This window comes from Phascolarctos cinereus, unplaced genomic scaffold, assembly GCF_003287225.1.
Source record: "Phascolarctos cinereus isolate Bilbo 61053 unplaced genomic scaffold, phaCin_HiC Scaffold_18;HRSCAF=501, whole genome shotgun sequence".
Taxonomy (NCBI): Eukaryota; Metazoa; Chordata; class Mammalia; order Diprotodontia; family Phascolarctidae; genus Phascolarctos; species Phascolarctos cinereus.
The window spans coordinates 1-128,209 of NW_027555502.1; the positions used below are offsets into that span (position 1 = coordinate 1).

A 128,209-nucleotide genomic window follows, 5' to 3' on the forward strand; every position below is an offset into this window, starting at 1 on the left:
ATATGTATGTGTATGTATAATATGTATATATATACATATTATACATACACACCCACAGACACATACACACAGATCTTCAAGGAAGAGCTTTTCCAATGGCTCCTCTTTCTCAAATAGCAACCCTTCCTTTTGTCCCAGCACACTCTTGCTGCTGCTGCCACCATAACTGACCACTTTTGAAGACATACAACCAGCTTTAATGGCCTCATGACCTTTTGGAACTTGCAAAGTCTCCTGGGCTCATCCATTTTGGGTTGCTGTTCAGTCACCTATTGACTCTGGAAGATATATTGCTTCCACTGTTCCCTTACTCTACTCTACCATGAAGTTTTGAAGTCCTTATGATTGCAAGCCATAAAGAAACAGGAACATTTTGGGAAATGGGGGGGGGGAGGGCAGGGATTTGAGCTTCCTCTTGGTCCTTTTTTAAAATTTTATTTTTAGGAATTGGGTTAAGTGACTTGCCCAGGTTCACACAGCTAGTAAGTGTCAAGTGTTTGATCTGAGGCCAGATTTGCACTCAGGTCCTCCTAACTTCAGGGCCGGTGCTCTATCCACTGCGCCACCACCTCTCCCCTCCCCATTGCTTTTTAAGCCAGAACTGTGGGTATACAGATAAGTTAATTAGTATAAATAATGAATTCCATGAAGTTGTCCCATACATTCACACTATTTGAAGTTATAATGATGTAACTATGGCAGTTTATTCCAGTCCAATTCAAACATGTACTGCAATCCAGATAATGTGACTAATTCACAAGATTCATTATTTGCATTAATGGAAGGTAGCTAAGTTTTGCCTTAGAACCATGGGAAGACTTCAATATATATATATATATATATATATATATATATATATATATATATATATATATATACATACACACACAGAGAGAGACACAGACACAGAGAGAGAGAGAGAGAGAGAGAGAGAGACTAAATCCTATATAGACAGAATCTATATGTCTCAAAAAGAGATGGGGAAAAGGACACATTACACAAATGTGCCCTACAAAAAGGAAAACCAATGAGAAACTTCATAACAGATAGCTGTATTAGATTTGGCATCCAAAGAACTGGGTTCAAATCTAGCCCATGTCATTTATTAGCTGTGTCTCAAGCCATGAAATGGAGATAACCATAAAGAAACTGCCTATTTCACAAGATTGTTGTAAAATGGAGATAAAGTATGTAAAGTGTTGGATAAACCACAAGATAGTAAGTGCAGGGGAGCTATTAGTATCACCAATAATAGTTATAATAAAAATTAGTCCATTTTCAACTAGTTTCGTCTAGTCTATTTTCATTTGTCTTCATTAAAAACTCATGAAAATATTTTTAAACATCACAAATTTGATAACAGGTTTCTGCCAAACATTGTCATTAAGTCATGAGCTTTTTTTTGGGGGGGGGAGGTGATGCAATCAGGGTTAAGTGACATGCCTACGGTGACACAGTAGTCAGTATGTGTGTCCAAGCTGGATTTGAACTTGGGTCCTCCAGACTGCAGGGCCAATGTTCTATCCACTGTGCCACCTAGCTGCCCAAGGCATAAGCTTTTAATTAATAATTTGCCTGTATATTTGCATTAACAAATTTAATTTATTTTCCAATTTTTTTCCCTATATATATCAGCTAGGTTTTTTTTTGGTAACACACATTGGCCCTCTCCCCAATAAGTATTATATATATATGTATATATGTATGTTAGAAAATAATTGTAAAATGCATTACTAATTTTCTGTCCACAAATGTACACAGTATAATATGTAAGTAATGATTCTGTTCTTGTTAAATAGGACTTCTAACTAGCCAACCATAGCCCAAATGTAGTGAGGATACTAGATCATAGAAAATGTTATTGAACATCATATGCCATTTATTTATTTTTTTTTGGCTAGACAATAAGGCTAAGTGACTTGCCAGGGGTCAGACAGCTAGTAAATATTATGTGTCTGAGGCCAGATTTTTGAACTCAGGTCCTCCTGACTCCAGGGCAGTGCTCTATCCACTGTGCCACCTAGCTGCCCCTATCATTATGCCATTTAGAGACAGCATTGAGGTTCTGCAGGATATCAGGTATGGTTGATAGAACAGAGAGAGTCTATCCCTTGAAGAAATGTTGACAAGTCATGTCACAAGTAAAACCAACAACATATGGATCATGACTTACACACTGCACCAAAAACAGTCCACTATAGAAACCAAAAGATGTATAGGATTAACTTGCATTTTGGTTGTTTGGACAGAAAAGAAGGAGGAGGAGGAGGAGGAGGAGAGAAGAGAAAATAGAGAAGAAGAGAAAAGATGACAAGGGCTTTGAAACTAATGAAGATGGAGAAGATGAGAAGAAGAAGAAGAAGAAGAAGAAGAAGAAGAAGAGAAAAGAGAAGAGAAGAAGAAGAAGAAGAGAAGAAGAAGAAGAAGAAGAAGGAGGAGGAGGAGGAGGAGAGGAGGAGGAGAGGAGGAGGAGCTTTAGAAGCTAAAGAAGATGGAGAAGGAGAAGATGGAGAAGAAGAGGAATTCATGTCATGAATAGAAAGTAGCAGAGAGCAAAAGGGGGGGAACAACAAGGCTAGTTTGAGAATAAATGTTCTATTCCCCTTTGCAGATATTTCCTTATGCCTTGAGGGTTGAATTATTTCAATGAACAAAAATCTTCTAGCTTCTACTTACATTATATGTCCTTAAAAACAAACCAACTTTGATGATCTATTCTAGTCATCCTGCAACAGTATCATTATCAATGATATATAGAGAATCAAAATATCTGTGTTGGAAGGGACCTTAAAAATCGTGGGTCCAGCCTTACAATCAATGTAAGAATTGTTTGAGCACTGCGGTCAGACAACTTCTACTTGAGGAAATTGTCTCACAAGCAGTCCATTCCATTGCTATAAAGTTTATTTTTCCTTATACCAGCCAAAACAGGCTGCTTTCATCACTGGTCTTAGCAATCTGTTTGGAGACTCCCAGTCTTCACAATGGCCCTTCACATATTTGAAAATAGACATGCCTTCCAGTGGTCTCCTCTATCTTAATCATTCTTAGTTCATCCATATCTTCTCTCTGAATTTATCAATCTCCTCTGATGTGTTTTAGGGGTGCAGGGACCACAAAATAACTTGGTTCAGGTCAGAGTCATCTGTAAAGAATTCACAAACTCAAGTGTCTTCCAGTCCAGGGACAAAAAGTTTATTGTACCACTATTGTGGCAGGCAGAGCTTCTTAGGGAACTCACAACTTAACAGGATTGATGCTAAAGCTTATATAGGAAAAGTTCAGTGAGTGGTGTGCCAAGTTTGCTAATTAGGTGGTGAACATACAGTTTCTGTACCTTTTGGCACAGGTGTCATTTCGCTATTGGCATGGCCTGGGAGGAGAACTTCTAAAGAATCTCTACCTGTACACCTCTACATCTATAATAAGATAGCCTGGGAGTTGGGAATTGACGTCTATAGCTTGACCTCTGGATTGTATATGGTAGTTCTGCTGGTACAAGATAGTCTTGTTCATACAAGGAAAATTCTACAGAGGTCAGCTTTTCTTCTTGTAACAGGAGATAATTTGCCTCACTGGGGTCTACTCATGAATTACTGCCAGAGATAGGGCCTTTGGGCTGGGGAGAATATGTTCCAAGGACTGGGGTCTGAGCACAAGTACCCCATCACCACCTAATATGTAGCATCCATAATTAAACACAATAGGCTGGACTGCATTTCTTCAGCCCAGAGTCAAATGGAATCATCCTTTGGGATTTAAACATTATTATTCTATTACTATAGCCTAAGGATGTTTAATTTTTTTAGCAACTTATGATCAACGAAAACTGACATATCTTTTGTTTTTTCAGTGAACTGTTGTAACCCCTTCCTTCCCACCCTTAATAACAGCATCATATGGCAATTGTAATTCTGCAGAGGCTGGCTTGAACCCAGGGCTTCCTGGCTAATGCCAACTCCACCCTCCCTGGACCAGGCTCCCTGTCCCATACAAATCATTCTCCCTCCTCCTGAAGCAAGAAAGGGGAAGGGATAATCAGAAGAAAGAAGACTAGACTGTATTTGTCCCAGGGCACCGAGCAGACCCCATGACACTTGTTTCAGTCTGGGCTTCACAGAGTCATGAAGGGCTGGAAGACACTTGGGAGGTCATCTAGTACAACGTCTTCATTTGACAGAGGAAGAAACTGAGGCTCAGAAAGAAAAAGGACTTTTTCCATCTTCGCAAAGGCAAGTAACAGAGTGGGTTCCAGGATTCGAACCCGAATCCTCTGAATCCAGATCCAGCACGCTTCCCATTAGGCCACACCTCGTCCTTATCCCGCTACTTTGCTGTGCATCCCTTTTCAGCGCGAGAGAGGAAAGAAGCTGGAGCACCTGAAGCAGCCTGGATCTCAGCCACTTTCAGATCTCGAGCTTTGGGCCCCTCCCACTGAGAGCTAATGGAACCAGCACATGCACACTCACCTGTGCATGACTTTTCCATTGGGCCCATGCATGACACAGGAGGATCTGATAAATGTATGCGGAATTGTCTGCCTCGAGGCGTTGCCAGGGCTACAACTGTCACTAGGCTTGAATATTCCATAACTGTTGCGCCCTCTGGAATCTCTTAACCTCCAGTCTCCGGCCACTGCAGTTTTCTGTAGCGGAGGCGAGGTCCCTGAGAAGGCTGAAAGGCCAAGAGAAAACCCCTCCCTATTTCTCCCGACTGGCTCTGAAGCCCGGTAACGAAAATGAAAAAGATTTTCAGTTTCCGCAGAAAGCGAACAGTGAATCCACTTCCAACCTCCTCAGGAGGAGGGACAGCGGGGTCCAAGAATCCGATCCTAATTCAGGATACCTGATTAGGGCCAAGGACCTGGAGAAGATCCACAAAGCTGCCTCCACTGGGGATGTGGCGAAGGTGCAGCACAGCTGCTGCTGAGGAAGTCAGGCGTGAACGATCGAGATAAAATGAATCGGTAAGAGGGAGTGGGAAGAGGGGAGAGAAGGAAGCCTTCCCCCCGGCAGCCTAAGACACCCCCCACGCCTCCCTCCTTGTGCGTTGTGTGTCTTTACTCACCCTTGGAAAAGCTGGTCCCCTCAGCAGCTGGGACAGGACAGCACCTCCCATCACGGTCAGGCTTTCCCTCCTGGACATTGGATAGTAAGTCCAGAAAGGTGGCGTCACCTCACCTTCCTGCCTGTTCAATTTTAATGAACGGGAAACTCCTTCATTTTACTTTGAGCCAGGGTCCAACCAACTTATATTTTCTCAATGGCAACTTGGGAAAATACTACTCTCTTCTAGTGAAATGTAGTTTTGAGTCGTTTCAGTTGTGTGACTACCCATGACTGTGTTTGAGGGATTTTCTTAGCAAAGATACTAGAATGGTTTGCCGTTTCTTCTCCGGCTCCTTTTATGATAAGGAAATGGCAAACAGGGTTAAGTGACATGCCCGGGTCACATGGGTATCTGAGGCCAGTTGTGAACTCAGGAAGATAAGTCTTCCTGACTCCACGCCCAGCACTCCTGTCCATTCTAGTTGCCTGCCCATGTGGGGAAACATGGCCACGATATGTGAAGTGTAAAAATGCCAAGGCAGAAAATTAATTTCTGCTTTTATTAAGCATCTGCTATATGTATCAGGCACCCAACTAACTGCAATAGATACGAAGAACTTGGGGAGCGGGGAATGTCCTTGCATTCTAGGAGGTAATCAGAAAGGGAGACTAAGGAGGAGAGGATGGGATACTTAGGAGGAGAACCAAGAAAGAGTAGTGTTACAAAACCTAGAGAGAAGAGAATATCAAGGAGAAGAGTGGTCTAGTTTGAAAGGCTTCAGAGAGGAGAAGGATGAGAATTGAGAAAAGACCATTAGATTGGCAATTAAGAGAGCATTAGTATCTTTGAAGAGTTTGGAAGCCAGACTGTAGAGTGTTAAAAGAAAATGACAGGAGAAGAAGTGGAGACAGCTGTTGTCAAAGGGCTTCTCCTCACATCTAACCACAAATGACAAGAGAGATGTGGGATGAGAGTGGGGACAGATTGATCAAGTGATGATTTCTTGAGAATGAGGGAGAGGATATGGGAATGTATGTAGGCTATCAGGGAAGTAATTAGTAGGCAGGGAAAGATTGAAGATAAATAAGAATAGGAATGATAGAGGGCATAACCCATTAGAGGAGATAAGATAGAATGTTATCACTTGTACATGTAGAAGCATTCTCAGTGGAAAGGAGAAGGGCCACCTCTTCCTATGAGGTGGCTGAAGAAGGACATAGTGGCAGAAGGCATTTGTATGTTAGATGAGAAGGAGGTAGGAACAGGGAGGACTCAGGTAATGGCCTCAGTTTTTTCTGTAAAATATGAGGCAAGATTTTTAGTTGAGAAGGTACATAGTGAACCAAGGGAGGTTTGAGGAGGGATTAAAAGGTTGCAAGAGCTGCTCTGGTGAGTGGCATAGGGAATTTACCATGGAGCTAGAATATAAAGTGATTGCCTTGCAGCAGTGAGAGCCCAGTTGAGATTATGTAACATAAATTTATAGTAGATCTAGTAAACACAGTTGTATGATTTTCTCCACCTTTATTGAGTAGCAAGTGTATAGGAAGAAAGACAGTAGAAGGCAGCAGTGATTCAAGGCTGAGGCTTGGCAAGACACAATTGGCGAGATTATAAGGCGGCGACGTACCAGGCTCTTACTTCAAAACCTTGCCATCATGGTAGAACTACCAAAACTTGCACCCTGCTGGGATGGCCTTTAGCAGCACAGATTCACTTCCACTGTCCAATGTCACGTGGCAGTAAGATTTTAGTGGAGAATGCACACACATTTGCACACGTGCTTGTACAAATACACAATATGCAAAGATGTAAATGTTTTTCTGAGGCAGCTGCTTTACTAAATGTTTTGTAATTATGGATGCTCTTAGTGGAAAGAAGTTGTTATTACACTTAACAGCCAAGCAGGGTGATGCACACCGATAATCCCAGCTACCAGTGTGACTGAGGCTGGCAGATCTCTTGAACTCATGAGTTTGCAGCTGGTGGGCTATGCCAGAATGATGTCTGCATTGAGGCTGGCATCAATATGGTGAATCCCAAAGTACGAGAGGCCATCAATTTGCCTAAAGGGAGGTGAACCAACTGAGGTCAGAAACTGAGCATGTCAGTAGTGAATTTTTAATCTGTTTTTGTTTTTGTTTTTACCCTGGCAATTTTGTCCATCATATCGAGCAAAAAGAGCTAATGCATATTTTATATTTCTTTGGGTGACAGTAGTATCCATTTATATTCATTTTGGCAGTGATTTAGAGTCTAGGCATAAGAATAATAATGCATTTTATGTTAGAAATCACACTAACTAATAAGTGCAAAATTTTGATTGTTGTAATATATTATCAAGCAATCACATAGCTCTCTCATTTCCGTAGGACACCTCTACACCTGGCCTGTGCTAATGGATATCCAGATGTTGTAGCTCTCTTAGTAGAGAGAAACTGCGATCTAAACCTTCTGGACAATGATAATCTAACACCTTTGATGAAGGTATGTACTAGTTAATCATGCTGGTCAATGAAATGCTTTTTGATTTCTCTCTGATTAAGAAAATATGATTTACAAATTAAAACAACTCTGAGGTACCACATCACACCTATCAGATTGACCAACATGACAAAACAGGAAAATGATAAATGTTGCAGGAGATGTGGGAAAATTGGAACACTAATACATTGTTGGGGTAGTTGTGAAATGATCCAACCATTTTGGAGAACAGTTTGGAACTATGCTACAAAAATGTGCATACCCTTTGATCCAGCAAGCACTTCTAGGGCTATATCCCAAAGAGATCAAACAAATGGGAAAAGGACCCACGTGTACAAAAATATTCAGAACAGCTCTTTTTGTGGTGGCAAAGAATTGGAAATTAAGAGGATGCCCTTCAATTGGGGAATGGCTGAGCAAGTTGTGGTATATGAATGTAATGGAATACTATTGTGCTATAAGAAATGATGAACAGGCAGGCTTCAGAAAAACCTGGAAAGACTTATGTGGTCTGATGCTGAGTGAAGTAAGGAGAACCAAGAGGACTTTGTACACAATAACAGCCACGTTATGCGATGACTAATATTGTTATACTGAATCCTTCTCAGCATTGCAAGGACCTGAGACATCTCCAGAGGCCTCGGGATGGAAAATGCTGTCCACATCCAAAGAAAGAACTATGGAAGTAGAATCGCTATCACTCATTTTTACCTTCTGTTGAGTTTTGTTTCGGCTTTCTGATGGTTCCTCCTATTGGTTTTAATTTTTACTTACAACTTCACTAATGTGAAAATATGTTTAATAGGAATGTAAACGTAAAGCTTATATCAGATTGTGTGCCGTCTTGGGGAGGATGGGGAGGAGGAAGGGGAAATATTTTCAACTCTAAAGTATATGGAAGTGATTGTTGATAAATCAAAATAAATTAATAAAATTAAAATTTTTTAAAAAGAAAATATGGTTTACTAACTTATTTAAATAACATTAATGATGTTTTAGTATATTAAATTTTTATCTCAGAGCATTAATTGTCTCTTTCTCTGTACTATATTGACAGGCAGTACGGTGTCAACATGAGGAGTGTGCTACTACCCTGCTCGAACATGGTGCACCTCAATCTTGTGGACACCGACAACAACACGGCACTTCACTATGCTGCCTTTGGACAGAACACAGCTATAGCAGCAAAGCTGCTGAAACACAACATGGACATTGAGGGAAAAAACAAGGTAGAAACCCACCTTTTGTATAATAAACTATTTTGTGAGTTAAAATGTGCAATCAGGTGGTGTCCAATTCACATATTTTGTAATTCATATATTCATGGAAGCATTTCTTTAATGAAAATAACTTAAAATAATTCTGTAGTCAACGTTCATGGCCTTTGGAATTTTCTAATAGTGTGGAGGTGGAGGAGGAGGGGTGGGCGAACAAGGGAGGAGATTTTACTCACGTTGGACTTCCTAATGAGGAAACTCCCTCTACTGGTTTAGACTAGGGCCTGCTCTACAATTTAATCTTAGACTAGGGATTGTTACACAAGATACATTATCTTTAAAAAAGCAACAATGACTTAATAGTTGTCTTCATGTAATTGGCCTCCTTCACATTCTATATATTTACGCATTTAAAAACGTTATTTTGGAAAGGAATCCATCATACAAAAAAACTTAAGAAACCCTGTCTTTAGGGAGTGTCCTGGAGTACTGAAATGTTAAGTGACTTCCCAGAGTCCCCTAGCCAGTATATGTGGGTGAGTGGCAGGCTTTGAATCTAGGTCTTACTGACTTCGAGGCTGACTCTCTGCCCATTCCATCGCAGCTGTCTCTCCATTCCATCTTGATTGCATGATACATTAGGTCTGCTCCCCAGGACACAGTGGTTCCACCAAATATTTGCCTACAATGCTTTTTCTACAATAGACCTTTACATATGATAACACAATGTTAATTTGTCATGTAGAAATGCCATAAGTTTTTTTAAAATCTTTTAAAAATTTGTTCCTACTAAGTATAAAAATATACAGACACAGAATTTTCGCAAGAATATATTCTTAAGTGTATGTTTTTTATCTCCTATTTCCTAAAGACTATACCTTTTCCTTTCTATAGTTACTGAATAACTCCTGATTTTTAGGAAAAGGTTTAACTCTTAGTCACTGCCACTTGAGAGAGAAAAAAAAACATAAAGCATACTTTAGGAGGGCTGAGAAGAGAGGGAATATGCCAATGAAAATGACTTTCTTCCAGGTTTAATCACCTTGAGGCAAGATTTTCTTAAGTTTTGAGGCTGCTTATACACACTCAAGGGCAGTAGGTAAAGAGAAGTAGGCAAATGTAAAATTGACCATGGTATAGCTTTAGCTTGGCAAAGTACTGAGGAAATAAGGTTGGCTGCATGCAGACAATAAGTTCTCATGACACAAAGATAGCAAGAAAGGAAATAATATGGAACAGTCTCCTATAAATCCTGGGTCTCTATATACTAAATCACAAATTTGTAGCTCTCTGGTTTCATTCTGTCATTTTACATATGAGGAAACTAAGGAAGTGAAATAATTTGCTTATGATCACACAGGAATTAACTAACAGAAGCAGGATTGGTCTTCTTGCTCCAAAATTCCGTCGTACCATACCTACTTAACAAATTGTTAGCAAGTTCACAGGATGTTCACAAAATGCCTTAAGCTGAATTGATGTATACATATAGAATTTTTACATATTGTAACAATATCTTTAACATGATTTTGCAGGAAGGCTATACACCGCTTGTGGTTGCAATTAGAGAAAATAATCTGGCTATGGTAGATTTTTTCTTAAAAAATGGAGCAAATGTGAATGCCACGGATAACACTAAAAGGTACAGTAATTACTGCTTGAAATAAAATAAAGAGAGAAAAGTTTCTAGAATAATAAGAACAACTTAAACCATGGAACACATGGAACAACAATAATCAAAACTGGTTATCATTGTGAAAGGGTGAAAAATGTCCAAAAACATCCAGTATGAGAAGAAAAACTATTATTCTTGACTGCAACAGAGAAAGCAGTTCATGTAGGCCTGCCAATCTTGGTTAATTGGTGATTACTATTTGCAGTTTTATTTATTTGATTTTAAGTTAGTTAAGATTATCCCAAAGAAGTTTTGTACTCTGGTGTTTCAGGTGATTCTCTTTATGAAATAATCTTCATGTCACCCATGAGAATTGTAGTGTGTGTCTTCTCCTCTTCCTTTTTTTGATTTTTCCTTAAGAATATGCACATTGAGAAATACAAACCAATACAAGAATAATACGATGACATACTCTGATGAACCCATGATCTTATCATTGTGGAAACTTGTGCGACTGGTACATATTTTAATCTTTCCATGCCTTCTTATCCTACATGATTTTCATCATTGTCATTCCATAAATCCACTATAGAGGATCCAGGAAACACACTGAAGCTTTCTCCTGGTTCTTTTAATACATGAGGAACAGTGCAGTGAAAATTCTTTCTGGCTTTTATTTTTAATACAAGATTAGGTCATCCTCTTTTTTTTTTTTGTTTATCCATGTCTTTGAGAATGTCTGTCATACCACTTCCTACATCAAAGTCATTATTGCCTGAAACTCCTTATACTCACCATGCATATTTCCATGGCCTTTGAGATTATCTACAGTTTTGATCCTTCTGAGATTATTTTTGGTTTTTGGATTTTTAAAAAATCACTGTGGCCACATAGCATTCTTGAGAGAATATTGGTGTTTATACAATGAACTTTTGTGGCAATGGAGTCATTGTAAGTGCTGTATAGTTTCTCAAATGAAATTCAGTTGAATCTCCTTTTCCCAATAATTATGAGCCCAGTGCACTGCTGTTCTTCAATACCCATTCAAGCAGTGTGCGTGTGTATTAGGACACATATAAACACCTCTACAAAGATATAGATTGACCAAGTAGATGGGGCTGTCCTTTCAACTCTACGTAATCTAGGAAATATTTACTTTTCATTCACTTTTTCAGGGTGGATTCTTAGACCAATACATTTTGACTAAGTTTGGATTTCATCAAGGAGCTTTTTGTTCCAGGGCTTGATACAATCAGCACAATGTCATCCACAAATAGGAGCATTTGTAAATCTTTGCCATCATATACAATCTCTGTTCTATTTGGATCCTGTCCAGGACATCCTATGTAACACTGGGAAACACCTTAGGTGAGCATATGCCTCACAATTTACATCTAGCTTAATGCTGATACTTACTCATTGAACCAAGTTATCCCTTTGTGTGGCATGGGTCATTGAGCCTTGTATGATTTTAACATTAGCATGTGAGAAACTTGTTTGATATCACCAAAATTGAAAAACAAAACAAAACAAAACAAAAAGACAAGGACCTGACATTATCCTAACACACAAATAGGACTGATTACAATTGTTGGAATAATTTTGGAATTAGTTGTCTATATTCATTCAGATCATCGACTGTCCAGAATAAAGGTCAAAATTAATATAAATGAGAAAAAAGGATAAAGATGAAAAGCAGACAGTAGTCATAGCAGCTGTTTCCTCTTGTGATTAAGCATGCTATCAACTCCCCCAGATGAGAAATGGACATAGCTATTATCAGTTAACAAGCTGGATTGTCTATATTATTCCTTCTTTGTGCCAATATTGATGACAGTAAGGTTCAATCAATGGCCATCGGGCACCCTCTTATCTTCTCCAAATTTAACACATTCGAGCACTATATATGCTAAGCTATGCTAGGCAGTGGACATATGAAATTTCTCAAAAGTTTAATGCAAAGGAGTTGCCTCAAAGAGAAGGCCAAAAGAGCCCAGAAACGGCATCAGCTGGGAGACATAATCTCTGCCAAAAAGAGAGCTATTATGGCTAAGATGAACTCAAGCTTACACTAAAACATAATTTGTAAATAAAATAAAATAAAACAAAATGAAATGAAGAGGAAGAGGATAGAAGATGAAGACCAGTATTGCTTTCCAAAATAATGAAAAGCAGTTGAAGAGAAGATAAACCTGTAGGTTGTTTGACATGAAGCCTAAATCAGATCATCCTGAGAGCATTTGTTTATGAAATTTGAAGAGTGACAATGCATAGATATGAAATAGAACAGAACTACCATTATTTCTATTTTCATTAACACCAACATGGGAACATTTGGGAAAGATTGCTTCCTAAGGAAATAAAAATATATGAATATTAAAAAGTAATAGATTAGATTTTTAGATTTTTCATTGAGCAGATATTTCAAAAGATGTGTGTGGTATCTTTTTGAGCCTTCACTTCTGAATGTTAATTTTTTTAATAGTATTTCCCCACACTTACATGTCAAGACAATTGTTAGCATTTTATTTTTACAAAATTTTGAATTCCAAATTTTTCTCCCTCCCTCGCTCCCCTCCCTTCTTCTGAAACTGGCAAGCAGTTTGATATGGATCATACATGTGCTATCATGTACAATATATTTCCATATTAGTCATAGTTGTGAAAGAAGAAAACAGATCAAAAAGACAAAAACTTGAAAAAGAACAAAGTAAAGGAGAAACTATGCTTCCATCTGCATCCAGAGTCCGTCAGCTCTTTATCTGGATGTGAATAGCTTTTTCCTTCATGAGCTCTTCGTGATCTGACTTATTTCACATCATTGTGCTGCTGAGACGAGCTGAGTCATTCACAGTTGATCATCACATAGTGTTCCTGCTAACTGTGTACAATGTTTTCCTGGTTCTATGCATTTCACTTAGATCAGTGAATACGAGTCTTTCCACGTTTTTCTGAAATCTGCCTGCTCACAATAGTATTCCATTATATTCATACACAGCAGCTTATTCAGTAATGGGCATCCCCTCAATTCCAAATATTTTGCCACCATTAATAGGGTTGTTATAAGTATTTTTGGACATGTAGGTCCTTTTCTGTTTTTTATAATCTCTTTGGGATACAGAACTAATAGTGGTATTACTGGATCAAAGAGTGTACACAGATTGGTTGCCCTTTGGGCATAGTTCCTAATTGCTTTCCAGAATGGTTTTATCAGTTCACACTCTACCAACAGTGTGTCACTGTCCCCAGTTCTCCACATCCTCTCAAACATTGATCATTTTCATTTTTTGTCATATCAGCCAATCTGATAATTGTGAGGTGGCACCTCAGAGTTGTTTTAATTTGCATTTCTCTAATCCAAAGTGATTTAGAGGACTTCTTCATATGCCTGTGGATCACGTTGATTTCTTCATCTAAAAACTGCCTGTTCCTATCATTTGACTGTTTATTATGGGGAATGATTTATATTCTTACAAATTCGACTTAGTTCTGTATATATTTGAGAAATGAGATCTTTTTCAGAGACGCTTGCTATAAAGATTGTTTCCCAGCTTTCTGCTTTCCTTCTACTCTTCGTTTTATTGGTACAAAAGCTTTTTATTTGAATATAATCAAAGTAGTCTATCTTACATTTCATAATGCTCTCTATCTCTTATTTGGTCATAACTTCTTCCCTTACCCATAGATCTGACAGGTCACATTCCTTGATTCCTCGCTCTTCTAATTTGCTTTTGGTGTCATCCTTTATGTCTAAATCATGCACCCATTTTGACCTTATCTTGGGATACAATGTGAGATGTTGGTTTATTTCCTATTGTTTTTGAGTTTTCTGAGCAGTTTTTGGGAAATAGTGAACTCTTTTGCCAAAGCTGGGGTCTTTGCGTTTATCAAATACTAGGTTCCTGTGGTCATTAACTATTGTCTTTTGTACCTAATCTATTCCATTGATCCACCACTGTATTTCTTACATACAAGATTAGTTTTGATGATTACTGCTATATATCTGGTATTGCTAGGCCACCTTTCTTTGTACTTTTTTTTTCATTAATTCCCTTCATATTTTGACCTTTTTTTCTTCCAGATGAATTTTTGGTGATTTTTTTTTTAGTTCTGTCAAATACTCTTCTTGGCAGTTTTATTAGCACTGAATAAATAAATTGGTTTCAGGCAGACTTGTGATTTTTTTTATTATGTTGGCTTTGCCTACCCATGAGCAATTGATATTTTTCCCATTGTTCAGATTTGACTTCATTTGTATGAAAAGCATTTTGTGATTGTGTTCATACAGTTCCTGGGTTTGTCTTGGTAGGTAGACTCCCAAGTATTTTGTATTGTTTACAGTTATTTTGAATGGAATTTCTCTTTCTATTTCTTGCTGCTGAGCTTTGTTGGTCATAAAAAAGAATTCCTGATGATTTACTTGGATTTATCTTATATCCTGCAATTTTGCTGAAGTTGTTAATTATTTCATGTACTTTTTCAGTTGATTTTCTAGGATTCTCTAAGTATACTCTCATATCAGTTGCAAAGAGCGATAAATTTGTTTCCCTATTGCCTATTCTATTTCCTTCAATTTCTTTTTCTTCTCTTATTGCTATAGCCAGCAATTCTAGTACACTATTGAACAGTAGTGGTGGTAATGGGCATTCTTCCTTCACCTTGATCTTATTGGCAGGGCTTCTAGCTTATCTCTATTATAGATGATGCTTGTTGAAGGTTTTGGATAGATACTGCTTATCATTTTAAGGAATGCTCCCTATATTCCTATGCTCTCCATTGTTTTTAATAGGAATCTGAACTGTAATTTGTCAAAAGCTTTTTCAGCTTTTGTTTAGATATTCATATGATATCTGTTGGTTTTTTATGGATATGGTCAGTTGTGCTTATAGTTTTCCTAATACTGCACCAACCCTGCATTCCTGGTACAAATCCCACCTGGTCGTAGTATATAATCCTTGTGCTAAGTTGTCGCAATTGCCTTCCTAGTATTTTGCTCAAAATGTTTGCATGGATATTCACTAGGGAAATTGATCTACAATTTTCTTTTTCTCTTTTAGCTCTTCACGTTTTAGATATCTGTACCACATTTTTTTGTCATAAAAGGAGTTTATTATGACTCCACTTATTTTTCCAAATATTTTACATATAGTAATTCATTGTTCTCTGAGTGTTTGATTGACTTCACTTGTGAACCACTCTGGCCCTTGGGGATTTTTTCATACTGAATTCATTAATGGCTGGTTCAGTATCTTTTTCTAAGATGGATTTATTTAGGCATTCTGTTTCCTGATTTATTAATCTGGGTAATTTATATTTTCAAAAATATTCATTGATTTAGCTCAGATTGTCAGATTTATTGACACATAATTGGGCAAAGTATTTCCTAATGATTGCTTTAATTTCTTCTTCCTTGATGATGATTTCACTCTTTTCATTTTTGATACTGGTAGTTTGTTTCTCTTCTTTCTTTCTTTTTTTTTTCAATCAAATTAATCAATAGCTTATCTGTCTTCTTCTTTTTTCATAAAGCTTGCTTCCAGATTTATTTGTTAGCTCAGTAGTTTTTGTTTTTGTTTTTTGCTTTTAATCTTACTACCTCACCTTTGATTTTCAGAATTTGGCATTTGGTTCAGTTGGGGATTTTTTATTCATTTTTTCTAGTTTCCTTTTCTTTTGTTTATTTATTTTAGTTGGGAAAGCAATTAATTGATCCCATCTTTTTTATGTTTTGTTGAAGTAAAAATTTAGAGAAATAATTTCTCCCCTAAGCACTGCTCTGGCTGTATCACATCCATTTCAGTATGGTGTCTCATGGTTGTCATTCTCTTTAATGAAATTACTGATTGTTTCTATGATTTATTCTTTGACCTGCTTATTGTTTAGGATTAGATTATTTTGTTTCCAATTAACATTTAATCTGTCTTTCTCGCACCCTTTGGTGAAAGTGGCTTTAATTGCATTATAATCTAAAAAGAATACATGTGATATTTCTGCCTTTCTACTTTTGGTTTTGAAGTTTTTATGCCATAATACATGGTCAGTTTTTTTGCTTAGGTAACATATGCTGTCAAGAAAAAGGTATATTCCTTTCTGTTCCCATTCCGTTTTCTCCAGAGCTCTGTCATATCTAACTATTCTAATAATCTATTTACCTCTTTAGTTTCTTGAGTGTTTATTTTTTGGTTGGATTTATTGAGTTCTAAGAGGAAGCAGTGGAGGTCCGCCACTAGCATAACTTTGCTGTCTATCTCTTTCTCTAACTCATTTAACTTCTCTTTTAAGAATTTGGATGCTATACCACTTGGTACATATATGTTTAGAATTGATATTGCTTCATAGTCTATGGTATCTTTTAGCAAGATGTAGTTTCCTTCCTTATCTGTTGTAATTAGATCTATTTTTGCTTTTAATATTTCTGAGATCAGGATGGCTACTCCTGCTTTTACACTTAAGCTGAAGCATAATGTATTATGCTCCAATCTCATACCTCTGCTCTGTGTGTATTTCTCTGTTTCAAATGTGTTTCTTGCAAATGACATATTGTAGTATTCTGGTTTTTAATCATTCTCCTACGTCCATATTTAGTATTCTGAATCCATTCTCCTACCTGCTTCCATTTTTGAGAGTTCATGCCAATTACATTCATGAATATGATTATTAACTGAGAATTTCCCTCCATCCTATTTTTCTTCTTGTTTGTCCTCTCTCTCCTTTCACCCTTTACCTCTTCACCAGTGTTTTGCTTCTGTTGAACACCTCCCCTGATCTGCCCTCCCTTTCTGTCAGTTCTCCCATACCCTCCTCCTACCTTAATTCATATTCTCCCCTCCTACTTCCCTGTTCGGTAACATAGATTTCTATATTCAAATGATTGTCTATATTATTCCTTCTTTGTGCCAATATTGATGACAGTAAGGTTCAATCAATGGCCATCGGGCACCCTCTTATCTTCTCAAATTTAACACATTCAATCTCTCCTTTCCTTCTGCATTCAGTATACTCCTCTTTGTCATAGCTTAATTATTTTCGTGTTATTCCCTCAAATTCACCTTATATTCATAATTCTGTCTATGTATCTTCCTTCTAGCTGTACTATTATTGACATGATTTTTAAGAATCAAAGTATTATCTTACCATGTAGGGATGTAAACAGTTTAGCTCTACTGATTCCCTTATGTTTTCTCTTTTTCCCTGTTTATGCTTCTCTTGATCTTGATACTGGAGATCAAATTTTTGGTTTAATTCTGGTTTTCTCTTATGAAAACTGTGTAGGATCCCAGGAGAAAGTCCTTAACTGTTGCACACACAAGGCTTTGACAAACTGTCTACTTGTCTATTATGAAGCCTTAAATTTGACAATCCCATAAAAACTCTAAGGGGACAAAAAAAATTCTTTCTTTCTTTTCTTCTGCTTTTAATTGCATTTTTCCTGCTTCACATAAGCAATAAAAGTACTCATATCCATCACTAAGCATGCTCCACATGGATATTCACTCTAAAGAATATGAGATATTCTCTTGTTGAAACATAAAAAATCTGATTAGATATGACTTTTTAAATTCTTAAATGTAAATTGTTTCTTTGTTATTATAGGACACCCATCATGCATGCTGCCATTGGTGAACCAGTAGGCATAGTGAGTCTTCTTCTTCAATATGATGTTGATGTCTCTTGCCGAGATAAATCTCGATGGACAGTTTACGACCATGCCAAAATCAGTTGTCGCCCAATGTAAGTTCTAACATTATAGTTCTAATTATCTTTATACAATTGCATTTAAAAGGTTTTTTTCCCCGTATACTTGAGACTGCCAGGGACTTTCATAGTTGCATAAAATAGCAAGCATCTGACAAGCATACTTCAAGTCACTAAGAAGAAATTGGGCAAATGGCAAAGTTAGGTTGTCCAAATTTAGGAGGACATGAGCAAGAGACAGGGTACAAAGTAGAGTCAGGTAATCTGAGATCAGAATTTTCAGAAATAATAATGATGAAACCTGCCATTTTTATAATTCTTTAAGGTTTTCCAATGTTTTACATACACTTTATTATTTGATCTTCACAAAAGTTCTGTAATTTATTATACTGTCTGATTTAGAGAGGTAATTTTTGTTTGTTTGTTTTTTAACCTTTGCTGACACCTCTCAGTTATAGTAGACCTAAAGTTAGTTTTAGGGAAAATCACAATATGTCTTAGATGCCTTCAAAGGAGTGATAAATGAAAAGAATAAATCATAAATATTAATAGTCAACATTAGAATTTATAGAGTGGCAGTTTGGTACAGGGGAAAAGTGCTCAATTTGGAGTCAGAGGACCTGGGGACAAATCATGCCTCTCACTATATGTGTAATGTTGGACAACTGTTACCTTCTCTGGGACTCAGTTACTTAATCTATAAAATAAAGAGATTAGAGTAGATGACAAATATAGACCCTTTCAGTCCTAAACTTACAGTTCTATAATATTGTGACTCTTAAGATAAGTGTATCACATCTAGATTGAATGATTGGTTATGCTCTACAGACTTTATGAAAACAACATTTTTTTTTGGTGATAATCTGATTATGTAAGGTTTGAGATACACCAATACTTGGTGCATATAATTTTTATCTTTGTTGATGTAGACTTAATATGTTTTATATTTTATTTTATACATAGTCATTATAAACTAATTACTGAGTATGGAAGACAGAAGGGACTTTATCAGTCCCATTCAACCCTAACCAGCAGTTCAGAGAGTGCTTTTGATCCAGAATTTACTTTGGGTGCAGCTGCCATGGATCAAATAGGTAAGACTTAAAAACCTGAAGAAATAGTGACTTTAGAAAATAATGAAAGAGCAATCTTAAAATTCATATATACTTTTTTCTGTTTCCATTTTATACTTTAAATGGGTAGGAACTTATTTATTTTTGATTAGTTACTTAATTATCCTTGTAGGTTCACTATCCTGAAGCCATTTACTAAAAACAGCCACAAGATCTTTTGTGTTATTATTATCTGCTTTATCCAAAAATTTCTTTATGTAGGCTTCAATACAATTTTCAGGTTTCTAAATTATTCTAAATATATTTAACCAAATTATATGAAAAGTCTTTAATACTTTTAAAATGTATTATATTTAGCAATATAATTTATTTCTGATTCTTAAATATGGAAAAAATAAATAATAAATATGAGACTCCTATAACTGTAGCATGCGTACCCATACTTACATACACACACGGACAGAGGGACTGTATGAATATATAAAGATAGAACAGAAAAAGAACAAGAGAGCAGAGCCCACATTCTTTTTTAGAACTCTGTAAATCACTTATCCAAGCTTTGGAAATATATACATTTTAAACCTTTTCAAAATTTTAAAAGGTTCATAAAGCTTTTGCTTTATTCTAAAGAAAATACAAAACCCACAGGATTTAGAGGGACCAGGGAATAGAGATTTGAAAGGAAATGCATATAACCATAGATTTTTGGTCAGTATTTGCATCACTTTGTGATTCAGGTAGTTAAACTTTAGACAGGAGAAGATTTTCTGACTTACCTCCTAACATTTAATCCTACCGCTGGGCCATTTGGAATCTTAATGATCTGGGCTTGTAATAATAAATTCATCTCACATTTATAAGACTTTTTTTTTAAATCAGTTGACCTATTACCTTGTGTGAAAGATAGTGTGGATATTCTGGTTGCTCTCATTTGAATGGTGATGAAACTGAGGAGCACAAAGCTTCGATGACATGCTCATGCTAGCAGAGCTAAAAGGAAAGAGTTATCATGCCCTCTTAACTACTGTACATTACATTATATATCAGGAAGAGATGACCTATGTAAACCTTCCTTAGAAGAAATGAGAAATCACAATGGCAGAAAAGACAGTATTTAATTTTAAGTATACATTACTACTGCCTAAAAAGGTTATATTCCAATAAAATATTTTAATTCCCTATAGCTAGTCATGTGACAACTGAACCTCACTTTCCCTCATTTTGTTCATTTGTAAAGCAGTCTTATCTATAGCTACATACATGAAATTGTTATGACAAACATTGAAGTTCAAAAAAGTGAAGTTCTGTTCCTCAATAATAGTTTTACATGTTAACTACATATAAAATTTTGAGCACATTTTTAAAAAATTCTTAATCCAATTTTAATAAAAACAATTATACTAAGTAATCTCATTGAAGATGTAGTGTCTATGAAGTTAATCAAGAAAAAGTTATAGTCTAGAACACAATTAAATATAAGGACATTGAAGAGTATGGCTTATTAGTGATAGATAAAGCTATTCATAAATATGTTCAAGGAAGATATCAGAATGTAAACATTGACTTTATGAAATATATAGTAACCAATAACATTTTCTATACAAGCCAAAATCATAATGTATGTATAAATATATTAATGTTAGAATTGTAAAATGTTAAAAGAACTAGGGATAGGAATAAAAAGAAAAATTAATTACAATTATTTGCTATTACAAAATATATCTGCTTTCCTTCAAATACTCATCTTTCACTATGAGACATTTATTTTTTCCACCTCATTTTCTGTTCATCAAAAAAAAATGGTAAAAATTCATCATTTGATTGGTAACTGCAGCAGTAATGGCATCGCTTATCCCTTTATTAGACTCAAAATTGGTGATCTCTGAGTTCTTTTGAACTTTTGAGGAATCATTGAGCTATTGTCATAAACCTCATATCTTCATTGTTTTGTAGTGAACCTTAGAGTAATAATAAAGTGACAACTGTTTTCTTTGACTTTTACTAATAGTGAAACTTTTGCATGTTTTTTTTTTTTTGTAAATCATATTGTCCAAGGGAACCAGGCATTTACATTAAAAATGAGTATGCTAGAGCCCTGGTCCTGGGCCTAGTAGTCTTTTTCACTTCCCTGAAACCAACATTTGCTTTCTTACCATTATTTATTTCATTCTTTTGTACCCATTAATTGTGAATAACCCCAATTTTACCAAAAAAAAAAACCAGAATTCATGAGTTTTCTAGTACGTTGGCAAATGATGATATTCTGGGGTTGATCACCACCCTAGATATTTCTTCTGGTTACTTTGATATTTTAATTCAGGTTTATGGTAGAAAAGCCACAAGGTATCAAAACATTGGATTCCAAAGTGTTTTTTTTCCTGCTCTCTAAAAATTGATACTGTATTTGCTCTTTGTGCAACCATAATTTTAATTGTGCAATATCATCTTCCTACACAAATCAACATGGATGATACTATGAACCATGAATGATAAAGGCCACAAGTCAAAGATATCCAAAAGATATCCTTCTCAACAAAGACAAGGCTGTTGTGTAGATAGATAAGCCAGGAAGGATTTAGGACCAGTGGTTTAGTACTGCCTCTGCCACTAACTACCTCCTTCATCTCTTTGAACCTCAGTTTCCTTTTGTTTCTATTTACAAATGAAGTGAAGGGTTTGAAATGCCCTCTGAAATTCTGTCTCTTCTAAAAGACCATGCTACTTCATGTTTTAATACCATTGATTTTAAGTATTTTTTTAATCAGAACATGAATAATATGGCAAGTTAGCTACAGTAGTATTCATCATCTGTTGTCTACCTCCCTGATAAAACATTTTATGCCACATGAATGTAGTCTATAGCATAACAAACACATCCCCCTTTAAATGTACATTTTATCGTTTCAAATGCTTCTATGACTTTTCCCCATAAGGGCATGCAAAACTTTATTCATAATTTGTAAATCGCTTAGGTTATAAAAAACCACTTCAGTACATTGCAGACAAATTGTAAATGTCTAATCTACTTGAAGTAATAATCCATATAAGATAAGGAGACATACTATAATATTCAATAGAACAGAATCTAGCCTGACCTAGATGAAAAAAAGCATTTTGCTTTCCAATTAGTTTTCATATATACACCCTTTTTTTCTTCTTAATTTTTTTTCTTAATTTTTAATTAATTTATTTTTAGTTTTCAACATTCACTTCCACAAGATTTTGAGTTCCGATTTTCTCCCCATCTTGTCCCTCCCTCCACCCCAAGATGGCATGCATTCTGAATACCCCTAATCTGCCCTCCCTTCTATCTCTCCCCCCTTCTCTTATCTCTTTCCCCTTCAATTTTCCTGTAGGGCAGGATAGATTTCTATGCCCATTTAATGTATATATTATGCCCCAGTTGCATGTGAAAACATTTTTTTTAAATTTTTGTTTTAAAAATTTTAGGTTCCAAATTTTCTCCCTTCCTCCTTCCCCATCCACCCTCATTGAGAAGTCAAGCATATTGATGAGTAATATATGTGTAGTCATGCAAAACCCTTCCATAGTAGTCATATTGTGAAAAACTAAGTATATTTCCCTTCATCCTACCCCCCATTTATTCTATTCCCTTTTTGACACTGTCCCTCCTTAGAAGTGTTTGCTTCTGATTATCCCCTCCTCCATCTGCCCTCCCCTCTCTCATCCTCTTGCTCTCTTGTCCCCTTCCCTCCCATTTTCTGTAGGGTAAGATAGATTTCTATACCCAATTGATGTGTATGTTATTCTCTACTCAAGCCAAATCCAATGAGAATAAGATTCACTCATTCCCTCTCACCTTCCCCTGTTTCCCCTCCGCTGTAAAAGCCTTTTCTTGTCTGTTTTATATGAGATAATTTACTCCATTCTACCTCCCCATTTCTTCTTCTCCCAGTATAATCCTCTCTCATGCCTTAATTTTATTCTCCAGATATCCCCCTTTCATGTTACCTTGTATCATCTGTCTATCTATCTATCTATCCATTTATCCATTACATACACACACATATATATGTATATATATTCACCTCCAACTGCTCTAATACTGACAAAGGACTCATGTGTTACAAATATCATCTTTCCATGCAGAATGTAAGCAGTTCAACTTTAATAAGTCTCTTATAATTTCTCTTTCCTGTTTACCTCTTCATGTTTCTCCTGAGTCTTGTATCTGAAAGTCAAATTTTCTAATTAGCTCTAGTGTTTTCATCAAGAATGCTTGAAAGTCTGCTATTTCACTGAAGGTCCACTTTTTACCCTGAAGGATTATACTCAGTTTTGCTGGGTAAGTGATTCTTGATTGTAATCCTACCTCCTTTGCCCTCCAGAATATCATATTCTAAGCACTCTGGTCCCTTAATGTAGAAGCTGCTAAATCTTGTGTTATCCTGATTGTGTTTCCACAGTACTTGAATTGTTTCTTTCTGGCTGCTTGCAATGTTTTCTCCTTGACCTGGGAATTCTGAAATTTGGCTACGATATTCCCAGGAGCTTTCCTTTGGGGATCTCTTTCAGTAGGTGATCTGTGGAGTCTTTCAATTTCTATTTTGCCCTCTAGTTCTAAAATATCAAGGCAGTTTTCCTTGATGATTCCTAAGATGATGTCTAGGCTTTTATTTTTATTTATTTATTTATTTTGATCATGGCTTTCACATAGTCCAATAATTTTTAAATTCTTCTCCTGGATCTATTCTCCAAGTCAGTTGTTTTTGCAATGACATATTTCACATTGTTTTCTCTTTTTTTTTCATTCTTTTGGATTTCTTTTACAGTGTCTTGGTTTCTCATAAGGTCACTAGCTTCCAATTGTTCCATTCTAATTTTTAAGGAAGAGTTTTATTCAGTAAACTTTTGGACTTTTTTTTCCATTTGGCCAATTTTGCTTTTTAAGGCATTCTCCTCATTGGCTTTTTGGACCTCTTTTGCCATTTGGGTTAGGCTATTTTTTAAGATGTTATTTTCTTCAGTATTTTTTTGGGGTCTCCTTTAGCAAGCTGTTGACTTGGTTTTTCATGATTTCTTGCATCACTCTCAGTTTTTCCTCTACTTCTCTTACTTGCTTCTCAAAATCTTTATTGAACTCTTCCATGGCCTGGGACAATTCATATTTTTCTTGGAGGATGTGGATGTAGGAACTTTGACTTTGCTGTCTTCTTCTGATTGTATGTTTTGATCTTCTTTGTTTCCAAATAAAGATTCTATGGTCTGACTCTTTTTGCACTGCTCACTCGTGATCCCAGCTAATTCTTTGAGTTGCAAAGTCTTTGTTAAGGTAGGAGTCTGCTTCCGGTGTGGAGAATGTACTGTCCCCAGCTTTGGGGGTTTTGTGCAGCTGTTTTCAGAGATACTTCTAGGGACCTGAAAATTTGCAATTCTTCCAAGGTGCTATGATTAAGGGTGAGGTGTTTACTCCTTTCCTGGTCTGTGCTCTGGTCTATGAGTGACCACAAGCACACTTTTTACTGTTCTAAATATCTTTGTACATGTGGGTTTTTCCCCATTTTATGATCTCTTTACTTACAGACCTAGCTGTGGTATTGCTGGGTAATATGTTATTCACAGTTTTGTATCCCTTTGGGCATAGTTCCCAATAGCTCTCTGGAATGGTTGGATCAATATACAACTCTGCCAACAATGCATTAGTGTTCTGATTTTTCCACATCATCTCCAACATTTGTAATTTTCCTGTTTTGCCATGTCAGCCAGTCTGGTAGGTGTGAGTTGGTACCTTAGAGTTGTTTTAATGTGCTTTTCTCTGGTCAATAGCAATTTAGAGCATTTTTTCATATGAGTATAGATAGCTTTAATCTCTTCTTCTGAAAATTGCCTATTCATGTCTTTTTACCATTTCTCATGTGGGGAATGACTTGTATCCTTATAAATGTGACTCAGTTCTCTACATATTTCAGAAATGAGGCCTTTATCAGGGACATTGGTTGTAAAAATTGTTCCTCAGCTTTCTGCTTCTCTTCTAATCTTTGTTGCATTTGTTTTGATTATGCAAATCCTTTTCAATTTAATATAATGTATGTTATCCATTTTGCATTTTATAATGTTCTCTCTTTTTTCATCATGACTTCTTTCCTACTCCTTAGATGTGACAGGTAAACTATTTTTGGCCCTTTTAATTTGTTTATAGTATCAACTTTTATGTCTAAATCAAGTACTCACTTTTACTTTATCTTAGTATGCAATGTAAGATCTTGGTTTATGCCTAGTTCCTGACATACTGTTTTCCCATTTTCACAGTAGTTTTTTTTTTCAAATCCTGATTTTTTATTCCAGAAGCTAGAATTTTTCATTTTATCAAGCAATAGATTACTGTAGGCATTTACCGTTGTGTGTGTGTGTATATATATATATATATATATATATATATATAAATATTTATTTGTTTATTTATTTTGATTTCTCAATGCTCACTTCTGTAAGTTTTTTACTTTAATATTTTTCCCCTCTCCCTTCTTTCCCCAAGATGGCTTGCAATCTGATATAAGCTACACATATATATTACTATTCAACATAAGGAAGAATTAGGTACAATAGGAGGAGCCATCATAAAGAGGTACCAAAAGAATACATAAGAAAAAAATAACAAATCGTATGCCTCGATTTGCATTCAGACTCCATAGTGATTTCTTTGGATATGGATAGCATTTTCCATCATGAGACCTCTGAAGATGTCTTAGATCCTTTATTGTTGAGAAGGGCTAAGTCTATCAACGTTAGTCATTGCACAAGGTGGCTGTTACTGTGTGCGACATTCTCTTGTGTCTACTCACTTCACCTGATTTTATTGTATTGTTTACTATTTTTCTGAATTGAATTTCTCTTTCTACCCTTTGCTGTTGAACTTTGTTGGTAATATTTAGAAATGCTGGGATTTATGTGGATTTATTTTATAGACTACAACATTGTTAATGTTGTTGTTTCAGGTAGCTTTTCAGTTGATTTCCTAGGGTTCTCTAAGTATACCATTATATCGTCTTCAAAGAATGATAGTTTTATTTCCTCATTGCCTATTCTAATTTTTCAAACTCTTTCTCTTCTCTTACTGTTAAAGCTAATATTTGTAGTCCACTACTGAATAATAGTGGTGATAATGGGCATCCTTTTTTCATCCCTGAGATAAATCTTAATTTTTTAATGATCTGATCTTAATTTTGTCCACAAAGATCATGAGGGAATTTTTCAAATGCTCTACTGAAATTTGGATAAAGTATATTGATAATAATCCCCTGGTCAATCAATATGTGAAGATAGTTAGGTATGATCTGTTGTGACCACTTCCTAGTGAACTCAAGAGTGGATGATCACCAGCAAAGACTGTCAAAGAGATTATTCATAAGGCAAAGGAATTCAACAGCATCTGAGGTTATGTAAGTTCTAGAAAGATATTGACTAACACAAAGGCTATCAGACTTTTAACAAGGTCTTCTCTTCAATGCATTTTGTACCCCATTTCCATTCAACCACTTGTATTTTTTTAATTTGTAGTGCTTTAATATACTTTAACTTGCTTGCATGTTAAAATAATTCCATGAGGTTGGTATCATAGGTGTTATCTTCCCTTTGATGATGTATTAAGTGTCATGCCTGTGGCCACACAGCTAGTAAGTATAAAAAGCAGCATCTGAAATCAGAGACTTTCTGACTCTGAAATCCAGCAAATTATTGACTATGCTACCTCTTGAGGGCTTGAAAATAGAGCTGGATAATGAACAATTACAAATATCTGAAAAAAGGATGGTTTTTTTTTAATTTCTTGCTTTTTCTAAAGTAGAGTATTTATATATTTATCTCTGCCCCCACTCCCCTTTCTAAGAAAAACAGTTAAGCAAATGAAACTGACATCCTTCCATACCCAAAACCCATCAACCTGTGAAAAAACATGTTTCATCAGTATTCTGATTAATATTAATTATTTACCTTAACCTGAATGTTTTTAGTATTTTTCTTTCTGAAATATGTTCTTGATTCTGCTTTTTTTCTACATAAGTTCATACAAATCTTCCCTCTTTTCTGTTTCTTCCCCAAAAAGTGCCCACGTGGGGCTTTCCCTCGCCTCAATCCCTCGTTGACCTCATTTTGTTATATGCCTTGTGATGAGTCAAAGGGTTCAAATAGTTTAGTGACTTTTCTTTAAAAGTTCCAGATTGTTGTAATGGTTGGACAAGTGAAAAGATCTACCACCAGTATTTATTAAGAACTCCTTTCTTAAACAGCATCTATTTTTTTTTATGTTTGTAAATTTAATTTGAGGTGAATCCAGTATTGTTAAATGTTCATTTCCTTAGTGACTTCCTGTAATATTTTGTTTGTTAATTGCATTTCTTACTTCTGAAAGTCATTTGTTCCTCTATTTTGAAACTTAGCTAGGAAATGATTCTTAGTCTCATATTTTTGTATCAGTTTCTATAGTAGATTTTATTCCACTATTTGATTAAACTATTTTCTCAAATCTAGTTTCTCTTGGTTTTGTTTGTACATATGCATTTTAATTTTATGCCTCTATCCTTTGGTTTGCAATTCTGCTTCTTATAATTGTGAAAGCTCCTTTCATTCTCCTGATTTCATCCCACTGTGTGTGTGCGTGTTAGTTTGTTTTTTTCCCAAACAGTAGGCTGAGAATCCATTTGGAACTTATTGTGGAAATAAATGCTGATCTAAACATTTTCTGTCAAACATATGATCAGTTTGCACAGAAGTTTTTGTCAAATAAAGAGGGTCAGGGTTTGAAAAGTAGGTACTGAATGGATGACTATCATCAACTTTAAAAGTTACTACCAGAGTGGTGTTCAGGTGGAGGTGAAGCATCTCATTGTGCAAACAAGAAAAGAAGTAGAACTGTGATCCTGGAAGTAAGTGTATGGGGCAGCAATGGGCCTGTATCATAAGACCTGGAAAGAAGGGTTCATTGTGGTTCTGGGAGTATGGGTTTACTGAAATGATTTTGGAAAAAATTATAATGCTCGATGTCCAGTTTCAAGTAAGATGCTTTCCACATATAGCCTGCTGTTCTCAATATAGGGCTGGTACAACCACATAGATAAGTAGCTTAAAATGAGATCCTGGTCTGTAGTATGGGCAAGCTGTTCTACAATGATGCATTTCAGGTGTATTTTTTTCTTGTACATTTCTGAAAGCTTATGGGAAAATTCATAGAAGTAGGTAGTGGGACATGTATGGAAAAGGGGTGTTTGCTAATTTCCACTTCCATAATGGTAATTTTCTAGGTTACAAGTTCCTTTAGTGGTTGATGTTAGCTTTTCCATTTTCACCTGTACCTTAGCCGAGTTTTCCAAACTGTCATGAAGTTCCTTGCACAATATCTCAAGTTCCTCATTATATTTTTGACCTACCTTTTGAGAATGAAAGCCAGAAGATATGCTGTTGCATTCTAGTTGTACCTTGTCTTCAGCAAGTACACTGATTTGGATGTTTCCTGTTTGTTTGCAATAGAAAACACCATATTGTTGAGTCTCTCATATTGATAATAAATTGTGCCAATCTACAGCATTGTCCTTAATTTCTCTTGTGTAGACGGAGAAGAAAGTTCTTTTGGGAGTAACCATGCTAGAGTTCTTCACGTCCATGACTTTAGTGCCCAAGATCTAGCCTGGAGGGGGCCAGAGGAAGTTCAAAGTCAATTGCATTTTTTACGGAGTTATTTTCTTCAGTCAATTTTTGTCCTTCCTAGCTATTGACTCTCTCTTGAATGCCTCTCATTTCTTTTCCCAGTTTTTCTTCTACCTCTCTTATTTGCCTTTGAAAATCTTTCTTGAGCTCTTCCAAGAAGGCTTTTTGGGCTTGGAACCAATTCATATTTCCCATTGAGGTTTCAAATGTAGGTATATTGACTGTGCTGTCCTCTTCTGAATTTGTTTTTTGATCTTCCCTGTCACCATAATAATTCTCTAAGGTCAGCGTTCTTTTCTGCCTTTTGCTTGGTTTTGTTTGCCAGTTTCCTGGCTTTTAAAGTTGAACTTTCCTATTGGAGCACAGGGAGCACTGTCCCAAGCTTCTTGTGCTGGGAGCAAGGTGCCTTGTCACTAGCTTTCTGTACTGGGGCCTTAGGTGCTGGCACGTGGGGGATTTGGGGTCTGGCTGCTTACCAGTCGCTCTGCTGGGGTCCTAGTGGTGGTGTCTGACATATACTAAGGCTAGGTGCAGTTTTTCTGCCTTTTCCCTGGGCTACACTGAATCAAGTGGAGGTCCAGCCACTGGTGGTTGCCTGCCTGCTTGGAGCTGCATCAGCATATGTGGTGGTTCTCCAAGCTGAAGTCTGCTGGTTGCCCTGGCTATCCTAAGATACATGGGGAATCCTGGTGTTCACATTTGCCTGCTCAACCATTCTGGGGCTCAGCATCTCCTGCTGGTTTGCTGAGGTGGGGCTTGCTGCTGGCTTGTTGGGATGCCTCTCATCGTGGACTGCAATCCCCTTTTTATCCAAGTGAAATGAACCTTTCTTGGCAATCCCAATTTCCCAGCTGAGAGACTGCTTCTCCCTGTCTTTCCACTATCTTAGCTCTTCCACTGAAACCACTGGCCAGGACTGTCTCAAAGAAGTAGGGAAAAAAAATCCTTCTTTCTTGGTGCCGTGTTGCTTAGGGAAATAAAAGTAAATGAGATCTGTATCATTAAGTAACTCTATAAACTGTTCTGATTGAGCCAAGAAAACATGAAAACAAGATATGCAGGTAATACTCTGCCTGTTAATTTCAAATTCACTGTAAAACTTTTAGTTACCTCAGAGCTAGATAGAGCATGACAACATGGAGAGAAATTCATAGAGGTGAAATGATTAACAGAACTGTTAAAGATTAGGAAGAAATAAATGTACATGCCACAGGTCAAATAAATCTATTAAAACAAAACCAACATAGAAAATTAGCCTGGATAGGACACAATTATCTTAATTTTGGAGCTTCTAATAATAGAATTAAACAATCATTCCAGACTTTTAGGAACCAAGATAGTGAAGTAAGCAGTAAATTACTCTCATTCTCCCCTATTGACCTCTAAAACCCCCAAAATAGCACCTCATGAAAAGTCCATGATGTTGTCTATTCTATAAACTATCTCATTGTTTTCCCCACCAATCCAACTCTGTTCTTTGTTCTCGTACTTCCCCAAATTCTATGAAGGCTAGTAATCCCTATCTCATGGTCTTTGGTCATTGAGAAAAGCCATTAACCCAGTTTATGGGTTACTACTAACCTAACTAATAAATTGATCTTGCAGAGACCATTTCCTCTCAGTTTACCTTTCATTTTCAAAGATAACAGTTTCAGCTAGAGTAAATATGTAAATCAATCTGTGATTTGGTATAAAATGAGTATCTCACAAGAAACTTAAAATGTGGAAGTAAATTGAGATTACAAAATAATCAACTAAATGCATAATTAGGAAAATAGAAATTTCTTACCTTCTTTATCTTCTTTTAAAATAGATCACAATAGATAAATTATAGCTGTGATAACTGCCATTACCGCTAATGGGGGGATTTAATTCATATAAGAGAAGTAACTCTAAATAAAATAATTATTTACTTAAATATTAATACAGATTTTACACCAGTATTGGAATTTCAAGAATCATCACAGGAAAGTGAAGAAAGCTTTGATAAAAGTGACTCAGAACAGGTATGTAAAAATGATATTCAAATTTCTGAGATTTTACTTCAGTAAAAGTTCCTTTCATGCAAATTTTATTGGAAGTTTTTCACATCTTAGTTACTTTTAAATGGATTTTTGTCTGATTTCAGGAGTTGAAATTTTCTTTGGAGGTGCAGGAAGCAACTGGAAAACTTCATCCCTAGTTGTATAATAATAGAATAGAGAAAGAGTCCCTGAATGTGGATTAATCCTGGCATTTTTTATAAATTTCTTACATATAAGGAAGTTAAGTTAGCCTACCTAATCATATAATTGTTTTGCCTTTAATAAGCCAAGTAATTGCAATAACAGAATTACCATGAATGCATGTTAAAGAATATCTTAGTCCTGATTTCTTTCTTATTGTCAGGCTAAAATTATTAGTCATCAATGGCAAGAAAATAACCTGGAATGTCAATATCTGGGAATGTATATCATTTTAGATGGCTACACTAAAATCTATCAGTGTTTTACAATGCTAGAGTATGTCATTAAAAATGCCATAATAAAATCTTATTTGGTAAGCAAAATAATAGCAACAATAAATAATAATAATTTATAAGCTTTTATAATAAAAACATGGCAATATTGAAAACATTACTAAGAATACTATGGTATTTTGTCACTACTGAATTGTGAGATATTTTACATTCTTAATAATGAGCAACATAAAATAATATGAAAGAGAAAAGTAGGAATTAAAGATACTTTATTTATGTCAAGTTAAAAAAAAAAACAAAATCTTAGCATTCATGATCAACGCTAATCTAATCTATCCTTAACCTAAATAGCCAATCCTATCCCAAAAGTAGTTGAAGACCTTTTCTGTCTAAAAACTTATTTCCCAGAGGAAGCAGCTCATTGCTTATTTGAACAGCTCTAAACTTTGAAGATGTTTTCCTTAGGCTGAGCTATAATCAACCTTCCTGTGATGTGCACCCAGGGCTCCTGGTTCTCACTTAACTGAAGAGTCAAGTTGAACAACTCAATCCCTTCTGCATTCTAATTCTCTAAATATTTGATGACTATTATGCCAACATCCTTTAAATCTTCTTTTCTACAGACTAGACACCTCCAATTGCCTACCCAGACCCTCCTGTGATATGAATCATGGTTGAATTCTGAGCTCTCTTTAAGTTCCTCTGAAGACCCTGTAGTTTTCTAGGGTCCTATCTAAGAACAGTAATACAGATGTGTTCTGATCAGGACAAAGTAGTGGATTGTCATGTCTCTCACTAAGGATACTGTACTACTTTTGCTGCAAAGATCACATTCGTCCTTTTGATAGACACTTCAGTATTAAATTTATGGCTCAGTAACAAATACTTTCTCTCAGGAACTCCTATGAAAAACTGTTTCTCCCATTGTGTACATACATAGTTGTTTTGTTTTATTTTGTTTTGTTTTGTTTTGTTTTAGTCCAAGTCCAGGTTTTACATTTATCCTGTTTAAACTGTATATTCTTAGCACTAGCTCATTGTTCCAATCTAGCAAAAGCCTTTGGAATCTCAGTTCTGTGACTTATTTCATCAGCAGCCTCTCCCAGTTCCATGACATATACAAATCTGATCGTCAGCATTCAATATATCGATTCCTCCTGATTATCAGTTTAAAATGGTGAACAGAATAAGAGTGAGGATAAAGCGACCAACTGCCCTCCAGAATAAATTAGTGTTCATTGGGTGTTTCCAATGAAGCTGCTCCAAACCTTCAATACATCCACATTTTTCACCTAGTCCACAAAGATTTTGTGAGAAACTGTTTCAAATACTTGTTGAAATCCAGACATACTGTGTCTTTGACATTCCTTGAATCTAGTCTTTTATTCTCTAGTCTACTGACAATTAAAAAAAAAAGGAAACACATAACGTGTCTAGCATAACTTGTTTTTAATGAACTGATATCAATTCTTAATTATCCCTTCTTAGAACTCTTTTTTGGAAAGTATGTACAAACTATTAATTTGATAAGTTAGACTAGAATTTACCAGCAATCAAGGATATTCACTTTTTTCTAGTCCCATGGCAACTCCTTGGTAGACTGTAACTATTCATAAGTTTAAGACAAAGATTCTTTAGCCCTATATGCAAATTAGTTTCAGTACCTTGAGATGATAATCCTAATTATTTAATTTGAACTCAATGAGAATGGTGTTGAGATGCCCCATACTCTAGAGCCTCCTGGCAGTGTCTTCCTTAACAGAAATTAGAGGAGTTCCAAACCCCATGTTTCAGATGTTCTATACAAGAGAGAATCTGATCTTAGAGTCTTGCTATCATATTTCACTTAGTTACATCCTGCAGAAGCAGTAGGCAAGAGGGGGGTGAAAGATGAAGCAGGTCATACAGCCTTTCCCTCCCACAGAATTTTTCTGATATCAGGTTCCAGTTCACAACCAGGGCTTTCAATCCTATACATTGCCTAGACTACACAGCTTTATTCACTATATCACTGCCCTATAAATAACTATTGAAATTACCATTCCAATGTTATTTCCTCATAATCAGAACTGTGTTAGTGTATAGTTTATCCTCATTAATATATTATGGAACTTTAATCTAAGTATTTCCCAAATAGCACCACACTCATCAACAAGTAAGTTAATTGAATATTTTCTTAGAACGCATAGATTACAGCTCAAGGAGTTGCTCTTATATGCAATAGAAAGTGGCTATGATCTAGGGCTGTGATAACCTTTTGAGCCCTTACTGTTACATGAAAAGATTCTATCACTTCATCTATGTTCATTAAAGAAAATAATGGCTTCTCTACCATTAATTAATAGAGCAAAAATTAACACAACTGCTTAAGAAGGTGACACGTCTTCAGCTGGAAGCAGAGTGTCGATTTATTAGGGATATTTTGGTTGAAATTTCTGTCCAAATGTAATCAATCAGTTTCCTTCCAACTTAGAGATTTGGTGTACCTATGAATTTGGAATATAGTGAAAATCAGTCAAATAAAATGTTGCCATCTCTCTTAAACTATGACTTTTAAAATGTCCAGTTTTTGGGAAATGATATTATAGGTCATTTGAAGTAGTTTATTTTGATATGGACATGACACAGTAGATGGAGTGCCAGGCCTGGAGTCAGAAAGATTTATCTTCTTGACTTGAAATCTGGCTTCAGACAATTACTAGTTCTATGACCCTGATCAACTCACTTAACCCTGTTTGCTTCAGTTTTCTCATCTGTAAAATGAGCTGGAGAAGGAAATGGCAAAACACTCTAGTATCTTTGCCAAGAAAACCTCAAATGGGGTCACAAAGAGTTGGCTATGACTAAACAAGAATAAAAGTTGATTGTGGTCATGTGCACATGATAGAATGTGATTCTGTCATGTAAACATTTTTATATAATTTATTCAAAAATATCTATGTGCAGACTATCAGTACTGTGGTTTATCTCATGCAAACTAATTATGGGACTGCAATCTCCATGCATCTGAACATTTGGAGAACTTTGCCTTTAGAGTTGGATCCATGATTCTTACCTCTGTTGGGGTCAGGGAATCATATGTTACTTGGCTGTTTTGAAGCAGTCACTTCCTACCTCATAAACCCCATTAATTCTGTTGATGGATCTAAGTTGTGTATTGTAATCATTTCTTATTTCTTGTTCTGAATTACATGCAAAAATCATTTCTCTTCTCTTGTCAATTCCTATGCTCTAATTAGTAAAATAATTAGAGAGGTGGTTTTTACTGGAACCAAACACAGAAGTGGACAATCGATACAGGTATATCTCACGACAATACAGTTATTTCATATCACATTCTAGTTTCACAAAGACATGACATAACGTAGAGTTACAGTTTTTGCACTTATAATTAGTGTTCAATTTTAAGATATTTAAAAGTCAGAAATAGGCAAATACATAAATATAATAAAGACTCTCACTACTTCAAAGGAATATTGAGTTGAGATTTCTATCCCATCCCAAGTTTATATTTTATTTGCTTGGTTTTTCCATTAGGCAGAATGCATGTTTATTAAAATATTGACCATTCTAATTTACTGCTATTTTTAAACAAATTGGAAAAGTATGGTACTGTGAGACCACCAAAAAAAGAGATATAAAAAGGAAATTGTTCCTCTTTGGTTTTTTAGGAATATACTATGGCACATGCTTAATAATACATTTACCCTAATCCAGAATACCCTGGATAAAACTTACATTGAAATTTTGTTTGTTCTATTATTTAGGGAAAGTTTAAATATTTTTTCAAGATTCATTAATTTTTGTATTTTTGGTTTTCAACATTCACTTCCACAAGATTTTGAGTTCTGAATTTTCTCCCCATCTTGTCCATCCCCCAGAGCCAAGACAGCATGCATTCTGAATACCCTTTCCCCTAATCTGCCCTCCCTTCTACCTCCACCCCCCTTTCTCTTCTATTTTCCTGTAGGGCAAGATAGATTTCTATACTACATTACCTGTATATCTTATTTTCCACTTACATGTGAAAACAATTTTTTTTTAACATTTGTTTTTAAAACTTTGGGTTCCAAATTTTCTCCAATCCTCCCTTGAGAAGAGAAGCAACCCAATACTGGTTATACTTGTGTAGTCATGCAAAACACTTCTACAGTAGTCATGCTGTGGAAAACTAAATATTTCCTTTCATCCTATACCACCCTCCCTTATTCTATACTCTCTTTTGACCCTGTCCTTTCTCAGAAGTGTTTCCTTCTGATTACCCCTTCCCCCAGTATGCCCTCCCCTCTATCATCCCCTGCTCTCTTCCTCTTCCCCCATCTTTTCCTGTAGAATAAGATGATTTTCCATACCCAATTCAGTGTGTATATTATTCTCTCCTTGACCAAATACGATGAGAATAAGATTCACTCATTCCCTCTCACCTTCCCCCTTTCCCCCCCACTGTAGAAGCCTTTTCTTGTCTGTTTTATGTGAGATAATTTACCCTATTCTACCTCCTCCTTTCTTCTTCTCCCAGTATAATCCTCTCTCACCCCTTAATTTTATTCTCCAGATATCACCCATTCATCTTCAACTCACCCTGTGCCCTCTATCTGTCAATCTGTCTATACATATATTTTTCCCCCTCCAACTACCCTAAGACTGACAAAGGTCTCATGAGTTACAAATATCATCTTTCCATGTAGGAATGTAAACAGTTCAACCTTGATAAGTCCCTTATGATTTCTCTTTCCTGCTTACCTCTTCATGCTTCTCTTGAGTCTTGTATTTGAAAGCGAATTCTTCTATTCAGCTCTGGTCTTTTCATCAAGAATGCTTGACAGTCTTCTATTTCACTAAATATCCATTTTTCCCTTGAAGGATTATACTCATTTTGCTGGGTAGAGGATTCTTGGTTGTAATCCTACCTCATTTGCCCTCTGGAAAAGCCTATTCCATGCCCTGTGGTACCTTTATGTAGAAGCTGCTAAAACTTGTGCTATCATGATTGTGTTTCCACACTACTTGAATTGTTTCTTTCTGGTTGCTTACGATATTTTTTCCTTGACCTGGGAACTCTGGAATTTGGCTACAATATTCCTAGAAATTTACCTTTCAGGATCTCTTTTAGGATGTCATCGATGGAGTCTTTTCATTTCTGTTTTACCCTCTGATTCTAGAATATAAGTCAGTTTTCCTTGATAATTTCTTGAAAGATGGTGTCTAGGCTCTTTTTTTTGATTGTGGCTTTCACATAGTCTAATAATTTTTAAATTATCTTTCCTGGATCTATTTTCCAGGTCAGTTGTTTTTCCAATGATATATTTCACATTGTCTTCTGTTTTTTCATTATTTTGGTTTTGTTTTACAGTGTCTTGATTTCTCATAAAGTCACTACTTTCCGGTTGCTGCATTCTAATTTTTGAGGAAGTATTTTCTTCAGTGAGCTTTAGGACTTCAGTTTCCATTTGACCAATTTTGCTTTTGAAGGCATTCTTTTTCTCATTGGCTTTTTGGACCTCTTTTGCCATTTCGGTTTGCCTATTTTTTAAGGTGTTATTTTCTTCATTATTTTTTGTGTCTACTTCAGCAATCTGTTGACTAGTTTTTTATGATTTTCTTCCATCACTTTCATTTGTCTTCCCAGTTTTTCCTCTAACTCTCTTACTTGCTTCTTGAAATCCATGGCCTGGGACTGATTCCTATTTTTCTTGGCTGCTGTGAAAGTATGAACATTGACTTTGTTGTCTTCTTCTGGTTGTATGTTTTGATCTTCTCTGGCACCAAAGAAAAATTCTGCTGTCTGCCTTTTTTTTTTTTGTCTCTTTGCTTATAATCCCAGCCAATTACTTGAGTTTTAAACTCTTAGTTAAGGTAGGGGGTCTGCATCTAGAATGGAGAATGTATGGTCCCAAACTTCGGGGTTTTGTGCAGCAATTTTTAAAGATACTTCTAGGGACATATAAACTTTCAGTTCTTCCAAGGTGGTATGAACAAGGGTAGGCTGTTTACTACTTTCATGGGCTGTGCTCTTTTCTATGAGTGACAACAAGCACTTTTTTTACCTTGGAACTCTCAGGAGTATTCCCTCTGCACCATTACTACAAGCTCCACAACTCCAGCATTCCTCCTTGCCTAGGACTGTCACCCAGAATTGTGATTCAGATCTAAGCACAGGCAAAGAAAAAGAATCCTCCCTTACCATCAGCATTGAGTTCCCTGAAATCCTCTTCTGATCAGCCACTGGATTCCCCCTCAATTTGTGGGCTAGAATCTCCAGAAGCAGCTGCCACCCTGGGTCTGGGACCTAGCTTCTCTCTCACGATGTCACAGAATTTTTGTAGTGACTTTTAAAGTTGTCTTTGGAGTTTGTGGGTTTGAGGAGTCAGAAAACCCCCACAGCTATCCATGATTCAGTCCCCTGAGGCCTGCTTTAGGTTCACTGAGGCATGGTCTTTCCCTACATACCCAAGCTGAACTACTTTTCTCTCCAAGCCCTACACAATAGTTCTTTCTAATCAAAGGTGAGATAGAGCTTTCTAATTAACCATCCAGGTTGTCTTGGGCTGGAGATTTCTTTCACTCTCTCTTTTTGTGGGTTCTGCTGCCCTAGAATTTGTTTAGAGCCAGTTTTTTTATAGGTATTTGGAGGGGTTTGGGGGAGAGCTCAAGGAAGTTACTACATTTGCTCCACTATCTTGGCTCTGCCCCACCTCCCCCCACCACCCCAGTTTAAATAATTTTTAACATGTCTTTGAAACACAATGATTTGGGGCTAGATAACATACTAAGCTTTACAGAATAATTTTAACTACTGTTTGTTTATTCTTTAATTTATCTTCTTCCATATTTCTTTACTAAGGAGAAAGTTACTTCAGAAAGTCAACATACCAGAACAAACAGCACCTGGGAAACAAGTTAAACCACTTCATTTTCCACTTTCATATCTAGGAAAAAAGTCTCAAGGACGAGAATCCAATAAGGAATCTAATAGTGATAATGTGCATTTAGATGTAGAAAATGGGCAGAAAGATGTGAAAAACTGTGGGTTAAACAGAAGACAATGGAAGTCAAAAGGAATTTTAAAATTGTTCCAACTGAGTTTAAGCAGATATTTGAAGAAATTTATGAAAAGGACAAAATTGCAGATCAGCCTACAGAGAAACTACAAGATGAGGAACTACTAGATGTCTCTGAAAAGGAAATAGAACAGTTACAAGAAGCATCCCTTAATCTGACAAATAGCTCAGGTGATACTGAAAAAGAGGAGAAATGTAGAGGCCCACTCAATGTAGGAGTTCAGTCATTTTCTGAACAAAACGATTACTCTCTGCAAGATGCTGTTTTAAACAATTTAAAGCTCACTTTCCAAGAAAATGTTCTTCACTCATCTTCTAATCTAAGCTCAGAAAGTAGTAACCTATACCATAAGAAAGGTAATAAGTCAGAAATTGAATGTACTTGCAATTTAAATGAAGAATATGTTGCTTATGATGCAGAAATTATAAAAATATCCAACTCACAAATAGCTATAAATGAAATGAAGGAAGATGAAGCATTTGGTATGAAACTGGCAGGAAATCTAAACAGGAATACCAAAACTTTGGAATCAGATTCAGGATGTTTGCTACAATCAAGTAGTCTAGCAAGCCATTTTGATGTCTGGTGTACTCGCTCTGATGATATGCAATCCAATATATGCCATCCAAGAAAAAAAGCCTACACTCACCACTGCAACCAAACTTAATGAGAAAACAAAAGAAAAGAAAACTTATTCCATGAAAGAGATCACAATGACAATAACTCTCCAAATGAGGTAAGACCTTATAAATACCTCCTTCCATATAGTGACAAAATATCAAAATGCACCTGAATAAAGAATTAAATCAAGATATGTGAAGATTTAAAAATGAGTTAGGAATGGTGGAAGTAGACAACCCAGCTTTTGAGGGTAAAAAAACACAACTACAAAAAAAGCTAGATTTACCTCCTGCCACTCTCCATTCCATTTATTTTTCTTCTTCATCAATCTTCCTGTGTAATTGATTTTCACATGATGAAAAATCTGTGTTTAAATGCTTGCTATTTGTAAAGGTATATTTAAAGTTGAATTAAGGTAAATATTCAGAAAGCCTTTTCATAGTCCTTATTTTGATCATCTAAATTACTCCATCAGATTCCAAAATCTTTTGCTTGTAAACAACAAACTTTCTAAAGCAAACATGCACATAGCAACATTAGACTCTGTGGCAAAAAGAACAAGGCCTAAAGATAATTAGGGCACAGGCCTAAAAGGAATGTAATGAACTCAGGTTCTCTTTTATGCAAGTCACTGCAATATTTTACACTTCAAATAATTTTGCTTTCTATGGACATTTTTATTTTCTTAGCCAAGTGTAAGATGCTATGGCTTAAAATATTGAAAATACAGGCTAACATTAGGAAATTTCTAACAGATCCACTTGATTGGACTAATATGGTTATTGTGATCTGCTGTGTTCATCTTTACTGATTTTAGTAAAAGCATTAAACTTTTTTTTTTATTTCAAAATGAAAGGAAACACATTTTTTCCTAATTTATTTAGTAACAGTTTTCCAAAAGGCATTAATACAAGATTTCTCAATTTTCCCACAACTAATACATAACAGAGTTGGGACTTAAACCTAGGTCTTCTGACAACAAGTTCAAAGCTCCTGCTCTGGAATTTCATTGTTTTTAAAAGGTGTTTATTTGCTATAGATAGTTATCATTTTAGCACATAGAGATAACATAAAATGTCAGCAAAAGATGGAAAAATAATGGGAAAACACTGACTTCTGATATACTTGAACATTGACTGGATTTAGATGGATTTAGCAGGCCCTGAGGACTGCTCCAGGTTCACTGAGGCATGGTCTTTTTCCTACATGCCCAAGCTGATAACTTTTACCTCCAAGCCCTACACAATAGTTCTTTCTAATCAAAGGTGAGATAGAGCTTTCTAATCAACCATCCAGGTTGTCTTGGGCTTGGAGATTTCTTTCACTCTCTCTTTTTGTGCCTTCTGCTGCCCTAGAATTTGTTTAGAGACAGTTTTTTTTATAGGTATTTGGAGGGGTTTGGGGGAGAGCTCAAGGAAGTTACTACATTTGCTCCACTATCTTGACTCTGCGCCACCTCCCCCCACCAACCCCAGTTTAAATAATTTTTTAACATGTCTTTGAAACACAATGATTTGGGGCTAGATAACATACTAAGCTTTACAGAATAATTTTAACTACTGTTTGTTTATTCTTTAATTTATCTTCTTCCACATTTCTTTACCTAAGGAGAAAGTTACTTCAGAAAGAGTCAACATACCAGAACAAACAGCACCTGGGAAACAAGTTAAACCACTTCATTTTCCACTTTCATATCTGGAAAGAAAGTCTCAAGGACTAGAATCCAATAAGGAATCTAATAGTGACAGTGTGCATTTAGATGTAGAATCAAAACGGGCAGAAAGATGTGAAAAAGTGCGGGTGAAAGAGAAGACAATGGAAGTCAAAAGGAATTTTAAAACTGTTCCAACTGAGTTTAAGCAGATATTTGGAGAAATTTATGACAAGGACAAAATTGCAGATCAGCCCACAGAGAAACTACAAGATGAGGAACTACTAGATGTCTCTGAAGAGGAAATAGAACAGTTACAAGAAGCATCCCTTAATCTGACAAATAGCTCAAGTGACACTGAAAAAGAGGAGAAAGGTAGAGGCCCACTCAGTGTAGGAGTTCAGTCATTTTCTGAACAAAACGATTACTCTCTGCAAGATGCTGTTTTAAAGCTCACTTTCCCAGAACAGGTTCTTCAGTCACCTTCTAATCTAAGCTCAGAAAGTAGGAACCTACACCATAAGAAAGGTGATAAGTCAGAAATTGAATGTACTTGTGATTTAAATGAAGAATATGTTGCGTATGATGCAGAAAATATAATACTAGCCGGCACACAGACAGCTGTAAATGAAAGGAAGGAAGATGAAGCATTTGGTAGGAAACTGGCAGGAAATCTAAACAGGAATACCACAACTTTGGAATCAGATTCAGAACGTTTGCTACAATCAAGCAGTGTAGCAAGCCATTGTGATGTCTGGTGTACTAGCTCTGATGATATGCGATCAATCATCCAAGAAGAAAAGCCTGCATTCAAATTTAATGAGAAAACAAAAGTAAAAGAAAACTTCTTGCAGAAAAGAGATCACAATGACAATAACTCTCCAAATGAGGTAAGACCTTAAAAACACCTCCTTTCATATAGTGACAAAATATCAAAAATGCACCTGGATAAAGAATTAAATCAAGATATGTGAAGATTTAAAAATGAGTTAAGAATGGTGGAAGTAGGCAACCCGGCTTTTGAGGGGAAAAAAAGACAACTGCATAAAAAGGTAGATTTACCTCCTGCCACTCTCCATGCCATTTATTTTTCTTCTTCATCAATCTTCCTGTGTCATGGATTTTCACATGAGGAAAAATCTGCGTTTAAATGCTTGCTATTTGTAAAACGTATATTTGAAGTTGAATTACGGTAAATATTCAGAAAGCCTTTTCCTAGTCCTTATTTTGATCATCTAAATTACTGCATCAGATTCCAAAATCTTTTGCTTGTAAACAACAAACTTTCTAAAGCAAACATGCACATAGCAACATTAGGCTCTGTGGCAAAAAGAACAAGGTCTAAAGATAATTAGGGCACAGGCCTAAAAAGAATGTGATGAACTCAGGTTCTCTTTTATGCAAGTCACTGCAATATTTTGCACTTCAAATAATTTTGTTTTTTATGGACATTTTTATTTGCTTAGCCAAGTGTAAGATGCTATGGCTTAAAATATTGAAAATAGAGGCTAACGTTAGGAAATTTCTAACAGATCCACTTGATTGGACTAATATGGTTATTGTGATCTGCTGTGTTCATCTTTACTGATTTTAGTAAAAGCATTAAACTTCGTTTTTTTAAATTTCAAAACGAAAGGAAAGACATTTTTTCCTAATTTATTTAGTAATAGTTTTCCAAAAGGCATTAATACAAGATTTCTCAATTTTTCCACAACTCATACATAACAGAGTTGGGACTTAAACCTAGGTCTTCTGACAACAAGTTCAAAGCTCCTGCTCTGGAATTTCATTGTTTTACAACATGTTTATTTGCTATAGATAGTTATCATTTTAGCACATAGAGATAACATAAAATGTCAGCAAAAGATGGAAAAATAATGGGAGAACACTTCCTTCTGATGTACTTGAACATTGACTGGATTTAGATGGATTTAGCAGGCCCTGAGGACTGCTCCAGGTTCACTGAGGCATGGTCTTTTTCCTACATGCCCAAGCTGAACTACTTTTACCTCCAAGCCCTACACAATAGTTCTTTCTAATCAAAGGTGAGATAGAGCTTTCTAATCAACCATCCAGGTTGTCTTGGGCTTGGAGATTTCTTTCACTCTCTCTTTTTGTGCTTCTGCTGCCCTAGAATTTGTTTAGAGACAGTTTTTTTTATAGGTATTTGGAGGGGTTTGGGGGAGAGCTCAAGGAAGTTACTACATTTGCTCCACTATCTTGACTCTGCCCCACCTCCCCCCACCAACCCCAGTTTAAATAATTTTTTAACATGTCTTTGAAACACAATGATTTGGGGCTAGATAACATACTAAGCTTTACAGAATAATTTTAACTACTGTTTGTTTATTCTTTAATTTATCTTCTTCCACATTTCTTTACCTAAGGAGAAAGTTACTTCAGAAAGAGTCAACATACCAGAACAAACAGCACCTGGGAAACAAGTTAAACCACTTCATTTTCCACTTTCATATCTGGAAAGAAAGTCTCAAGGACTAGAATCCAATAAGGAATCTAATAGTGATAATGTGCATTTAGATGTAGAATCAAAATGGGCAGAAAGATGTGAAAAAGTGTGGGTGAAAGAGAAGACAATGGAAGTCAAAAGGAATTTTAAAATTGTTCCAACTGAGTTTAAGCAGATATTTGAGAAATTTATGAAAGGACAAAATTGCAGATCAGCCCACAGAGAAACTACAAGATGAGGAACTACTAGATGTCTCTGAAGGAAATAGAACAGTTACAAGAAGCATCCCTTAATCTGACAAATAGCTCAGTGACACTGAAAAAGAGGAGAAAGTAGAGGCCCACTCAGTGTAGGAGTTCAGTCATTTTCTGAACAAAACGATTACTCTCTGCAAGATGCTGTTTTAAAGCTCACTTTCCAGAAGTTCTTCACTCACTTCTAATCTAAGCTCAGAAAGTAGGAACCTACACCATAAGAAAGGTAATAAGTCAGAAATTGAATGTACTTGTGATTTAAATGAAGAATATGTTGCTTATGATGCAGAAATATAAATACTCCAACAACAGCTAAATGAAAGAAGGAAGATGAAGCATTTGGTATGAAACTGGCAGGAAATCTAAACAGGAATACCAAACTTTGGAATCAGATTCAGATGTTTGCTACAATCAAGCAGTGTAGCAAGCCATGATGTCTGGTGTACTCGCTCTGATGATATGCAATCAATCATCCAAGAAGAAAAGCCTGCATTCAAATTAATGAGAAAACAAAAGAAAAGAAAACTTCTGCAGAAAGAGATCACAATGACAATAACTCTCCAAATGAGGTAAGACCTTAAAACACCTCCTTCATATAGTGACAAAATATCAAAATGCACCTGGATAAAGAATTAAATCAAGATATGTGAAGATTTAAAAATGAGTTAAGAATGGTGGAAGTAGACAACCCGCTTTTGAGGGAAAAAAAACAACTGCAAAAAAAGCTAGATTTACCTCCTGCCACTCTCCATTCCATTTATTTTTCTTCTTCATCAATCTTCCTGTGTATTGATTTTCACATGAGAAAAATCTGTGTTTAAATGCTTGCTATTTGTAAAACGTATATTTGAAGTTGAATTAAGGTAAATATTCAGAAAGCCTTTTCCTAGTCCTTATTTTGATCATCTAAATTACTCATCAGATTCCAAAATCTTTTGCTTGTAAACAACAAACTTTCTAAAGCAAACATGCACATAGCAACATTAGACTCTGTGGCAAAAAGAACAAGGTAAAGATAATTAGGGCACAGGCCTAAAAGAATGTAATGAACTCAGGTTCTCTTTTATGCAAGTCACTGCAATATTTTACACTTCAAATAATTTTGCTTTTATGGACATTTTTATTTCTTAGCCAAGTGTAAGATGCTATGGCTTAAAATATTGAAAATAGAGGCTAACATTAGGAAATTTCTAACAGATCCACTTGATTGGACTAATATGGTTATTGTGATCTGCTGTGTTCATCTTTACTGATTTTAGTAAAAGCATTAAACTTTTTTTTTAATTTCAAAATGAAAGGAAAGACATTTTTTCCTAATTTATTTAGTAACAGTTTTCCAAAAGGCATTAATACAAGATTTCTCAATTTTCCCACAACTAATACATAACAGAGTTGGGACTTAAACCTAGGTCTTCTGACAACAAGTTCAAAGCTCCTGCTCTGGAATTTCATTGTTTTTAAATGTTTATTTGCTATAGATAGTTATCATTTTAGCACATAGAGATAACATAAAATGTCAGCAAAAGATGGAAAAATAATGGGAGAACACTTCCTTCTGATGTACTTGAACATACTGGATTAGATGCTATCAAAGTGGCAGTTCATTTAATTATTGAATTTTATTTTTTGGAAGGGGAAATGTCAGTTATGCAGTGACACCCCATTATCCTATGCATAAGGAAAGTTTAGGATGAGTTAGATTAAATCACATCACCAGGTGTCTTGGCTCATCTGTACATTATCATTTTCTCTTGTTAGAGTTCCTTGGACTAGTTAACTCACAGGTCTAGAATTTTTCCTAAGTAAGTGCATAATTTTTTTTCGTAAAGTGTCAATTATACTAAGTACTAAGCTTTCCTTTTAGATTGAAGAGGAAAAGAAAAAGCATCAACGCAATCAAATTGAAACATTAGAGGAAAAAGATAATGACAGTGTAATTGAAAATGGAACAGTTGGCAAAGGTGATGAGCTGTTTCCTATGGAGAGCAATCAGCATGGTAAAGATAAGGAAAATGAAATCCCTGGGGAAGAAATTCCAATAATGGGAATTTCTTCTTCCAAGGAAAGTTCAACACCTGTGCACCATCTTTTAAAGGGGTAAGTTTTTCAGAATATTAATAGGAGTATTATTATCAAATGTTTCTATTAATGGTAAGTTCATTTAGCTCTAACAATCTGGAATCAGATTCACTGCAACAACTTCATTCTTGGTTGTTGTTTTTTTTTTTTGCCAAGAAAGAAATTCACGTCCAATGAATATATATTTCTCTTTTGGTTTCAGCATGTTCTTTGATTGTGGGACTGTCACATCAGCATCTATTGAAGAAGGAAGGTAGGTAGCCTTTGATAAGATCTCAAAGAATAACGTGCAATATAAGATATGGGTGGTAAGGAGTAAATCAAGATAGTTTTCAAATGTATAAAAAGTCTTAATGAGATAGCTTATGGCTATCAAAAAAATGAGATGGGCTCTCTTAGTATGTAGAAAGTTCCCCACCATTAGAAGTTTTCAAGAATGAATGAATTTTTTCTTTCATAACATGGTTAATGTAGAAATATGTTTAATATGATTGTACATGTATAGCCTATATCAGATTGCTTGCTGTCTTGGGGAGGGACAAAAAAATTTGGAACTCAGTCTTATAGAAGTGATTGTTATACATGTAATTAGAAAAAATCAATTACTATTAAGTAGAAAAAAAAAATGAAACTGTCCTTATTAAAATAAAAGAATGGATGAATTTAAGTGCCAAGCACTGAGGATATAAATAAAAAGTCAGACAACCTAGATTCTCAAGAACCACCCACCTACCTACCACCATGTGGGGGGTGGTTGGAGGGAAAGAGTGGAGGGTTCAAGTCGATAAGGATTCTGATTCTCTTCCCCAAAAATGGGACTGAGGAGAGAAAGGTTTAGTGTCCTTTCAGGATGGGGGAAGAAAAAAAAAAGACTTGGCAAAAAGGTAGAGAGAAGCTCTCATGTAGGCCTTCCTACATAAGGCCTATACTGCTCACAAGGGCACTAGAAAGAATGAGCAAGAGCAAAACGCAGATAACTGCTACCTGCTGCCCCACAAAAAGAAAAATCATAGGACAATAAGATGACAGATGACGTGACAGGAATGTGGCAAAGAGGATTGACATTGCAAGTTTGGATGGTACTAGATGACTCTAGAGTTCCATAAGAGTGTGAACCTGGAAATGTTCTAGATTGACATTTAGAAAGTAAAGAATGTAGAGAAGCAAGGCCTAATTTACTTTCATTAACTTGTTAACAATTAATTTAAGCATACTGTAGGATAATGAATTTCAAGAGCAAAAATTATATAAGTTCAAGAAGAAAGTATTTATACAAGATAACATATGTGACAAGCACTGAAAAAAGGCGTCTTTCTTTGCCTCACTGTTGGTACTCTATATTGTGACCTCAGAGTCACTCAGACAGAAAGTTGTCTACTTTTCCCTTGATTAGCCAAAAGTGGCCATATTAAACTCATTTGCAAGAGACAGTAAAGCCATGGGCAGTTGAGAGAAAGAACACTTTTGTTTTAATTGTCATATTTTCTTTCTGTATCATCCTCATTTCCCAATACATCTTTCCTCACCCTTCCAGAGAAACAAAAAACAAAAAGGAAAATACAGTTCAACACAACTAACTGCCACATCAGTATTATGCAGTATTCTATATGGATAGTCTTCCACCCTGCATAAAGAGAAGGAGGTTCCTTCTCATCTAGACCAAGCTTGGTCATCATAATTTCACAACATTCAGTTCCAGTTGTTTTATTGTCCTTAATATTTACATTGTTGCAGTTATGATTGATATTATTCTCCTGGTTGTTCTTTAATTTTTTTATTAATTTATTTTGATTTATCAACAATCACTTCAATAAGTGTTTGAGTTTTAAATTCTCCCCCCACTCCCCACCTCCCTCCCCAAAATGGCACACAATCTGATATAGGCTATACATATACATTCATATTAAACATATTTTCACATTAGTGATGTTGTAAGGAAGAATTAAAACCAATAGGAGCAACCACTAGAAGGAGAAAACAAAACAAAACGAAGACAAAATAGCAAATAGTATGCTTTGGAATGTGTTCAAAGATAGTCTTTCCTTGGATGTGGATACAATTTTCCATCATGAGACCTTTGGAAATGTATTAGATCCTTATATTCCTGAGAAGGGCTAAGTTTATCACCATTAGTCCTCGCATAATGTGGCTGCTACTGGGGACAACATTGTCCTGGTTCTGCTCACTTCACTCAGCATCAGTGCGCACAAGTCTTTCCAGGTTTTTCTGAAGTCCACCTGCTATAAAATTCTTATAAATAGCACAATAGCATTCCATTACACGCATATACCACAACTTATTCAGGCCATTCCCCAAACAATAGGCATACTCTCAATTTCCAGTTCTTTGCTACCACAAAAAGAACTGCTATAAATATTTTTGTACACATGGATCCTTTACCCATTTGTATGATCTCTTTGGAATACAGCCCTAGAAATGCTATTGCTGGGTCAAAGGGTATGCACATTTTTATAGCCCTTTGGGCATAGTTCCAAATTGCTCTCCTAAATAGTTGGATCATTTCACAACTCCAACAACATTGCATTAGTGTTCCAGTTTTCCCACATGTTCTCCAACATTTATCATTTTCCTGTTTTGTCATGTTGGCCAATCTGATAGGTGTGATGTGGTGCCTCAGAGTTGTTCTGATTCACATTTCTATAATCAATAGTGATTTAGATCATTTTTTTCATATGACTATAGATGGTTTTAATTTCTTCCTCTGAGAACTGCTTGTTCATATCTTTTGGCCATTTATCAGTTTGGGAATGACTTGTATTCTTATAAGTTTGACTTTAGTCTTTATATATTTTAGAAACGAAGCCCTTGTCAGAGATACGGGTTGTAAAAATTATTTCCCAATTTTCTACTATCCTTCTAATCTTGGTTGCATTGGATTTGTTTGTGCCAAAACTCTTCAATTTAATGTAATCAAAATTATCCATTTTGCATTTCATAATGTTCTCTGTCTCCTGTTTGGTCATGAATTCTTCTGTTCTCCATAAAGCCCATAGGTAAACTATACCTTGCTTTCCCAGTTTACTTACAGTATCAGTCTTTTTATTTTCATCATGAACTGATTTTCACTTTATTTTGGGATATGATATGAGATTTTGGTGTCTGCCTAGTTTCTGCCATACTCTTTTCCAGTTTTCCCAGCAGTTTCTGTCAAAGAGTGAGTTCTAATCCAAGAAGCTGGTCTTTGGGTTTATCGAATAATAAGTTACTATAGTCATTGACTACTGTGTCTTGCATACCTAACCTAATCCACTAACCCACCACTCTGTTACTTAGCAAGTCCCAAGTAGTTTTGATGATTGTTGGTTTGGTTTATAATACAATTTAAGATCTAGAACAGCTAGGCCACCTTCCCCTGCATTTCTTTCCATTAGTTCCCTTGACATTCTTGACCTTTTGTTATTCCAAGTGAATCTCGTCTATAGATAAAATATTTTTTGGTACTCTGAACGGTATGGCACTGAATGAGTAAATTAAGTAGAATTGTGATTTTTGTTATATTAGCTGGGCCTACCTGTGAGCAATTGGTGTTTTTCCAATTATTTAGATCTGACTTTAATTGTGTGGAAAGTGTTTTGTAATTTTGTTCATATAGTTCCTGGATTTGTTTCAGCAAATAGACTCCTAAATATTTTATAATGGCTACAGTAACTACAGGAACAGTATAATGTCTACAGTAACTTTAAACGGCATTTCTCTTTGTATCTCTTTCTGTTGGGCTTTGTTGGCAATATATAAAAATGCCTATAACTTATGTGGATTTACTTTATAGCCTGCAATCTTGCTAAAGTTGTTTATTATTTCAAGTAGCTTTTTACTTAATTCTTGAGGACACTCTAAGTATATCATCATATTGTCTGCCAAGAGGGATAGCTTTGTTTCTTCTTTGCCTATTCTAATACCTTTAATTTCTTTTTCTTCTCTTATTGCTAACTAATCTTTCCAGTATGATATTGAACAACAGTGGTGACAATGGACATCCTTATTTCACCCAGTTCTTATTGGAAATGCTTCTAGCTTGTCCCCATTACATATGATGCTTGCTGAAGGTTTTATGTAGACTCCATTTATTCCTATGCCCTCTAGTGTTTTTAATAGGAATGAGTGTTGTATGAGTATAATCTTTTAGGAGAAAAATGGATATTCAGTGAATTGGAGCACTTTAAAGCAATCTTGATGAAAAGACAAGAGCTGAATAGAAAATTTGACTTTTAAATACAAGAATTAAGAGAAGCATGAAGAGGTTGAACTATTTACAATCCTACATGTAAAAATGATATTGGTAACTCATGAGACCTTTGGGTAGGATTTGGTAGGATTCAGGATCTGGGTAGTTGGAGGGGAAAAAAATATATATATATATATATATATATATATATATATATATATATATATATATATATATATATATATATATATATATATATATGTATGTATGTATGTATGTATTAAGAAGGAGAAAGGGAGAGGTAAAATGGGATAAATTATCTCACATAAAAAGACAAGAAAAGGCTTTTACATGGAGGGGAAGTGGGGGAAGGTGAGAGGGAATGAGTGAATCTTATTCTCATCAGATGTGGCTTAAGGAGGGAATAACATGCACACTCAATTGGGCATGGAAAGCTATCTTACCCTACAGGAAAATAGGAGGGATTGGAATAAGTGAGTGTGGAATGATAGAAGGGAGGGCTGATTGGGAGAGGGGTTAATCAGAAACAAATACTTCTGAGGAGGGACAGGGTCAAAAGAGAGAATAGAATAAAGAGGGGGCAGGATAGGATGAAGGGAAATATAGTTAGCTTTCCACAGCATGACTACTATGGAAGCGTTTTGCATGACTCTGCAAGTATAAACAGTATCAACTTCCTTTCCTTCTCAATGAGGGAGGGTGGGGAGGCGGAGGGGAGAAAATTTAGAACTCAAAATTTTCAAAACAAATGTTAAAAATCGTTTTCATATGCAACTGGGAAATAAGATATACAGGCAATGAGGTATAGAAATCTATCTTGTCCTACAGGAAAATAGAAGAGGAAGCAGATAAGAGAAGGGAGGGAGATAGAAAGGAGGGTAGATTAAGGAAAAGGGTATTCAGAATGCACACTGTTGTTGGGCTTGGGGAAGGACGAGACGGGGAGAGTATCTGGAACTCAAAATCTTGTGAAAGTGAATGTTGAAAACTGAAACTAAATAAATTAATGGAGAAAAAAGAATTATTACAAACTGTGGCAGATGTTTGTTTTTTTTTCCCCCCAATAAATCTTTCTTTGATACCTTATCAGAGTGGAAAGGTGAAGATCTGTAAAAGCTGTGTCAACAGAGCAACAGGCAGGTTTGTGAGGTCCATTAAAGTTAGGATCAAAGAGCAGTCTTTCACATGTGTGATTGTTAATTGCTCAATGGTTTGTGTGTGTGCACGCATACACACACACACGCGCGCACACACACACACAGAGGAATGTGTTAACTCTAAAGGTAGTCTATTCTTCTTTAAATAAGTAATTGCTTGGAAGTTGTTGGCTTTTGTTTTTCATATATTGATCCTAACTGTGCTTTTCTGCCCCTAGTCCTACCCTTTAGGGGGACAATTAAACATGAGAGCCTTTCATATATATGAATACATATTCCACCTCTCCCTGTCTTCCCAACTCTTCATCTTCTCTTCTCTTGGATAAACATCGGCAATGTCTTCAGCTGCTCTTTATTTTACATCTTCATTCTTCTTCATCCTGGTTTCTCTTCTGTGAAGATATTCAGAGTTTTAAATGTCTTTCCTAAAATATATCTTCCTAAAATGAGCACAGTCCCTCAAATATATTTTGATCAAAACAGCATAAGGAAACTGTCACCTCCCTTCTTCTGCATTCTATGCCTCTTAGAATTCAACATGCAGTCATATTAACTTTTTGGACTTTCTCTGGCATTGTTGGCTCATATCAAGCCTACCTTCTATCAGACTTCCTAATATTTTGCACATAAATTGTCTAATCGCAACTACCCAGTTGTCGACAGTTGTTGTCTTTTAGCCCAAGTGTAGTCAGTAAATGAGGGAACATTTTAGATGAAGAAAACTCATTCTATGAAGTTTTGGAGCAGAACCTATTCATAGACTAGAGAAAACAGAAATCTGACTAGAATGGACCTTGTACTCTGAGAAGCAGTGTTCAGAACCTCTGTTGGATTAATAAGGCAGGCCTGAATATAAAGGAACTTCACAGCCAGGCAGTTCAGATTTGATGTACATTAAAAGAGAGTAGCCATCTGGGAAATGAGCTCAAAGGCTTATTTAAGGAAGGCTAATCTGGAAGCCATATATTTTCCCCGTCATTTTCTTATCAGTTTTCAATAAAGAACAATTTAAGCATCCCATCATGGATGTTTTTTCAGCAATGATTTGGTCATGCATAAGAAAAGAGTAAAAAAGCCTCAAAACGATAAATGGACTTCAAAGGATCCTGGTATGAATTCATCTTGTGAAAAAGTGAATTCCTTAACAGATATCCTACTCCATGTTCCTGAAGACAGCCCTTTAAGCGAAGCAGAACGTGACAAAGAAAGGCACAATGTTACTGTATTTCCTCATGGAAAAATATTAGCAATGTGTACTTTTGGTAGTTGTAGAAGACTGATGTCCTGTTGTTCTTTATTCTGACAGTGTTGAGACATATGCACATGAGCACTTTCACTGCAAGCAACTATATTCCAAATGCCAGAAAATGTAGCTATAATGGTAAAGCTTAGACGCCCAGACTCCCTTTGATATACATGCCACATTACTTGCCCCTGTTTGACAGTTGAAATTCTTGTTTTCTTCAACATAGCAAAACAGTCCCAGTGATAATGCACTCCATTTTGCTCATTGTGGTGACAGAACACAGCAGGACAGACATTAGTCATTAGGAATGTGGTTTTCACCACGCCTAAACACTAGTGGAAGGGATACCATACTTGGAGTCAGGAGATAAGGTTTTAGATTTCTACTCTATTACTGTCATAGCATAGATTTAGAATTGTAAGGCACGATAGGGATCGTCTTGTCCAGCCTCTTTATTTCAGAGATCAGGAAAACGGACTCAGAGAAGCTTAGTGGTTTGCCTACCCTCACACAAGTAAAAAGAGGCAGAACCAGTGTTTCAACCTGGGTTTTCTGACTCTAGATTCCATCCACTTTCCACTGCACCACACTGCCAACATTAGCAGTGAGGCACATACATTTGTAAAATGGGGATAATAATACTTGCATTATCAACAGGATTGTTGTACGGAAAGTTATTTGTAAAGTGCTATAGAAATGTGAACTATAATTAGCCATTCAATAAATATGTTTTTCTTGTGTGCAGAGTATTCTACTAGTGATTGCTGTTATTACAATATACACAATGTATTGTGTTTAATTTATAATTATGTGAATGTAGGAGGTGATTAAACCCCTGGGAAGGGACGGAACCAATTTGCTTTCCCAAGACCCAAAATTACTTACTTCTAACTGCTTTTTCTATCTCTAGTTTATTGGGTATCCTCTGATTGGGTCACTGATGTTAGTATATTTTGCTATTTTTAAAACCCCTGTAAAAAGCCAACCATTCTTTTATAGAATTTCTATCTCTGAATTTTGTTTTACTACTTAATCATATTGAAGTTTGATATTCAGGACTGCAGAGGGTTCATGTATAGTCTCATCAACTTGAGTACTTTCTCTAGAGGGGAAGATTGTGGCTCCTCATCCTGTCAGAGTAATGTTCATATTTCTTCCACAAAGGTCCATCCAATGTGCTGGTAAACTTCTTCAGAAAGCATTACTCACATACAATGTGAAGAGCCTTATGTCAGGCCCTGGAATAGAAAGGTGATTAGACAGTCTCTGACTTCTTGGAGCTTGCAGTATAGGAAATAGAACACACATACATCTAACTTGAATTAAAAATTATGTTGGTTACCGTATATAATATTTTCTAAGATTTAAAATACATTCAAAGATAATGGACATAATTTAATATTTGTTGATGTCTCAGTTCATACCAGCTATTATACTGCTGAAATTCTTGTTACTGTGTGATCTTAATAACAGGGAGTTTGGCATATGAACAAGTGAAAAAATAAATCATTGTTATCATATCACAAGTTAAGAATGTTTGGCTGACATTTATTTTGAAAGCAATCCCTCACACTTTTTATTTATGGGAAGGAATTCTGATGTTACTTATAGTTTTTGTTTGTTTTAAAAACTTTTCAAGAGCAAAGATAAGCATATATTATAAATTAGGGCTACAAAATTAAATACTCAAACATTCTATATCTTATGTGATTGGCTTGTAACATAAAAAAGCATGAGATTTTCAAATAGGCATATATTAAATCAAACAGTTACAATGATAACAAACTTGATTTGCATTTTGCTTGTTTATATTCACACTGAAAAGAATTATTTGTCTTTTAGGCTTCAAAGAAAACATCGAATGAAAAGAACAAGGTACTGTAAAAATGCCAGAAGTATAAGTTGGTTTAGAAAATAATGCATGTTTCAGGGGACATAACGACTTCTTTTTTGCATTATAAATTACAAGAGTCTTTAATCTGTAAATGGATACTTTTAGAAATAGTCTCCTAGTGAAACATGTCCATTGTGAATGGTAGAAAATGAATTATGTTGCTGGATTTTCCCTCATTTTCCCCCATAAATAAAATGAAGACTATCCTCTGTAAGAGATGTTGTGACTATTTATGATGATTTTCATAAGGTCCTAAATAATTCAGTTTCTAGGTAGTGAAGTGCCATTGTTGATAGAGTCAAGAAGACCTGAGTTGGAATCTGTCCTTGGGCTCCTAGCTAGCTGTATGATCCTGGACAAGTCACCTAATCTCTTTTAGCTTGTTTCTTCATTTCTAAAATAGTTATGAGTAGTGCTTATCTCACAAAATGTTTGTGAAGATGCCGTGATATGATGTATGTAAATTGTTGTAGAAACCTTAAAGTGTTACACAAACATTAGCCATTGTTATTACTGTTTAGTTTTTGTTGTTTTATAGTGCTGTTACATATTTTATAGGACAAAGTACAGACGGATGCAGATGGTCTTGAGGTCCTCCTCACTAAGTCTTCTGATACAGCTACAGAGAATTATGATTTACCTCTTTTAAACTGTAAGAATGTTTTGTTGTTGATTGACCAACATAGAGTTGATTGTAAAGGTAAGAATATGCTTAAATTTCCTAACAGAATACCAGTGTTAAACAGAAAACAAAGATGTGAGTATATACAAGAAGATACCACTGAAGTCCTATTCCATTAACTCATACTAAAGTAGATTTGGCCTTGGATTCTTGGAGGCTAATGTCAGACATTGGAGCCTAATCTCTGGCAGGCCTTGCCAAGGTGAAAGTGATTATGGTGGCTTCAGGGTGATGAATTTTTCAGCCACAGAAGATAACCTTCTATTTGTTGCAATTCAAAAAGAAATATTAAGTACCTACTGTGTGCTGTATCCACAAAGTTTAGATAAGACACAGTCCTTGTCCTCACTGAGTGTGCAATCTAGTAGGGGGATACAGTCTACCTAGATAACTCTAATATTAAAAAATACATATATACTTGAGAAGTACAGTCATATTGCTATGTGAGGTACAAACTGGGAAAGAATATTAACTATCCAGAATCAAAATAACCTCTTTGTGAACAGCAGCATTGGAGGTGAGTTTTAAAGGATGGGTAGAAAATCTGTAGGAATCATGGGAGTGAGTATAAGGTGATGAAGTGAGCATTTGAAGAAAGAGAACTGTTAGCAAGGAGGCAGGAAAATGACAGTGAAAGTGGAATTTTCCTGGATGGGATATAGCAGTAAGAAGTAAATATGGAAAGGTAGGGTGTTGCAATTTGTAGAGGGCTTGGCTTGGTGTCTATAGACAAATCCCTTAAACTTGCAGCTTCAGTTTCTTCATCTATAAAATACCTTACTGCAAAGGATTGTTGTGAGCCTATATGTGCTATATTATTAACACATGTGAGTTATTCATATTGAATGCTAGGACAAGGTGCATGAATTTTATTTGATTGACAATAGATAACCTTTGAAGAGACTGACATGACTAAATGCATGAAGATAACAGGCAGTGATCTGTTTATGGAAAGAATATCCAAAATATTAAATTATTTCACTAAATAGTCAAAAATGTCAACAATCTCACAACTGTTCTGCCTGGTTTTTATAATTCTCCTGTCAGCATGGCATATAGGCTAATGTACTGGACATAAAGCCAGGAATACCTAGGTTCAGATTCTATGTTATACACCTGCTACCTGTGTGAATCTCAACAAGTCTTTTAACTTCCCTGTGCCTTAGTTTCTTCTTTTGCTTTGAATCTCTGAACTTATGACTTCCCTTACTGTCAGCTTCACCACCCACCACGATAACTGTGTCTACCTCTAGCAACCCTGTTCTCTCCTTGTTGCTTCAATTCTGCTAAACACTGAGATGTGTGAAGAATTGAAAGTTGCGAAGGGAAACCTGACCACCAAATCTCTTGAATCTGTAACTTCACATAACACACATTGCTAACTCTGGATTAGGTCTCAATTTGGCTCTGTATCTCTCTGTAGAATAAAGTGCCTGGTTTTATGGTTGCTATTTTCCTTAATGCTTAGAATATTTTTTCACTTTCTTCTGGTGTCTCAGTTGTATTTTACTTAAAGTTACCAAAAGTCTGGCTAGTGAAAAAATGAGGATGGATGTTGCTGTATGAATGTTACATACAGATTTATATTCTAAGTCCCTAAGGGAGAAGCAGTGTTTACATATAACTACTTAGTGTAAAATGCATTTATGATATTTATAAAATAATTCTGTATATTTGCAATAAATACATACTAAATGTACAATCTATTTTATCTTATTTGTCTCCCCCCCCAGAGCACACATCAGAATGTTTACTTTTCACATATATTTTCCCATATTTTGAAGAACTCTGAGGCTTCAAATGGTTTTTTCTGAAGTTATATGTAACTTAGAGATTCTTTTTAATTGTCCACAACGCCCACAGAGAAATAGGTTATTTTCAAATTCAATGTAAATCTTTTGACAAAATATTTCGGTGTATCCTTAGGATTTATATGTGGAATCTGAATTCTAAGTATACTGCTATTGTACTGCAGAATTTAAAATACTCCTATTTATTTATTTGTGTTTTTCTCTGTATAGATCCTATTAGCCTTTTGAAAATTCGGGACGCAGTTCTTAGATTTGGACAATCAATAGAACTTAAAAAAGGACACTATACACTACTCACTGGAAAAGTGAAGAGTTTAGAAAACAAGATCAGTGAACTATGGGAAGAATTAGCAGAAACAAAAGAAATGAATTCCCAGGTAGAGCATCAAAAAGCAGAACAGGATGGAGAAATCTGTAGACTCAGGTATCTAACTCATGAGTTTCAATAAAGACTTGAAAGCATTTCTCTTATGTTGAAGCATTGTGAGAGAGGATTTGGGGTTAGAAAGGAAAAAAATGACACATCTTTAAAATAACAATATAATGAGCCCTACTTAATCCCTTTTATTTTATGGACATCCATGAGAGATGCATTTTTAGTGAATTTTTAAAACTATACCACAATTGGAATTTTTTTTTCAAAACATAGTAAAAATCAACTCTGAATAATCATTAGTAATGGCAAAACGGATGAGGAAATTGTAGAAATCATTCCTACACCTTATTTTAGTCAGGAATTTTATCTACATTTCCATTTAAACATTTTTTAGTATTTTATTTTTGTTTTTCCTCAGTTACATGTAAAAACAATTTTTAGCATCCATTTTTAGAACTGAGTTCTAAATTCTCCTCTTCTCCCTCCACAACATGCCCTCATTGAGAAGGCAAGCAGTTCTATACAGCGTATCCATGTGTAGTCATGTAAAACATATCTATAATACTCATGTCGTGAAAGAAAGCACAGAGAAAATAAAACTGAAAATAAAGGGGGAAAAGGATGCTTCAATATGTATTGAGATGCCATCAGTTCTTTCTCTGGGGATGGATAGCATTTTTCATCCTAAGTCCTTCAGAATTGTCTTGGATGATTGTATTGCTGAAAATAGCTGAGTTTTCCACCACTGTTTTTTGTTCACAATATGGCTGTTATTTTGTACACAATATATTTCACTTTACATCAGCACACGAAAGTCTCTCCAGGTTTTTTGAAAGCATTGAAAGCATCCTGCTCATCATTTCTTATACTACAATAGTATTCCATCCTAATCATATGCCACAATATGTTCAGCCATACCCCAACTGATGGGTATCCTCTCAATGTCTAATTCTTTGCCCCCAAAAAAGAGCTGCTATAAATATTTTTGTACATCACTCTCATTACTCTTTCCAATTTTCCCTCTACTTCTCTTATTTGAGTATCAAAATCCTTTTTGAGCTCTTCCATGGCCTGAGACCAATTCCTATTTTTCTTGGAGGCTTTGGATGTAGGAGCTTTGACTTTGTTCTCTTCTTCAAGGTATATGTTTTGATCTTCCTTGTCACCAAAGTAAGTATGTATAGCCTAAGGGTTTTTTTTCCATTGTTTGCTCATTTTCCCAGCCTATATTTTGACTTTTGACACTTTGTTAAAGTAGGGCTCAGCTTCAAGGGCTGGAGGTCATACTGTCCCAAGCTTCAGGGGTTTTGTGCAGCTGTTTCAGAGATATTTCTAGGGACCTGTAAGTTTTCACCTTCTTCCAAGTAGTGTGATCTAAAGATAGGTGTTTACTCCTCTCCTGGTCTGTGCTGGGATCTGTGAGCAACCACAACCACTCTTTTCTACCCTGGAATTGTAAGGAGGGTCCCTCCTCCACTGTGGCCACAAGCTTGGCTATGCTACTGCTCTTCCTCTCACTGGGACTGCCACCCCTTACTGTGACCCAGATCCAGTATGGGCAAAGCAACAGAGGCCTGCCTCAGTGTGAGCCAAAAGACCCCTATACTCCTTCTGAAGAGTTCTTGGACCCCTTGCCCTCTGTGAGAGTTCCAGAGGCAACTGCTGCTGCTGCTGATTCAGTCAGTCTCAAGGCCTGGTCCTGATTTCCTGAGCCTGGGGCTGGTCTAGGCTGGTGCATTCTGTGCTGCACTGTGCTCCTCTCTCACCCTGGTGCAACAGACCTTTCCTGCCCACCTTCCAAGTTGTCTTGGGCTGGAAATTTTTTACACTTCACTTTTTGTGGGTTCTGCTGCTGTAGAATTTCTTTAGCCATTTTTCAAAGGGATTTGAAGGGATTTGGAGGAGAGCTCAGCCTAATCCCAGCCATTACTCCACCATCTTGGCTTTGCCTCTGCCTCTACACATTTTACCAGAGTCATTGAGATGTATCAAAATTCAGGAATTTGGAAAAAGTCATTTCCTCTAGCTCCTCTTTAGTACAATTCAATAACATTTTAAAGCTAAAAAGGCAGGCAGGGAAGGAGGGAAGTAGGTGCACATATGTATCCAATTGATGGAATTTCTCTCCATTGAATACAGAAAGTCAAAGCAACCAAAAAACTATATGATACATTTTTGATAGAAGTTTAATGCCCTGGAGTAGCCTGGGTAGAGAAATGGCTTCATGTTTCATTTCTGACACATCCTGACTGTGTGAGCCTGAAACAAGTGATATAAATACTCAATAACCCCAAGAACTATCTAAGGCTCAAAAGGGACCAATCTGCATCAGTAGAGGGAGTTTCCTGATGGTGAGTTTTCTACACAGGTCCAGTTCCCCTCAAATTAATGCTCTTTTCCTTTAGAGGTCCAGATGAATACAATTAAATGTCATTATGTTCCTTATTTCTATTGAACTGTGATTTTTTTTAAAAAAAAGCAATTTTAATCTAGGTTTATACTGAAGCAAGAGAAAGAAAAGCGAATGACTGCAGAAATGCTGTTTGAAAACATAAGAGGACAGTTAAGAAGAATACATGAACAACATAGTAAAGATGCGGAGCTAAAACAGCAGCTTGAATTTACTCTTAGAAATCTGCACGTTGAACTGAAAAGAGTAAGAAATAATTTGAAACAGGCAAATTGGAATTTAAAAGTCAATATTTCCATCTTGTCTTAATTAAGAATATTTATGGGTTCCCTGGGAGTGGAGAGGTAAATGCTGTGAAGTCTTTTTAATCCTAAAGAAGGGCTATGGTATTTATAGTTAGTATAAGTAAGTAGGCTCAATCATTCATAAATATATAAAGAAAAATAAAGAAAAAATCCCTTATTTTACCATTTGAATGTAAAATTACAGGCTAAATGGGCATGGGAAAGGTAAGATGGAGCTAGTACTTTCTGAAGTGTCTCACAGTAGAAAATCAGTATGGTATAGTGGTTAGATCTGGCCTCAAACTGAGGAAGACCCAGGTTCATGTGTTGGCCCTGACACATCTTCACTGTATGACCCTGGGCAAGTCATTTTACCTGAGCCCAGGCCAGAGGTTTCAAACTCCCCAAAAGCTACCCACAAAACAGTACTGGGGGGATCTGTTTGACATCACTACTCTGTCCTCAGCCTCTTTAAGACTCTAAGTTCCAGAGAACTTCTCTACCTTGCCAGAGGGAGTTTCCTTACCTGAAAAATCTCTAGGCTAATGAAATTTCAGGTTCAGTCCTTCTCATTTCTTTACATTCCACTTTACCACACATCCTTCAGTCTTTCAGTAAAGCTTATTATTCTCTAGCATCTTTGGCTCTTACTTATGCAATTCAAATTATCCAAGCCTTTCTAAATGCAAGGAAGGCAAAGTCTTAATAGGGCGGAGCACTGGACTGAACCCACTAATAAGATGTAATTCAGTAAGAATTAAGGTAAAGTTTTATAATTAGGTAGAAAAAATAGCATCACAAGTATAAGTTGGAGGAAATATGATTAGATAGCATGTTGCCCGAAAAGATTTAAGCTTAAGTGAGTCAGTGCTGTTATTTGGCAACCAAAAATCTGATGTAATTTTGCATTGCATTAAGAGAAGCATAGCTTCCAAAACCGAGGAGGTAAAAATACTTCTGTACTAAAACATAATCAGACCTAGCCTGTATTATTTTGTTCATTTGTAGCTACCACAGAATTATGGTAGCTAGTAAGCAGAGAAGGAATAAAAATATGCGCAACAAGAATAAATTTCACTTGGATTTCTAACAGAAGGCTCTACACATGACAAGGATTCATTCATTCACATTCACTATTGCTCAGTATGATAGAAAAACACAAGTTCATGAAATACCAAATTTAAGATCTTTTCTTTTTCTTTTCTTTTTTTTTCAACAGTGGTTTGAAGTAAATCACTCAGGCTATTGGCCCTTGGTAATCCTTTGTTACCTGGGCACTGGAGTGCTTCATTTAACTCAATTGCTCCTCATACCTTTCTCCTGTCTTTACAGAAGGGATCTCATAGAATGGGGCTCCTGAGCTTGTTGATACAGCTGTTTCCACCAGTCCTGAATGGGGACAAATGCTCCTGGACCCGTTTTACTCTGATGGGAATGCCAAATCAACTTTTTATAATTTGGCATCAATAATGCTTTCATTATTCCTTTAAACTTTCATGGTTAGGGTTAGGTTATCATCTATTGACCCTCACTTTTCCCATCTGGGCCTCACTTTTCCCATCCCTAAAATGAGGAGTTTGGAGTAAATAATCTCTAAAAGTTCTAAATCAGTGATGCTCTGAAAATGCTACAGATCTGTCAGAGAACAGATTGTTCTTAAGATGTGCACTAAGAAATTCTAAGACTGTTATCACTTCATTTGTCTGCAGTTAAGATAGTTTTACCAGGACAATGACTCTAACTGTAGGACAACTGCTCCTCTTCAACACCTAGGAGGAAATTAGCTATTGGAAAAGAGTGCTAGATTTGGAGTCTGAAGAGACCTGAATTCAGATACTGCTTCTAACACTTACTAGGTGTGACAATGAGCAGGTTATTTAATAACTTCTCCTAACCTAAGTCCTAATCTGTAAAATGGAGAGAATATTATGAGTATTTCCCTCGTAAGGGTGTTGCAAGGCTTATATGAGATAATGTCTTGAAAGTACTTTGCAAAGTACTTTATAAGGCCTCTGTAAATATTAGGTGTTGTTATTTTTATCATAATACCATGCACAGCCAGTGTGGGATCAAATGGAGATAGCAAAGGAAATAAAATATGCTGAAAAGCAGACAGATTTAGGGGTCTAAAAATACAGGGTTTGTAAAATGTACTCTATATCATATAGTGAAATGCCTATCTGTTTTGAGGTCTGAATAGCTGAAGTACATGTTTTCTAATTGATGTAGCATTTTTAAGATATGTTCTTTCAGAAAATTGAGTCTGACAGAAATGTGAAATAGGTGAAACCCACTCAATTTGTGTATTCTTTGAATACATTATGCTTCTCGGCCCCTTGGGATTTAGTTTTATTTACTAAGGAAAAATTAGGATGCATAATTTTATTTTGAGTAGCAACTTTTTTTCCCTCTTCATTGTGTTTAGGTTCTTGATAGCAATGAAAAAGAAAAATATCTGCTCCATAAAAATCAAAGCCTACAGGATGAAGTTGCCATGTTTAAACTAGAGTTAGACAGACTAAACATTAAGAATCAGGAGAAAGAAAATCAATATACAGAAGAAAATGAAGTTTTGAAAGAAAAGAATAATGAGCTTCAAAAGGAATTAAAACTGAATAAAGAAGCACTAACAAAAACAATATCCCAGTACAACGGACAAATAAATGTTCTGACCACTGAGAATGCAATCCTGAACTCTAAATTGGAGAATGAAAAACAAAACAGAGACAGACTAGAGAAAGAAATTGAATCATACCATTCCCGTCTGACTTCTGCTATTCGTGATCATGAACAAAGTCAGACATCAACACGGGACCTTGAAAATAGCTGTCAGCGAGAACGAGATGACTGGTTTCTTTTACAGGACAAACTAAATTATGACTTATCTAGTCTAAGAGAGAAGAATCGTGTCCTTTCTCAAGAGCTCTCTAAAGCTGAAAGTAAAGCCCGTCGTTTAGAAAATGAGCTACACCATGTACATGATTCTCTCAGAGAAAAGCCACTAATTTCAGAAAGCACACAGACAGAATTAAACCAGGCCGAATATAAAGCAAAGGAACTGGAAGAGACAAATCAAATGAAAATGAAAAAACTGGACACATATGTCATCAAAGAAGAACGTATCCAAGAAAGATTAGCCCAAAACCAGAGTGAAAATATGTTGCTTCGGCAACAGCTTGAAGATGCCAAAACAAAGAAATTGTTAAAGAAAAGGTGTTGAGTGATGCTATTGATCTCTTCAATAAAGTTTGTGCTGATATGGAAAACGAATTCTTACAGTAGAAGGCAGAAATAAAGAGTTAATCAATGAATATAACCACTTAAGAGAACAAATGTGTAAATATGAAAATGAGAAAGCAGAAAGAGAGGTAGGTCTTCAAATAATATAATTTGATAAGCATTTAACTTTTTGAAATGAAATTCAAAATAATTTTGATCAAGGTAAATTAGAAATTTGAATTTTCTGCAGGCAGATGATGTTATTAACTTTGATTGTAAAAATTCTGACGTGTAAGAAAGGAGAATGAGGAAGCAATAACATGATAGAAATCAACCTGTTATCCACCTTGTAGATAAGATGACTCACTTTGCTTAAAAATATTATGTAGCCCATGAAATTTTAAAGGCAGAGAGTTGGTTTAATAAAGGCAGATGGAGTTAGTCACTTCTCAATAAATACTGATAAATTCATAATTGTAATGATATTCCATTTCAATGTTCAATAGAATAAATTATTTGAAATGCTAAAACTTAAGATAAATCATGAAAACTTATGCTAGTGATAATATAACAATTCAAACCTGAATTGAGATACTGTGGGATATTGTAGTTATCCTTTTCATAATCATTTAAACAGTTTATCAATCTGACTAATTTTAATTCAAACTCCTTTGAACGAATTTTAGAAACATCAAACACTGGATCATAATGTAATGAAATTCCAAAGACTAGCAACTACTCTCCTTTAAAATTTAGGACGGCAATTCTGTTCAAAGACATTATGATTGTGCATCAAGCATCCATTTTTTTTAAAAAATGTGTTTGTGTTTTCTCACTACATATTTTTTTTATTTATCTCAATATTTTTACTAACACCTCTTGCTTAATGTCCAAAATTGCAGTTTCTGGGATCACTACCTTTCATTTGTTGAAGACAGATAGCTTTTAACAGTCTGATAACAATCCTCACTATCTATTTTTCATATATGCAGTAGGTAGCAGGACTACAAAGTATTGTACTGTGTAACAATTTCGTATACACAATGTTTTCAAATTTTATTTTTCATGTATATGATCATGTGCTTAAATCTAGTAATTTCATACTAGATTTTAGTTTATTTGTAGGAATTCAATTAATTATGCCAATTTTTCCTTTTTACAATTTTATATCGGCTTCTTTTAGCTTAGGTTTCCTTCAAAAAGTTTTACTAGACTTTAGTTGAATTTATTTTTACAGCATACTTACTCTTATCTAATCAGATGGAAAATTTTTAATTTCTTTTGCTTTTTAGCTTCATTAGCTATTAGTAATATATACAATAATTTACTTTGCTCTTTAGTGAAAATGAACTGGATGTTTTATAGCATATCTGTAAATACATATACAAGTGTCTATATGTGTATATATGTACACATGCATGAAAGAATGCAGTCAAATAGCACAATACAAACATGAGACTGAAAAAAGAGCAAGGAAGGTGATTATTGAAAAACTAAAAAAGTCAACAAGTTACTTTATCACTAGTATGTTTTAAAATATTCCTGTGTAAATGAAGGTTTGGGAATTTTTCCCTATTCTAAATGCAGAATATGTGTGTGTGTGTGTGTGTGTATGCATGTATATATATGTATATATAATTTTCTCCCTCTGCCTTCTTACAGCATTTGAAATCATTAGTGAAAGTAACTATGCATACTCTCAATTGAGGTGGCTTTTTTGTGGGTGAGTGGGGGGCCTTGGGATTGGACTTTTTTATTTGCTTGTTTGTTTGCTAGGCAGTTGGGGTTGAGTGACTTGCCCAGTCACAAAGCTAGTAAATGTCATGTCTGGTCGAATTTGAACTCATATCCTCCTAACTTCATGGCCAGTTCTCTATCCATATCAACTGAGTTTTTAAAAAATGGCATAATTAGAACAAATTGAAGGGCAAGGTGTTTTTTTTAATTCAACCAATACTTTAGTTGTGAGAAAACATTCTTGAAGATGCTGTAGTAAAAAATTGCTTTTCAGAATTATACCTATTATTTTTGTAATGATCCTAATATTAGCGCAAGGATAAGAAGTAGTGAACTAACATCCAGTAGAAATAGGGTTGTTGTTGCTGTTGTTTTTAAGTTCAAATTTAATTCAGCTGACCTTGATAATGAGTACTTTCAAAGTTGGAATCTATTTTTAAAAATTCAGAACTGCTTTCTGAATCACTGACCGAAATTAAAATGAAATCTAACAGAATATGGTAATAAACATCCTATAATTTTCAGAATAGAGTTGGACATTTTGTTTTGTTTACTTCATTCTTTGTGTTCCATTTGGTTTAGATACAAGCAGCATTCCAAGAGAACTTAGAACAATTAAGAGAAATAACAATGCTTCCCTAAGAAACCAAATGGAGCAACGAATTGGAGATCTGGAAACTGAAATCTCCAAAATGAAAAGCTCAAGTCAAGAGTCTGCTGAGGCAAGCTAGCGAGATACAGACAGCTTTATTCTGAAGCATTAAAAAGCACAAAATCCTTGTCAGACAAATTAGCCAGGTAAGCCCAAACAGGGACACTAAGAAAATAGTACTTAAAGTTTCCATTTTGAATTTAACAAATCCTTAATGGACTGATGTATGACTTCATTGGGAAATGGGGGTTAACTGTAGAAATAATACTTTTATACATATTGGTAAATGAAATATTTTTTTAAAATGTTAACTAGGTACAAAAGAATGCAGTGTGGTATATTGGAAAGATGGTACTCTGGGTAGAGGCAGAGGACCTGGCTTCAAATCTCGCCTCTGATGCTTACTATTGTATGACCTTGAGCAAGTCGCTTAATTTACCAGAACTTCGTTTCCTCCTCTTTAAAATGAGGGTGTTTGATTAGGTGGCTTCCCTTTCAGTCCTCAATCTGTGATGCTATGAAAATTATTTATTTTTAAGTGTCTTACTTGTATGCCATATTCTTTCTTTTTACTATCTGCTACAGATTAGTTCTTCCAGGATGAAGTTAAATATTTTGAAAATTAGAATAACATTATTCTCATTTCATCAAATGACAGTATTAAAAGGTCTTAAGTGTTTCTGAAAATGTATAACAGGATCATAGCAATATACAGCACATTGTAAATAATCTTCTCCTAATGGTGCCAACCAGGACTGAAGGACTCAGGGCCATCCTGGTGACCCTCAGCAAGTCAAACCATTCCCCTCAATTCACTGCTATCCCAAGTCTTCAGTTTTCTATAGAGGTGAAAGTTCATTGAGGGAGCTATTGGAGGGGAAAAGAAAGAAGGGAAATGTTACAGGTTTAAATTAGAGTCTTGGATAGCCAAAAGATACTATCTGTTTAAGAAAAAGAGATGGGGCGATCTTCCTTGCTATATATGACAATGGAGACATTGATGGGTAGGTATTATGGGCTGGTTATACAGTTGAGAGTCTCAGGACTTTTTTTAGCCTCAACTGAGTGATCCCCTTTTCCCTCTAGTGACTGCAACCCTGAGTCATTTGGCTGCTACCTGGGTCCAGGTGAAAAGACTGAAAAAGCACTGCCTAGAATAATCACCCAGATATGATACCCTTAAAACAACTTTACTAATTTCCAATATAATTTTATAGAATACAAGTGCTTTTAATGGCTTCTTTAAAAGATCTGTTTAGTAAGGAACCCCAGATTTGCAAGTATCTTCTGTGGTTTGATTTATTTTATTTTAAAATTTCCCAGGATGATCTGACAACCTTTTACTTTGCTCAATTTCTTTATACTTTTTATTGGGAAAGGATTGTACTGGAAGAAACTCAATTATCCAAAAACTTTTATAACCAGTATTTTTAATGGTTTTCAGAGTTAAGAAACTACTCAGGGAAAAAATTCAAAATTATGATAGCATTAAAAAAAACAGCCATTTAAGAAAAGTTATTTTAAAAATATTTATTTAACCATTTATGTGATTTGAAATGTTCACAGAAACAGTGAGAGGCTAACTGAGGTGAGTCATCAACTCCAGAAAGAAAAACAAAAGAATGAAATTTTAATCACCAGTTTTACTGCAAATCCAGTTCTGGAGCCACCACATGTTGCAAATATCAGTACCAATATGTTCCTCAGGAGAAGTCTTATTTCCAGAGGAAATTTAGGATTTTCTACTAGAATTACATGTCTTCAGAAAGCAGCTTGCGGCCTACTTGGCAAGGGTTAGTCATTTAGAATTTTTTTCTTCCTTTATGTCAAAGATATAATGTAAAATATTCATCTTAGTGAAATTTCCTGCTTTATTATTTTTGAATGTGTCATTGATTTTTGTGATCTATTAAAATGAAGGTAGTCCTTATACCAAATGAAAATTTAAAATGCTAGATAATGAGTTTTATTTTTTTTAGGCCTATGACAATCATATTTCCTAATCTGATAACTTCTCAATTATACCTATACCTGGTTTTATAAAATTTATGTAACCTTGACAAATGGCATTCATATAAGGATTCTTTAAATTGAATACTATTTTCTCGCCAACCAATATTTAAAGAGGTTTTATTTCCTCCGATTTATTTTTCTCATGATAATGACTTAAAGCACAGTCTTTCTTTGATTCTTCTTTTTCAGAATTTCTTTTTAAAAAAACACATGCATAAACACAAAAAAAACCACACGCATATAAACACCCTCTCTTTTTTTAGAGTATCCTAGAAAAATCTTTTGCAAAGCAATCTCATGTGATATGGATAATTATCTTTAGCTTTTTAATTCATATTTACATACAGGTTTTCTTAAACTAGGTATATAACCTTAAGAGATATTGTGTATCTATTGCCTCTTTCTCTTAAAAGATGCCCATTTCTAAGCACCTCCCAGCATTGACACAATAAATGTAATGCAGTCAACATTAAGTTCAGAAAATTTTGGGATTTTTTAAAGACACTGCTAAAGTGCCCTCAAAAATGTATATATGCAATGGACTAATCAGTCAGTTGATAAAGATTAAAGGATTAAGCTTTATGGATCTATATCTTGTAAGCATCTAGATGATATCGATAGATAAAGAAAAATGAACGTGAGTAAATTTGTCTTCCCTATGAAGCATTTAATTACAATGCTCATTTTAAAAACAGATTGGTCTGCAATTTTGAGAGAAGTAATCCATGTGAAAGTCTCCTAATTGATCTGACTTGACCACTTCATTTTACCTGTACAAACACAGGCATTATATTCACTATTTCCCTTTGGGGATCAGTTCACCATCACTACTTTTCCTTTGTTTCTTTTGTTAAAATAATTTTTTGGTGTGAGATGTATACATGTGTTCTTACTTCTTCAGCTCCTTGATCAACCATCTGTTTGTCCCTTTTCTTCCAATACAGCCCTATCTGTGCAAAGGTGTGTAGTCAACATGGCCCAATGTTCTTATTAGCTCTCTATTTGTGGGTTGGATCACTTTGGTCTAATATTTCATTAAAAAAAAAACAGAATCACTCCATATTAATGCATTTTAAAAGAAAACTGAATATATTAAAGTATATGCTGTAGAAATGGTTAGAGCAGAGCACACTTCATTTTGTTACAACTGGATAAATCACCTGCATCTTCTCACCATTTCACATTTAAATGCATCCTGAGTACACGGCATCCATTACACTGCAATCTTAAGCAATGTAAACATTTCAAGAAAACATGTTGTTCGGGACTGTATGCAAATACTTTAGAGACAGTTGTCTCAAAAGATTATGAAACATAATTTCCAGTATGGAATCTCAAACCCTACTATTCATTGTTAGCTTTAAGTGCAGTATTTCAGGAATCAGTACCCTTCAAAGTACATTGTGAACTCCTTGGAGTTAAGGACTATTTAAGGACCATTTCTCCCCTTTTTTGCAATGTTTGGGACACAATACACAATGTTTTCTACCTAGCAGGTACCCAGTTGAAATTTTATAGTTGAAGTAGATAGTTGAGTGGATGAAAGTGCATTTGTATTCAAGTACTCTGCAATATTATGAGCTGTCTGCATTCATTTAAAAAAATGTTCTGATGTTTATTTCTGGCCTGTGATTTCATCCATACAAGGAGCTCCTAGTTAGGAACTTCCTTTATCAGTACAGACCAGCAGCTGCTTTGTCACCTGTAGTATAAGGGAGTTGACCATGGAAAAGAGTGTTTTGTGTGACTTATGGAGAGATACCTAACAAGCATGTGTCAGATATGGCACTTGAACCCCTCCTGATTCTGAGGCCCTGTGTATTATCCACTAAGCCGCATTGCATTTTAAATCAAAATTGTCTCAATTTCAGGGAAAAAAATTAAAAATAAAGACTCAGAATGTCCCCTGTTTGTAAACCCACTTCTCCTCCTCTTTTTTAAGTTGAGAATCTCTTTTTTTCATTGATTAGTTAGTGCCTGCTTATATTCTGGCTGTTCAGTTTTCAAAAGCAAACTAAAGATTTGCAATGTTCATTTTTCCCAATGACACACTTGCAGATTAGATGTAGGATCTACAATTTTACAAGTCAGTGACAGTGTTTTCAAAGAAGGTAAACACATGAGGGAAACCTAATATAATAATATTCCACTAAGTACTTTTCTTGTCTTCCACAGATTTTCAGGCATCAGTCAAAGTCAAGAAGGGAAGCTATTAGAGAATAGTAAGCCTTTTCAGGAATAGGAAGCCTTCTCAAAATAAGACACATGGGTTATGGTCTACTACTCTCCCCTTGCATATGGCTAGCCTTATTGAGAAATATCATACTAAGAGATTAAGAATGGTTAGGGAAACCATATGATAACTTCTGAAGTCTAAAGCTGAAATCACATGAATTGTCTTTGAGAATATAGAAATCAAGAGTTTTTGTAGGTAGTGCTTTATAGTTGGCAAAATATTTGACATATATTTTCTTGTGTTATCCTTATGATAACCTGTAAGGTTTTAGTGCAATTATTATTCCCATTCTGCATATGAGAACACTGTGGCTCATAGATTAGGCTTGCCCAACTTTATATAGCTATCAAGTTGCAAAGTCACTTTATTATATTTGTAATAATAAAAGAATGCCTTTGTATTTCTAGAGTTTTGAAAACTGTACCTGTTTCTTTCTAAAAATATTTCTTTTCTAACATCTAAAGTTTATATGTGTTGAAGTTTTTCTTTATTTAGTGTCACAGCTTGGGTTAAAATGAAGACCTGGGTTTGACTCTTTACAGGAAATTGGAATTCAGGAAGCTGATATAAAGGGGAGCTTTGTTATTATGCAATTCAGCAAGCCTCGGGAAACAAAGCATACATACAAATACCTTCTCTGGCAATAGAGAGAGGTTGATCCCCAAGGGGGCAAGAAACTCACCCAGACCACCAGGGAGGGAGATGTCAGACGTGGGGTTCAAGTAGGGAACTTAGATACCCTAAAAATGGTCTTGACGGAGAAGAGATAATCAGTGCTAAATGTGGGAGGAGGCATTCCTAAATGAGACCCAAAGGTTGGGAAGTTCTTGGGGTCCCTTACTGATGCAAGGCTTGGTGAAGCTCAGGTAAGGGGAGTTTCTTTGCTGACACCAGAAATTGGGAGAAGGTCTGAGTTGACTATCTGAGGCAGCCAAAGAAAGGAGTAACTTAGATTGCTGCACATGGCCAGGAGTATTTTCCAATCAGAAGCCGTGAGCATTAACTGTTGACCCAGAGTCAGAAGAGTAGCCAAGTACAACCTTGACAGTATTTGCCCACATAATTTATGGAACTTAGGCCCACTTAGCCTAAGTGACCTCATACTGGAGTCTTATCATGGTACTTCTAATATCAAATAATAAAAACTTCAATCATCACAAGTTTCTTTAATTGAAATTTTTTTTTCTAATTAAACCAACAAAGTCTACAATTGTAAACACATAATATATACGCAGATATATGCATATATAAGTAGGGAAAGAACAAATTATTGCTGGATTTGAAGGCAAGAAGACCTGGGCTCAAATCTCACTCCCTGTGCACCAAATGCCTCTGACCATACACACACGTACATATATCTATACATACATGCTCACATGCATATACATGTATTATGCATACACAGAAAAAGGAGATGGAGAGAGAGAGAGAGATCACCAGAAGAAAGTGCCTTATTCAACTAACAGAATTAGAGTTAGACCTTTGTTAGGACTTTGAAGCTATTCCCCCAAAGAGAGTGTGAAAATCCCTACTGACATCATAACTGGGATAGTGTTCATATTTAGAAAGTAAGGAATGTCTTTTTCCTGGCTACTTAGTGGCTTATTGATTCCACATTTATGATTGGTTGACACCTGGCTGGTGTGAATCTGAGCCACACCCCGATCTTGGCCTTTAAAAGGGAGATGAAATATTGGGATTCTTTAGTATGGTATCAGTGTGCATCTAAAGCAAATATCATACCCTACCAAGAAGGTGGGACCAAAATGCTAAACATATTTTCACTGGGCAAGTTAACTCCTTATACATTAGAGATAAGTTCAAATCGAGAACAAAGTCCTTATCTTTTAATCATGTCATGTTAACTAGGCTGCTCCTGATCACACCCTCTACATATAATACATGTACATGTATGTCTATATGTTTCATATAGATAGAAGCACAGAGATATAGTTTACATAAATATTAAACATATGAAAAGAGATTTTTGTAAATTAATTTTTAAATTAAATGTTAGTCTTCCCTTAAAATATATATCAACTTTATTTTCTTTTTATAACGTGTCTTTATTAATGTGACACTTAAAATCTTCTAGCTAAAGGTTTTGCCCAATGTCAAGTTTTTCATTACCTAAGACATCTTCTAGTGATGATGCTATCAAAGAAAGGTTTAAGAAAGATCTAACTCAGAACCTGGGGAATAGATCCACACACTCCTCCTCTCTTACTTCCAAGTTTACTACCAGGACAAAAGAAGTTTCCAATATCGTCATCATAAACAATAACAGACATTTGTGCAGTTCTCTGCCAGATATTCTTTTGTGCATTTAGTATTACAAATTTGGAGAGAAATATCTTGAGTGTAAAATTAAGTAAGAACATTATAAATAAGGATATTATGTTTTAGCGATACTTTCCCCACATGCTTTATATTTATCTTGCAACATTTATCTCCTATCTATACTATCCTATTTCATCTGTCTTCTGAAAAGGAAACTATACAACTTTATTCTTTATCAAGAGTGCTCCCATTTCATCTTCTCTTCCCACTTCTATGAAGTTGTTATAAGAACTGGAAGACTGGCACCAGTCTCTTTCCTTCTTTCTTTACAAGTTAGAGTAGAAACCACGATCTCTCTTAGCTTTGTTACTACAGTCTACAAAACCACAAAGCATGGATCTAGAAAATCAAATGAAATCAATCAATTTCTGCCTGGATTAAGAAATATTTCAATTAGAACAGAAAATGAAGGAGCTGTTTTCTTTTAATACCCATCCTTTGAATTTTCCTATTGCATTTAATCATTTTCAGGCATTTTCTTTTCTGTTTTGCTCAGTGTAAGTTGATGTTCTTTTTGTGTTTAGACTTTCTGTAACTTAATCAATATTTGAAATTAATTATTTTAAAGTGTAGGATAGGAAATTGATTTCATTCTTAAAGAAAAATGTTATGTTGAGAAAACTGAAAATATAAAGGGAAAGATTTGCTTAGAGTAGAAGAAAACTATTTTCAAACCCTGCGACATGACTACTATGCCAACAAAGTTCATATCTCTTTGTAAATAATTAATTTTGATAAGCTCTTGATTTTGTTTATAATAGTATTATTTTTTAGACCAATAGATTTTCTGTTGAATGACTAAAGTCAAACTATGCTGGTGTCTAAGTTTATTAGTAATTTCTTTGGATGTCTGTAATTTTTTTAAAGATTTATTGAATTCTGTGTATTTTCTCAGGTTCCTTCTTCCTCATTTACTTTATTGTTCTGAATGGTATTTCAATGTTATTTCAGATGCAGCTGGAGTTGTTGGAAAGCATGGATAGGGAACTTGATGAAGGTATGTCCAACTTATTCATAAATAAATGTTAGAATTTGAAGCTATTCCTGATTTTTAAATATGCTGAAAAACTCCCACAAAGCTGCTGTTTCAGTGCCCCTTCCCTCTTCTTCATCACTTTGAAGTAACTTTGAATTCTTCTGTGCCAGTGAAGTGTAAGATCTAGCATGTTGTTTCTTATAAGCTAGAAAGATAGCATAACCCCAGAGCTAGACTGTATCTGTTTCCAGAACACAAGCCAGGCCACTTACAGAGAGGCTTAGATCTAGAAGGCTGGTCAGTAGGTAATGAAGTCTTTGGCCACAGCATCCCATGAAACAGAACAATAATTGTCCTCAGTTCTGATCTTCAGACATGATGCTGGTCAACCATTTCTGGGGGGATGCAATCAAGAAGATTGCTGTTCAAGAATTGTTTGGACTAGAGAGCCATTGAAGTCATATCCAAGCTTGCATTCTGTATTTCTGTTTAATTCTGTGATGCTAGTGATTTCAGAAGAGTGATGGGAAAGGAGGCAAAAGATGCTAAGAATCCCACAATTCAAAAACCATCTACAAATATCAGTTTAGCTGTTAGAATCTTAATTTACAGTCTCTGTCTAATGACCAACAGTACTGAAAGGACAAAATCATATTCATATTGACATCCTTGCTATCAATTTAGCCAAAACACAGCAATAAGCTGCAGCTAAATAGAAGTGTGGTTCACATTTTCCTCAAATAGGCAAATGAAATAATTGGCAAGGTTGGTTTCATTGTGAGCCCAAAGGCAATACTAAATATAATTAAATAGGAAATAGAGCTCAACATAAGCATAAGCAAACAGACCACCATGAACATAATTATAGTAGCAGATTATATACCGAAGTCTACCGCAGAGGATGAAAAAGAAATATTATATGAACAATTTGATGAGTTGTTCTAAAATCAAAATACATATTAAGGGTAGTAATAATGACTGACTATTTATATAGTCTATACTCAATAGTGACTATTTATATAGCACTTTAAGTTTGGCGAAGCATTTTGCATACATTCTCTGATTTGAGCTTCAAAACAACCCTCTATGGTAGGTTACTTCCAGGAAAACTGAGTTCAAGGTCTCCCTATGATATATGCTGCCCATGAGACCATGTGCAAGTCACTTACAAAGTGCTCAGGAAACTCTAAGACTAATTTGGACCAGTGACTGTTCTCATGATTCTTAAACTCTGAGTTCCTTAACATGATGAATCATGGGTCCCAAGAGAAATTTTAAAAAAAAAATACATACATATATTGCATATCTGTGTAGAAATATAAGCATATGAGGTAAATTGTTTTTTGGCTTCTTCTTTTTTCCCCTAACTACATCTGAACTTGAATCTAGATCTTTAAGCACTTCTCCAATAGGATCTCCAAATGAATCCACAAGAATGCCAAAAAGGTGAATCATGATCCAGAAAAATCACATCTTTAAAAGAAGAAATAATGTTCATTCAGGCTGACTTCAGAAAAATCTGGAAAGACTTGTGTGGTCTGATGGTGAATGAAGTGAGCAGAACCAAGAAAATGTTGCACACAATAACAGCCATGTTGTATGATGACTAATATTGATAAACTTAACTCTTCCCAGCAATACAAGGATCTAAGACATCGCCAAAGGAATCATGATGGAAAATGCTATCCATATCCAAAGAAAGAACTATGGAATTTGAATGCAGATCGAAGTACACTATTTGCTATTTTTTTTCTCTTCTGTTGAGTTTTGTTTCCTCTTTCTGGTGGTTCCACCTAATGGTTCTAATTTTTACTTACAACATCACTAATCTGACAACATGTTTAATAAGAATGTATATATTTAGCCTATATCAGATTGTGCACCGTCTTGGGGAGGGTGGTGGGGAGGAAGGGGGAGAAAAATTTTAAACTCAAAAACTTGGAATTGACTGCAGATAAATCAAAATAAATTAATAAAAATTTTAAAAAGGGAAAAAAAGAATGAGAAAAAGGATAGAGTTTATGCAACCTTTACATTAAATTAATATATGTCAAAAAAAAAAAGAAATGGAAAGGGGAGGTAGATGAAAGATATTGTGAAAGAAGAAATGGCAAGATTTTGCAAGGGTAAGAGTGTGTAGTTAAGGATGATGCTAAAGTTGGGGACTGGGTGATTGGGAGTATAGTGATGCCTTCAGGAATAATACAGAAGTTGAGAACAGGGGAATGTTTTGGGAAAGATAGTGTTGTTTTGGATTTGTTAAATTTATCTACATGACTTTAGTTTGAGATGTCCAAAAGGCCATTGTTGAGGAGACAGACTAAACCTAGATGTGCACATCTCTTTGTCACCCTTACTTTAATTGAACCCATGGGTACGGATGAGATCAGCAAGTAAGAAAGTAGAATAAATATTTGTTGAATACCCTGTGAAATTAAAAAAAAGAAATAATGTTCATTAATGAAATGAACTGGGTTTACATAATATTTAGTGACTTTCAATTAAATGTATTAATAAATATAATTAATAATATATTATTTAAAATTAATATATTATAAATTAGTATATAATATAAATAATAAATTATAATGTAATATACAAAATATGTAATATATCAATGTACAATATAAACAATAAATAATTAAATGCATAATATATAGTGTCATATGATAATATATGATATAAATAATATATAAGATACATAATATATAATGTAATATAATACATAATATAATATAGTGTAATGTAATGTAATGTAACGTAATGTAATGTCATGTCATGTAATATAATAACATATAATAATATAAAGAAAGAGGAAGAAAGAAAAATCTAATGCATTAGAAAATGTGCTTTATAAGTTCTAATATATATATATGTAAATGTAAATATATTTGTGTAGTTATTTCTTAAAAACTTTATTTCTTTATTTTTTATAATTATAAGTTATAATTTATTATGTTATAATTTAATATATAATATAATTTAATAATAAAATTTAGTAAAATACTTTCTCTCTATATTTGCAACACTGACTCCCAAATTGTTAGTTGTCTAGAAATCACTAAATTGACTGTAATATTTTAGTTATCTATCTATGAAGGTTGTACTGTGTTTTCTATTTAATGATATTAAATAAGATAGGCATGTAGAGGACCACAGGTGAGTAGGACTCTGACCCTGATGGCTGTATAAACCCTCTCAGGTGAGGAGCTTGCTCCTTGACCTGGATTGGTTCTCCACTCTCCAGAATGAAGGGCGGCTAAGCAAACTCAACTCTAAACAATGCTGCTAGCTCAAGCACAGCTAGCTCTAGCACAAACATGTCTCAAGTATTGCTGGCTTATGTATCAAGTATTGCTAGTTCATGGATCAAGCATTGGGACATTCCGGGAACAAGAAGTATGTGGTGTTTTCAAGGGAACAGCACGGGAGAAGGACACAGCCAGAATAATGTTGCAAAGAGATGTGTTTCTTGATACTTTGGTATTCACAATGAGAAAAATTCTTGGTGTTGCCTATTGGTAAAGATATGTAAACTTTGTTGCTTTGTCCGCTGTTACATTGGGGTATGTTCCCATGAGTCAAAGATATAAAACTGCCTGCTGTCCTCTAATAAAGTTGACTCCGTTTTCCATCACGCTTCGAGTCCCGTCTCTTTCGCATTTGCCTCGCAGTCTCTGGTCAAGAACCCTTTCGCAGACTTTGCTGCTGGTCAGCGGAGCTGCCCCGACTCACAAGTCAAAAGGCAGATTTACTAATTATTGCTATCTCACTGCTAAACAAATTGGGATTTTTATTTATTTTAAGATGAGGAGAGCTTACTTTCAGATGCTTTTTTATTCAATTTGTGTTTGCTATTGGCACTCATCAATTACATGTGCTATATGTTGAGGGCCGATCTTAAGAGTCTGATAAGGGTTTAAGATCCAAGGCAGAGTTTGACCTCTGCCCAGGCTTTTACCCGAAAGGGCTCAATGATTAAGTGGTACGGCTCTCCAATCCCTTCCTGATTAGGAGGTCCCTGAGACATTCCTTCTCACTCTTTGAACCTTAGATTTACACATTCACTCCTCTATGCAGGTGGTGCCAAGGCGCCTGGGAAAACCTTGGAAAATACAACCCAATCTAGGAACCCTGATAACGAGGAAATGTATGTTGTCACGTCCTCAGCAGATGTTTTGGGGAGTATCTCATGGGGAGGACTCTTTGAAGTTAGGCTAGATTTTCTCTATATATCCTGTACCCTCAGATGAATAAACTGAGTCAGTAATGCTGCTCTGCCTGGCCCATGTCTCAAGTTATTTCACGCCTCTCTGTTCGGTGTACAATCTGGTTGCAGGCAACATTTTGGCGCTGGAACAGGGATGAAAAGTCAGAGGGAGGACAGTTCTTTTGAAAAAGCTCCGGAGGAAAAGAAACCCTTGCTGGTCACTATGCCAGGAAACAAGGTCCTTAAGTGGCTGGATGCTGCGGTACTAAGGTAAAAAGGAACGAGAGTCATTACAGGTTTCCCCTTAGAAATATTAGGCTAAGAGGGGGAGAAAAAATCACCAGGCTTACATGGGAGATTATAAATTACAAGAAATTGATTAGAAAAAGGTTTAGAAACAGGCTCGGTACTTAGAGCATAAGATATAGCGTTGCTTTGGAAAGGCTGCACACACTTTCGGTTTTGGGAGGCATGCCTGGGATCGAAAGAATGGGTCAAACACAAAGCGGAATCATAGACAAAGAATGCTATCTAAAACTTTTCAAGGAAATAGTAACAGAAAGGGATTTATTTATTACAAATAGTCAGCTACAGGAATTTTGGAACATGCTAAAAATATATCTCACTCCTCCAGAGAATGCCCCATTAGCAACAAAAGTGCCCAGGGCAAATGCAGGGGCAGGAACAGAGGAAGAAGAAGAGAGGAAGAGACTATTTGATGAGAAGCTTAGAATTGCAGAAGAGGATGAGGTGAAAGGTGTATTCCCTTTCTCTTAAACAACAGAACTGGAGAAAGCTCATTCTCCTCTGATTTGTATAGGGGATTTCTGACTAGTCTCCCTGTCTTTATGTTATCTGTTCTATGTGAGTGTCTGTGTGTATGTGTGTAATCTGAAACCTTTTGCAGCTAGCTTTCTCTTCTTCCCCCTCCCTACTACCAGCCACCTCCCAGGAGAGGGTGGATGGGGGTGAGATGGAGAGAAAAAATATTTTATTATTTACATTATATGATTGATAAAAGACAAGAAAGTTTAAGCATGCAATAATGAGAGAACTAGGGGTAGAAAGAATAGCATAATCTGTCTGCATTAATAGCAGGAATGAAGGATTTGAGAATAAATGATTTGAAAACTTTTGAAGAGTTATCAGGAGGAAATTCTCTTTCTTTTTTGCATTCTAAAGCTCTGGCCAAAGCTTTTGGACGTAAAATTGAAAGACTGTCAAAGATAAGTTGTTGGAAAATATTCTCTTCTTTTCTCTCACATTCCAACCCTGGCCAAGTTGGGGTGTGAGAGACAGAATGAGAATAGCGAAAATGAGGGTACACCCCCTCAGTTCATAAAACAAAGGTTTTTTTTATGTATTTGGAATGCAATCAAAAGATAATATAGCTCGTTCAAATTAGTAATATGCTTGTTTCAAATTTTAAAATCTAGTATCGTTACCAATTGGTAAACTTTTGTATTGTTTTGTGCTATGTCAAACAATTTTCAATAATTCAGATGTTATTAAAATGTGAATTTAAAAAGACTGAAAGACAGTGGGAAAGCTATGTAAAAACCAGCTAAATTATTTTATCAAGTCCAGTTAATTTTGTCTCATTATGTTTTATAACTGTCAATTAAAAAGTCAGGTATTTACCTGTAATCAAAGAACAGCTTATAGTTAAAACAATTTGGCTATCATTTATGAAAATTACCAGATTGTTAATTAAGTTATTTGAAGTTACTGTTTTAATGTTAACACCTAGAATTTTTAATTACTTATGACTGAAAAGGAGGGGCACAAGGCAATTCTCTCTACTTTGTAAATTTGCCAGGGCTCCTGGAAACTATCTGTTGTGGGCAATCATCTGCCCTGAATGAGAGCAGAGCTGAGGATAGAGAAGAGAGAGAAGAGAGAGAGAGAGAGAGAGAGAGAGAGAGAGAGAGAGAGAGAGAGAGAGAGAGAGAGAACTTGTTAGCATTATGCAGTTCCTAAACAATTAATTTAGCTTGCTGAGAAGCTGCAACTATATGAAATGATTTCTAATAATTGGCTTTTTACCAGAACAAGTTTAAATTTGAGAAAGATGTTAAGTGAAATCTATTATGTATGTGACTCATGGTAAATATTTGTTACTTATTACAACTCCATGGGAGTAAAATGAACTGTACCTAGCTTTAAGCCAAGATTAGTGAAATTTGCTGTTTGAGGTAAAACACTCTTAGGACTATAACTAATTTTGTTTTGAGTTTGAATTTCAGTATAGTTGTCTCCATTAAATCAGTATTTAAAGTTTTCCTATTATGTTCCTTTAAGAAGGAATGTTTTCTACCATGTGCAAAAATTTTGTTCATACCACTTTTAAACTTGTTAGGCAGAAATATTCCCAGACAAAAATAATTTATTATATGGATGATAAATTTTGCAGTTGTTCTATTACTGGTGAACTTTCCTGATTAATGTGTGAACTTTAACAAGCTCTTCAGTCTCAAAGATTATTTATAATTACTCCTGATAAGGCACAAAAGAAATCACCCTTTGCTTACTTTGGACATATTGTTTTGCAGCCCATAATTAGACCCCCAAAATATTACAAAACAGGAAAGATTCTTTAAAAACTCTTAAAGATATTAATTAGCTTTAGCCTGCCTAGTAGATCACCACTAATCAATTATTTTAAGATGAATTTACTCAATTAATATTTTACATGTAGGGTAGCTGTTATTTTGTTTGGGTGGAACAGTGGCTTTTGACAAAAAGGAAGCTTTTTACAGGAAAACAATTAGTTGAACAAGACTTTTAAAAGGACATATAGAATTCTTTACAAATCCTTGGAATTCACCTGTTTTTGTTATTAAAATGAAGTCAGTGGAAATACAGGATGCTTCATGACCTCTGAGCTATTAATGAAGTCTCCCTTCACCCATTATGAATTCTGTTTCCTGGCCTTTGATAGTTATTGATTTAAAAGATTGCTTTTTTCACTATTCCACTCCAAGAAGCTGACAAATGTTGCTTTGCTTTTACAATACCCAGTGTTAATGCAGAACACCCTGCCACCAGGTTTCAATAGAAAGTCCTTCCTCAAGGCATGAAAAACAGCCCTACAATGTTTCAAAATTTTGTTAATAAAGCTATACAACCAATTAGGAAAAAATTTCTCAATGCAAAAATAATACACTATATAGTAACAAACTTTGTAGCTGTTCCACTAAAAAATGAACTCACACATTTATTTCCTCAGCCTCAATTAGCTTTACAAGAATATGGGCTTATTATAGCCCCAGGGAAAGTTGAAGAAAAATCACCATTTTCCTACCTAGGTCATATTGTCATCGAATCAACAGTAAAGCCACAAAAGGTACACTTCTGCTTTAATTCTTTAAAAGCACTTAATGATTTTCAAAAACTTCTAGGAGATATTAATTGGTTTCTACCACCACTCCAAATCACTACAGAACATTTGTGTAATCTCTTTTTTACATTTAGAGGAGATCCTAATCTAAATTCCCCTAGGACATTAACTCCTGAGGCAAAAAAGGAGCTTTATTTAGTCAAACAGAGAAATTCCTGAAGCTCAACTCACCCATATTTTTTTTAAATGAAGAGGTACCAGGTGCTATTCTTAGTACTCCAGTGTCCCCTACAATTTTTAACTTATAGGAAATTTACTTTCTGTTATTAATCAACCTTATAATAAAAGACAAATAGGTACTCTTGTTTCCTCTTTCATTTCTTAAGATATTAACCTTTTTTACTAATTATTCATAGGTATTTCAAAAAGATTGATAGATTTAACTCCATTCCTTCAGCACCCATGACATTCACCAATGGGTTAAGTACAGGTATAGCAGGATATTTTGAGCCTATTAATGTTGTTTTTGATAACAAGTAATCTGTTTATGTCTCTCAGAATATAGAGATGGCAAAGTTAAAATATATTACTACTACATAATTATAGACTGAAAGCAATGGCATTATTGATTCTTAACTACAATGCCGCCACTTAACTTTTATTAAGTTTTTATTGAGCCTTTCATTAACTATATTCTGCCAATACAAAAACCTTAACTGTAGAGAAGAAAACATTTTGTGACTATTTTTGAATAAATAAACTCCTACAGTATTAGAAACATAGTATAAAGAATAATGATTATTTTTTTAATTAACAGCCTGTTTCAAATGTATCAAGAGGCTTTTCTCCCAAATATATTTGACAATTGGATGTAACCTATATGCCTTCTTTTGAAAAGCTTTCTTATATTCATGTTATAATGGATACTTTTTTCTTTCATTTTTGCCACTTTACAAACAAGTGGTACAACTAAATATGTGATCAATCATATTTTACAAGCCTTCACAGTTATGAGTGTACTGAAATGAATTAAAACAGATAATGCTCCTGAGGAGCTTGCATTAGCAAAACATTCTTCTGTCTTTTATGCTTTTTATAACATTTCTCTAGGATCACAAACATTTTATATAATTAAAAACAAAGATATTAAAATTATTCTTTTTAAACAAAAAAGGGGGAATCTGGGCTATTACCCCTCATTGATAACTGGTTATTAATTTTTGACAATTGGTTATTAATTTTTATAATTGGCTGTTAATTGTCTAAATATTAACAAAGATGATGAGTACACTCCAGCCTAAAAACATTCAGAGGCCCAGATCCATTACTGGATCCATTACTAATGAGGGGATGAGGGTGTGATTATAATTTTTCAGAAAACTTTGATAAACCTGTCCGGATACCGGAGAAAGATGTCACAGCATGTATAACAACTCACAGCTCGAATGCAAAGTATGAGGATTCTGGGAAAGCGCAGAAGGAGCCAATCTACAGTGACAGTCGCCTTCCCACATGGGGTCCAGTGAAAGTTTCCTCTCATCCAGCGATGGAAGACTCCTGAACTTGTATTTTTAACAATAGTAGCTTTACTTTCTGCTCAAGTGTGTAATGTACAGACTGCTCAGCACTGGACTTATTTTTCCTTTTCCACCCTGGATGCAACCCCTCGCGTATATGGACAAATTGGGACTACATATATACTAATAACACCTGTATATTTGGAAGACAAGAAGATCCCTATCTCCAGGACAAAGTCAATGTTACAATTACCCTCAGATCTCTAGCATCCAGGACACCTATATGTTTTTCAAAATTTAGCAACAATACTGAATATGTCTGTTCCTTGATACATCATTTGTTAATACCAGTTTATCTATTGGATATGTAAATTTTATTCAATCTAATACTATTTTTGAATTGAAATGATACTTGTATCAATTGTACTCTCAAACAATGTATTGATCATAATGACTATATTGTACTTTTGGTAAAACAATAATCATTTGCTATTTTCCCTACCAACGTTTTACATGAATAGTTTCAGAATTCTGGTGAACATGTTCTTCAAATTATTACTTCCTCCTTAAGTCAATCAAAACAATTTATTTGTCTCCTTATTGTTGGTTTAATCATTGTTGCTTCTTTTATTGTATCTACTGCTGTTTCATATATTATGCTGCAATCGGAAATCTAAACTGCATAATTTGTATATGACTTAGCAAAAAATATGTTTAGTACTTAATGCACAAGAAGCTATTGATACATTGTATAAACAATGTATCAATGTAGAACAATCAGTATTGTATTTAGCAGATAAGTTAGAACCCTTGAAAACAAGGTTGCTATTGCAATGTGATTACAGATATTCATATATTTACATTATCCTGCTACCCTATGACGCTTCAGATCCTAATATCTCTTGAGACAAGACAAGCGTCTGCCTACTGGGGGCCTGGCACAATTCTAAATACCACCCAGGTGATTGCAGACAGTCACGCCCCGGGGATTAAGCCAAAAAATCTGGCTGTACAGATCTTAGAGAAATTAAGCGCGATTGGGGCGGAGCCAAGATGGCAGAGTGAAAGCAGTGACTTCCTTGAGCTCTACCCCAAACCCCTCCAAATACTCATAAAAAATGGCTCTAAACAAATTCTGAAGCAGCAGAACCCACAAAAAGACAGAGTGAAACAAATTTCCAGCCCAAGACAACCTGGATGATTAATCAGAAAGGTGTATCGCGCTGGGCTGGGAGCGAGCGCAGCGTGGGTGCGCAGGCCGCAGCAAACCTGGAGCAGGCCTCAGAGGACTCCTCAATCCACTAACGCCAAAGCCAACTTAGAAGGTCAGTAGGAAAAGTCTGTTTCTGTCGGTGGTCAGTGAGGAAGGTGGGGTCTCAGCTCCATTCCCCAAGAGCCTGGCCCTGGGGGGGGGAGCTGCTTCCTGAGCTTCTGGCCCACAGACTGAGGGGGAATCCAGTGGCTGATCAGAGAGGGACTGCAGGGATCTCCTTGCCAGTGAGGAGGCAGGAATCTCTTGCTTTGCCTGTGTGTGGATCTGGGTTACAGTTCTGGGCGGCAGTGCTGGGGTGAGGAGAAGCACTGGCATGGTGGAGCTTGTAGTGGCTGTGGAGAGGAACCCCTCCTCACAGTTATGGGACAGAAAGGAATACTTGTGGTCACAGGCCAGGAAAGGAGTAAACACCTCACCCCTTATCATACCGCCTTGGAAGAACTGAAAATTTACAGGTCCCGACAAGTATCTCTGAAGACAGCTACACAAACTCCTGAAGCTTGGGACAGTACATTCTCCACATTGGAGGCAGACTCTTACCTTAACAAGAAGTTTAAAACTCAAGTAATTGGCTGGGATCATGAGCAAGCAGCGTGAAAACAGTCAGACTATATTATCTTACTTTGGTGAAAAAGAAGATCAAAATATACAACCAGAAGAAGACAACAAAATCAAAGCTCCTACATCCAAAGCCTCCAAAAAAATATGAATCAGTCCCAGGCCTTGGAAGAGCTCAAAAGGGATTTTGAGAAGCAAGTAAAGGAAGTAGAGGAAAAACTGGGAAGAGAAATGAGAGTGATACAAGAAAATCATGAAAAACAAGTCAACAGCTTGCTAAAGGAGACCCCCAAAAATGCTGAAGAAAATAACAGCTTAAAAAATAGCCTAACACAAATGGCAAAAGAGGTCCAAAAAGCCAATGAGGAGAAGAATGCCCTAAAAACAAAAATTGGCCAAATGGAAAATACTTCCTTAAAAATTAGAATAGAGCAATTGGAAGACAGTGACTTTGTGAGAAATCAAGACACTGTAAAATCCAAAAGAATGAAAAATTAGAGAACAATGTGAAATATCTCATTGGACAAACAACTGACCTGGAAAATAGATCCAGGAGAGAGAATTTAAAAAGTATTGGACTATCTGAAAGCCATGATCAAAAAAAGAGCCTAGACATCATCTTTCAAGAAATTATCAAGGAAAACTGCCCTGATATTTTAGAACCAGAGGGCAAAATAGAAATTGAAAGAATCCACAGATCTCCTCCTGAAAGAGATCCCCAAAGGAAAACTCCTAGGAATATTATAGCCAAATTCCAGAGTTCCCAGGTCAAGGAGAAAATATTACAAGCTGGCAGAAGGAAACAATTCAAGTACTGTGGAAACACAATCAGGATAACACAAGATTTAGCAGCTTCTACATTAAAGGACCACAGGGCATGGAATATAATATTCTGGAGGGCAAAGGAGATAGGATTACAACCAAGAATCACCTACCCAGCAAAACTGAGTATAATCCTTCAGGGGACAAAAATGGTCATTCAGTGAAATAGAGGACTTTCAATCATTCCTGATGAAAAGACCAGAGCTAAACAGAAAATTTGACTTTCAAATACAGGACTCAAGTGGAACATGAAGAGGTAAACAGGAAAGAGAAATCATAAGAGACTTATTAAGATTGAACTGTTTACATTCCTGCATGGAAAGATGATATTTGTAACTCATGAAAACTTTGTCACTATTAGGGTAGTTGAAGGAAAAAAATTGTATGTATGTATGTATGTATATATAGATAGATAGAGGGCACAGGGTGAGTTGAAGATGAAGGGGTCATATCTGGAGAATAAAATTAAGGGATGAGAGAGGATGATACTACTCGGAGAAGAAAGGGAGAGGTAGAATGGGATAAATTATCTCACAAAAAAAAACAGAAAAGAAAAGTCTCTCACAGTGGAGGGGAAACAGGGGAAGGTGAGAGGGAATGAGGGAATCTTATTCTCATAGGATCTGGCTTAAGGAGAGAATAACATACACATTCAATTGGGTATGGAAATCTGTCTTACCCTACAGGAAAATAGGGGGAGAAGGGGACAAGAGAGCAGGGGGTGATAGAGAGGACGGCAGATTGGCTAAGAGGGTAATCAGAAGCAAATACTTCTGAGGAAGGACAGGGTCAAAAGAAAGAATAGAATAAATGGGAGGGCAGGATAGGATTAAGGGAAATAGAGTTAGTTTTTCACAACATGTCTACTAAGGAAGTGTTTTGCATAACTGCACATGTACAGCCTATATTGAGTTGCTTGCCTTTTCAATGAGGGTGGGGTGGGGAGGGAGGAAGGGAAAAATTTGGAACTCAAAGTTTTAAAAACACATGTTTTTAAAAAATGTTTTCACATGCAACTGGGAAATAAGAAATATAGGAAATAGGGTACAGAAGTCTATCCTGATCTACAGGAAAATAGAAGGGGAAGATAAGAGAAGGGAGGGGGGAGAGATAGAAGAGAAGGTAGACCAGGGGAAGGGGTATTCAGAATGCATGCCATCTTGGGGTGGGGGGAGGGGGGAGGAATTTGGAACTCAAAAACTTGTGGCAGTGAATATTGAAAACTAAAAATAATATTTATATTTATATTTAATTTAAAAATATTTATATTTTTATATTTATATTTAAAAATAATAATAATAAAAAAAGAAATTAAGTGCGATCAATATATTTCAGAATTTACCTGCCTTGTTACTTCATGCATTTTCTTGGGTATTGTTATTATCCCCTGTATTGTTACCTTCATTAAATCAAGGATCACAGTGTTGGGAACGGATGTTCATCACCTCAAGCTGCTTGCTAATTCGAAAAGGGAGGAGATTGTTGAGGGCTGATCTTAAGAGTCTGATAAGGGTTTATGATCCAAGGCAGAGTTTGACCTTTGCCCAGGCTTTTACCCGAAAGGGCTCAATGATTAAGTGGTACGGCTCTCCAATCCCTTCCTGATTAGGAGGTCCCTGAGACATGCCTTCTCACTCTTTGAACCTTAGATTTACACATTCACTCCTCTATGCAGGTGGTGCCAAGGCGCCTGGGAAAACCTTGGAAAATACAACCCAATCTAGGAACCCTGATAACGAGGAAATGTATGTTGTCACGTCCTCAGCAGATGTTTTGGGGAGTATCTCATGGGGAGGACTCTTTGAAGTTAGGCTAGATTTTCTCTATATATCCTGTACCCTCGGATGAATAAACTGAGTCAGTAATGCTGCTCTGCCTGGCCCATGTCTCAAGTTATTTCACGCCTCTCTGTTCGGTGTACAATCTGGTTGCAGGCAACATTTTGGCGCTGGAACAGGGATGAAAAGTCAGAGGGAGGACAGTTCCTTTGAAAAAGCTCTGGAGGAAAAGAAACCCTTGCTGGTCACTATGCCTCTCCGTTTGGTGTACAATCTGGTTGCGGGCAACAGCCATAAATACAGCCCTCCACAAAGAAAGTAGCTCAAGAGGGAGAAAGGGAACACCTCTGCCTACATTTTAGCTTATTAGAGAAGGCTTCATGGACAGCACAGAAAATGATCCAAGATGGAATACAAAACAAACAAACAAACAAAAAACCAAAAACATCCTGAGTAGGCAGTTGATAGTACAGTCACAGAAACTGGTGATAGAAAAGCCCGCCAGAAAGAGAAGAGGCAATTCTGATGCTGGCGCTATACAACATGTATCCCATATCTGTAACTAAAATAGGAACATCCCATGCTCCACAGTATACTGAATATTGGGGGTAGAAGGAGCATCCCCCTGCCATATAAAGTGTCTCAGGTAGAGAAATTCTTTAAGATGAAGCCTCAGTTTCACACTACCTATTCCTCCCTTGTTGTGTGTTTCATTTACCTACTTAGTCTATGTTTACCTCCACCTTTGCACCATTGTTCTTAAAATCACCTTTAAGTGTCCTAGCCCTAGAATTTGGTTACCTTTAGAACTCTGGCTTGACCTGGACTACTACTTCAAATGCCTTCTCAGAGCTTGTTAATTGTCCTTTTCACAGACCTCTACAAGTCTCATTGCCTTTCAAGGAAAAGGATCTGAAAACAATTTGTAAACATCAGATTTTTTTCCACGGATACAGCTAAGTGCTCCTCTCGCTACTAGTATCAATTTGGGAGGATTTGCTATTCTTTCAGAGCATTCTCAGAGAATAATAGGCAGACAAAAATGACTATGGTGATGCTTTCCGTTGCAGTCTCACTTACAATCTTTCCCTTTTTTTGTCCTCCCAAACAACAACAACAACATAACTGATTGATTGTCTAGAAGGAGCTTAGTTCATGGTTTCTTTGTTCTCCTGGCTCAGGAAATTAACAAAAAAAGAATCAATTTTCTTTTGTTCAGCTCAAAACAACACTAGAAGAAATTGCCCTGATCAATATACAAGTTATTAAATCTTTCTTTCTAATTCTTTACCTTCTCCTCCACCTTCCTTTCCCCCACTTGTATCCCTAGGTATTTTCCCATTTTCTTTTCTCTAATGCATTTGAATAACGCAACACATACAACAAAAATACAATGGTTAACCACATTTATCTTAGAAAATCAGCCTTATGGAGAATAGGGAAACAAAAGGCAAACTCTTAAGAAATATATAGAGAGAATAATTTCATTACCCTAAAAAGAGAGTAGAAATAAGTTTGTCAACTTGTCATAGCCGACTCCATTTTGATTTGACTCCATCTTGTGATAGAACTATATTAAGTTGTTTTCCTATCAGTTATTATCAATCTCATAAACAATTATGTGGTATGATCATCATAGGTACGCTTGCAGACAACTGATAAGTACATGGAGATCCTCTGATAGGACAGACCACCAATGGTAAGATTTTACAAGCAATTTTATCAGTAGCATAAGCAATGAACTACCAATCAAATTATGTGGTAAACAAATTAGGACCACCCCTAGCTAGCACTATTAAGAAACCACAGGAAACCTTGCTCCTTGCTTGTGACCAGGAGAGACTCACAGGTTCTCTGTTTGTAAAATAAAGATAAACAGATCATGTTTACTTGAGGACAGTCCTAAATGACAGAGTTGCCAGAAGATCATCTTGGAGGAAAACTGGCTAAGAAGAGAGTCAATCTGGTAGTGAATATCCTTATGAAAGACACCTACTGAAGCCTCTAAGATGAAGGTTCGTGGACTCCTAGAGGGGGATGATGAGTTAATGCAAAATTATAATCATAGGATCATAGATTGAGAGCTGGGAGGGACCTTAGAGGTTATCAAGTCCAAGCTCATCGTTGCATACATGAGGACACTGAGGATTAGAGAGGTAAAGGCCATAAGGCTAGTATGTGTTGGGGATGGGATTTCAGCACAATATCCACTAGAATATTTTGCCTCTCACTAGCCACAACAACCCAGAGACCAGATACTCAGGCATAGAGGGTAATTATCAAAATACTGTTAGAAAATTTAACATTCAGAAGTGAAGGCTCAAAAAGATACCACACACATCTTTTGAAATCTGCACTCAGTGAATAATCTATTACTCTTTAACATTCATATATTTTTATTTCATTAGGGAGCAATCTTTCCCACTCTTTTGGAATCTTCCTCTCTTCCAAATACCTTTAAAAATGGTTCTGAACTACCTTTACAATTGTGCTTCATCTGTCATAGACTTTAAAAATGGTTCACAAGTCTAATTCAGGATGAGTGGCTAGATCTGACCAGATGCCTAAGGAAAAACAGTCAAAAGAGATTGGTCTAAGAATTCACACTGAAAAATTGGATGAAAAGCTTGCAAAAGGAGACCCCAAAAATACTGAAGAAAATAACACCTTAATAAATAGCCTAACCCAAATGGCAAAAGAGGTCCCAAAAGCCAATGAGAGGAATGTCCTAAAAAGCAAAATTGGCCACATGGAAAATAAAGTACAAAAGCTTACTGAAGAAAATATTTCCTTAATTCCTAAATTTCCTTAAAAGTTAGAATGGAGCAACTGGAAGCTAGTGACTTTATGAGAAATCAAGACACTGTAAAACAAATCGAAAAGAATGAAAAAATATAAAACAATGTGAAATATCTCATTGGACAAACAACTGACCTGGAAAATAGATCCAAGAGAAAGAATTTAAGAATCACTGGACTATCTGAGAGTCATAATCAAAAAAGAGCCTAGACATTATCTTTCAAAAAATTATCAAGGAAAACTGCCCTGATATTTTAGAAGCAGAGGGCAAAACAGAAATGGAAAGAATCCACCTATGACCTCCTGAAAGATATCCGCAAAGGAAAATTCCTAGGAATGCTATAGCCAAATTCCACAGTTCCCAGGTCAAGGAGAAAATATTGCAAGCAACTAGAAGGAAACAACTCAAGTACTGTGGAAACACAATCAAGATTACACAAGATTTAGCAGCTTCAATATTAAGGGACCACAGGGCATTGAATATAATATTCCAGAGGGCAAAGGAGATAGGATTACAACCAAGAATCACCTACCCAAGAAAACTGAGTATAATCCTTCAGGGGAAAAATGACCATTCAGTGAAATGTGGGACTTTCCAACATTCTCAATGAAAAGACCTGAGCTGAACAGATAATTTGACTTTGAAATATAAGACTCAAGTGAAACATGAAGAGGTAAGAAAGAGAAATCATAAGAGACTTATCGAGGTTGAACTGTTTACATTCCTACATGGATAGATGATATTTGTAACTCATGAGACCTTTTTCAGGATTAAAGTAGTGGGGGAAAAATTTACATGTATGTATATAGATAGACAGATGGCACAGTGTGAGTTGAAGATGAAGGGATGATATCTTGAGAATAAAATTAAGGGGTGAGAAAGGTTTATACTGGGAGAAGGAGAAAGGGAGAGGTAGTATGGGTAAATTATTTCACATGAAACATACAAGAAAAGGCTTTTATAGTGGAGTGGAAACAGAAGAAGGCGAGAGGGAATGAGTGAATCTTATTCTTATAGGATTTGAATTAAGGAGGGAATAACATACACAGTCAACTGGGTATGGAGATCTTTCTTACCCTACAGGAAAATGAGGCGGGGGGAGGAAGAGAGCAGGTAGATGATAGAGGGGAGGGCAGATTGGGGGAGGGGGTAATCAGAAGCAAACACTTCTGAGGAGGAACAGGGTCAAAAGAGAGAATGGAATAAATGGGGGCTGACATAGCATGAAGGGAAATATACTTAGTTTTTCACAACATGACAACTATGGAAGTGTTTTGCATGACTACACATGTATAACCTGTATCGATTTGCTTGCCTTTTCAATGAGAGTGGGTGGGGAAGGATAAAGGGAGAAAATTTGGAACCCAAAGTTCTAAAAACACATGTGAAAAAAATTATTTTTACATACCACTGGGAAATAAGAAATACAGGAAATAAATGAGGTACAGAAATCTATACTGCCCTACAGGAAAATAGAAGGGGAAGGGGATAAGAGAAGTGGGGGAGAGATAGAAAGGGAGGGCACATTAGAGGAAAGGGTATTCAGAATGCATGCCATTGTAGGGTGGGGGAGGGATGAGATGAGGAGAAAATTTGGAACCCAAAATGTTGTGGAAGTGAATGTTGAAAACTAAAAATAAATAAATATATATATTTTTTTAAATCCAAAAACCAAAAACATGATCTCAGAAGGATCAACATTATAGATAATCTCAAAATCCAGGAAAATATGCACGGTAAGTATAAGAATGTTCAGGCAATAACGACTTTGATGTTGTAAGTGGTATGAGAGACATTATCAAAGACATATATAAACAGAAAAAAGAGATGGGCTAATCTTGTATTGAAAATAAAAGCCAGAGAATACCTTGGCTACACTGGTCCTCAATACGAAAAAAAGAAGGAGATAGCTTCAGTGTGTTTCCCAGATTCTCTATGTTGAATTTATAGAATGACAAGGACAAAAATCATATAGGATGAGAAGGCAAGGAAAGATTAAAATCAGAGCCATTGACACAAGTATCCACAATGATAAGGTCATGGGTCCATCAAAGTATTTCATCATATTATTGCTGTATTGATTTGTATTTGTCAATGTGAATTTTTTTCATGTGAACAAAATTCTTAGTATAATTACAATCTAACTTCAGAGTTCTGATGCTGTTGCTACTGAAATACTCTGAATATAAATAAGATGAATGCCTAGTACAAATAGATGTGCTACAGCTTTATCTGATAAGGGAAATGGGAAAAGAAATTTAAATTAAAATTCAGTAAAAAGAAAAAAATGCACCAGATGCTATGGAGGTGAGACAATAGAAGGCTCTATCAAATTATAAGCTTTAATAAGGTTTGACTTTCTAAAGTCAAATTCTTCCCTAGTCCTTCATTTATAAAGAAGGAAAAAGGAAGTCATGTCTATCCAAAGCAATTTCAGGAACCCCACATGAAACCTGCAGAATTTTAAGACAATGGGAACAAAGTATTGAGAAGAGAAAAGACATCCTATGTGGATCAAATTTATTTCTACATTATGACCCTGCTCAAGTGAGAACTAAAATATACACATGAAAAAGCCAGCTGCTTGATAAATGCCTCCAAATGTGCAATTTCAACATGAAATAAGTTATGCACACACAAAGAACCAGTGTTCTAGATAACGCATCCTACCAAAATTACAGCAATAGCTCAAGTGTGCTATCCTCTTATGTCAAGAAGAAAAACCTATTAGCTTTCAACTCTAGGTACCATAGAACAAAAGAGAAAAGCTTTCACCTACATGCATCCTTTTTGGTTTTGATAATTATTTAGTACACTTTGTAAAATATATTTGTATTTGTAGTTGTTCAAGCCCAAAACTATTAAATATTCTTTTCAACTAAATGACTCAGTCACTCAGCATGCAAGAGATACTTATCTATACTGATTATAAAGTCATGTTTCCTATAACTTGTTTATGCCACCTCCATTATTAAAGTCAAGAAAATAGAAAATAGAAAAGGAATTTAATACAAAAAAAATTCCAGTACAAAAAAATCCAACTCAGTTTGATTGTTCTGGTCACTATCATGTGTCTGTGGGTCCCAACTTTCCTTATGCGGTTATCTACAAATAGTCCCTTTGTAGAACCATCAACATTACATTTTAAAGCAGCATTCTGTGACAGCTTTACAAGTCTCATTTGTTGTGTGTGACACATTGTATGTAGTTGAGGGGAAGGACAGGTGATCTGTGAAGAAGAAGAAGACGCTGTTTAGGGGCTACAAGGGAAACAAAGAAGGTCAATGGTAGAAAGGAAACATCCAGAACTTTCTCACTTGTTCCCACCATCACTTTTGGAATCACTCAAAATGACAATCTGGTGAAGTAGCCGCTGACTCTTTTTCTTCCTCCAGGCATAGCCTGGAAAGAGTTGAAATGGTGGTAGCAAAGTCATCTCCTCAACGCAGCACAGGAGAGGTTCAATTAACCAATTGGCTAGTATATAATTCTCATGGCCCTAGGGAGGAGTAGAAACAGGACACATACATGCCAAGATATCGTCCTGGTCACTAGACATTTGAGCCACTAGAGATCTCTAACCAGGACATAACGGAAACAAGATGACCAGTTTGTAGCCAGAATCAGTGCTGATGGTCCGTCTTTGATTAATACAGCAATACTACGATAAATAAGCTTTCATTTCTAATGGGTCACAAAGTAACACTACAGCCCAAAAGACTCACACTCTGGGGGAAAAAAAAAGTTAACTCAAATACCAGGAGGGTGTATTTGGCTTAAGAATGAATGCCTGAAGAATCAGTGCCAAGACAAGCTGTAACTAGCCTTCAACTTTACCACAAAGAAGGGCTGGACTATATGCAGTTATCTCATTACTTCTGGTACTGAGGAATAAAAATATCATGTATATGAAATCCATAGGTAATTCAATACACTAACCATTGCCAGTAGAGGTTTTCTATCAAGCCTTGTATCCAAAGGACTAGAGTTGAATCAATCATCTGGTTAGTAGAAGTTTTTGTTTTGTTTTGTTTTGTTTTTTTAATGTTCTTATTCAATATTTTCATCTTGGTTCAAACAAGTTCACTAGGCTTTCTTCCTTTCTTAAAAATTAGGAAGAAAAAAATTAATAAAATTTGGTTTAATAAAAAAGGGACTTTATTCAGAGTTCATCAAATTAGCAGGATATGTAGAACCGAGCCAAGGTATATTCTAATTTTTAGTCCTATTCATCTCTGCTGTATCAGAGTGTCTAATAGAGAAGTAGGTAGGTAACCTGTGGCACTTGCTGGAGGCACTCTCAGAATCGCTACCACTCGCTAAAGGGATTATTGATCCCTATCTAATAATAGATATCAAATTAGGTTACATTTTGTTTCCTCTCCTTTTTTTCCGTCCCCAAATGGAAGAGGTGCAAATGGGCAGTGAAACAGCCAAAAGGTTGGCTAAAGAGAATAGACAGAAGTTTACCAATAAATTAGGATCTCAATGAGAAATGCTTACCTCCATTTCTGAAGTACACTTGAACTTGATTTTTAAAGTCAAAGATTATTTCATTTTCTTCTAATAAAGTTAGCTTTTTCTTATTTTAAACTTCCCTTCTGTTAGAAATAGGCTTGACACCAAAAATTTAGTATCAAGAAAATTTATTACAAGAAGTCCAGAGGATTTAGACATGTCTGGCCAGAAGCAGGCTCCACCCTTCTTCAGGAGGGGTGGGCCCTGAGTGCAAGGGCAAGTCTGCTTTTATGCAGTTGTATTCGGGCGCGAAACCTCCCAGGCCTGGATTGGTCCATCCCTTCCCAGGTTACACCTTTCCTTACATGTTTCCCCTTGATATGCTCAAGTATGTTCCCCCTCCCTTGGCCATACGTCCCATGACTCCTTAATGAGGCTCTAATTTTATGCGGGGTGTATCAGATAATAGTAATGAAGTTCATTAAGCAGGCACACTAACATTTTTCAGGTGTCCTCAGGTTTACCCTAACTGGTCTGAGCTGGGTTGACCCTTATCTTGATTTTGGGGTCTTTGTGGAACCATCAACTTACTTTTTATTGGCTAAGTCCGAGCCCACCTGCAGTGTACTACTTCCCGGAGCTGTTGTTCTTTAAATCTCTGCATTATTCTACCTGTGGAAACTTAAGCCCTTCCAACTCTAACAATTCCGCCTCTTCTTCTCAATAAGAATTATGTTTCCACACTTTTTGTTCCTGTTGTCTTTCCTCAAAGCATTTTAACATTAGTTCAAATTGTTCATCAGAGGAGGAGGAATGATCATTAACTCTCTCAATCATCATCCTACCTCCACCTGATCCTGTTACCTGAATTCCCACAGCCGGTCCTATTGGGATACTTTTAGTTAGCGCTGTTTCTATTAATTTTTGCACTAGTCCTCCGATACGAGGGATGATGCAGCACCTTACTGCAGTTAAAACTCTGGCAGCTACGATTATGGATGCTGCTATTCCCTTCCATTTGCCAAACCAGGATTCTAACCATCACTTTCAGTGCCTTAGTGATGGTTCTACCTGGGACTGTGCTGCTGGGCAACATTTCATCAAGGGATTTTGGGGACTTAAAACAAAATGAGAGAAGGCAGGGAAGAGTTGACCGACGCATTCACAAATTAAAAAGGGGGCAGTCCCCTTATTAAATACAGATATAGAGAACCAAAAGTAATGATAAATTGTCCATTTAAAGCTTCAGAAGTCCCTTCTCATACCGCTGTCTGACACTCTGGACATCATTCGGTGAAGTCTTCTTGTCTAAGTGCTGTTCAAACAGTGTCCAGCAGACTCCCCTCCTGCAGAGATCCTTCTTCTTGTATCCACTCTCCTACAAGATTGATCTCAACACAATTTTAAATTACCTTGCCAATAACCAGGGCAAATAATGAAAATTAACTCAACCCCTATGTCTTCACCATTACAAGATCAAAATTGGAACTTTGTCCAATTGTCATGTTTCAAGACATTCAAATTTTAAAAAAAATTAGAACCTAGCCTTACATTCTCCATTACTTCTAGTTTTATACCTTGCATTAGTTCATTATTCATTCCTATTCATATTCCCATCAGGAGGATGAGATTCCACTAAGGAATTAATAACACACTCCAACCCACAGTAGTTAATTTAAAACCAGTACATATCAAATAACAAAACAATCCCAACTTCTAGTCATGTACAGATAAATCGTCCTTAATTAAAGTAGATGCTTCTTTGAAGGCATTTACAAGATGAGCCATAAGCTATTCCTCTTTTAACATTAATTGTAACAAACTGAGATAACTTTAACTTTAACTAAGTATTAACTAAGCAACAGAATAATGTCCTTGTTCCACAATCTCCTGGCCTAATTATCCCCTAATGATGGGGTAAGGGTCCAAGCTGACCCCTGCCCCTTGCCCCAGAAAGAATGTGGCTCTTATGTGTCTAAGGGCCCCAGCTCCCCATCTTCCTTTGAAAGCCCTGGCCCCACTTTCTGATCTTATTCAGATGCCTTTCAAACTTCTTCCTTCCAGTTCCTCATTATCTATTCCCATTGTCTATTCAGCCTCTCAGACATTCCAATCAGAAAGAATTCTCTCCTAGACCCTTTCCCAGCCTTCCTCTGGTCACTCAAAGTTACTTTAGTGAATGTAAGATCCACCCTGACCCCTACATAAAATGCAGACTTTCTCATGCCTGCTCCTCCTTATGGGGTCACCTGGCCTATATGGTTTATCTCCAACAAACTTCCCCCCTGGCTGAAAGACCTGGGCTGAACTTCTTCAGGAGGGACCTTGTGCTGTGACCTTAGACTCCCAGCACCCCAAACCTCCAGACCTCATCATAACCACTATGAGAAATTAAAGGCTCCTGACTTATACAGGAATATACTTAATTCTGAAATTCTAGGCCAAATAATTCAATCTGTTTCATCTTACTATAATAACCTCAGATGTTCCCGCATCAATCTATTGCTTAATAGATTCAATATTTATGCTTACAAACTTATGAATACAGGAATTTGCCATGAAAGAACATAGCTAAAGGAAGGGAACAATGCTTCCCTAGATCCATGTCAACTCCAGGCAGAAGTTATATAATGACCAACTGCATTGAGCCAGCTTTAAAGTCTGCCAGGTGTCAGTGGGGAAACTGAGTCAGGAGAATCCTACCTCAGCCATGCAGAAAAGTCATTCTCCCGACCGTCCCATGAGAACACCTTCTTGCAGCTCATAGGTGCAGCTCACAAACCTCTTTGAAGGTTGCTGACGTCATGGGTCAATAGGTCAATTAGTTTGTTGTTAACCATACCTGGATTTAGACTCAAAATAATATTTCATTAACAAATTCCAAGGTCTTAAATAGCAAATTCCCCTCATCAGAGTTTCAGGTGTGACTATAGTTTCACATGAATTAGGGAACATCTCCAAAGTGAGCTCTAAGTAGCTTGCATAACTTCCTACACATGTTCTGGTTCCTAATAACATCCTAAGTAAAATCAAATTTCCATTAAGATCATAAGTTGCTACTCTAAATAGATTTGCCTTTCTGTTTCTCAAGCTTATCTATCCCTCTCTAACCATCCTTAATCTGAAAGAATGAGACACTTTCAGGACACGAATCTTATACATACAAGTTTAAATACTAATTTTAGCTCTTTCTAGGCAATGGAATGAATTCAGATCAAAACAGTAAGATCTTTCCTATTTATAGCTTATTACAGAAATTTAGATGCTTTAGTGTTAATCACTAGCCTTAGATCTCTGATGCTGCTTCCATTGAGACTGTTTCTCTAAAAACACCCAGTTAAGCCCAATCCAAGTACACAACAAACCCAGGAATGAAACTCTAAGTTCATAGGGGATTTGAACATGATTTCCATCAACAATAAATTATTACTGCAACAAATTAGCTTGCAAATAGAAATTTAGTGGGCCCTGTGTGGGATGCCACTCAAATTAAAGAACACACAGAGGTATGCAAGGAGAAACAGAAAGTTAATTTATTATTATTATATCAAACCTCGAGATTTGGGTGTCCCTCCACCAGAATACTCTGATGAAAAGAGACACAGACAGAAGCAAAGGACCTGATTATATACCCTAATGGGCAAATTCCCCCCTCCCACCAACTGGCAATATTTGGCTCACATTCTCAATGTCCATAGAAACTGAAAACAAAGCAATGAACACAATATACATGTCTATATTTCTTAGTTTGCTGAAGTAATACCAAAGAAGCAATTAAAGATGTGCAGTCAAGCTAGACACTGTACTGTATAGCCAGGTCACCATGACCGAAATATAGCAACAGGTGCATCAACAAAACACAGGGGGGGCTTCTTCAGGAGTTTCAGGCTTGGCAAACTTTAACTACTTAACAATGGCATAAGGGGGGAGTACTTGGGGTTGAATTCCCATAAATCAGGTGATTTCTAGTCAACTGAAACTTAGGCCTGTCAGGCTGCTATGCCTGCCTTGCGTCTAATACAATTTCTATTTATTCTTCTAAGAAGTTTTTACGGGACCCTCATCCCACTCAGCCTTATCCCAAACCTTAATTACACTGAGGGTCTTCACTGGGACATCCCATAAAGCCCTCTAAAAGAATATCAAAGACTTCATCAAAACATCTTCTTCATAAAAGTATCTCCTTTTCTTAAAAACAGCTTACAATTTCCTAATTGCCATTGTCAACCTGAACATTGGTTAAGGAGACCACAAGCTAGTGATAAGTGACATTCCACCCTGACTCAGGATATCTGGGTTACTCAGTTTCATGGTCTCCAAATGTTTAACCTGAGCATGAGAAAAGAAATTTAAATAAGATAGGCAAATGTCAGATCCAGGACATCTGGGTCTCCTTTACCACCATCAAGGTAGTGTCTGGGTTAAAGGTGCCTCAGTGGTCATAAACATAAGAATGCTCTTGATCAGCATTCTTAGCTCACTCAGGAAGAAAAGATCAGTTCAGGTTTTTGGCCCTTATTGGGGCTCAATTGATCCTAGTTACCTAATTTCTTTAGTCCAGAGGTGTCTGCAATGGGCCACTTAAGCAGTAAGAGTTCCACCTCACAAAACTCCTGCACAGGATTGATAAGAATTATGAGATTTTACAAAATCTTTCTTTGCATAATTACATAGTTTCTTTACACACACACACAAATACTTCTACCAGTAATCCAGTTAAACAGTAACTCCAAATAGCTTAGTTAACAATTTAAACTTCATAGGTGAGAGCCAGATAATCCCAGCTAAAACTTTCCTTTAAACAGAGAAAACTTTTAAGTTCTCATTTCTGAAATAGAGTACTTAAAAAAGAAATGTTACAGAACAGGGTCATATAGAATACCCCAACAGCCTTTACCCATTCCTTTTTCTCTTTTCTCTGAAGGCACAATTCTTAATTTAACATTCTAGGTTATAAAATGAATTGCTCTTCGAACAACATAACTAATACAATTGCTTACCAGATTACATCACAGAAGAAAAATTCAGAAATATGTAAGCAGTATATTAAAAACTTGGAACAGACCCAATTAATTATTATTTTAAAAAACACCCTTTTCTTTCTGAACCCCTTCAGCAGGTTCAACAGTCTCCTGGGGACACTCCCATCCCACTAGACTGGCTTTTCTTTATTATCTATGGGGTCTGATAGCCACGGGCCACATCCAGATTCAACCCCAATGACACTACTTGGCCTAAACTTCCCCACGCAAGCTAGTCTCTGCCAAAAGAGCCTGGTTCATACAGCCCATCACCCAACAAACCCAACAGTTATCCTAAAGAAGGCCTGGTTTGAAAAAATACATATATATATATTTTTTTTCTATTTTTCTAATTTGTAATTGAGGCCCTGATAGGAGAGAATACCTCATTAATTCCAAATACATATCAATAAGTTTTTCCACAATAAAATATGTTTGGACCACAGGGCATACGTTATAAAATTATTTCCACAATTGTAATAAACTTTGAAATGACCCATTATCAATTTAGATGGATGTTCTTCTAAGTCACTTTGTACAGAAAATCATTCATCTCATCACTAATATGTTGAGACTATAACTTTAAACCACCATATATTTTTATAATAGTCAAGATTTTAAATGAAAATCTACTATCATAGTCTTAGAACACAATATACCTCACTAGGTATTTAACAGTTTCAAATTATCTCAATTTCATCACTAAAGATAAAGAGACATCTCCACTCTGTATCCCTAAAGACCCATTCCAGGCCAAGAGTTACTTTAACACCATTTCTACCTCACAATGGCCCCTCAAATTTTACAGTCTAAGAGTTTTAAAAATACAATACAATTTGAAATACAGTAATAACTTAAACAATAAACTTCAGATAACATCAATTGAATTTCCAGATAATCACATATAGAAATTATCACACGTATTACTCTTAGTACTTTTAACAATTACATTAAATAATAAATAATGCCACTTCTAACATATGCCATTGTATTAAGCACTCTACAATCATCATTCATTTTCTTTTCCATAATAACCATTATGTTTTTCCTTTACAGAACAGTAAACTTAAATCCAATCAGATCCTAATTTATAATTGCTATATATGATAAACATATAAAAACATTTTTGTTTTAAATCCAATACTCCTGGCCCTTTAAAAGGAAATATTCTCCACAAATATATATATATTCCCTTAAAAAGACACATGTAGATAATTCCTGCTCTAAACAATTATCTCCCTTTTTTCTTTCCTACTTCAATGTTAACTAGATATAATCAATTTTCTCCCCTTAGGCAGAAAGCTTCTAGAGTTCCAATAAGTAATTGAATAGCCCAGTTTACATAACAATCTCCAATCACAATAATCTGCAAAATTTTCACTTCATTCTACCCAAAGCAGTCAAACTTCTTCACATTTTTAAAATACGTTGAAGGCAGCCAGAACCAATATCCACAGGTGGCTTACCTCAAAACAAACACCCACTCATCAAGGCTGGGACAGCTTTGGACTCAGAAGGGGCATAAGAATTGCAAACCCAGAGAAAAGCACTCTTCCAGCCTTTCCCCAAATAGCTTTTATAATGTTAAAAAACCCTTATTTTTGTAATGGTAAACACATTGCCCCTATACCAGACACATTGGTGGGAGGGATAAAGACAGCCATTCAAACTCTTAGCCTTGGGATCCCATTAAACCTGAATTCTAATCCTCAGCCCTTTTTCTTCTCTTGGCCCTAGCCACCCTGGGCTGCAAGCTCCTTATCAGTTAAAGGCTGTTTGCTGGCCTTCCACTAACTTCTGAGAGATTCTCTCCTTTTTTATTCTAATCTCAATCTCCCCCAGAAAGCCTGAGGCAGGAGGTCTTTCCCACTGTTCCTTTTCCAATGTCAGACCTTAAAAATTACCCCAAAATTTTTCTGGCAGACACAAAACATCCATAGACAGACAGACAGACAGACAGGGTGTGCACAATCCTACTTCTAACCTTGACCGGTCAAAAGAAACTCATTTTGTCCAGGGTCCCCTTTGAATGGGTTCCGAGGTTTTCTCTTTTTTTCTCCTTTTCTTTTCCTCTTACTTGACTTAAGAATATACCCGTCACTGTTGGGGTTACAGCCCCTGGGCCCCAGCAACCAGCATAACCTTTTTCTTCTTGAGAGGCTTCTCTCTTATCATTTACACACAAATTTAGCAGTTGACTAATCCAATCCTCATCTGACCCAAATTTAGGCCAAAACACTGATGGTGCCAGGACAGGTGCCTTAGTTCACTCCTGGCAACAATATTTAATCATTTTCTTCCCTCTAGTCCTGGGAGAGTCCTCCCAACTTTCTAACATCCTTCCCAGAGGGCTATCAGAAGGAATGTCATCCCTGGGGATTCCTCCCCCTCTTCCAGGTACCTTAGAATTTGCCCCTCCCATCTCCAAACCTGTTCTTAGCTCATGACTAACAGATCAGATCCCCGGACCTTGGGAGTTTGAGACCAGCAAAGATTGTTTCTTACCTTTGCCCAATATATTGGCTCTTGTGGTCTGCCGGGGGCCTCCCCAATCCCCTGGACTTCTCCCATGTGGTCCAAGATCAGGAGTTCGGTTAGGAAAGGCTCAATTCAACGAGACCACTGAAATACAGTGGGAGCGCTCTTCCTTGTCCCCTCCAAAGTCTAGATCGAGCCCCACATTGGGCGCCAAATTGTTAGAAATAAGCTTGACACCAAAAATTTAGTATCAAGAAAATTTATTACAGAGAAGGTCCAGAGGATTTAGACATGTCTGGCCAGAAGCAGGCTCCACCCTTCTTCAGGAGGGGTGGGCCCTGAGTGCAAGGGCAAGTCTGCTTTTATGCAGTTGTATTCGGGCGCGAAACCTCCCAGGCCTGGATTGGTCCATCCCTTCCCAGGTTACACCTTTCCTTACATGTTTCCCCTTGATATGCTCAAGTATGTTCCCCCTCCCTTAGTCATACGTCCCATGACTCCTTAATGAGGCTCTAATTTTATGTGGGGTGTGTCAGATAATAGTAATGAAGTTCATTAAGCAGGCGCACTAACGTTTTTCAGGTGTCCTCAGGTTGACCCTAACTGTCTGAGCTGGCTCCACCCTTACCTTGATTTTGGGGTCTTTATGGAACCATCAACTTACTTTTTATTGGCTAAGTCCGAGCCCACCTGCAGTGTACTACTTCCTGGAGCGGTTGTTCTTTAAATCTCTGCATTATTCTACCTGTGGAAACGTAAGCCCTTCTAACTCTAACACCTTCTCTGCCACTCACACCTTCCAGAAACACTTTTGGCATTACTAAAATCAAAAAAGGATACAAATGTATATCTTCTGCCCCTGGTAACCATCTGCCTCATTACAAAAGCAAATTCAGCCCTTCAAATCTATCTAAATAAATAAATATACTTTGCTCCCAAAACAATGTCAAGGACGTTTCACTACAAATGAAAGGAAAAAGCAGTTCCTTCTTCATCGGTCAAAAAACTAAGCTAGGTTCTAAACTGAGATGGCAGCACTTCTTACTCTGAACTGCAAAGCTGAGAAATGAAATTCGATGCCGCATCCTGGTCGTGCAGAGAGCTAAAAGAGAAAACTTAAGGCTGCTGGATAACGTGAGCTATGGACAGTGGATTCTTTCTACAAAAGTGTTCCCAGGGGCCATACCACAAGGACTATTGTTGTACGGAGAAATCAGCGAGTGAGATCCAGACGTAATTTAAGATGTGGCTTTATTAGCGCGCAGCTGCCAAGGGTATTTATATCCAAATCAAGCAGCCCCCATCAGGAGTTGAGCTAGGGTTTATATAGAAAAGAGCCATGGAAAGAAATGCGAGGAACACTGATGAGGTAATCCAAAGATGCAGGTGTCTTTGGGGGCTATGGATGGGAAAGTAGAGGGAGTATACAGGACAGGGAGGGGGATGGATCTTTGAAGTCTGGCAAGAGGAAGAGTTCCTGGGCTAGTCAAGGACACCCCTCTCCCTCTGTCTTGATGAGAGAATGCTCTGCAACAAGGGAAAGCTTTCTCACAACACAGGAACTTACTGAGGAATTGGGAGGCTTCCAGAGACATGATCTGAGGGCTGGGGCCTGAGCAGCCCAGCTCTGTGTAGCTGTACCAGGGAGAGAGATAAGGGTCATGCTGAGGCCCATGCATGAATAACTGCTAGGCACAGTGTCCTTGGGCTGGGGAATGGTTGTTAGAGACAGTGTTTCTGAGACTAGGAAGAAATTGGGGCACAAGTACAAGCACAAGCACCCAAGCACCCCATTATTAGGGATCAGAGATCACACAAACCAGACCAGGTGTCCTGGTCTCTGGTATAAACATAATTATCTAAAGCAATTATATTGCAAGCTTTCTTATCCATCTGCTTTGGAGGTATGGGCTAGAGTACATTTCACTATTGTTTAGATTTAGGAGGAAAGAGGTCTGGGGCAAGATTAAGCACCAACTTCTGCTTTCCATGGCTTAAAGGGCCCTACTACCTAAATGGCAAAATAATGTTCTGTATTACACTATGACAAAGGTCAGAAAATTCTGCTAGCATTTCTACTACTTCAACTCCAAGATATACCTGACTGACTCCACATTGCTCCTAGTGAGTGGAATAGAGACCACTTACCCAAGTAAAACCTCAGAGGTATCTCCAGAGAGAAAACAGAAGGTTTTATTCTAGCAAGTCTCGTGCACGAGTTGGACGTCTCCTACCCAGGGCAGACTGGTGTACACAGGCCAGGCACAAACAGCAGCAAACAGTTACATACTCTTAGACAAATCACTCCAAAAAGCCCCCTCCCCACCTGTTTGTCTCAATCTCTTTATCCTCATTGGCTGAGGCAAGAGACCTCACAGTCTACATTTAGAACCCAAGAGATACATTTTACTTAAAACTAGCTTGGGAGCCAGAGGATTGCCTTATTTGATAAAGTTAAGGTACAAAACAAAAGAGGGGATGGTTTCAAAACAAGGGAGGGGTTGGGCTGCTGGTACACAGCCCCCATTCCCCAAAAACAAAAGTGAAACTTAGGCCCAGTTCATGCTAAAGCCTCACTACATTTTGGAGCATAGCTTACATTTCACGTGAGAAACTTTCACTTTTCCCACAGACTTAGAATCACTTTATGGCAAGGCTCCAGTGAATACAACCAAAAGTATTTGTTTAAAGAAAAATATGAGCAGTCCCCATTTTTTTGACTCTTTATTTATTTAGATGGTTACCAGACCTAAATCTTCTGTCTCCTTGTCTTTACCAACTTACAGAATTATTTCTGAACAGATAGAGGGAGATTACACGCAACCAGGATTTTGCCATAGAGGTTTGTTTTACTGATAGTAACTCTGGTCATGATCTGTAAATTAACTTTTTTTTTCCTTTCATAAATGATTTAATTCAGCCAGTGACCAGGACACAATGAGAAAATCTGAAAACAAATTATCATCCTTCATTCTTATCTGTTATTCAAAACTCAGCAGTGAAACCAAAAAAAACCAAAACACACACACACACACACACAAAACTACTTTAAGCAACATTTTTCTTGCTTCCATTTATCAATATTTAAGCCCAGCCTTGAGTTAGATTTACATCTTTCAAACCATTCATTTCTATCACAAAATAAATTGGTTTCTTTCTTGTTTTGTGTGTGGGACAACTGAAAGTTTCTCATGAAATGGAATCTATGCCCCAAAATTTAGTTAAGGCTTTAGCATTAGCCAGGCCTAAGTTTTGTTTTCCTGTAAACCATGTGATCTGGTCATATACCTGTTGCCCACCCCCTCCCTTGTTTCCTAACTACCACCCCAGCCTTATCTTTGCCAAGTAAGGCAATTTTCTAGCTTCTAAGCTTGTTTTGGGTAAAATGCTTCTCTTAGTTTCTGGGTACGATATAAGGTCTCTTACCTCAACCAATGGGGATAAAGAGATTCAGGTTAAAAGGTGGGAGGGTGGAGTTTCCTTAGAATTGTTTGTCTAGGGGTATATAACTGCTTGTTTGCTGCTTGTATCCTGCCTCCCTACAACAGTCCACCCTGGGAAGGTGATGCCCAATTCCACTCTAGACTTGCTAAATAAAACTTCTGTTTCTACCTGGAAAAACCTGTGAATTTTTATTTGGGTAGGTGGTCTTTATAAAACTGGCTTGTTTCTTGTTTTGGAATGCAGAATTTGAGGTAATTCAGGTTCTTCAACCTGTATCTCCCATTTAAAAAAAAAAAAGAAAGAGGGAATCTGACAGAATAGTGACACTTAGAGCCACAATCTCATAGTTTCTTAAATACATCTCAAAAAATTAGTACAGAAGAAGCACACAGAATACAACCTAGCAAGGTAGATCTTTTATATCTAGCTTCTTCTTTCTCATATTTTTGTGCCTCAAGATTTCTCTTGTAAAAAACAAATCCTTGCAGAATGGAAAGGGTGAAGTTACAGTAAGAAGAAAGCTTAGCTACAGAATGAACTAAAGGTTCTTGTGCTTTCCTGGGAAAACTAAGTCGATGGGCACTCTCCTTAAAGTCAGTACGCTACAAAACAAAACCAAGAACAAAAGAAAAGTCTACTACAGATTTTTTCATTAATTAATGAAAAATAAAATAAATTATTTAAAACGGTCCAGAAGTGGACAACTGAAGAAAGAAGGTGTCTCTTAACAGGTCACATGTCAGTCACTTAAGCATACTGCCGAGCCCATGCATAAGAAACTTGCTGGACCTTTATCTCTGCAGAACTAACCTCAGCATTAAAAATCATATCTTCACACTTTTTTTATATATGCTCACTATTATATACATGTAAAAAATAAATACAAACTTTAGTTTGTTATAAAATGACTTCTCTTTCTCCTATGCTCGCTTAGCACATGAATGCATGCAAAGTGAGGAGGTTCTAAGGGTTCACCAAATAGCTGATTTTGGCAAACAAGTGGGGAAAAAATACAACCAAGAAAGCTAAAATAGATAAGATTAAAAGCCACAAAAGTAAAAACAATATATTTTCTCAATAGTATAGAATTAGTCTATGACTACAACTTAATGTCTCTGCCATCCCATCTCCCCAAATCACAGCAAAGTTCATAGCAGCTTAACACAGAGTCCTCAAAGAAGTATCAAGCCAGTGTTCTCTGCTTCAGCGGCTTAGAGTTCACCAGTTAAAGTTCAGTCAGTGTGAAGAATCATAGGAGAGTGCTCACTGTCTTCTTCCAGTTGTAGTGCCTTGGTTTCATCTTCCAGAAAATCACCACCCCCTGCACCCAGGTCCTCTGTGTATGCATGTCTCCTAGATGAAGAAGGTACATAAGCACCTCTTGTCACAGCAGCACTGTAGGTCTGAGCTACTAAAGGATGGTCATGGGATGCAGATTCTAAGATTTCATTGGCCGGCTCCATACTGCCATCCAACTTGTGTTGTTTCCTCAAAGTGCACTCCCCTCCTTGCTGAGGATCCAGGTTGTAGATATAGAAGTATCCGTCAGAAGCTCCCACTAATAATCGGAGAATCTTCTGAATTGTGGCAAGTGAACAGATATTTTTGTGACACAGAATGGTAGTCGGACAGTAGCAAATGCTCTGCTCTGGTTAAACATTTCTGCTACTTGAGAGGGCAAATAGCTGGTTGAGGCCATAAGCACTTTCCCAAAGTAACCAATCCAGGTAGTGGGCTCCTCTTTCACAATCTCAAGTTTGAAGATGTGCACTGTTTCAGAGTTACTGGATGCAGAGAGGAACATTCCACCCATGCTGAAGGCCCAAGAGCATATGCTTACACACTTCTTTATTCTTCTCTGAAACTCAAAGATTGTCTGTCCTTCTGGGATGGAAAATAGCCTAATCACATTTCCCTCCTCAGAAGCAGTGGCAAGCTTGGCACCACTTGCATCAAAAGCCAAGGCTGCTAGGGGACTATCACAAGCTGGTATCATATGAGCAGCCCTCAAATTAATAGTGCCAAAGACTTTTATTCCCCCAACAGCTGCACTATTAGGACAAGTGACATAACAATTATCATCATTTATTGACAGGTTACACAAACCTGCAGGGTTAGGGGGAATTTTCCTGATTTTACGCAGTACTTTCATAACACGAATGTTGTGTTTTGATAGACATTCTTCTAGGGATACTATCACCCTCTGCCTATGGTATTGGAATAGCTTTAATTGTAAATGTCAGTCCCCTTCTTAAAGTGGCAGACTTTTAGCTTCTGTGGAGCTTTGAGGCCAACAATAGCCACCAGCCTACTTGAAAACAACCTTTCCATGACATGCACATCTTCTGTATCAGTGCCTTCGTTAATCTGTTCCAGCTTATCTACAGAAGAAAGGGAGAAGAATTTGTAATCAGATTTACTACCAACAGCTAAGGATGTATTGTCCTGGTTGAAGCTGGGGAAGGGCAGCCGGCTGGAGGCAGACTCCCCACTCTGACTGACCAGGTTCATGGCTGAGAATGGGGACCTGAGCTCCTGCACTCTCCCCGCTGGGCCGGGAGAGACAGAGCAGTCAGGTCCAGGCCCTGGCCCAGCTCTCTGCTGCCTTTGTCACTTCATTTGTGGGTCTTCCAGCTGCCGTGGTTGCTGCTGCTGCTGCTGCCCCTACTGCTGCTGTCACCGCTGCCACCGCAGATCACTGCTCCACCATCTGCCCTCACCTCATCCCTTCCCTTCTCTTGTTTAAGCTCCCTAAAGTGCATCCTCTTAAAGATAATCAAAGGAAGAAGGAGCAGAAAAAATACACTAGGATTCTCATGGGTGATATGAAGATTACTTCATAAAGAGAATCAACTGAATCACTAGGGTATAAAACTTCGGTGGCATCAATCTTAACTAACTATACATCAAATAAAGACAACTGCAAATAGTAACCACCAATTAATGGTGGATGGCGTGCCCACATGAACTGTTTTCTCTGTTGCACAGTAATACCTAATAGTTTTTCTTTTCATACTGGATGTCTGTGGACATTTTTCACCCTTTCACAGTGACGATCAATTTTAATTATTGTTCTTCACTTAGTGTTCTATGATTTAAGTTGTTCCTATTCCTCTAGTAACTTTTCTCTTTTTCTTCATTTCAAGCTTTAATTACAGTACCTTTTAAACCTATCTAAGGCATTCACATTTGCTCCATTCTTTAAGACAAAAAAATCTACCATCTCTTGGTTCTTTTCTGTAATTGTAAGCACAAGTGGCATATAGCCTTCCTATAACATCACATTAAAGATATTGTGAGAATGTGCAAGAATTCTGCATATGCTTCAATTCAGCTTAAGGCATTTTGTGAACATCCAGTGAACTTGCTAATAAGATGTTAAGGAAGTATGGTACAATGGAACTTTGAAGTGAGAAGACTAGGGCATAAATCCTGCTTCTGTTAGTTAATTCCTGTGTGACCATAAACAAATTATTTTGCTTCTCTGGGCCTTAGTCTCCTCATATTTAAAATAACAGAACGAAACTAGATAGCTTCTGGGATTCCTTCCAGCTATTAGATATTACATTGTGATCAGGATATTAGAAACCCAGGCTTTGTAAGAGACTGTTTCATATTACTTAAGGAGTATCTTCCTTTCTTACTATCTTCATGTTATGATCAGTAATTGTCTGCATAAAGCCAACTTTATTTCCTCAGAACTCTGCTAAGCTAAAGCTATATCCTGGTCAGTTTTAAAGCCGTCTAGTTCTCTTTATCCATTCCCCTTGAATGTGTACAACCAACCTTGAAACTCAAGGAAATCTTGCCTAAAGGTGCTTAAACTTAGAAGAAAGTCATTCTCCAGGAATTTCCCCCTCTTCCCAGCCCTCCTAATGTGTACTTTATGTCCTTTTCTCTCTCAAGTGGCAGTGACAAAGAGTTAATCTTTTTCTTCAAAATCAGGAGTTCTTCAGTAACTTTAGAAAGGAAATGGTATAGTCTTTAAGGAATAGAAAAAAAGGCCCGCATACACTTAAAAATTTGTTCTTGAGAAAATTCTGCATCTGTGAAGTTTTACATTTAGTATAAAAATACATGGCATTTCTACATAACAAATTGACATTGTGCTCTCTTAAGTAAAGGTCTGTATGTAGAAAAGCAATGTAAGCAAATAATTGGTGGAATCATTGCATTCTGGAGAGCAGACATAACATATCATGCAAAGAAAATTCTAGAGAGACAGCTGCCATGGGATGGATAGAAAGCTAACCTCAAAGTCAGTAAGAGCTAAATTCAAGGCCTGACACAGACCCACATATGCTGGCTGGGTGACCCTGGGAAGTCACTTCATATTTCAGTATCCCAAGACACTCTGTTAGTCAGGGTTTCTTAACTTCTTTTGGGTCAAGGACCCTTTCCAAAACAATCTTTTCAAATGCCTAAAATATATAGAATACAAAGGATGCCAATTATATTGATATAACTACAAAGTTATTGTTGTTGGTTTAAAGTTAATGGATCCCAGGTTAAGAATCATAGAATAGGTCCTGGTCTAAACCAATAGAGAGATGTTCCTCATTAGGAGGTACAATGTGAATGAAATCTGCTCCCTTGTCTCTCCTCCCAGCTTCAGAAAATTCCAAAGACCAATGAATTTGGACTACAGAATTATTTTAAGTTATTTTCATTAAAGAAATGCTTCCATGAATGTATCAATTATAAAATATGTGAATTGGACAATATGTGATTACACATTTTAGCTCATAAAATACTTTATTATACAAGAGATGGGCTTCTACCTTGTTTTTTGCTTCAATATCCTTTTTATTTCTAAGCAGCTTTGTTGCTATGGCTGTGTTCTGTCCAGAGGCAGCACAGAGAAGTGCAGTGCTGTCCTTTGGGACAATCAGCTCATGTGGTTGTGGCTATGGTGGGCAGGAGACTGGCCGGGAGCCTGAGAAGAAGGGCCCTTCTCTGGCCCCCTGTAGGATTGGCATTGAGCCAAAGCTGCCCTCTACCTCTGGATGTCTGGGGTGGGGCTGACATGCCCCAGTTGCCTCTGCAGGGAAACAGGGCGTTGGAGGCTCATCAGACTCTTACTCTGAGCTCGGATTCTAGTTGATGTCAGGCCAGGTTAGCTCATGGGTAGGTGTTAATTTTGTTCGGATAGGGTTGGAGGGGGTCTTGTTAGAGTTAAGACTGGGATGGGAGAGGGAGGGTAAATTTTTTGGCTCTGGGGGCCCGATCTTATTATGTATGTAGATAGAGATGTTTCTATTTGTATGTAAATCTATTTCATGGTTCTTTTTTTTATCAGAAAGAACAGCTAAGGGCTTCATTACTGGCTGCCTCCTTGTGGGCCCAGTGTGATATTCACTACAGCCCCAGCTTGGGGAGGGGTTACCTATCAAGCAGTAATACCTACAGTGGCATCACAGTCCTTTCTGCCTCTTACCATCAATAGGGAAGGCAGAAGTTCACACCACAGGGCTGGCCACTGGTTCCCAAAGCCAGCAGAGGGGCCTACTCTTCTGCAGGTTTCAGGGGCCAGCAGCACTAGGTGCAGGGCTTACCCCAGTTGTCCCTCAAGCTGAGTCTGCTCCCTCTGCTTTTGTCCCCTCCCCAGAAAGCTGGCATCTGAGCAGACCCACATAGGAAACTACAATAGGGACTTAGCTCTTCCTCATCACAAAGACTACTATTTAATTCTCCAAATTTATTTTGTAATCAACAGATTCTAATTTATGCCTATGCAAAAATCAATTTTCTCTTAGATCTGTGGTTCTTCTTATCTACCACTCACAGGGAGTTTGCTCTTGAAGTCACTTGCTTGAGTAGTGGGGAAAAAGAATCAGGATTACGGTGGAAACCCGTGTTCAAAGGGTGGTTGCCCTTCTACTGAGTGGGGCCTCGGGGGTGGGGAGTGGGGAGTGCCCTGAGCAGTAGAGGGAGCCAAGCCTAGATCTAGGCTTGGAAAACCAGAGCTGAGAGAGGGGGCCAGAAGAGGCTCAAGGAGGTGGGGCATTTACCCTAAATCTCAGGCAGCCACTAGCAAAGCCAGAATGAATAGGGTCCCCAGAGCATCACAGTCCTGATTGCCAGAGAAAAGCAGGCTGCTGGGGAATTCTTAGAAGGAAACAAGGGCCTTGCAGATGGGAATTCCCCATCACAGGGCTGGAATCTCAGTGTCAGAGCATCCCCTCAGGACAGCCTGTTCCTTAGGCTGTTGAAAACAGTCTTTCTTCAGAGAAGAATTGTGGCCAGCCACGACTTGACCACGCAGTCCCCACAGATGTCTCTAGGAGAGCCAGACTGAGGGAAAAGTAACTCCATGGAGAGTAAAACAGAAACGGAAGGAGGCCTCCAGCAGCCGCTGGGTTTCCTGTCACCCCATACAGAGGGGCACAACTAGAGCTGTGGGGCCCCAAGATCCTCCCATCACTGTACAAAGGTTCTGAGCCCATATCTCTGTATACTTCCAAGCCAGATGAAAAGATTTCTTCTGGCCCTTCAGACACTCCAACTAATGTCAACTCCAAATGAATTGGGGCTCAATGCAGTACTTTTTGGCTGAGAGGTTGAGGTTAGGGAGAATGCCCGCTTCCCTTCCCTGTTCACTCATTTCATTGAACCCCTTAACTATTTCCAAATCCACCTGGCATCTGGACTCAGTCAAAAGCTTTTCTAAAATCTAAGCCCACTTTGCAGCATTTCTCTGATCTAAGTGAACATTAGCTGCTCAGAGGGCTCTGTTTTACAGGGCATCTGTGATCTCGGCAGCATAGGTAGAAAATGCATCTTTTTGTCCTGTGCACTGCTGCCCTCATGCCATACAAGCAAACCTCTTCATTCATCTTAGGAGAAGAAGTGCTCAGAGTCTGATCAAACACTTGTCCCACTGAGGTTGCAAATGCCTTTCTTCATGAGGCAGTTCCCACCTACATGATGAACCAATGCACCTTCTCTAAAGTACTGAATGGGAAGTGAGGCTAATAGACCTCTGCCTCCTAAAAAGACAATGTCAAAAGACAATGCACTCCATCTAGTAGGACTATAGCAGGCCTTCATGGGTCTTCAATGCAGAGGTCCTATAGACCTCTGCGCTGTGGGGGGGGGGCATTCCAGGTTAGCAGGCATGACCTACATGAAACTCCAGAGAAGGAGACTGACAATAACAAGCACCTAGGTGGGAGGAAAACCAGGTGAGGGTGGAGTCAAAAAACTCAGGAGAGAAAAGAGTGTGAAGGAGAAGAGGGCCCTGGGCTCCATCCTGACCTCCTTCTTTTCTCCTTCCCTTCTACTTGACTTGGTGATCTCATCAGCTCCCATGGGTTCCATGGCCCTCTCTATGCTGATGATTCTCACATGTACCTATTCTGCCTGAATCTGCATGCTGACCTTCCGTCTTTCATCTCTAGTTGCTCTTTGAATGTCAGAAATTGGATGTCCAATACACATCTCCAACTCAACATATCCAAAACAGATGTCATTACCTTTCCCCTAAACTTCCCCCTCCTACCTTCCCTATTACTATGGAGGGCACTACCATCTTCCAGGCCCTCCAAACTTGGCCTCATCCTGGACTGATACTATCTCTCAACTCCCCACGTCCAACCTCTTGCCAAGGATCGTCTAGTTTCCCTCTACACACTTTGTTGCAGATTTTACCTTGGCATCACCTCTAGTCAGTTTCACCTCTGCAGTATCTGTCAGAAACCATGCTCTCTCTCCTCTGATATTGCCCCTCCCTTGGTCCAAGCCTCATCACCTCCCATCTGCACTCTTTCCTCATGGATCTGCCTGCCTCAAGTCTTTCCCTGCTCCTTTCACTTGTCCAACTCATTTTCCTAAGGTGCAGGTCTATGGCACCCACCTGCTCCATGTAAACCCAAAGAACATAAACCCCAGTTATGAAGAGAGTCAGCTCTAAGAAAGAGAGAAGTGAAATTGGCCTGTGTGTATTCACACTGTAATTTCTCTCAAGCTGGCTTAACATGCATTGCATGGGAGTTCAGTCCAAAACTAGGTCACCCATTGTGGCGAAGTTCAGAACGGACTCAAATTGCCTTTTGGGTGATACAGATGTATATGCTCTTCGAGGAGTAGCTTTTCCGAAGGGAGAAAAATCAACTCTCAGGGTAGCCCATATGAAAATGTTGGTCTTCGTGGCCCTGGTCACTGCATTCTTTTCCAAGAGATATCACCTCTCTTGACAATAGAGAGGAATCAACATTCTCCCAGACCTATTTCGGAAACAGAACGAAGAGGGATAGACCCACTGAGATTACATGTTAATGTCCTACTGAAGAAGAATTGAACTTAGGAAGAAAGGGAGATGGGGAAGCTCTTGAGTTTCCAAGAGAATGAATACCGAGGAAAATCATTTTTTTTTTTAAAATTTTTAATTAATTTCTTTTGAATTATCAACAATCACTTCCCTAAGCTTTTGAGTTGTGAATGTTTCTCCCCCTTCTTCCCCAACTTCCTCCCTGAGACAGCACACAATTTGATATTGGCTCTACATATATATTCCTATTAAACATGTTTTCAAATTAGTGATGTTGCAGGTAAGAATTAGAACCAATCTGAGGAACCACCTGAAAGAGGCAAGAAAAAGACAACAGAAGGAAAAAAATAGCTAATGGTATGCTTTGATCTGCATTCAAAGTTTATACTTCTTTCTTTGGATGTGGATAGCATTTTCCATCATCAGGTCTTTGGAGATGTCTTCGATTCTTATAATGCTGAGAAGGGTTAAGTCTGTCAATATATGTCATTGCACAATGTGGCTGTTACTGTGTACTGTCTTCTCTTGTTTCTCTGCTCACTTGACTCAGCATCAGACCATACAAGTCTTTCCAGGTTTTTCTGAAGTCAGCCTGTTCATCATTTCTTATAGCACAATAGTATTCCATTCCAATCATATACCTCAACTTGTTCAGTCATTTCCCAATTGATGGGCATCCTCTCATTTTCTAAATCTTTGCCACCACCAAAAGAACTGCTGTAAATATGTTTGTATTGGTGAGTCCTTTTCCCATATGTGATCTCTCGGGGAAATAGCTCTTTCTTGGTGGAAATCTCCTACAAAGTCGATCTGAGCACAATTTTAAATTACCTTGCCAATAACCAGGGCAAATAATGAAACATAACTCAAACCTCATGTCTCTCTTAGTATAAAATCAAAAGCAGAAACTTGGCCCATTGCCATGCTGATAAGAAAGTGAAATCAAAACAGCAAAATTAGAACCAGCTTTTTATACTTCACATTCATAAATTCAAACCCAGTTGCTATACCTCACATTCATTCCCCTAGCTGGAGGATGAGATTCCACTATAGAATTAATCACAGAACAATTTCTATACAAAGATGGACTCCAATGCATACATAATAACTTGAATCATCAATTTTAAGATGGTATATATCAATCAAACAATTCCAACTTCTGGTCATGTACAAATAAAAACTGTTTATCAAAGTGGATGCTTCCTTTCAGGCATTTACAAGATTGACAAAAGCCATTCTTCTTTTCACATCAACTAATTGTAACAAACTGAGAGTAACAGAATAATATCTTGGTTTCCTAAGTCCTTGAATGCATTATCCCCATACCATTAGAAGGACTCTAACTCATACAGGAACATATACTAGTGACAGGAGACAAGGCTCAATACTTAATTCTAAAATTCTAGGCCAAATACCTCAATTTTATACTTGCATTTTACTGGAACAACTTCAGATATTCCAGCGTCAATCTATTGTTGAACAGATTTGATGTTGTGCTTACAAAACTTTTGGAGTACAGACATTTGCCATAAAAGAATACGAACATAACCAAAGTAAGGGAACGATGTTTCCTGAACTTCATGTCAATTCCAGGCAGAAGTTAGGTAATGCCCAACTGCATTCAGCCAGGCTTAGAGGCTGCCAGGGAAATTGAGTCAGGAGAGTCCTGTCTCACCACATGCAGAATACTCTTTCTCCAAACCTTACCATGAGACTTTCCTCTGCAGTTACACTGCCCCCTCCACAGGGTTGCTAGTATCATGGGTAAATGGCTCTCCTTGATAACTTTACCTGGAGTCAGACTCAGATAAATCATCCCATATGGTCTCAAATAGCAAATTCCCATCATCACGGTTTAAAATAGGACTATAATCTCACATTAGCTAGGGAATATCTTTCAAATCAGTCTATATATTTCTATATATGATAATTTGAAAATGCAACTGATGTTACCTGAAGTTTATTGTGTTTGTGTTATTACTATGTTGCTAAAATTGTATTTCCAAAAAAACCCTTAGATTGCCAAATTTGAGGGAACATTGGGAGGTAGAAAAGGTATTAAAGTAACTCTTGACCTACAATGGGTCTTTTCGTGATGAAGATGAGATCATTTGAAACTGTTAAATATCGGGTGAGGTATATTTGGTTATAGCAAATAATAATGATATTGATCTTTGCTATGATCACAGATCTTCATTTAAAATCTTGACTATTATAAAAATAGATGGTGGTTTAAAGTTATAGTTTCAACATATTAATTATAAAATGATTTTCTATACAAAGTGACTTAGAAGTGCATTCATCTAAATTGATAATGGGTTGTTTCAAAGTTTATTACTATTGTGGAATAATTTTATAATGCATGTGCTGTCGTTCAAATATATTTTATTGTGAACAACTTGATACGTACTGTTTTAGAATTAATGAAGTATTCTCTCATATATCAGGGCCTCCATTAGGAATTAAAAAAAAAAGTTTAACCAAGGCCTTCTGTATGCTAACGACTGTGTTTGTTTGGGGATGGGCCAAACGGCCTGGGCTCTTAAGACAGGAACGAGAATACATGGGGAAGTCTGGACCACCATGAGCCAAGGGTCTTAATTGGGAACCTCAGTGAGGTTGTCCCAGGCTATTAGACAGTAAGAGTAAATGAAGGGCTAACGTAGATAATAAGGGAAAGCCAGGCTATAGTGGTGGGAGTGGCCCCAGGAGATTGTTGGACTTGGGGGAGTGGTTCAGAAAGAAAAAAAAAATTTTTTGTGGGGGGGCATCTGTTTCAAGTTTTTAATATACTGCTTACATGTTTCTGGATTTTCTATATGATGCAATCTGGTAAGCAATTGTATTAGTTATGTTGGAAGGGCAATTTATTTTATAAGTGGAATGTTGTTAGATTAAGAATTGTGCAGTCAGAGAAAGGCAAAAAGGAATGGATTGGGGCTGTTACAGCTGCACAGCCCAAATAGAACAATCACTAAGGAATTGCAAACTTCAACCACTTTAGCTGAGGAGTTGTCAGAGAACTCTGGTAGAGATAATTGAGTAAAGGGATGGTGACCTTGGAGCCAGGATTCCTGGAGGTGTGTTCCAGGCAGCTTGGTAGGGAATCTCATAGAAATTGGATTATCTGGACTGGAGCTTGGGGATGGAATGGGCCTTGTATTTGGAACTTGGACTAGGCTCTGCAGGAATTAAGTTACACTATAAACCTACTCCCCTTCTCCTTTCCAGAATGTGAGGTGTTTTGGGGGTGGGGGGAGGAGTCTGCCTTCCATGTGTTTGAAGAGGAAGTTTGCATATTTGTAATTATACCTTTTTATGTATGATTCCTCTGACAAATCTAATCTGTCTGTTAGTGGCTAAATGTCAAAATAGCAAATTCAAAAGTAAAAATTTGTATTTGGGTATAATTGTGATTTTCATCTTTCTATGTGATATTGAAATATTGGCTGTTGTGAGAATTTACTGAATAGTACTGGGGAAATATCAGAACTAGATGTTGGGGAGGATATAACCAAAATGATTTTGTTCCATATGTGACATTCATTCTTCTTAGTATGATGCCTGCATGAACCAACTGCAACAGCTGGTTCCCTTCAGTATCTTCTTTGCTACCCTAATTGGTACAAAAAGCCTTAATTGCTTAAAAAGGGAGGACTTTAATAGTGTCTGGAATACTCCTCTGCCTTTTCTAGCCTGACAGGTAGTTCCATTTGATTTCATGACACTACCTGTCCTCATAAAGACACATCTCTTCTCTATCTTCTTTACCTCAAGATATTCATTCTCTTAAACAATCATGCTTCTTTTTTTGTATAATGAACTGAACTCCAGCTATATTTTCTCCATGAAGGGTACTACAGTTCAGAGCCCCCTGCAATCTAGAAAACTGTCACAAAACTTTTTGACCCTGCCTTTGTAAGGGAGAAGAAATCTAAATTGTATCTTTTCTTTTTATGGGGTGTTTAAGTTTGTCATTTTAAAATTTGATTTAAGTATTTGGTCAGAGGCTCTGTGTCATCTGTGGCTTTTGCAAAACTCTCTAAAAATTCCCATTTGATTTCATATGCTGACCCAAAATATATAGAAATTGTGATGGAGAAAGTCATGATGTGGAAGGAATAACTGTATAATGAACAGCCAACTTTTCTTTTTTTTTTCTCTTCTGATATACAGATATTACTCACTTAATTGTGAATGAAATACATTCTCATCACATGCCGATGAGACCTGTCATACTCCAAGTGTAATAAAACCTCTTTCCTTATTTGTGTTGGTTTATTGCATTAGCTAATCAAACCAATAGAAAAATCATGTTAAGAGGAGCAAGTGAAAAATTGCTTATATTGCCCCAGGGACCACAGAGAACAACTGAACTTGGAGCAAGGATTATGTTAAAAAAAAATACACTCCCGTCTATTTGTTAGGAATGGCAAATTTCAAACAGAAGGAAATGTATATTGAGGGTTTTCTGAGAATGCTCAGGCATCCTTTGTCATCTACTGTGTGAGTTCGAATAGTCTCCTTTGATTAGCTGTGCAGCTGAGAAGGCTCTGAGTTAAAAATTGGTCAGACTAAAACAACCTCTCTTTTTCCTGCATGCCGTTTCCTATCCACTCTTTCCTGCTGCATCCAGAGGCTAAAGATCACAGTTTCCTTACTGCATAGGTGCCATGAACTGAACTGTGAGAAGGGAAGGACTTTCATCCCCACTGTCCCTCTTTTACCCTGTCTTTGACAAATGGGATGGACGGGGCGTTTTTGTGTCTGTTCTGTTCCATTTGGCCATCTTAGTTTTAAGTGCTTGAGGTGACTCCCCACTTGGACTCTGAGCCATGATGATGTTGGAGACAAGATTCCAGGTGGGGCTGTTGTAGCCAGCCAGTTCAGCTGAGAATCCAGGAAAGGCCAGAGGGCCTGGGACTGGAACCCAAAGTGCATATGGGACTTGGATCTTGGCATGAGGCTATATAGGAATGCATCTAAGCTATGTATCTAATCCCTTCCCTTCCTTAGAGTCTGAGGTGGTACAAGGGGAAGATGGTGTGTGTGTGTGTGTGTGTGTGTGTGTGTGTGTGTGTGATTATATTACTCAGGTTGGGGCAACATGTCTGAATATTGGTCATTACACCTTATGATGTAAATATTTCTTTAGAAAAGCTACTTTAACGGTTACTGTCTGAATGAAACTGGGTTCAGGAGACCCCATCTACTTGGGGACATCAAATTCCAAATGTTGGAGCCATTTGCAGACAGCCCGGATATCTCTGACCTTCTTAATGGTGCTGGAAACCCTGTGGGAGAAGTAAAAGGTAAGACACCTGGTGTTAGGCACTGAAGGTGAGGGTAGTCTGTGTTACATCTAAAGGACTTGAATTCTCCAGGTTCCCTCTGCAGTTTCAGTATTTTCTTTAAACCATTTCCAGTGTTCTTGTTTCTCTCTCCGTCCTTGTCTCTGTCTCTCTCAGTCTCCCTGTATCTCTGTCTCTTTATGTCTCTTTTTTCTGTCTCTCAGTGAGAGCCTCTGATCAAAACTTTCTTGATCAGTTTCCCAGTAGCAAACTCTATCTGAGATTTGGGGGGAATTCGGAAAGACTTTGGAAGAATTGAACTAAAGTAAGAATGCTGCAAACCTTCTTCATGTTTACATGCAACCATGTGGTGGCACATAGGTGTCTTTCTTCCCATTTGTTTGGGTCTGTGTCTACTATATGTATGCATTTGTGTGGGTGTGAAGGAGCTGGGTAACTGAGGTTGAAGATGGCATTTGAATGGGTTGGCAAAAGACAGGGCTTTCTAAAGAAATTTCCCTCCCAGAATATCAGGAATGCTCAGTTCACCCTCTGTCCAAGGTCCTCCCCTCCCAGCAGTTCCTTCAGTAAAGACACACAGCAGGTTTGGTGCTCTGGTTTAATAGTTTAGATTCATGCAAATATATTCTTAAGGATTTCCTTTAAGGAATCATTTTAAAGAATGATTCCTACAGGCTCATTTCTTCCTGGGCATGTGTGTGTATGTGTGTCTGTGTGTGTGTGTGTGTATGAGAGAGAGAGAGAGAGAGAGAGAGAGAGAAGAGAGAGAGAGAGAGGAGGAAGAGTGAACGAACAAATTAACTTTACAGAAAAGTTGTTTATGTTCCTTTTAGAATGTAAATATATGTCAAAATGCTTATGTATGTAAAGTGTAATTTGTGTAACGCGAATATATGTCAAGTGAGAGCCATCTGTACTTCAATCTTCTTTTGAGTCCATCAGTTCTCTCTCCTCTGGAAGTGGACAGCATTTTATTTCATCTTGATCAGAGTTACTTAGTCTTTCACAGTTGATTATCTTTACCATATTGTGGTTACTGTGTAGATTGTTCTCAGGGTTCTGCTGACTTCACTTTGTATCAGTTCATCTAAGTCTTCCCAGGTTTTTGACCAGATGGGAGAGATGGGCGAAACAAGTGAATTATAGAAAACATTCAAAGAAGAACTCATCTAATACTACACAAATTGGTTGGCAAAATATAGAAAGAAGGCATGCTTCAAAATATCTCTCTTGGAACAAATGTGATCCTGACAGTCTAAAGTAGGGAGAGATTAATCAGAGAAAGAAAACTATAAGCAACTCTCTCTAATGAATGATCAAGGAAAAATATTGCATAAAATATTCACAAAGACATTACAGCAACATCCTCAAGAAATTTCCCAATAGGAACACATTGGATTTTTATCTGGAATATGGGGATTGTTCACTATTTTAAAAACCATAAGTTTAAGAGATCACATTAATAACAAAAACAACACAAATTAGATGATTATATAAATGGAAGCAAAATAACTTTTTGACAAAGTACAAAACTCATGTTAGAAATACTGTAAAGCATAGAAACAAATGGAGAGTTCCTTAATATGATAAACAGTATCTGTTAAAACCCAAATAGTAGCATTATCTGTACTGAAGAAACACAAGAGACCTTTCCAAGAAGTTTAGGAGTATAGAAAGGGTGTCTGCTGCCACAGGTATTATTTAATGTAGCTAGAAACATTAGCTATAACAATAAGAAACAAAAAAGCAATTTTAATCATATGCATAGGGAAAGAGGAAACAACTTCAGACCTATTGACAAATTCTGTTCTGTTTTATGTTTTCTTCAATCATTTTTCAACCATGTCTGATTCTTCTTAAACCCATCTGGGGTTTTCTATGCAAAGATACTGGAGTCGTTTTCCTTTTCTTTCTCCAGCTTATTTTACAGATGAGGAAACTGAGGCAAACAAGGTTAAGTGACTTTCCTTTAGATATGCTCTATGCAGAGAACCCTAGAGATTCAACTAATATTTATTGAAACAATAAGTAGGATATAGAAACCATTTCATGAACCATTAACCTCTATGGGTATTACTAATCAAAGCCTGCAAGAAGAGACAAGATAGAAAAAGCAATGGCATTAAAAGCAGCTACTGAAGGAGGACTGAGGACTGAGTCCTGGGCAGGGGACCTCCATGGGGATTTTGCGAGGCAGCTTTCAAATTCATGTAATGATCTGTCATGGAGGGCACCAAGTATTCAATTCATAGCATGTGCAAGTATTCTGATTGTTGTTTTCTTGTTGAGTGGTACAGGAAAGCCTTTTGATTGGTTGCTGAACTGGAACTAAATATGAAAGCCGAAAGCACTCACTGGCCAAATTGCTGTTTTATTTTTTTTACTGATACTTGATACAATGACTTCTGTGAGAGTCTAAGAAGGCTTGATCATCCTGATTTTTTTACGGAGTTAAAGTCGGCTGGGTGATTGAACTGAGGGTCTTGGAGCAACCTGGGAAATATGGCCAAGGGGTTTGTTCCTGGGTGGGACCTTGCTTTGGAGGGCCTTTTCTGCTGCTCTTAATGCTGCTTTTTGTCCTCCATTCTTGAAGAGGACCATGTCATCAGGAAGGTAATGTGATGACATGCACAGGAATTGGAGGGAGGGTTGTGCAAAGTCACCAGCCTCACTTTTACCTTCGGAGCAATCTAGGTCCTGTGACCAGATATAGATCGGGATAACAAGAGATGGCAAAGGATGCAGTGGGGTTCCTTGGCCTTTGCAAGCTAAGATCCTTCTAAGGGTCTCAGTTTGAGGGAGGCCCTTAAAAAAAGATCTGGGAGGGAAGACACTCAGGCTTTCTGACCAAATCAGAAAAAAAAATTACTATTTTCATTCATTCCGACCCAGTCAGGGCTCAAACAATGATAAAATAGGGCTTGGCCTGGGAGCTATTATTGTCCAATAAGTGAGAGCTGGAGTGATTTGGAGTTAAGGCTGGTCTTTAAGAGAAAAGGAGGAAAAAAGGTTCAGAGATGAAAAATTTACATTCCCTTTGGACAGAACACTGACAAGTAAGAGTGTGATACCCTATGTGGACAGAGGCAAAGGAGAGAGGGAGAGAGGGAGAGAGAAGAGAGAGAGAGAGAGAGAGAAGAGAGAGAGAAGAGAAGAGAAAGAGAGAGAGAGAGAGAGAGAGAGAGAGAGAAAGAAAACTTTTATTACATTAAATTGAAAAGCTTTTGCACAATCAAAGCCAAAGCAATGAAGTTTAGAAGGAAGGGAGAAAATTGGGAAAGAAGTTTTACAACCAGTCTCTCTGATAAGGGCCTCATTTCTAAAATATAAAGAGAATTATATGAAATTTGTAAGAACACAAGTCATTCCCCAATTGATGAATGCTCAAAGGATATGAATAGGCAGTTCTCAGATGAAGGAATTAAAGCCATCTACAGTCATATGAAAAAAATGTTCTAAATCACTATTGATTAGAGAAATGCAAATCAAAACAACTCTGAGGTGCCACATCACACCTATCAGATCGGCCAAAATGACAAAACAGTAAAATGATAAATGTTGGAGAGGATGTGGGAAAATTGGAACACTAATGCATTGTTAGTGGAGTTGTGAAATGATCCACCCATTTTGGAGAGCAATTTGGAACTATGCCCAAAGAGCTATAAAAAAGTGCATACCCTTTGATCCAGCAATAGCACTTCTAGAACAATATCCCAGAGAGATCATACAAATGGGAAAAGGACCCACATGTACAAAAAATATTTATAGCAGCTCTTTTTGTGGTGGCAAAGAATTGGAAATAGAGAGGATACCCAACAAATGGGGAGTGGCTGAACAAGTTGTAGTATATGAATGGAATGGAATACTACTGTACAATAAGAAAAGATGAGCAGGCTGACTTCAGAAAAACCTTGTATGGTCTGACGCTGAGTGAAGTGAGCAGAACCAGGAGAACACTGTACACAATAAGAGCCACATCGCTGGATGACTCATATAGACAGACTTAATTAACCCTTCTCAGCAAAATAAGGATCTAAGACATTTCCAAAGGCCTCATGAGGGAAAATGCTATCCACATCCAAAGAAAGAACTATGGAATTTGAAAGCAGATCGAAGCATACTATTTGCTATTTTTTTCTTCTGTTTTCTTTTCTTTCCTTTTTCTGGTGTTTCCTCCTGTTGGTTATAATTCTTACCTACAACACCACTAATTTGAAAATATGTTTAATAGGAAAATATATGTATATCCCATATCAAATTGTCTGCTGTGTTTGGGAGGGAGGTGGGGAAGAAGGGGGAGAAACATTCAAAACTCAAAAGGTTAGGGAAGTGATTGCTGATAATTCAAAATAAATTAATTAAAAATGAAAAAAAAAGATTTTTCTTGGTATTCATCATCTTGAAAACTCACAGCTTCCCCATCCCCCTCTCTTCCTGAGTTCAATTCTTCTTTAGTACAACATTAAGATGTAATCTCAATGGGTCTGTTCCTGTTCATTCTGTTGCCTAGATGGGTCTCAGAGAATGTTGATTCCTCCCTATTATCAAGACAGGTGATGTCTTTTGGAACAGGATCTAGTGACAGGGGTCACCAAGACCATCATTTTAATAGGGACTACGCTGAGAGTTGATTGTTCTCCCTTGGGAAAACCTACTCCTTGAAGGGCATATAAATCTGTATCACCCAAAATTCAATTTGAGCTAGTTCTGAACTGGCCCCCTTCGTGGGGCCCAGTTTTGTATTGAGCTCCCATGCAATGCATGTCAAGCCAGCATGAGGGAAATTAAAATGGGAACATACATACCCCAATTTCATTTATCTCTTAGAGCTGACTCTATTCAAAACTGGGGTTTGTTTTATTTGGGTTTACATGGAGCAGGCGGGTGACATGGACCTACACATTAGAAAAATCAGCTTGACAAGCGAAAGGAGCAGGGAGAGACTTGAGGCAGGCAGATCCATGAGGAAAGAGTGCAGATGGGAGGTGATGAGGCTTGGACCAGGGGAGGGGCAACATCAGAGGAGAGAGAGCATGGTTTCTGACAGATACTGCAGAGGTGAAACTGATGAGAGGTGCTGCCAAGGTAAAATCTGCAAGAAATTGTGTAGAGGGAAACTGGACAATCCTTGGCAAGAGGTTGGACGTGGGGAGCTGAGAGATATTAGCAGTCCAGGATCATGCCATTGTTGGAGGGCCTGGAAGATGGTAGTGCCCTCCAAAGTAATGGGGAAGGGAGGAGGGGTAAGTTTAGGGGGAAGATAATGAGATCTCTTTTTCACATATTGAGTTGGAGATATCTACTGGACATCCAATTTGTGACATTGAAAAAGCAGCCAGAGATGAAAGACTAAACGTCAACAAGGAGGTTCAGGAAGAATAAGTAGATGTGCAAAGCATCAGCATAGAGAGAGTCATGAAATCCATGGGAGCTGATGAGACCACCAAGTGAAGTAGAATGGAGGGAGAACAGAAGCTGGCCCAGGATGGAGCCCAGGGCCCTCTTGTCCTTCACACTCTTTTCTCCCTTCATTTTTGTGACTCAACCCTCACCTGGTTCTCTTCCCACCTAGGTGACTGTTATTGTCAGTCTCCTTCTCTGGAGTTTCATGTAGGTCACACCTGCTAAGCTGGGATGCCCCCCAGAGGTCTATAGGGTCTCTGCATTGAAGACCCACGAAGGCCTACTCTAGGCCTACTAGATGGAGTGGATTGTCTTGGGATAACTGTAGGAACCAGGTTAGCTTGCAATCCTTTTGCCATTGTCTTTTTAGGAGGCAGAGGTCTATTAGCCTCACTTCCCATTCAGTACTTTGTAGAAGGTACACTGGTCCATCGTGTAGGTGGGAACCCTCATGAAGAAAGGCATTTGCAACCTCAGTGGGAAAAGTGTTTGATCAGACTGTGAGCACTTCTCCTCCTCAGGTAAGTGAAGTGGTCTGCTTGCATGGCATGAGGGCAGCAGTGTATGGGACAAAAAGATGCCTTGGTTGCCTAGGCTGCCAGGATCACAGAACCCTTGCAAAACAGAGCCCTTTGAGCAGCTAATTTTCCCTTAGATCAGAGAAATGCTGCCAAGTGAGCTCAGATTTTAGCAAATCCTTGACTGAGTCACAGATGCCAGGTGGACTTGGAAATAGTTAAGGGGTTAAATTAAATGAGTGAACAGGGAAGGGAAAGGGCATTCTCCCTAACCTCAACCTGTCAGCCCCAAAAGTACTGTATTCAACCCCAATTCATTCGGAGTTGATATTAGTGGGAGTGTCTGAAGTGCCACAAGAAATCTTTTCATGTGGCTTGGAAGTTTAGAGAGATTTGGGCTCAGAACCTTTGTACAGTGATGGGAGGACCTTGGGCCCCTAGCTCTATTTATGCTCCCTCCACATGGGGTGACATGAAACTTAGCAGTTTCTGGAGGCCTCCTTCTGTTTCTGTTTTACTCTCCACGGAGTTCCTTCTGCTTCAGTCTGCCTCTCCTACAGGCATCCTGGGGCCCGTGTGGTCAAGCTATGGCTGGCCACAATTCTGCTCTAAAGGAAGAATATTTTCAACAGCCTAAGGAACAGGCTGTCCTGAGGGGATGCTCTGACACTGAGATTCCAGCCTCGGGATGGGGAATTCCCATCTGCAAGGCACTTGCTTCCTTCTAACAATTTCCCAGCAGCCTGCTCTTGTCTGGGAATCAAGACTCTGATGCCCCAGGGGCCCTTTCCATTCTGACTTTGTCAGTGGATACCCGTGATCTAGGGCAAATGCTCCACCTCCTTGGAATCCTCTAACCCCCTCTCCAGCTCTCATTCTCCAAGACAGGGCTTGGGCTTGGCTCCCTCTACTGCCCAGGGCACTCCCCCCGCAGGACTCACTCAGCAGAAGAGAAGCTGCCCTTTGAACATACGATTTCCACCAAAATCCTGCCCCTTTTACCCCACTACTCAAGCAGGTGGCTTCAAGAGCAACATCCCTGTGAAGGTACATGAGAAGCAAACGTAGATCCAACAGAAAATTGAGTTTTGCCTAGACATGAATCAGAATCTATCCATTACAAAATAATGCTAGAGAATTCAACAGGAATCTTTGTGATGGGGAAGAGCTAAGCCTCCATCTGGAGGTTCCTCTGTGGGACTGCTGAGATGCCAGCTTCCTGGGGAGGAGACAAAAGCAGAGGGAGAAGACTGGGTGGAGGGGCAGCTGGGGTCACCCCACACCTACTGCTGCTGGTCCCTGAAACCTACAAAAGAGTGGGCCCCTCTGCTGGCTTCAGGACCCAGTGGCCAGCCCTGTGGTGTGAACAGCTGCCTTCCTCCGTGATGGTAAGAGGCAGAAAGGGCTGCGATGACATTGTGGGCATCAGTGCTTGATGGGTGCACCCACCATCCTCCAAGCTGGGGCTACAGTGAATTTAACCCTGTGCCTACAGGGAGGCACCCAGGAATGAAGCCCTTAGCTGTTCTACTTGATAAAAAAAAAGAGCTGTGAACTACATCTATGTACAAACAGAAATATCTCTATCTATATACATAATAATCTCGGGCCAAGAGGGCCAAAAAATTTGCCCTCCCTCTCGCATACCAGCCTTAACTCCAAAAATCTCCCCCACCCCAAACCCTATCCTCCTAAACTTAACACCTGCCCATATGTTAACCAAGCCCAAAAGGAACTAGATTCAGAGGTCAGAGTAAGAGGCTGATGAGCCTCCAATGCCCCCTTTCCCTGCAGAGGCACCGGGGCCATGTCAGGTGCACCTCGGGGATACAGGGGAGGTTTGATTCAATGCCCACCCTGCAAGAGACCAGGGAAGGGCCCTTCTCCACAGGCTCTTGGCCAGTCTCCTCCCCACCATAGCCATAAAAACTGAAGCTGATGGTCCCAAAGGAGAGACCACAGTGACTGAGCTCCATGTCAGGAGGTTGAAGAAGGAATGGCTAAAGTGGAGAAGGAGAGTGTCTGGGTCCCTGAGGGTAGGCAGGAGAAACCTGGTAGCAGTAGCATAAGGGAAGGCCCTCTCCCCATGGCCCCTGGCTGCACTCTGAGCGCTCTTCCCTTTCAGCACTATCTAACACATGACTCACGCTCTATCTAATAATACTGCCTTTCCACACACTAGAAACCTTCCAGTCCAGTCTAAATGAAGCCCCAGTGGGTACAAGGGGCTACCTAGCCATGGCTACACCCCATGCTGACATGCTGTTTCTAAATGCCACTGCAGGTGATCTTGTCGTAAAACTTCCCCCAAATCCAGGTTGTTGGCCTTGTCGGAAACAAAGGCCCAGCTGGTTGTCTTATCCATATCTAAGTGGGCCTGGTGGGGCAAGAGGGCTCCGCAGAGGTTTTGTCTCTCTCCCCAGAAGGCACAGTGTCCAGAAGAGATGAAGCGGGGACAGGGAGGAGGAGTGGGAGAGCTGCTTGCTGGTGGCTGAAGGAGGAAGGGGTGAAGGCAACAGGGTGGGCAGGGGCTAAGTGGCATGCTTCCCACAGACCCTGAAGTGGTAAATACAGGTATACTGAGGGTTACCCCAGTTGCTGATGATTCGCAGCTCTATCAGCTTGTATGGGGCTGTGTTGTTGCCCTGTGGGAAGAAGAGAGTGGGGTGAGGAAGGCCTGAGATCCCTTGGTGGTGCCCTGCCGCACAGCCCTTGTGCCCCAAGCTTCCTTCAAAGAGTAGTGGCTGAATTCAGCCCCAAGCTTATCCTTCAGTTTCCAATCAGACCCACGAGACCCTGGCTCCCACTGCAACCACTGCAAAACCACAGCATCCCTGTGACCAGTGATCCTGTCCTCCAGATCACCAGCCTTCCTGGGTTACTGGGGGACTGTAGTGGGACTGGCCCTCCATAACTGAAAATAGAACGTCTGAATGGTCTCCCCAGCATTATCATAAGTGAAGTGCCCAAGCGCCACCCCCTCCACCTGAGAATTTTCACTGAGCCCCTGCACAGAAGGTAAAACAAGGGGAATGGAGGGATAGACAAATGGATGGCTGGGTGTGGGGTGCGGGAAAGGTAATGCTGGTAGGACAAGAATCCAAATGAGTCTCTGCAGGGACAGGAGGAGGCAGACAAAGCAGGAAATACTGGGGAGGCGGAAGAGGAGCAAACACAATCCACTTTGATGTTGCCTTCCTTAATCCCCTCACCTGCTAGAATCTTTCTCACTACTTCAATGGACAGAGCCTTTGCCCTCCAAGGCCTTGGCCTTCTTCTCAGCCTCTTCCCAAAGCTGCTGAATGTCTTAGCACAAACCCCTTCAGCGTGTGAGCCTCAGTTTCTTCATCTGAATCTGGATTGGGATCCTAAAGTGGCTCCCTTCCCTCCATTTGACACCTTCTGCTCTGCCTCCCTCTTTTCTCTCAAAATCTCCTCAGGTGGATGCTCCTATTCTGCCCTGAGGGGTGACTATGTAGGGGATGGTGATCACCATCCCCGAACAGCTCCACCATGACACACCTGGCCAGGGAGGCAACTTGCTGTCAAAGAGGACCCTAAGGTAGCATGGTCATCTTGGCTGTTCTGACTGCTGTCATTGTCCTTTCTTGGCTCCTCTTGACTAAGAGGGGGAGGAGCAGAAGGGCTGGGTCTGGAGTCAGGAGACCAGCCTCAATGCAACACGTGTAAAATTGGCATACCCTTGCATTCCTCACCTGGCAATGCTGCTGTTAAGAAATTACTTTCTCACACTCTAGAAAGGAGAGCTGCGAGGCTCACATACTTACCGTGATGACAAAGTCCTCTGGGGAACTGGGGATGTCAGCGGTTGGGGACAGGTCCTCCAAGGTGACAGCAGTGAGCTGGATGTGGGCAGACAAGCGCACCACGACAAAGCCCTGGCGGCCCCTGAATGCCCAGCAGTTGCCAGGGTGGACTTCTGGCTGTGGGCACAAGACAAGTCTGGTGAAAGGAGGCAGCAGATGGAATAGGTCCCAATCGTGGGGCCACTCTGCCTTAAGAGCACAACCCCCACAGAGGAGGGTGGGAAGATGGCACATAGAGAGCCAAGCTGGGGGATCTTTGTTCAGCACTACCTGGAAGATGACTCTTGGGGACTGGAAATAGCGTCAAAATGGGATGCCAAACCACTCCGTCCTGATGCCATAGGTCTCTGACGAGTGGCTACTGACAATGCTGGCCCCTGAAAGAGCAACAAGGAGAGAAGGGGAGAGAGGCACCCAAAGGTCTGGGAGGAGACAGAGATGGCCTAAGGCAACCCTCAAGGTGAGGAGGTACTGCCCAGGCATCAGCCCTCCTAACTGACCTGGCCAAGAAGGGACATCTTAATTTGAATCCTCCCTCTCCTAAGGGCCATCCAGA

At 37.4% G+C, this 128,209-nt stretch overlaps 1 protein-coding gene, 1 long non-coding RNA gene and 2 pseudogenes across 2 annotated transcripts; 1 reads left to right on the plus strand and 3 right to left on the minus strand.

The window, feature by feature from the left end:
- Positions 1 to 4,581: 4,581 nt before the first annotated feature.
- On the plus strand, positions 4,582 to 76,263 carry LOC110203846 (coiled-coil domain-containing protein 144A-like; the record flags this gene model as incomplete). Its single annotated transcript, XM_078151627.1, is given in 23 exon segments — positions 4,582 to 4,917; positions 4,920 to 4,966; positions 7,422 to 7,536; positions 8,591 to 8,646; positions 8,648 to 8,762; positions 10,286 to 10,392; positions 17,959 to 18,096; positions 18,937 to 19,154; positions 30,723 to 30,799; positions 40,543 to 41,475; positions 45,171 to 45,403; positions 45,588 to 45,638; positions 53,837 to 53,870; positions 54,448 to 54,589; positions 56,593 to 56,806; positions 59,252 to 59,435; positions 61,878 to 62,634; positions 62,637 to 62,711; positions 62,714 to 62,820; positions 64,991 to 65,206; positions 66,627 to 66,853; positions 72,601 to 72,646; positions 74,015 to 76,263. Coding segments are annotated over 20 exon segments (3,999 nt in total), but the record flags the coding sequence as incomplete, so codon positions are not given.
- On the minus strand, positions 28,061 to 28,750 carry LOC110203844 (cyclin-dependent kinase 2-interacting protein pseudogene; annotated as a pseudogene).
- Positions 76,264 to 105,359: 29,096 nt separating the features above from the next.
- On the minus strand, positions 105,360 to 107,211 carry LOC110203845 (WD repeat domain phosphoinositide-interacting protein 2 pseudogene; annotated as a pseudogene).
- Positions 107,212 to 126,300: 19,089 nt separating this feature from the next.
- Positions 126,301 to 128,030, minus strand: LOC144456416 (uncharacterized; the record flags this gene model as incomplete). The annotated part of the gene is made up of 3 exons (XR_013485553.1): positions 126,301 to 126,471; positions 127,615 to 127,770; positions 127,924 to 128,030. It is a non-coding gene; the product is annotated as an uncharacterized LOC144456416 (long non-coding RNA).
- Between the last annotated feature and the right edge of the window lie 179 nt (positions 128,031 to 128,209).